Source organism: Psittacula echo (genome assembly GCF_963264785.1).
Source record: "Psittacula echo genome assembly, chromosome: 5".
Classification (NCBI taxonomy): Eukaryota; Metazoa; Chordata; class Aves; order Psittaciformes; family Psittacidae; genus Psittacula; species Psittacula echo.
The window spans coordinates 52,626,511-52,754,541 of NC_137739.1; the positions used below are offsets into that span (position 1 = coordinate 52,626,511).

At 45.8% G+C, this 128,031-nt stretch overlaps 5 protein-coding genes across 14 annotated transcripts in view; 2 read left to right on the forward strand and 3 right to left on the reverse strand.

The window, feature by feature from the left end:
- LTBP2 (latent transforming growth factor beta binding protein 2) overlaps window positions 1-10,446 on the reverse strand; it is a gene marked incomplete at its 5' end in the record, with an annotated part of 71,951 nt that extends 61,505 nt beyond the window's left edge. Inside the window, 2 exons of the mRNA XM_080620000.1 lie at window positions 2,304-2,374; window positions 9,992-10,446. Coding sequence (XP_080476126.1) covers window positions 2,304-2,374; window positions 9,992-10,446 — 526 coding nt within the window. The remainder of the gene's footprint in view (window positions 1-2,303; window positions 2,375-9,991) is intronic.
- Window positions 10,447-29,695: 19,249 nt separating this feature from the next.
- On the reverse strand, window positions 29,696-55,327 carry AREL1 (apoptosis resistant E3 ubiquitin protein ligase 1). Of its 6 annotated transcripts, XR_013956877.1 has the most exons (21): window positions 54,935-55,317; window positions 50,859-51,119; window positions 49,632-49,691; window positions 48,742-48,968; window positions 46,869-47,106; window positions 45,763-45,932; window positions 45,505-45,685; window positions 44,535-44,782; window positions 42,760-42,837; window positions 42,129-42,270; window positions 41,605-41,726; window positions 39,783-39,858; window positions 39,313-39,422; window positions 38,611-38,790; window positions 38,342-38,467; window positions 38,062-38,191; window positions 37,917-37,975; window positions 37,669-37,758; window positions 36,524-36,699; window positions 35,304-36,342; window positions 29,696-31,896 (listed from the first exon to the last, which is right to left on the reverse strand). XR_013956877.1 is itself a non-coding variant. In XM_080618070.1 (20 exons), the coding sequence occupies exons 2-20, from the start codon at window positions 50,947-50,949 to the stop codon at window positions 36,240-36,242; spliced, it is 2,601 nt and encodes an 866-aa protein (XP_080474196.1). In that variant the 5' UTR covers window positions 50,950-51,119; window positions 54,935-55,317; the 3' UTR covers window positions 31,926-36,239. The 6 variants fall into 6 exon arrangements, 5 of the variants coding, with proteins under 5 accessions (XP_080474196.1, XP_080474197.1, XP_080474198.1 ...); XM_080618070.1 differs by lacking the exon at window positions 29,696-31,896 and having other exon boundaries at window positions 31,926-36,342; window positions 49,632-49,685; XM_080618069.1 differs by lacking the exon at window positions 29,696-31,896 and having other exon boundaries at window positions 31,927-36,342; window positions 55,253-55,327.
- Window positions 55,328-55,383: 56 nt separating this feature from the next.
- FCF1 (FCF1 rRNA-processing protein) lies at window positions 55,384-62,691 on the forward strand. 2 transcript variants are annotated; one of them, XM_080617409.1, is made up of 8 exons: window positions 55,386-55,468; window positions 55,553-55,620; window positions 55,771-55,842; window positions 56,098-56,246; window positions 56,665-56,737; window positions 57,686-57,773; window positions 58,230-58,324; window positions 59,555-62,691. In XM_080617409.1, exons 1-8 carry the CDS (start codon window positions 55,466-55,468, stop codon window positions 59,601-59,603), a joined length of 597 nt encoding a protein of 198 aa, XP_080473535.1. In that variant the 5' UTR covers window positions 55,386-55,465; the 3' UTR covers window positions 59,604-62,691. The 2 variants fall into 2 exon arrangements, 1 of the variants encoding a protein (XP_080473535.1); XR_013956789.1 differs by lacking the exon at window positions 59,555-62,691 and having other exon boundaries at window positions 55,384-55,468; window positions 57,568-57,773.
- A 1,110-nt stretch (window positions 62,692-63,801) lies between these two features.
- On the forward strand, window positions 63,802-103,900 carry YLPM1 (YLP motif containing 1). Of its 4 annotated transcripts, none has more exons than XM_080619705.1 (21): window positions 63,804-65,019; window positions 71,298-71,540; window positions 72,448-72,642; window positions 73,879-74,615; window positions 79,313-81,709; window positions 84,528-84,633; window positions 86,455-86,935; window positions 88,468-88,560; window positions 88,950-89,124; window positions 89,273-89,418; window positions 89,777-89,964; window positions 90,425-90,487; window positions 90,758-90,877; window positions 91,143-91,319; window positions 91,518-91,601; window positions 91,855-91,938; window positions 93,425-93,511; window positions 95,855-95,906; window positions 101,019-101,149; window positions 102,954-103,132; window positions 103,499-103,900. In XM_080619705.1, the coding sequence occupies exons 1-20, from the start codon at window positions 63,976-63,978 to the stop codon at window positions 103,098-103,100; spliced, it is 6,750 nt and encodes a 2,249-aa protein (XP_080475831.1). In that variant the 5' UTR covers window positions 63,804-63,975; the 3' UTR covers window positions 103,101-103,132; window positions 103,499-103,900. The 4 variants fall into 4 exon arrangements, with proteins under 4 accessions (XP_080475833.1, XP_080475831.1, XP_080475834.1 ...); XM_080619708.1 differs by having other exon boundaries at window positions 86,692-86,935; XM_080619706.1 differs by having other exon boundaries at window positions 63,805-65,019; window positions 89,810-89,964.
- A 16,430-nt stretch (window positions 103,901-120,330) lies between these two features.
- On the reverse strand, window positions 120,331-124,892 carry PROX2 (prospero homeobox 2; the record flags this gene model as incomplete). The annotated part of the gene is made up of 6 exons (XM_080618213.1): window positions 120,331-120,516; window positions 120,614-120,808; window positions 120,988-121,095; window positions 121,633-123,111; window positions 123,432-123,649; window positions 124,847-124,892. 6 exons carry the CDS (start codon window positions 124,890-124,892, stop codon window positions 120,331-120,333), a joined length of 2,232 nt encoding a protein of 743 aa, XP_080474339.1.
- Window positions 124,893-128,031: the final 3,139 nt, after the last annotated feature.

The following is a 128,031-nucleotide window of genomic DNA, read 5'->3' on the forward strand; positions in this document are numbered from 1 at the left end:
AGTGACATGGATTAGTGGTGGTCTTGGCAGTCCCGGGGTAACAGTTGGATTTGATGATCTTAAAGCTCTTTTCCAACCTAATTGATTCTATGATTCTAAGTTAAACAGGCAGGAGGTTGGATTAACTCCTTGGACCCAAATACAAATGTAGCTCATTATCCCTAATGTCCCCTCCTGCGGGATGCCCTGTATGCAGTTTCATGGGATAAGCTGGCAGCATGTGGGTAGAAAGCAAGCCTATTGCAAGCAGGTGAGGTCTTCCGGCTAAACCCCCTCAGCTCACTTCCACTTTCCCATGAAATGTTGGTGTCCCAAAGAGAGAGATTTCTCTTTTTCATCCTCCCAGCCACTGATTCTCTGATAACTCCCCAAGTCCACACTGCACTTTGGTCCTCAAAGCTAGAGCAAGCCAAAAGGCTAGAGACACCTGCTCATGGCTTGAGTTCAGTCATATGCAAGAGATAACACAAGAGGAAAGTCCCTGGAGAAGCATGGGTGAAGAAGGAAGAAATCACCATGCTTGGTAGATGATAGGAAGGAGATAAGAATTTGGCCTATCATCTCTCTTGTACCCAAGATCAAATCTATGAAAACCAAGGTCCTGCCCAAGACCCAAATGCCAACTTCTTCCCTGCTCCATCACACTAAGAGGTTCCCTCTGGCTGCATTTCTACCTCGGTAACTTCCCTGAAATGCCCATATAAAAAACCATGGGATCAGACACTAGACAGCATTACAGTGCAGAAACTAACTGGGACAGGCTGTCCAGCATGCCTTGGCAGCTTTAAAAACAGATGAACATCTCCAGCAGCTTGAACTCCAGCAGAAAAGCCTGGTGAGGGAGGTAGCTGGGAATGAAAAGATGTTTACACATCACCAGTCTCCCCCTAAATCCTGCCTGAGATTTACCATCCCCTGTCAGAGGGACACTGTTAGGCCCAATCATGTTGACACGGACCTTTTAATGAATCCCTGGGGACGAGGGCCCAGCACCTGAGCAACTGCTAGACAGCCTGCATGGCTGTGAGCCCAGATCTACTGCTCCTATGAAAATCCCTAATGAGAGAAAGATGCTGCCATTGCTGGCCCCGCGCTCTGTTTACAGACGCTGTCTGGCAGCACAGCACGCTCTCTACCGTTTGGCTTCCGATGGCAGGGGGGAGAGCGAGAAGGGAGGTGAGTCAGCCCTTGGCCCCTAGCTCCCGAGCGGCGATCGCTAATGCAATTATCCCAGCACTGCTGAAGCTCCATGAGATCCCGCAGCAAACAAAGCTGAGCTTCTTTCCCCGCTAAACATCTGGGCAGCTGCTGCCACTCGAGTGAACACAGATGCGCCTCGCGATCCCGGGCAGGGCGTTCCCAGCCGGAAAGCCTGCCCCGTGCCTGCGAGCTGCCTGTCCTCTGAGCTGCCCAGGCACTGCACGCAGCCTCGCGCCTCCCTGGGACCAGGCAGGTGCACTGGGGAGGACCGTGGGTGGGCTGGATCGTGTAACCCCATTGTTAGGGACAGGGATCACAGCAGGGGCTGCGCTGTGGTTGCGGAGCTATTGGGGATGGAGATGACAGCGCAGCTGCCCCTGGCATGCACGGCACTTGTGCCTGCCCAAACCCCTTTCCTCTCAGTGCTGTGTCAGGGAGCCCAGAATTATTTCAGCCCCAGGGCTGTGACAGAGCCCTCAGAGGAACACAGCCCTTATTAACCCCTCTGTGAGCAGGCAGGAGGGCCCTGCCCCGGCAGTTCCCACACTGCACCCCCTGCCATTTCACACACCCACATGCTGCACCACCCGCTAGCCCTACCCGGCCCAGCCCTTGTGCCAGCTCCATTAATTGCTTTCCTTAATAGCATCCAGGTAATTTGCAGCCCTGATCTGCCCCTCAGCATCAGCACTGCTCGCCCACATGAGCACAATCCCACACTGCTGGTTCCCACCTGCTGGGACTTTCACAGACCTGCCTTTTGCTTCAAACAGGAAGATGAGAGCCCAGGGCCTGAAACCCATCCATAAACATGCCGTTGCAATGCCCTGCCCCAACAAGACCCTGCTTGGGATGGACAGTAATAATGATAATAAAGTAAAGCCGTAATTACTCAGCATGCTCAGACTTCGCCAGCAGCTGGGGAGAGCTGACCCACAGCCTGGCAGCCCCATGAGGAGGCTGCAGCACTGCCTGCAGGGACCCCACAATCCACCTCCTGCCCTGGCACAGTGCAGGGGACATGTGCGTGGTTGCAGCCATACCCGAGCACTTTGTAGGGGTGCATCAGGAGATGCACACCAAGCTGAGACTGTCATACTCACGTTTGATGCAGCGGTTTGTGCCGAGAGCCGTGGTCCATCCTGGGCAACACTGTCTGCCACAAACATTTGGCCTAAGCGGAGAGACAAAGCAGCGTGGTTAGGAGAAGGGGAAGCTGAGGTCTCTCTGCAGCCAGCACCTCTGAGTCACCCGTAAAATTATTTCCTGCAGCATGTGATATTTCCTTCCAGATGGACCAGCAGCTGAGATCAAAACCAATGGGACAAGGGCCGAGTTGTTTAAGTGCCTGGAAAAGAAACCCCCAAGGGCTTATGTGAATGCTGCAGTGTGAGCGATCCCTCTGGGAGTATAATGCCCAACTGGCATTATGCTGGGCTCCTGGCACAGTGCTCAGAGGAACCATTTTCCTGCCGAGAGCAATTGGAGGCCAGCAGCCCAGGATCACTAAAGATCTAATGGCACTTCATGGCACTGGGGTGTAAGTTGGGCCTGACTCCAACTTTGGTCATAGCATCTCGCCTCCGCAAATGTCCGGAGCTGCTTTGGCCAAAGACAACGCTTCATTCTCCACCTAACTGCTGCTGCCTGGTGCTGTTCATTGCTCATTACCACAAGAGGCACAGCCCTCCAGCAGCCGCACCAGCCACTCCTGGCTTGCTCTCCCTTTGCAAGCACCCCTGTCCTGCATTTGTTATCTGCCTCTGGTGCCATGACCCCAGGGCCTGGGGACTCTATGAAGTTTGTGTCTACCTGACATGCACAGTGCTACACGAATTCCAGGATGCTCTGATCATCCCATGGTTGTTAACTCCAGCACTTTGCTGCAGCAACTTTTTGACTACCTTTACATAAATGATGTCCTCCCCACCTCTTCCCTTATGTGTTTTCAGGTACTGATCGCTGTCAACATACAGCTATCAGAGGCAGTGCTGTGCCTCCAAGAGGTGCTCTGCAGTGCCCAAGCAGGCAGCTAATCTTGCTTCCTCTAGTCACACCTCATATTTATATGTCTATAATGAGAAGGAATAACAAGTTGCAGGGTGGTCTCCAAGCACATTTACTCACCTTGGAGGGAAGGTTTTAGGAATATGTAACTTTTCCATGCCTAGGTAGATGGGAGAGTATAGTCATCAAAAGGTAGAGATTTAGAAATAGGCAGGCTGAAAGCTCTGGAAAGCCTCTGGAAACAAAGTAAGGAGTATCGTTTATTTCTAATGCTGGACAAGGCAGTCAGAGCTGCTGACAGAATTTACAGAAACCACGGAAACATGCACATTACTCTTCTGGATTGGCTTTAACATGAACACAGCAGGGTCAGAAGATGATCCTGCTCTGAAATGGTATCCCTGTGACTGCTGCATCCACATGGCATGAGATGAGGTTCCAGAAGTGCCAGAGCTCAAGCTGTGGGGCTCAGGAGAGCCAAAGACAGCAGGTAGCAGGTGTGCCAAGGATTGTTCTGGTGTTCATGAATGAAGCTGCCTGTAGAGAAGGGGAAGGGGAAGTGGTCTGAGAAGCCACATCACTTGTAAAGTGCTATCCAGCCCTTCAGGATCAATGTTTTACTAACCTGGGTAGATTTTTACAGGCAGAAAGCACTTAGATTCCCTTGGTGTGACTTCCTGCAAACAGAACAAGCCAAAGTAATTCCTGCATACACTCACATCTGCTCTGGCTGTGCTAAAATATACCAATTTTCAGCTTTTTGTCTGTCAACCCAAATACATCCATGGGTCTCATCTTTAAGGCATTCCCAGAAAGTATCCAAGGAAAGCAAACTTTCCTTTACTTACTGCATAAGAGCCCATGAAAGTCCTTCAACTTTTTAAAGACATCCAGATCAGTAAAGAGAGAAAACTACTGGGCTGGAGCTGATCTTTAGGTAATTAAGGTCTGCTGAGAGACTCCACTCCAAGCAGCAGCATACACATCTTTGCTTTCCCCAGAGAAGCTGTTTTGGCTTTGAATCACACTCTTTTAATCCCTTTGTGGGATTAAAGTTCAAGTTTTATCTACATGTCTCACACGCATGCTGGAGGGAGCATACTGCTAGGTGCTCATCAACACCACCAGTGAGCCAGAGACTGTAGGAAGAAAGGTATGAGACTAAAACAGACAGGGGCCCAAGCTTGAGCAGACAAGATCACTCTTGATGGCACGAAACCCCTGCTGGGCTCAGCACAAACCTCTCATTAACACAGTTGCTCTGTGTTACTGCCAACTCCAGACATGAATTGCCAGCCCGAGCTGAAGGGAGATGCTAAGCACCAGGGCGATGCTCCTGTAGGGAGGACAGCCCAGCATGTGGAGAGCGGAGCAGCCAGGCAGGAATGCCCTCAGAGGCAGGGGCAGAGGGAGTACCTGGACAGGAACGTCCCTTTCTTCCACAACCTCTTGGATGAGAGGATAGCAGAGGCAGAGGCAGGGAGGACCTCCAGGCCTGGAAGTGAGCACTTCGGAGGAGCAGCATGTAGTACTGGAGTGCAGAGAAGGACCACAACTATTTCACAATGAAAGTCCAGTGCACAGGACCTCACAGAGCATGGGGTCCCAAGTAAAGCAAGAACATCAGCAGCAGGAAAATAGCTATGGGGCCTCTGCTGCATGGGACCCAGTAATGAGCAGGTCTGGTTCTATTTAAAGCTTTTAGCTGACAATTGCATGACTTGAAAGCCATGTGGTTTTCACTGTCTTACAAAGAACTCAGAATGAATCCCAGGAGGTTTAAGGAGCACAGCATGTCTACAGTGTGGAGGGATGGCGCTCGAGAGTAACAGCCCCCAGATGTGCTTGTCTTGCTGCACGTGCCATCACCAACACTTTGGGTGAAGACATGGATCAGGCATAAGCCACACACAGGGCGCATCCAGCCCCGGGTCTCTCCATCCAGCACTGCTTCTGGATTGCAAAACACGTGGCAGGGTCTCTCCAGGTCCGGTGTCACCGTCCCAAGGGTGGCTGTTGTGGAGCTACCTGTACACCCTCAGCAGTCCCTGATCACTCTGCATTGCACAGGGGATGCGGGCTTCCAAGGCAGCAGGTGGAGCTGCCCAGCAAGGGGACCTGCTGGTGCCATGATGCACCAAGCTCCTGGCAGACCTAACAATGACATGAGCCAAAGCCATGCTCCTAACTCTGAAGCCCTCAGCAGCTGTGCAAGGCTGAGCACTCAGGCTGCCTCCTTTTTACCCACCATGTGAAACTGGGAGCCCGGCAGTAGCGAGGGGAGCAGGACTCTTACCCTGCAGCCTGGGATGCAGAACGACGAGAGGACTGGTGGGCACATGAAGGGGTCAGCAGCTCTCCCAGGTGGAAAGAAGCTCAACACAGCCCCAGATCAGATCAGAAGACATGTCCTCACAGAGGTGTCCTAAGCTGAAATCCCACTGAACACACCTAACTAGGTCACGCTCCGCAGGGATGCCTTATTCCCAGCCCTGCCACTGATGTCAAAACAAGCCTTGGGAAAACCGTCTGTCTTTCCTATCTGTCTCGTACCAGTAGAATAGGTTAATTACTGTATTTACCTTCCTAAAGGCCAAGCCAGCTAGCTCACATCTTTCCTAGGAAAGAAAATGTTGCTGGGGACAATCCCAGGCACTGGGGCTTGATTGCCTGTAACACTGGGCTGCTACAGGGCTCATGGGCCACTTAGCACCTTCAAAAATAGTTCCCAGCCCAGCTCAGACTGGAGCAGACAGAGACCATTTCCAATAGTCTGATTCCCCTTTTTGGAGAGCTCAGGCAGCTGAATAGCCACAGCGCCAGAGAAAGCCCTAAGGTATAGCTCACTAGTGCAGACGTGGGTCTTTGGGATTGCCTTTCTGGCAAAATGCAGGGTGAGGCACTGGATCCACATTTCAGCCCCTGCCTCAAGTGCCAGGTACACTCCGAGGTCTCCAAACAGCACAGGCAGAAGTAAGCAACTGCAGACCAAGCTCGCTCCTCACTCTGCTGCTAGGATGTACCATCCACACCCAGGCATAGTCCCTGGCACCTTGTGAGAGCTTGGTGCACAGGAGGTCGGCATCAGGCATTATTCACTTGCCTGCTCCTGTTCTGGGACAGACATCTCCCTGACACCCCTCAGAGCTAAAGCCATGTAGCTTCTCCCTACATCCAGAAGTACCATTCACAGCCCTGACTGCATGCTCCAGCACAACCTGCAGCTTGGGCAGAGAAGCTGTAACAAGCCAGTCCTTCATCACCGTCTTTGCTGCAGCAGCCAAAGGCCAATATCCTAAGGATCCCCACTGTGCAAAGTGGTACCCAGGATGAGAAAAGCCTGCAGAAGCTTGCAGAGTTATCTGTAACCAGAGTCAAACAACTCTAACAAGTGCTAGGGGGAAGGAAAACAAGAACAGTAGTAAGACTGTGCCTTTGCATAGTTTTAACATGTGCACAGCCTCAGCGATGACCACATACTGTTTCTGAACCATTCAGTAGAACTATTTTTTTTCACTACTTATTTTAACAGCAATCTATGCATCATCTTCCAACTTCATGCAGCACTCTGTGCTGCCAGATATGCTGGCTCCATTCAGGTCATTTTCAGCATCCTAGCAGAAGGCCAGGGGGACCATTAGATCATCAGGTCTGCCTTTCTACTGCAGGACAGTGAACTTTATCCAACTGTGTATGAAACATTTGCAGTCAGACTCTATGAAGAACATTAGCAAAAGGCTGCTGGCATCGATGAGCCACTGAAAATCCTCTGCCAAGTCCACATCAGCGTTAACTGCCTCCGCTCCTGAGCAGCAACATACACATACTGCAGCAAGAACCTACATCCCACAACGCCTGGGTAAAGCAGGACTAAATAGCCACAGATGGTGTCTACAACAGCAATTAAACAAGAACTGTGGGACAGAATACACAAAAAGAAGGTGGGAGGGAGAATGAGAGAGTGTGGGACTCCCATCGTGTTAAGCTGGGCAGCCTCATATGCCCCTGAAAATTATCCAGGCAGGTACCAGAAGTAGAGGCTTCCCCAGACTGCTCCCCTGTTACCCACCTTCCTCTGATTTTGTGTACATCACCTGAGGATCATCACTGAGACCCACCCTCCCAACCACAGGGCAGAGAACGAGGGTGTCACATCCCAGGGAACACAGAGGTGGAGGGAGATGCATACAGTGTTCTTCCAGCAGGACTGGCCAGCCCTAACTAGGGATGCATCTGGCACCCAAGTACAACCGTAGCTGGCACACATTAGAGCATGGGAGCTCCCTACCCCATGACACATGGAAGGAAAATCTTTCTAGTCGTGAGGTGTTGAGAAATAGGTGTGTTAAGCAGAGCACAGCACAGCAGAGATTCTCCTGGGGCTGGATTGTTTTCCTCACTCAGAAGACAGTAATTTTCTGCAGTATTTGCTGTAGTGTCAGAAGTCACCTCACAATGAGCCTCCAGGAGGAAACACTAAAACCCATCTCTCACAAGACTTGCGGTTGGACACACTCATGGAAGGGTGCAAGCAAGTCCCATCTGCAACAAGGTCAGATGTGAGCAGGATGGCAGACACATCCAAACGGTCCCCAGGAAAGAAACTCAATCTTGGCTATGCCACTATCAAACAAAAAGAAAAAATAATTATCCAGAAAAGGATGTAGTGCTGATAAATGGGATTTTCATCCCCAAGACTGTGCAGGCCCCCTGGAAGTACCAGCAGAGAGATCTGATTGGGGAATCAGGAAGGGCAACCCACACAGGAGTTGAGATTTTAAGCCAAAGTAACTGTATAAATAAATAGCACCAGGGTTTAATGCGGCCTACAAAGCTACCTGAGTAAGGGAAAATGAAGGTTGTCATACTAGAGAGTAGTAGGAGTTCAGTGTAAATAGCAGAACAGAAAATATCCCACCTGGCAGAAAAATGAAACATCACGAAATGAAGGTTTTTAGGGGCCTTGAGTTTCCTGGATGGAAATGTGTCCGGTGCAGCAAGGGGCGTAAGAAGATGGATGAGGTGGAAGGACGGAGTCTCACCAAATGGATGGAGGCAGCAGCAGCTAGCTTTCCATGAGGAGTAATGCCATGTGGTTACTCACGGACAACTATTGCAGCTAGGTTTTCTCATACACTCCAAAGACAGTAGGTCATAGAAAAGCTTAAAAGTGCCGATTTGGACTCCAGAAGAGATGGAAAGCCACTGATGACAAGCCATTATACGCACTTTCCAGAGTTCAAGTTCGTGGGGATTGGAGCAAGCTCCATATCCCCCAGCTCTCATCTTCCAGGGCAGAGCAGAAGCAGAGCGCAGCACAGCCTGTGTGGGGAACACAGCACCGAGGCACAGCTCTTCCTGCCTCTAAGCTTGGAGGCAACAGCACTCTCCAATACCCAAGGAAGCTGAATCTCATTGGTAACAGATCAACAGCTGGATCAACCACTGATTACACCCTTGATTAAGGGCTGAAAGAAAGCTACTTGCAAAGAGGTTCAGCATTCTTCTGAACATAGTGTGAGCCTTGGGGCTGCCCGCCCCTTCTGACAATAGTTCAAGGTGGCTGTTGACACTGGAGGCAGCTGCAGCCTGAAAACCTGGTGGAGACCATTCAGAGTAGTCATAGAAAGAAACGGGCTACATCACACACAGCTCAAATCCAACTGAACCGCCTTGTGACCCCAAAGCAATGCTGACAACACTGACTGCAGAAAGGGTAAAATCCTTCTGATCCCCAAAAAGCCCAACCCTGACTGAGCAGGGCTGGATCTTCCCAAGACTCTCAGTCTGGGCAGCTGACAAACTCAGGTTAATGGACTGGGTAAGTTCAAATCTGCTCAAGACCTACCTGCCATTGCCTATCTGTTGGTGATAAATACTTCAGGTATCAAACATAATGGAAGAAGAGCAAGTTTGGTGCTTCTGTGGATTTGTTGAAGGAAAGTACACAGAGTGGCACAGGGAACATCTCTTATCTTGAAATTTTGCAAGGAAGTGATTACGGGAGAGAGAAACCTCAGAGACTGAGCTGCATTCTGTACTGTAGTGAAGCTCCCCACCCAATGCTAGCAGAGGGCATTTCTGCAGCGTCAGAGAGCCGTAAGCCCAGTGCCTACCCTCAGTATTCCACTGGCAGGGCTCACAGGGAGAGTGGACACACATAGACACACGTGTGGGTCAAACTGCCTGCACCATGGCTTTGGTGGCCCTTCCCAGCTGTCAAAGGAGCTCATCACAAGGGGCATCACCCACGGCAAAGCGGAGAGGGCACTACCTCCCAGAGGAGGGGATATGGGGCCGAAGGGTACGTCAGACTGCACCAGACATCCCGCTCGCAGGCTGCCCTCGCAGCAGCTGGCCTTGCCATACGATCTCCCCTCCACCTCCTACAGCCAGAGGCTGGAGCTGGAAGCGGTCCTGCCAGGCAAGTCGTAGGAAGCCTCCCCCGGCCGAGCCAGCTGCAGCCATGGGAAGCGGCCGCACGGAGTGCGTGCGAGGGGCCCGCAATGGGAGGAAAGCGCCAAGAGGCCAGGTACCTGCACAGAGCGGAGCGGAGGCCGCTCCGTCCTCTCTCACCTCCCGCGGCCCCGGACCCCCCCGGGCCCGCCGCGCGACGGGCGGCCGGCCGCACGTGCGGGGCAGACGCGCGGCACGAGCGAGGGTCCCGCTCCGCCCCGCAGCGCCCGCGGGAATGGGACGGGGATGATGCACCGGGAGAGCCCCGGCTCACGCCGCGCACCCGCGGCAGGGTCCACCCGCGGCAGGGTCCGCCCGCAGCACTTACCCCAGCATCCTCCCTCTGCCGCTCGGCTCCTTCGAGCGGGGCACGACCCGAGCTTTCAGCTCGCCGCCCTGCCGCTGGCGGGGCGGATCCTGCCTGTTCCTCTGCTCCGGACCGGGACCGAGCCCGTCATCGCCCGCCTGGCCCAGGGAGACGGGCAGCCAGCGGTCAGGACGCTGCCTCCGGCTGTCACCTCCGCTCGGGCTCCCCGCGGCGGCCGCGGAGCCGCGATCCACGTGGAGGGCGGCGGGGAGGGGCCGCGCCGGCAGGGGGGCTCCGCGCGCCGGGGACAGGCTGTGCGCCGCGCTCGCCACCCCTACGGCAGCCCCCCGACCCCGCGGCCGCGCCGCTCGCCCGTGCTCCGACTCCAGCCTGGCCGCGGAGTCCGGCCGGCACTCGGCGAAGCCCAGGAGGACAGCGAAGGTGAGCGGGAGGAGGCTGGCGGCGGCGCCCCACATGGTGTCAGCCGGTAGTGGGGCAGACAGGCTGCGCGGAGCGCTCAGCGCCCGACCGGCATCGTGCGGCGGGTGCGGGGCAGCGGGCACCGCCGGCTCTCCGCTCACCGCCCCATCCCGCGCCGGGGCTCAGCCGGGACCTGCCGCCCACCGGGGCCCGGGGCGCTGACAGCGGTGCCGAGGCAGGGGCGCTGGCTGCCGGGCGGACCGGAGGAGGAGGAAGAAGGGGAAAGCAGCCGGCCCCGCTTGCCGGGCTCCCTGAGAGCTCCCGCGCTCCGCAAGCAGCTCCGAGCACCTTCGCGCCTGCCTCTGGCACTGGCAGCGCCTGGAGGGGATGGAGGGTTTTATTTTTGGAAACCTCCCCCTTTTGTTTCTTTTTGATGCTGACATCCCCCCTCTCCAGAGGACACGGCTCGGCCCCCCTCCTTAGGAGAGGAGACATTCCAGCAACACCCACTTTGGCAAAGGGAAACAAACTACAACAGAGAAGCCTTAACCCCTGCCTGGCCAGGGAGACCCGTCCGCCGCCTGCCCGTCTGCCGGCGTGCGCTCCCGCAGCCCTCCCTGCCGCCCCGCCTGCCGCCGGCTCCCTCCGCAGCTGGAAGCGCTCGGGGAAGGTGGAACAGCCCCGGGTGTGCGGTTCACGGAGGAGGACATGCGGATACCGGAGGAATACCCCACCGCCCCCCAGCATTGGGGGGCTTGTGGAGCTCCATCAGCACCGCTAAGCCCTCTCGCTGCTCTTGATCGCATCTCACAGGAGAAAGGCAAAGCAATGGGAAGAGCATTATTTGCCATCCCACCCTGGTTACAGAGCTCTCGGATGCTCTCAAACCCAACTGTGGCTTTAGACTCTTCCTTGTATAGGTCCAGGCTAGGAAAGCATCCACCTGAAAGCTTCAGGTCCTTCAGCTAAGAGAGATCTTTTAGGAGACACCCCACCAGCTTAGAGTGGATGTTCATCCTTCCCCCTATCTGTCTCTTCATGGGCACCTGGAGGTTGAGGGATGACTTCAAATGACTGCTCTATACACACTGAGAAATTCTGAGGGAAGAATAGGACAATGGAGAGTGGGGAGCACAAACCCCATTTCAGCCACACACATCAGCTCAGCTCTGCCACATCTCTGCTGTTCTCTGCTGCCCTTGGCCATCTCCGTCAGTGAGCAAAGCCTCCTAGAGGAGTGCAGGCTCCATGTCAGTCCAGAAACAGGGTCTACCTGGGGTAGGTTCTTTCTGGCCTACACCAGCATCTATGAGCTTGGTGGGTGGCTAAAGACCTCTCACTGCACCTCTGTGGGCCAGGAGGCAGAGGAGAGCACTGCCCGTACTCACAGGAAGCAGATGTTCACTGGCATATGTCCCTGCCCCAGGTCCTGCAGCCAGTAACATCTGTCAACCTGTTTTCATCATGCCAAGCTCAGGCGGATGAAAGGTGCACCTCACTCAACATCCCCAGCCTGGGTGCTGTGCCTGGATGCCTGCGGGAGAACACGAGGAACTCTGTGTGCACAAAGAGCGATCCTTTGGGTGTGCCCTCACGTCTTCAGCAGCCCGCGGGGTAGGGGCACCTTCAGCTGCAGCTCAGCCGCTGGGTTGAAAAGGCAAATTGTCATATCAGCCCATGAATTTGTCTAATTTCTTGTGCCCCTTTTGATGCATGGGGTGGCTCCTACATAGAGCACTAGCTCTCCTCCTATGCCTGCTGCTCCCCAGGCCCTTACAGCACCCTGTCCCACTGATGCTCCTCTTCCTTCAGCCTCTCCCACTGCAGGTGCCATGTCCCCAGGCCCTCACCAAACCATCTGCTTCCCAAAACCTTCGTGGCAGAGGAGTCCAGCTCCCCCAGTACCTTGTCTCTGCACTGCTAAAGCCTCTCCTATTTGAAACCAGTGGCTCCTGCCCCTTGACTTTTAGGCCTCTCAGATCACAGCTCTCCCCTCCTTGGGATGGAAGCCCTGCTACTCACCCTCCAGGGTGCAGAAGAGCCGGGAAAGGAGCAGAAGCACAGGGAATTAGTCTCCCTAAAGCACACTGGATCTGGAGTGGAGCAGGACCCCAGCACACCCCCTCCAGCTGGGGTCCTGCAAGCAGGGGAGAGGGAAGGTAACCTGGCAGGTGAGCAAGTGCTACCGGAGCACCGGGGCTGAGTGTGTTCAGGCTTTGACCTTGGTGCTGGCAGCTGGCTTATGGGGCAGCAGCGTCAGAGGAAATACCAGCATGTGCTTTGGCACTTCCTGCAACACCACCAGCTTGCCTGCCTGCCCGCTGAGGGAGAGCCACTGCTTGGGCAGGACCATGGCTCTGGATGCTGTGAGCAGTGCCCGGTAACAGCCATGGCTGATTCCTTTGTTCTGAAAAAGAGGAATGTCCTTTCCATCCTCACCTAATTATTTTCTTATGCAGCAGTGGAAAGAATGCTTGTGCCTAAACCTGACACAAGAAAATTGGCAATGCCATAAACAAAGCTATAAACAAAGCAGCTGAGAGCCTGGGCAGTGCTCAAAGCTAGAGCAGGCAACCCTGGGGCACAGTGCATTCCTCTTCCTTTGAGGTGCTGGGTCACCCCAGGGAAGAAGCATGATCTTGACATCCGCAGGGGACCGCACCTCCACAGCAGCCTGCACTCGAGCCCCAGCGGCGGTGGGACTGCAGGAGCCTGTGCCTCCCTCACAGGGCTGGGAAAAGAGATGTGCAAACCCAACAGCGCCATCGGCAGCCCTTCAGTCCCTCTCCAGCCGCCCCTGGCTGCTCTGGAGCCCGGCCCAGGGAGCTGGCATCTCCTCTCCAATCAGCTTTGCAACTTGTTTACTGGAGCTGGACACCGAACTCCTTCCAGGCTCACACATGCAAACACTCCTCTCTTTCTGCAGGGGTATGCCAGCAACGTTTGATGCATGTAAGAGCAGTGGCTGTATGAGCCCCAGCCTTGCCACCTAAGGGCTGCCTGGCACAAGGGGCTGCAGGCTTAGGCGCCTGGGAGCAGAGTGCCTGCATCCCGCTGCGGGAATGATTGCCTCCCAGTGCAGGTGGGTGATGGTGCAGGTTCTTGGTCCTGGGCTCGCTGCCTCCCATCTCAAAACCAGGCCTGTCAGAAAAGAAGCAGGGGGCGCATGGGGAGTCATAGTGCAGGTTGGGTTTCAGCATGCTGCTCAGTGGGGCTCAGCAGGAAAACATGAAATACCTCAGTCTCAGGAATCACACAGGCACAGCACAGTCAGGCTGCTTGTCACCAAGAGCAAACCTGCACCTGGAAAGAGGGATCAGCAGTGGAAGGAGGAGGCGGCAGCAAGCTGGCGAGTGGGGTTCAACATCCTGGCCCCCATCAGCAGGGAGTATAGGGCTCCTCCTGGGCAGTGAACTGCAGGTGGGCAGCTGAAAGTGCTCCTTGCTGCCTTCACTTCCCCTTAATTCACGACATGAACTTCCAGGCAGCAGCAATGGTATCAGAGGAGAGACAGGGCAGACACAGCTGCAGCACCTGTCCCAGTCCATGCTTTCCAGGGCCAGGGCACCAAGGTGGGTGAGGCAGACCTGGGAGCCAGCACAGAAAGCAAGGGACTTGACAGACCCTGAAGAGAAGAGGAGCAAGGGTAGGCTGTGCTGATGATGTGGTCCTTCTCACCTGCCACCACTACGGAAGAGAAGGAAGGGTGCTTGGGCAGCTGAGGATTGAAGCCCTGGGGCCAGAGACAGAGGGTTGAAGGTGGGCTCTGCTCTGGAGAGGTGATCACAAGTCACCTCTCTTTGAGTCCTCTCAAAGACCAGGGAGAAGGGGCTCTTCAGGACTGTGCTGATGGAGGTCCCTCTGTGCCAGGACCTCTCACGCCATCATTCTCCTCTGTGTTGGGTCCACACGAGCTCTCTAAGACCCCCTTGGGGTGGTAGCACCTGGGAGCCACACTTCCAGGGCCAGTTGGCCCCCAGATGTGGCTGCTGGCACCGTATCCCTTAGATTAATTAGCCCCTTTTCTTCCTCTTCAGAAGGGTTCACAACCCACATGTGCTTCTTCCTCTGCTGTGAGCAGACCCCTAACGCGCTGCAGATGGGACACATTCCATAGATTCAGAAGCTGCCTACAGCTCCCGCAGAGGAAGAAGGAGCACTCCCCCCCTGCTCGGGGCTGAAGGGCAAAAGAAGGTTGGCCAGCCCCACTGACTTATCAGAATCAGGGTGTGGAACCGGCCTTTTAGAGGTACAAGTCACAGCTTCCCAGAAAACACCCATCTTGCACCAGAAGGGAGGACACAGCAGCCCTGGGAGTCCAGATGGAGAAACAACTTGGAGGCAGCAGTGCAGAGAAGCCTCTGGAGAGGACCTCTGTAACCATGGGCACCAGAGAGGCAGGAAAAGCAGTTTCTGAATTTGTGAACACAGCCAACGAATTCCCCATGGACAGCATTCCCACCCCCTGCCTTTGCCATGAGATACATGCAGCTCGGCACACTCATAGCACCCAGGGAAGCAGACGTTCCCACTGGACAGAGGAGCTGTTCCAGACAAACACAGAGCCTGGCCCTCCAGCCACCTCCACCCACTCCTGGTGTGTCCCTCCGAGCCCTGGGGTCCATCCTGGCCCTCCCTATGAGGAGGCCAGCAGCAGGCAGCCAAGAGCCATGGAAGTGACAGATTGTTGTCACAAAACAGAAGAGAAACTGTCCAGCAGCCCCTAGTCCAAAGCCAAGGTTTGCTGGTTTTATTGTTCCTTCTGCTTCCATTTAACCAGGACCATCTCTAAGATGGAGGAGGAAGGCACAGAGTATCCAAGTGGGTGTCCCACAGTTGGACTCCTTGGTCGTGCTGTTCTCTAAGCATATGTCCGTGCATCACTGAGGTCTGAGACCACACGCTGGAAAAGAGGTTTCAACAGGAGACGAAAACATGCCGCTAGGAAGAGGAAACCTGGAGAGCAAGACCAGATGTCAGAACCCAGGGGATGCGAGTGCAGAGTGAGGCGGAGAGGAGGTTGCTGTGGGCTACTGCTGCAGAGAGGCTCTGGTGGGGCTGGCTGCAGAGCACAGCTGGTTCCTTATTTATCCATCACATTATTTCAAGCCCCTTCAGCAACTCTTCGAGAGGAAAACAAAACGAAACAAAAAACCTCAGCTAGAATGTGGCTCATACAGAGCTCCAGCAGCTCAGGGGAACCTGTCCATTTGTAATTAATGAAGTCCTGTTTGCAGTGATCCGACTGCAATCTCCCCTCTCCCCAGGAGGCTGGGCTGGCCTTGCTGCTGCTTTGATACCTGCGGCTGGAACTGCACGTGGTGGGGGGATGGGCCTGGAAACCAGGAAGGCCTGAGCATCCCTGAGGAGCACGAAGGCTGCCCTATTCCTATTCCATCACACATTCGCTGTAGGAGCAAGCCTGCCCAGGGCCTAAACTTGATGGGGACGCTTCAACTGAAGCACTCATTAGTCAGCTGTCCTCACTAAGGGAGGAAAGGAAAGAAGGAAGCACAGCCTCTTGCCATTTTTAAGGGCAATGACCCACAAAGAGGCAACACTCCCCCACATGGTTGGGGTACTGTTGAGAGGAGTGTAGAAAGGGCCCTGATAGTGTGAATTTCCATAACCTTCTATTCCCTTTTCCACTGGCATCTTGATGCCAGGAGGCTTTTTCCCAAAGTGGCCATTGAACATCAGCTTGTCACAGACTGGAAGGGAAGCAGGAGCAATAGCTTGAGGATACAGAGGGAGTGGAGGCACTCTCCTCAGTGGAAGGTCTCCTCTCCTGGTGTCTGGTACCACTTCACAGGCAGCACTTCCCAAGGACCCCACAACCTGCAGAAGAGAAAGATCTAGGCAAGATGACCCAACAGCAAGGACAGAAGAAACCAGGACTGCCAAAGCAGCTTTTCCCGAGGAATCCCTCCCACACTGAACTTCTCAAAAGCACCCCATCTCCTTTGCCTTTTGTTAAACAACAAAAAGACCAGAAAAAACAATCCTGAATCAAACTTTGAATTCTGCTGAGTGTTTGGGATTAAAGCAATTGAATTCCTGCTTCTGATTCCAAAGCAGTCTTCCTAAAAAGCAACAACTGTCATTTCCTTCAAGTTGCTGTTGCTTCCTTAAGACCCTCACATTGGCTGCCTGGGGCATGGGGAATTTGGACTGGAAGTCCTTCAGCCTATCAATCAGCTTTGCATGTCAGAGGAAAACTGGTGATGGCCACATAGATCCTGGTTGGGAACGATCGGTGGGGTTGATGTTATATCTGTATTTTAGTTTGGTTACTCTGCCATCCTGAAATTGCAGGCCCACTCCCCATCACAGGATTTTAGGTGTTTTCCTACCACTTTTGGCCCTGGAATGGCTGTGTGAGCAGTGACCTCAGCTCATTACAATGCAGTGATTTCAAGTGGATGTTTAATAGCTTATTAATAAAAGTGAATCTTAGGGAACTGCAAAAAAGTGGCTATTGCTAGGTGGTGTGTGTTAGAGCTAAAGTAGTCATCAAGCAAGGCTAGTTCATTGACACTTTACAGTCCCATTGGGTAATTATTGGGATTAGGCTGAGTACCCAATTTCCCACCTATGACTTCATAGGCTGGGAATGCAGCTTTCTGGTGACATCACAGCTCCAGCAGCCTTCCTCAGCAGTCGCCACATTGACTCTGCTGTCACCCACTCTACACGTAGGTGTAGCACACAGCCTTAAGAGAGGAAGTAAGAATAACAAGAAAGTTAACTTACAGGAAGTAAGAATAACAAGAAATGAGTGCTTAACGAGGACATAAACACAAGGCAACTGCAGAGGAGATGGGCAAAGCCCCTTTCTATGCCTCACCACATCAGGTCATCATCTTCTGAGAAGAGCAAGGAGCTTGGGATGGGGAAGCATACACTTCCCACCCGGACAAGGGACCATGCCAGGTGCAGAACAGAAATCCAGAACAGGATTATAGAGGTGGCACTCATGATGTTCCTGCCTCTCCCAGAACCGGGTTTGGAGCTCAAAGCAGCAGTAAGGACAACGTAAGCCTGCCCTCTTTGCAGTGATTACCTCTGCCTCCGTGCTGAGCTCTGGCATGAGCTTTCAGGCCATGCCTCTGCCTTCTCTCCTTCTCCCTTTCCCCTGTCTCAGCCAGGCTGAGCAGGCAAGGCAGCCTCACACAGCCCAAGGGCACAGCAGTGCCAACAGCCCAAGTGGCTGCACGTGCTCCCCTGGGGCTGATGAGCCCTCACAGCAGGGGTGGTGGCTGAGAAGGCAGCCGGCACCATGCAGACCCTCTCCTTCCTCCCTCCGTTCCAGAGCCTGGCCCTGTGCATCCCTGAGCCAACGGAAGCACGTCCTGGAGGGTGCCAGGGCTGAAGGAAGTGGGGATCTCCCATTGTCCCTGGGGAATATCCCCACAGGAGCAGCAACATTAGGCCAGAACTACCCGCTCTGGTGCTGTGCTGGCTAGGCTGGTCTACAGGCAGCTCCTGCCACAGATGAGAAGGAGGAAGGCAAACAGATGGGGTATGGACCAGGAAGGGTACTTGCACAGCCAGAAGTGCAATCTGGGAGCAGATGAAAATGAAGCAACAGCACCAGCTTGCCTTACGCCCACAGGAAGGGGCAAGGGGATGCTGAATGCTGGGGAGGGACTATTCATCAGGGACTGTAGTGACAGGACAAGGGGTAATGGGTTCAAACTTAAACAGGGGAAGTCTAGATTGGATATAAGGAAGAAATTCTTTACTGAGAGGGTGGTGAGGCACTGGAATGGGTTGCCCAGGGAGGTTGCGAATGCTCCATCCTTGGCGGTGTTCAAGTCCAGGTTGGATGAGGCCTTGGGTGGCATGGTTTAGTGTGAGGTGTCCCTGCCCATGGCAGGGGGGTTGGAACTAGATGATCTCAAGGTCCTTTCCAACCCTAACTATTCTATGATTCTATGATTCTACGAATGCATGGCCAGGGCCACCCCAGATGCAGGAGAAAGTGGCCCCTGACTGGGGACTCCTGTCAATATCACTTTGGTCTTTTTCCCTGTGAGGGAATGGCAGTGATAGGGCCCTTGGCTATCCTTTGTGCTATCCCTGGCCTGAGTTACCCCTGCCTTGCTGCCCACTTTCAGCAAAGGCAGCTGCCCCTATGGCATGTTTTGTCTATCTTGTTGCTCTCGGTCAGACCCTGCTTCCCTGCAAGCTTGTCCAGCTCTGTAGGGGTTCTGGAGAGTATGAACATCACCAACAAAGCTTTCAGGGTACACAAATCATGCAATGGTACCAGTGGAGCTTAAATTCTATATGAGAGCAAGTTTCAGGGGGGTAGGAGGGTAGACCATCAGCATGGCGCTCACCTCTGAGCCTGCAGGCACTGCTAAGGCAGTGTGGTATCAGCACCTTGTGCCCTGCCTCATCCCCAGGCTTCTTGCCAGCCTGCGTCCAGGGTTGTCTGTCCTCCCTGCACTGGAGGGCTGGTGCCTGCCTCTCTGGCAGCCCATAGCTGCCACCAGTCCTCCCACCAGGCCTGTGCTTCTCCCCAGGACAGCTTTGGGGAGCCAGATGCAGGCTCAGCAGCAGGATACCTTCCCCAGCCTGGGGCAGGGGGTGCAGCTCCTTTTCAGGCCAAAGGCACACATGGAGTTTGGCTCAAGGAAGCAGCTGCCCCGTTTCCGTTCCCCTGGCAATGCCTAGTGGAGAGTTGCTCTGACCTGCAGTGCCTCCCAGACCACAGAGCTGCTGGGAAGGTCAAAGGCAGCTATAGAAAACACTGCAGAGGCTGGTGGCCAGCTCTAGCCCTGTGCTTCCTCACCAGGACAGATCCAACCAAGGCAGATGAGCGCTCCATATAACCAGGACAGCCTCCAGTGCTGCTAAGCAGAGGCTGGGGGCTGAGGGATGTTCTGGCTTGCCCCTTTCCTCCCTTGCAGTCTGTCTCTGTGTTGCTGTGAACTACAGCTGACCTACAGCTCCCTGCCTCACCTGTCCCTGCCCCAGTATCCATATCCTATATGGCACCAGCCCCTTGGCCCCTGCTCAGCTCAAGCCTCCAGCTGGCTTTGGGGCCGCTGCTAGAAGCATTACAGCACACCTGTTCTTCAGATGAGGGTTTACGGCCAAGGCTAGCACATCTGGATTGTAAAATAGACATTTGGAAGTTTATCAACATGTTTCCAAGCAGTCTGGGTATGGCAGAGGCTCTGTCTCAATGCTTTAGTGGAGGAAGCAGCTGGGCTGGAAGGCCAGTTTGGTGCCCTTCTCACGCCCCATGCAGGCTGGGCTGAGCCCCACGCACACGCGCACACCCCAGAACCTGAACTGCCTCTTCCTGACACTAGTGGTCCAGGAAGCTGTGTCAGCAAGGCTCTAGGAGGGAAATGTGGAAATGAAATGCGGTGCCCTTCCCACCCCAGAACCTGCTGACACAGCTGCACCAAGCCTACACTTCAGCCAAACATCTCCAGAAACACCGCCTGCTCACAAAATTGGTTGGGAATCTGCTCCATATGTGCTGAGAGGGAATAACTGACTCCGTCAGCTTGGTCCTGTGCAGAGCTCGGCCACCAGCAGCCTCCAGGGCCTTTGCTCTCAGCAAAGTCCTGATCAGCAGCAGCATCAAGTTGCCTCCAATGGATTTGTCAGCACCAAGCAGATCTAAAGGAGCAACATGGCTTGCTGCCCTGAGTTGTTTCACGTGCACAGCCCTTCTAATCGTATTAGTTTCTCAGATGTGCAGCTCTCACACCCATGCTAACAACAGACCTCCCACATAAGCCTTCAGTAACATACTCTGATTTTGGTCTCTCCCCAGCCATCCCCCGCCAACAGAAACACAGCTGATGCTTATGGGTGTGAGTGACACAGAGGCAAGAGATGCAGAAGACCTATAAAGCTGATGGAGCAGGAGGTAACTTTGCCTCCAGCATGCAGGAGAGCTTTGGTAACATGATGGTGGCGGCAGCTTCCCACAAGATCTTCAGATGGTCTAGGTCTAAGTTCAGAGCAGCTGATTAACAACCCTCCTGATAGTAAAGCAAAGCAGTGCTACATACAGATGTGCTCTCCAAGCTGCTCCTCCTCTCATTCTTACCCCCCAACAGCCTGGCTGGCAGCTGGCAGAGTCTCCTTTCTTCTCCTTCCATTTTGCTGGTCCACCTACAGGTGAAGGCAGTGCTCCTGTCCTGCAGTACTGACTGCCATGCTATGCTCTCATCACCCTAAAGACAAAACACAGCACTGTACCAGATACTAGAAAGAAAAACAACTCTATCCCAGCCAAAACCACTGAAGGAGAAACCACTCTAACCAAGAGGCTGAGCACTGCACAAATATCTACAGCAAAGGTGGCACAAAAGGAGACAATTTGCTCTCAAGACGGATCAATCTCTTCACTTCTCTGCAATGCAGTAGGCTATAAATGTATTTATACTTATTTTACAGCCCTTTGGAGGTTTGGGCACACCTGGATTTTTCATCAGTTCCACCTGGGTCAGTCTCTTCCCTATCTAATCCGTGTGTTCTCAGGAATATTGAGCTACCTCTTTAGAGATGCTAATTCACACGAATTCAAAGTGGTTCCACGCTTGGAGTATTTCAGTGGAGGAGGCTGGGGAGAGAGGAAGATATGGAGGTCTGGGGTAACACCAAACCTTCAAACACTGTACCTGCAGTGGTGGAGATGCAAATGCATTTCTATAGCACTTTGCGCTTGGCCAGATTCTTCATCCTTATATATCTGTTTCAAAACTGGTGCTGGTGCTGCAGAGCTCCCCAAAACATCCTGGAAGTGAGAGCAACCTGACCTAGGTGAACGCAGGGAAGAGCATCATCACAGAGACACCTGACAACTTGTAAACAGAGCCCAGGACAACAGAACTGGGGCAGTGCCTCACAGTGCTGATGCTGGAACCCCAGTTCAGACCTAGCACTGACACAAGCTTCTGTGATCTCAGATGAACCATCTATCTTAAGCTCTCAATTACAAAGTGGAAAAGAGACCTCTTCACACACCCACTCTGTGTTTGCCCGTATCTCTTGCTGGACCCTCTGGCACTAGAGTGAGCCACACTTCATGGAACAGAGAACATGCTGTAGGAGAAAACATCCGAATTGATGTGAGGGCTGTACACATGCTGCTGCTTAGGGAAAACAAACATGTTTAGCTGCACCTAATATCACTGAGCACGTACGTATTGTCTGAAGTCCATGCTAGGGCCAAGTTCGCTACTGGATACATCTTCCATGGGATCTGGAGAACCTGCAAAGATGTTAGCAGCAATTCAGGGTGAGAGGCACTGCAAGACATGACAAAGGAAAACAGGTTGGAAAGTAAGGAAAGGAGATTCACAACTTCATTTGGCTCAAGCAAAATCCCCTCTTGCATTTGGATGTGCCAGTGGGACCATCTGCCCCGGCCGTCCCAGATGGTGTATTTTTACTGACAGAGGAGGCAGCGTAGCTTTGCATTTCTCAGTAAATTGAGCTGGTCACCTCTAAGTTTCTAGGTCACCGGGTTTGCTGTCTCTTCCTCCCCCTGGCACATAAATCTGACCCCCACCCCAGGCCCTCCCTCCCCGAGGCAGGCAGGTCCTGCTCATGACAGCCAGTGCTTTGTTCAGCGGCTGAGCCAACGCTTCCTCCCAAGGGAGCACGTAACTCCACAGAGGCAAAGGTCAAGTGTACTCTTCTCAAAGCTGAGGATTTGCCTTTGCCACTTAATCCAGGCTGAGAACTCCCAGCCGGCACAGAGCTGCTCCCGAGGCTGGGAACACAGCCTTTTGTAGGCAGATGAGGAGCACGCCTGGGGCACAGGTACAAGGGGAAAGACCAAACATGTGCCCTTCGCCACAAGCCTTGGGGCACCAGCAAGGAGGCAGCTAGGAAAACAAGCCCCCACCACATACTTCATCCCTGTTTTGTGAAATAACCTTGCCTTCTCTGCACTAGTTCAGGCCTAATGCCAAAGTCAGCCAAGTGGCTGGTGGTGCCTAACTTCCATTTACAGCTCTGCCTCCTTTAGGGTGCAGTGGAAGCCAACCAGCTTCACCACCACAGTGTCCAGAGGCAGCAGCTCAGATGGCTTCCAACAGCATTCTGCTGTGCCCAGGAGGCACTGTGCAGGGCTCAGTCACAGCCCTGCAAGGAGCAGTGTGGGAAAGTGAACAGTGAAGGACCCCATCACTCTGGTTTCACACTGGATGTGAGGAGGAAACAGGCTCCTATTGTCCTTGTCTCAGCCAGCCATGAGCCTCCCGGCCACAGCCAAGCAAGCAGGTGGCACTGGCAGTGAAGAGCATCCGCTGGTGCTCTCCCACACATCACAGACTGGCTGAGGTGGGATGGGACCTCTGGAGATGGTCCCGTCCAGACCCCTGTTCAGGCCAGGATGCCTGATGGTGCTGCCAGTTGGGTGTTTGAACCCCTCTGAGGATGGAGGCTCCACAGCCTGCCTGAGCAGCCTGCTCCATCATCATTCACCCTGATCGTGCCTCTAGCACAGGCAGCCATCAGCCACCATTGATGCAATGTGTTTGGTCACTACCAGAGGAGGTGGGGGATGCCTCTCTTGGGGACCTGCACAACATTCTGGGCTGTGCTTCCTGGCTCCAGTCCCCAAGGGGAGTCTCTCAACCCCCATGTTACAGGGCAGTGTTCCAGCAGCTAAGCCTGGAACAAAAGTGGGGTGTTCCTCTCACTCACAATGACCATGCAAGCACAGCAGTAGTGGATCCAGCCTTCGCCATTCCCCTCCATTTCTTGCTTTCTGTTCAAGACAACTGAAGAAATATGAGGGGGAGGTGGGGAGCATCATTTGGCAGGAAGGCTTTTTTCTCTCAGAGTCTATTGCTTCCGAGATTGAGGAGGATTAACCCTGCAGCCCCTCCATAAACACCAGGCTCCCCCATGGCCGCCCTCCCCACCAGCTGTGCAGTCAGCATGGATCCACGAGGATCCTGGACCCACAAGCTTGTTTTCACAGATCTGTGCTGTTTTACCTCCCGGTGCTTTTCTGGTTCTCATTATCTCTGCAGAGCTGATGACTCTGAGACATTTCATCTCCTTGGAGGCTTTTTCTGGTGCATTAAATCTGATTTATGCAACACAGCCGTGGCTGTCCTGGTCACCCATGCTCACCTCTGGCTTTGTTAACACCCTGGCTGGCCACGGACACTTTCCCACCTGCCAGCAGATCTGAACCAGACTGCACCTCTGCACCCACCAGAGTTAAAGCCTTGGCAGCTTGCTCCTCCTGTTCCTTTTCCTCTCATTCATCGCTGATCATTAATCACAGCAGCCTCTTTCCACAGGGGACCTGCCTCCACAGACCCAGACCTGCCCCTGCAGCTGCCAGGGGAAGTCCCAGGGGCAGGCACTGAACAAGGGCACACCAAATTAGCAGTTGTAAGGTAACACCCCCAATAACCTTAGCCTGCTCATTAACCCCAGCTGCATGGAGGGCATCAGCAGCTCAGCGTCCTTCCCCAGGCCAGTGGGATGCTTCTGGCAGGGAAAGCGGCCTCTTCCCTAGCCTCCTGTCTTCTGCTCTTGATAGAAACCAGCTCAGAAACAACAGTTTGGGATCTAAACAGCTCTTAACACTTATCGCTGCCTGCCCCACGAGGCAATCCGAATCCAAAGTACAGCTATAACACATGTATATCTGTTCACAACACCTCATTGGAGGAATTAAAGAGTGACAATGATACTGTACTTGGGACACGATGACAACTGCTTCCATCTAGCCAAACATGACCGAGGCCAAGGCTGGTCCAGCCTACTAAATGGTGCTAGAGCTTCAGGCTGGGCATAGCACCAAACATTACAGTGGAGCCCCTCTACATGGCCCCTAGACATCTTTGCATTTGCAGGCCTGGCGACCTTTCCAAGCTTCTCTCCACCATCCTCCTATTTCATTTCAGGCTGCTGCTTGCTCTTTGCCCACACTGCCTGCACAAGCTATTTTGCAGGAGGAAGGGTCATCTCTCATAAGCCATCTGCATCATACCTAATGCAAGACAGGGTGAACCACCTCTGCGAGGTAAACCTTGCACCTCTGTGTTGTACTTGGACACATCTGTTTTGCTTGTGCCTGTCCTTTGCCCAAGTCAACCACTGCTGTCACCTGAAGGGGAAGGGTGACAGTGCTATAACCTGGATACCTCACACATTCCCTCTGAGACCTTCACAGTGCTTGCATCCAAGCAGGCCTGCTGGGTAAGAGGCTTGAATGAGGGCAGCTGGACAGGAGCCCTGCAAGCCAGCCAGGCCTCTGCATAGCGGCCACCAAATCTGCATCCGAAGCTGCTAACAAATGAGGTGAAGGAAGTGTCTGGAACAGGGACCAAGTCTGGTCATGGTTTGAGTCCTGACTCCAGAGCAGCTGGTACAGCCTTGCAGGCGATACACAGCTCAGCTATCCCAACCACCCTTGCTGAGCTGAAACTTACTCCAGTGTGGGCCAAGAGTGCCAAATTCCTGAAGTCTGCTAGAGTTACAGGTGCGTGAAGGACCCTCTGCCCCCCTCCCAAAGCAGACTTCATGCACCCACGATGCAAGTGGAGGTGGAGACAAGAGAGCCCAAAAGTGGTTTGCAGTGATTGACCACAACACTCTCCCAACCCCAAACTCATAGGCCCCAAGACCTCATAGCACAACATCTAGAGCACAAGTGTTCCTCAGCTCTCGCTGTGCTGTGAGCTCCCCTCATAACATGGGTGCCCCTTCCTAATTTTCTTGCAGAGCTGGGCAGGCTGTCTTCCAACTGGATGCCATCCAGAGCCTCCACCAAGGTCCAGAGAAGGGAGCAGAGACCGAGGGGTGGGAGCAGAGACACGGAAGCCAAGGCTTAGGGTTAGGGTGGCAGTGGAAGAACCCAGTACCTTTGGGTGCTGGTGTGAGAGGTACCATGGCGTTTCTATTGATACAGCTTTGGAAATTTTCCCATCTGTCTTCCCACCATCTGCTGAGGCGACTGCAAGGGAGAGGAGGTTTGCAAAGGTCACTCTTGGGCCAGAGCAGATGGAAAGGACCTGCTGCAAGCATTTTACTAGAGATGGCCAGACAGCTGCAACATGCCCCTCAGCCCTGCTGACGGCTCATGGATCATCCAGCGCACAGAGAGTACCAGGGCCGCAGGAGCTGGCTCACAACTCCACACGCCACGCTGGAGGCTTGCATGCAATGACCAAGGGTCTGCAGCTGGGCAAAGGAGAGGATTAACAAGCTGCTGAAGTACTTCATCAGAGGCCTGAACAAACAGATGCTGCCAGGAGCTGGTCTCTCCCCCTCCTAGGACCATCTTTCTGGTCAGAGAGGGTTTTCACAGCTCTTCCCAAGGGGGAGAACCAGCAGCACCTTTGCTACACAGAGCTCCGGGGCCTCTTCCTCCCCCTGCACCTTTGAACCAGCTCCAGACTTCTCAGCCCTGCAGGCCTCCAACCTGGACTGCTGCACACCTAATTAACTCCCTTGCTCATTTATGGTCTCTTGTCACTAAAGCAAGTAATTGGTGCACAGAAGCAGCAGGTCCTTATGTGTATTCACATGGACCTGACTGCTCCTTTGGTGTGCTGGGGAAGCCCTCAGTCCCCCGCTGCAGCCAGCTGCTCCAGGATAACCTACAGAGAATGCTGCCTCCTTGTTTCCAGCAAGCTCCCCCAGTACCTCTGTGGCCATCATAAGACACCAGGGTCTTCTAAGGGCATAACTCCTTTGAATTCAAGCAAGAAAGTTTGTCTGAACCACAGACTGCACCCTAACCACATCTGTCTCCCTTCACGACAGTGAGACACCCCATGGGGTGTCTCCTCAGTCCCTTTTGTTTGTATGTTTGCACACATGGTTTCTCCCCCCATTGGTACTCACTCAGGTTTGCACACAGCCAGAGGGATGTAAGAACATGACCCCACTGCTCTTTTATTCACCTCCCCTCCATGTTCCCTCCGTGTTCCCTTTTAACCCCGGCACCACAAGGATGGAGAAAAGCGGAGAGTGGCAGGGTCTTTTCACAGGGGAAAACCCAGGCAGGAGTATCCCAGAGCTTCAAGACCAAATGAGCTTTTCAGGTTTTGGAAACCTTCCTTGCCTTTGTTCCTTGGCCTTCCAGGGCCGGGGGAAGGGATCCCAATGAACATGTTTGTGCTGTTCTTCTTAATAGGGTGTTGTGTAACACAGAGGGAAGTGACTACACTGAGGACCCCAGCTGAGAACAGAGACTTTAATCCTGCTGCCCAGGGAAAACTTGGAAAAAATACCTACATCTGTTCTGTTGCATTAGGCTCATGGCTCGGAGGCTGACAGCTGACCCTGGCTGCTCATGATGCCAAGGTACGGCCCCTGCCAAACAGTGCCAGGGTAAATTACCGTGACTGATTAGAAAGGCAAAAGGCAGCCAGAGAAAACTGAGGAGGGAGCTCTCCCTGTGAAGGTTTCTAATGAAGGGAGAAGGCCAAGCCAGAGTGCACCAGCGCACTTTGTCTTTTCCACTGTCACATGGGCAAACTGAGTGATAGTGGAAGAGAACAGGGCAGGGGATGAGATGCAGGGAGAGGAATGAAGGTGAGGAGGCAGAAAAGAAACCGCAGCTGCATCCACCTCTCCATGGGGCTCACCAAAGATGGGCTTCGCGATACAACCCTTCTCTTCCTCCTCTGAACTTGTGGTATGCTGAGGCCACGGAGGGGAAAAAGGTGGTCATGTATCTACAAGCAAGGTTCATGCTTGAAAAGGGCATGGGGCAGATGTTGGCAGGGCAGGGCAGAGCAGCACACACTCCCTGCCATGAGCCTGCCAGCTTTAGGACGTGTAAGAACACAGATATGGGGCTCCCTGACCCAGCACTACAACACAGCTGCCTTCCAGGCTCAGGCTTTGTCATCACCTCACATTCATCCAACAGCTCAGAGTACAAAGGAAATAAGCTATCCAGGGAACAAAACAGCACTACCAAAATTTGGCTAATAGCAGACACCTAGAAGTTCTGGAAACACATGAAAGATTTCTCCCATATTTGGCAGGGCTCTATACCCAGTGGTACACCCATTGGGAACATGGTAGGTGCTGCACTGGAACCACAGGGCATAAGGAAGAGCCCCTTCTCTGTGCACCTACTACAGGCCCAGCAGGATGCGGAGGGTGGCCCTCTCCTGAATGGGAGAGGGCTTCTAGAAAAGCTGTTAACACCCAGTTCTGTGAAGGATCTGTCTGTTTCCTATTCTAGTATTAAATTAGCTCAGCCCTAATTAGCATGACATCTATGACAGGATTAAAGCAGATTCAGCATTCCTCTTCCTGCCTAGGGCCACCAGCTGCCAAACACTCCTCCAGGTCAGCATCCTGCACAGGACAGTGGCTAGCTTCAAGAGAAGCAGCAAGCGAGCTCCTTTCTAACTCTGTCTGTCAGAGGTAGGCCTTGGCCCTGAAGCAGGAAGGTTTGTTTGCTTTAAATCTTATTTAACCATGGATGTTTTCATGATTCACATCCCTGTCACACTCTTATGTACCCTTAGGAGAACAAGGAGAAAAGCTCTTGCTTTCCTCAGTCCATCTGCAGAGCAGACAGCTTTGACTAGCCACGTGCCTGTTGCCTTTCAATCCCAGCTGCCTGTCACTTTGACCTTGTTCAACAAGACAAAGGGATCAGGAGGAGCTGTGTGTTTCTTCAGCACCCTTCAGCCTTTTATAAACTTCTACTTCAACACCACAAACTCTTATCAGACTCTGATCCTGAACCAAGCACTTCAGGAGCATGAGTCCTTCTGAGAAATGCCTTCTGATCCATGAGCATTTCTGCACTAGAATCTAAAGATGCCTTTTGGGTACATCGCCACTAGCCTCATGACTCTTTACCACCTTCTTCCCCTCTGCTGTTGGTGTTTGAGCTGATGCCTTCCCCTCTGCTCCCTACACTGCTGGGGAGCAGATCTGTCAAGGTCAGAGTCTTGGGTCTGAGCTGGCTCAGCAGCACCAAGTGCATTACACCTCACTAATGTGTTTGGTATGTGGCTCCTCTGAAACGCTGCCACTTTGCACTTAAATCACAGCTCTGCCCTGCTCAGGAATAGGAACCAGAGGGGCTGAGGGACAGTAAAGCCAACTCCTAGAAAGACATTCCCAGGGCACCTTTCAAAGACACTTCCAATAGTCTACTGACATTGCCAACTGCCACCTCTACTCAAAAACAACCTGATGAAGAAAGCGTCCAAGGCAGGCACCACCTGTGCAGGCATCACTTCAGGACAATTGCCCCCCAAGGGTAGCAACATGGTCCTTTTGCCCTCCTGTCCCTGGAACTGCTGCACTGCTCCAGTCACCTACTGCAACTCATCCAAACTCATGCCAATTTCCATCCCTCCAGGATCTATGGAAAGGCTAGTGGCATCTGCAGTTAATAAAAGGAGTCCATTTTGTTATAATAAGCATTAAAGATAGAACATTAGTTCCCTCTGCACATCAGCTCAATTCTGCTTTCTTGGTCCATGCTTTAAAACTCCCTTTCCCCTCACAGACTGATGACTAATCTGTGGCTCAAAGCCTGAGGGAACACATCTAATCTGGTTAGTGTTAATGCTGTTGTTTGTTCATATTAAGCACATTATTTTTACTAAGCTATTTGTCCTCAGTCTCTCGAGAAAAAGTGCTGCAGGTTAATCATACATTTGTAAATCCAACTTCCTCTCATGCATTTTAAATGTGTTGCCTGTTGGAAAACAAAAGGGCAAGCAGGAGCAGCGCAACAGGGACTTGTGCGGAACCAGTGTATGCTCCCTAGATGCTCACTTCTCCTATGCTCCGGTTTGGGAATTATAAGCACAGGAAAGGAATCTGCCAGCCAACTCGTTTGCTAGACTAAGGGGCCTGCTGAACGAAACAAACAAGAAACCCCAACACGCAGACATCAGTGACCTAAACTGCAGGGTTTCCAGAGAGCCATTCTTAAACCTGAGCAGCTCGACTATAGGCCCCCCTCTCGTGGCCAACCAGCCGCAGTCACCTTTCGTCGGCATAACAGAGCTGCCGCACTGCTGCCTGCCCCTACACCCTGAGCATCCCTGAGCCTGGGCAGCACGGCTATGCTCCGAGGACTGACGGATCGCACGGTTTCAGGCACGGAGCTGTCTATGAGCAAGGCAGACCTGGGCACCAGGGCAGATGCCATGAAAGTCTTCTAAAAAGGAAAAGATTTATTACAAAGAAAGATTTTTACAAGGGCAGGTAGTGATAGGACAAGGGGGAATGGCTTTAAACAGTGGAACACATTGCCTTGAGAAGCTGTGGATACCCCATCCCTGGCAGTGTTCAAAGCCAGGTTGGACAGGGCTTGGAAAAACCTGGTCTGCTGGAAGGTGTCCCTGTTTGTGGCAGGGGGTTGGAACTAGATGAGGTCCCTTTGAGGTCCCTTCTAACCCAAACCACTCTATGATCCGTGATTATCAGAACAGCCAGCATTTGCTGAGTCCCTCCAACTTGACAGCCTTATGGCTATCAACAACTAGGCTCTCAATTTTAATATCAATGCTGTGTAACACTAAGAGCCCCCCCATCTTGAAACAGGGCCCCATTGTGCAAGGAGCTATACAACATCCGGACACAGAGAGACTGTCTGCTCTTTGGGATGGGAATGAGATTGAAAGAAAGGACACAAGATGAACAGGAAGGGAGCAAGTAGAAGGAAACAAGGCAACACTGATCAGCCTAAGAGATTGCAGTTGGCAAGATGCTCTTAATGGGTGAGGACACACAGCGCAAAGACAATAGTTCAGTGTCTCACTAGAAGATACCTAGTTGACATTTTTGTACTATAATTTTTAGTTTCAGCAATGACTACAATCACTACCAGTCTATTGTGTGTTGTTCCCTGTATAAAAGGGCCTAGAAGAGGCAAGGCTGCATACTGCTGCTGACTGCTCTAGTCACAGGCAAGGAAAAGGGCTGCCAGTTTTCCCTCAGTAGGAGCCTGAGTCTGTTCCACACCAGTAATAAAGGCCTCTGCAAATCTGAGCTAGCCTCTATACAGCAAACCGCTTCTTCAGACAAACGCAAAACCCCTGGAGCTGGTTTCATCATCCTCCAAGAGGACTGCAGTGAACTGTATTTCTTTGTGTTTCTTCACCCCCTGCCGTAAGCAGCACTATCTCATCTTGAGGCAACCTCACACTTCAGCTACTGAAGCACAAGCCAGCCCTAAGCAGCTGCTCTTTCTATTAAGAGTTGAGATTTCTAAAGACTACTGAGAAAATTGCATGAGTTTAGAGGCCTTCAGAATTATGTCAACAAATCCTAAAATGAAGGTGTGGGTATGGGCCAACACACTTCTCGCAGCTTATCAGAGAACTGCCTCTAGAGGGAGATGGATTTGGTTTCGGCCACTGCAGTCACTCCCCCCAAAACCATCTGAACTCACTCTGGCTTTTGTGTGCCTCAGGGAACACCCTGGAGCAGCCTTAGGCCAATTCCAGTTCTCCATCCCTCGTATGGTGCAAGAGCCCTGCTTCCTTCGTCTGAATTCACTGCAGCTTTATACTCAGGCTGAGGGGCTTGGATGTCAGCCTCACTCCCCACTTCCAACCCTGTGTGCAATTGCCCACGCCTCAACATACTTTGTAGCACGCCATCCCTGCAGAAGGTTAGCTGGAAAAGACTGATCAGGAATTTTGGGTGAACTTCAGCTACAGCTGTTTTGTTTTACTGCAAAAAAAGTTATAGCAAATTATGTCTAAAAATGAACACATTCATGCAGTAACACCTCCCTCCTACAATCAAGTTTCATGCTCTGGAGAGCAGAGATTAGGGATTCTCATGCATTCAATAAAATAAAATAAAAACCAAAAACAAACAAGGAAAGACACTAAGAGGAAGATTCTAAAGTCTCAGACTCTAAATCATACAGCTGATGCCAAGACAGGCTGATGTTCTGTTGGACTTTGCTGTTTCCCGTAAGTGTTTTCCTTTTATAGTTCCCATAATCACATGTTCAAACTCCTTCTGCTGTCGTGTGCCAGGTCAGTCAGACACATGATGGTAGCAGAACAGCCAAAACTATGCAAAACATAGTCATTCTCTATGGGAACCGGGAGTTACAGCTTGGTTCAACTCAGCCGTAACACTATAAAAGCAAGAACTGTTACCCAAATCAAGCATCATTTCCCCATTTTCTCATTCAGGTGTCTGAAGAAATTCCTTTGCAGCACTTCTACAAGTGAGGCAAACAAAAAGCTGAATGCACAAAAATCCAGTTTCCCAAGCAGCACATCTTGACACATCTCACATCAAGTGGCTGCCTGTGGAATCAAGAATCCCAAGACATCACTGTTGCTGGAGACACAAGCTGGGGCATGTAGAATTTCAGCATGAGGCATACAGGCATGATTTCTCTCCCAGCTCTAAGTCCATGCCAGATGCCATGATAAATAGAGGCTGTGAAGTCAGCAACAGGCCACTGTCCCCATCCCTCTCCAAGACATCACAAGACACTGGTGATCAGGACACACAATGTGGGCAGGCAGATGATATCGTGCATCCTGCAAAGAGAAGCAGAAACTTTAGAACCTACTTCATGCTAAAGCAATCCAGCATGCTGATCTCTCTTCTTCACACCCAAACAGATAGAGTTTCTGAAAACTCCAACCTCAACTTGGCCCCCTTCCCATGAGTAATACTGGTTATGGCATGTGAGGATATGTCCACATGGTTTGCTGTATCATTTTGCTCATGTCATGTTTGTGAAGTTGCCCACCTTTTACTGCCCTGACCTCAACTCCAGCAGCTTTACTCACAACCTCTGCTATTTCCAGTGGGTGTCAAAACCTGTTTCTGGATTTTTCTTTACGCTCACCACTGCCTTATCTAACCTCTGTCTTCTCCAAACCCAGCATAAGGCAGCTCTTTTCCCCACAGGAGCTCCTAAATAACACCATGATCCAGCACAATGCTACAGAGGCCATCCCTGAGACTCGCATGCACTGCTCACTTTTTTATTTAGTTAGTGCTCATGGCTTAAAAGCCGAAATCAAGGCTAGATGCTGGTTTCATAATGTGCAAGAACATCTGCCTAGTTGTGTGGTGGAATACACGCAGCCAGACAATGCTGTGTTGGCTGAAGACGGGCTAAATCTTTTCTCTACAGGCAGCGATGCTAATGGACAGACTCGTGTTGCAGAATTTTAAGTTTTAAAGTTGATTTTAATCCTTAAGCTAAAATCAATCAATCCATCCAAGGAAATCCAGTGATAAACTGAATGCTTTTTGTCAGAGCTGGAAACAGTGGAAGCTCAGAGAATCACAAAAATTGGACACTGCCTCTGAAAGCAACAAGCTGACAACCTATTAATTACTCTGTTGTTTGTTAGTGGACAGTTACAGGTACGCTGTTTCACCCAACATACTGAAAGTGGTTTGTATAACTTAAAAAGGTGCAAAGGATTCAAATGCCCCCCTCTTCTCCTGGCTTCATCTAACCTTCTTGACAGCAAGGTGAAGCACAAGCAGTAAAAAGCAGCTCAGTCAGGTAATATGTAGTAAGATGACCAACATAAGAGTCCTTAAAATACTTTCCAGCATTACCAGCTGCTCCAGCCTACTGCAGAGAGGTCACACCACAGCCTAACAGCCCCAGTGCAGAGTCCTGCATCTCCCCAGAGGCTTCTGAACCCAGAAGTCCTGGATTCAGTCAGACATCCTGAGATGCTGCATGTGGAGAACCATCCTCTCCCTCATGCTTCAGACCTCAGCAAGACACCTGAAGACCTGGAGAGTCCCCTCACCCATGGGCAGCACTCACCAGTTTGATTCCCTCTGTACAGGCACAGAAGGACGCCAAGCTGAGAAGGCAGCATTTTTAAAATATTTTATTTATTATACAAACTATTTACAAAATCAGCTACTGCAACCACAGGCTTCCAAATATTGGCTGAACTCTGCCAGAAATTCACCAGAGGGAACTAGGATTTGACCTGTATCATCCACAGCTCCTAGTTTCTAAAAACATGCAACATGGCCTGCAGGTGCAGGGTGAAAGCCAGGCCCTCTGCACCTCAAAGCAGCTTCAGGAAACACGGAACTTCTCTGAGATGATACCAGGATCCTAAAGATTTCTACAGAAGGGCCTCCAAGTGGGAATAAAGGATAAAAAGAAAAGTAACGAGCCTCTGCCAGAAGTAACATACAGTATAGGTAACCAAAGCACATCCCCATTAACTAGTCTTAAGGGCAGCATAAAAAGTGACCTTACTGGGAAAGGGTATAGAGACAAGTTTAGAAACATTGTGACAGATCTCAGGAATACCAGGCCCCCTAGGGCCCTGTGGAAACAATGGGGACGGGTTTAGTTGATTAAGAGCACCCATCACAGTTCTGGCTGCACTTCTGCTAAGAAAGTTCTTGACATCTGCACAGCTGCTGGGAAGCATAGGGTGCTGGCTGCAATGCAATGAGAAGTATTTACAAGCTCCTTCCAGCAGACGAAGACTGCCCAGTGTCCAGCTACTTCATCCTCAGAATAAAAAAGTCCAGCTCAAGAGAAGAAGGGAGAAGATTCCTGAGGAAGATGTCACTGGCAGAGTTGGCCCATAGCTACAAGGCTGGAAACATCCTTACCAGGTGAGACTGCAACATGGGAACAGCACCAAGCTATGCCTCCTAATAGACAGGAACTAAGCTGAACATCACCGCTTCCTCTCAGTCCCTGGAGAAAGGGGTAAAGTGTTGGCATGAAGAACATAGGAGCTGTAACTATTGACCGTGCAAGCAACCTGCAGTGTAAATAAAATGGTACCAAACTCTCCACCCAAAGGTCAGGACCTTGCAAAATGGAGCCTGCACGAAAAATGGGAGAACAGACACTACTAAAGCAATCTGTCAGAGCACAACAGTGGCAACTCTGAAGCTGGCAGCCTCCCAGCACCTTGGTGCCAGTGAGGGAATGAATTCACAAGGCAAAGAAATCCCCCTGAGTAGTCTCAATATTCAGCTGGCTGCTTTTTGGCACCAAAATGGCTTGTTTTTTTCTGTATGGAAATAATGCAGCCCAAGAATGGCCAAATTGCTGCCTTAAAAACATTTTCTAGATGTACAACATTTAACCCCAAATTCCCAGTCAATTCAACTAAGCTATATTGGAAAAGCACACACAATTATCTTAAAATATCCATACTGGGCAGAAGTCTATCTGGATCAGCTTGAAGACAGCAGAAAGGGACTGAAGAGGATGATGTGATTTTTTTATCTAATATGGTGTTCTAAAATTAGCTCAGGGATGCCAGTCTGAGACTCCATTCTGGAAGAAATCCAGCACTTCCATAATCAAGTGAAAGCTTATGAATTGCAGGTAGTAGCAATGCAGGTTTCTCACACTTTGACTCTTGGATGCCTTTGACTCCTGACCTGAGCTGTCTAAGGGACTGATGAGAACTTAAAGATCTTGAATTTTACTTCAGTGAAGAACTCATTGAGATTCCCAGATTCCCCTTTCCTTTACTTCCCTGTGAAGGGCTGAATGGACTGCCAGCAACAACACACCTCAATGAAAAGCTTGCTTCTTATGCTGGTCTGCCTACTCCCCTCCCCACAAGCCAGTGGTGAGTGCAGTCTGTTGAGTGATCATTTGAGTGAAGTTCTAGTTAATACTGTGCTGGAAAGCCAGCAGCACTGAACAGAAGAGAAGGAAAGGAGAGCTAAAGAAAGGAAGTAGGAAAACCAGGAGGACAGAAAACCAGCTGCTCTCCAGGCACCAGCACCCCTCTGGAAACTCTGCCTGAAATGCAGTAGAGAAGTCTCAGGCTGCTGCATGATAGAGGTAGAAGCCAAGACACTGTGGGATGATGGCATGGAGGTACCATGTTTTTCCCAGTACCACCATCCCAAGAACACAAGCCCAGTGCACACTGTAGCTGCTTACCGACCTGTCACTGTTAGTACATAACATACATACCCTGAAGGTGAATGTGGGATAGGCATTGGTGCTCAGCATTAAGGGATCACACTCATGCCCATACTCTCTCTCCTGAGGAAGGGAAAAGAAGGCAAGGGCATAGGACAGCTTCCTGTGCAACATCAACTGTCAGAAACATTCAATAGAGGAGAAACTCCTCTTCCAGTTCATTTGCAGAGGCTCATTACCAGCCACTGCTGGAGAAGGATGCTTCTGCTGCTAGACCCTGGTGGAGGTAGTACAGGATCACTGTCAGGGCCAGCACTTGTGCTCCAATGAGATTGTTCTCCCCTTTGGGTTACTCCCTCCAGTGGATACTGCCCACTTTTCTCTGTGTTACAGGCAACAGCAGCATCCAGAACAAGAAGAACCAGAAACCCTTCTGTGTCAGGTACTGAAAGGATGGACAACCTTATACTCTTCATGAGTCAGAGTTAGATGAGCTATTGGGTAGCATCACTGGGGGAGTTGAGCCAAGACATGGGAAGTTACTAAGGCTTCCCGTGAGCCAGGTTTCCTGCAGAGCTCCATGCTGGTCTTTCCTCTTCCTCCCAGAGAGCTACAATAAAGGCAGCTCAGCAGATATCCTGCACCTCACTGTAACTTCTGCTTATGAACTTCATCTTTTCAGAGAGGGATGGGCTCACATGGTGCATGGAAATGAAGTGCAGTATCTCCTTGATGAGTGCACCATAGTCAATTGCTGTTTCACATTGAACCAAAGGGAGAATGAGGGAAAAGGAAAAGATGAGCTCTTGATGACATATTTGGGATATGGAAAGGCCACGTGACATCTTCTGGATGATGAATTCCTTTACATGGAGTCTTTGCTCTCCCTCCATTGCCCATGTGGAGGAAAGGAGAACAAGCACAGGACTGAACCTGGGTCTTGCCACGAAGAGCCAGGAGGTTAAGTGGCCTCCTGAAAAAGGGAAATCACAGCATGCCAAAGCCCTCACAACCCTCACTGATAGCTAGCTGCAGCATCTTGTGCACTTCTTCATAGGAGTCATAAGTAGGGAGGCACAGCTGGTTAAAACTGGAAAACAAAAGAAAAATTCCATTCAGACTGAGAAGACCATCCCCATCAGCTGCTTTCAGATGGGTTGACATAAGCATCTTACACATTACATGTTACATACTGCCGGCCCACCAAAACTAGAGCTGGTGTCATTCCCAAAAGCACAATGCGGAAAGTCCTACCACCCCAGGATACTTGCCAAGTGTGGGCTGTTGGCAAAGTACTGTGAGTTGGAGCTGCAATGATCTGGAAAGATGGACAGAGTGCAGAAAACCCTCCTGGAGGCAGCTGGGAGGAACCAGTTGTGAACTGCAAGAGTCTGGCCAGCTCTTCCTGTGTGAAACTGGAGACCACGGTCCAAAACCACCTCATGACCTGTTAGGAAACAGTAAAGGTAAAGCCAGGTCTGCCAAGTGAATCAAATAAGCATCTAAGTAAGATGCAAGATGATCAGTCACTTGCCCTTGTGAGCAAGTTACTCATAGTAAAATTTTTTTTGTTTTACCCAGGTGACACATAAAGGCAAGTATTAGAATTTCTTACCAGTTAAGAGATGTCTACTACCTGCCACCAGTCCTTTCCCTTAAAGCAGAAAGACTTCTGTTCTCCCCACAGAGGTTTTATTTTTAGAAGTTCCTGCATAGACTACAAGGTAAGTTTACAATGCAGAAGCTCATTTGCTTCTTGCACTAGGCTAATCTTTTGCTTTTTCACAACATCTGGTACTTTTGCAGGAAGGTGGAACCATCCCAGTGTTTACAGCTAGAAGCTTGTACTCCAAATCTATCTTCATCTTGGGTGTTTTGGCAGCTTCCATTATTTTTTTTAAAGGAAGCTGCTAACATTCCCATACCCCTCCCCTTGGGAAAGGCAGGGAGGGATAGGAAAAATTACAAGGTATAAATTTAGGCTACAACATTTACCACAGCACTGAATCCCAAACATTCCACATAGGCTGCAATCATGATCTTCAAGAATCCTTTTGAGATAAGTATCTCACCATGAACATCTTCAGCAGCAATAATTCCCACTGATTCCTCCTGATTCCCTGGCTGAACTGTTCTTAATCAGAGCTTTGTTGGATTTTCTTAAAAAGACCACTGCTGCTGATTTTTACCTGCTGGTAACTGACTAAGCATCATCTCTAGTCAGCCAGTCTGAAGGATGTCTACATTAGGGCTACACATTATGAAATAATGTGTGCAGTCCTACTCCTCAATTTTCCAGTTCATCCTCTAGAAGCCTGATTTCCAACCAAAAAGTCTGTTCCAAATTTAAGCTGTCCTCTGCTGTAGTTTGAATAACTGGTTTCAGCAAGCAGGAGGGAGAAATCTTTTCAGTTACCTTCTCACGGAAGTGCCAAGATCCTCCTACCACCACAGCATGTGCCTTGAAGTCACAGACGCTGATATCTCCAGTACCACACATAAGCAACTGAAAGGCAAGAGACTGCTGTCAAAGTCAGGAGCTGGGAAGCAAGGCAACAGCTACTGTGCAAATTACAAATGCTTAAAAGGCTTTATCCTTTTAAGGCTCCTCCACTTGTCAGAGAGCAGGGGAAGGGTATTGATGCTTAGAGAGCCAATAATTACCTCAAGCTCATTCTCATCAAAAATAGCCAGGAGGTTCTCAGGAACTAATTCATTAAGACCTGGAAGAGAAGAAGAGAGGAGAGCAGGAAGTGCTATGCCCTTGGACATAAAGGCAGAACGAGGTGGGGAGCAGACATGATGTTACCTTTCAGGAAGTGATCCACCTCCTCCCTAACCTGGCTGGCCAGCCTGTACTGCGCAAGCAGATTTAAATACAAGATTTTGTTTTCATTGGTCACTGGTATTTGAGCCCCTCCTGCCACCAGTTCCACCACCTGAAAACAGAACACTTGGTGTGAATGTGACCAGCAGCATTCCCCAAACCTGAACTCCCAACCAAGCAAGGAGCTAGTGGCCAGAGTATGCCTTCTCTGCTACAGGCAGAAGGCGCTAAATTGTCCCACCTCCAGAACTGCCTCCCTCACCTTCTCCAGCTGTCCTGTTTTGCTATACTTCTCTTCAGCAAAGACCAGATCCATCTCACTCACATCATTGTTCAGTATGAAACAAACTTTGGATTTATAGAATTCTGGGTCATCTGTTTCAAAATACTGTGTGAAAGAAAAGGGAAAAGACATGGAGGAGACAAAAAAAAAGCCCAACAACAAAATATACACTATTAACCAGGACTCTGGATCTGCTTCTACTACACTAATGTTGAACCTCTCCCCAGACCAAGGCTGAGAGGTTTTACCTTGTAATGCATACGAAGTCCTATGATCTGAGCCAGGAAGGATCGGGTGAAGCGAGCTCGAACCAGTTGTTTGTAGGCACCTCCCAGAGATGATTCATAAAGACACTTTCCTACTAGGCGGCCTGCAAATTCATACACTTTGAGCCGTAAATATGTGGGACGGCCTGGGTTTGGATGTACCTGGGAAGAAGCAGCAAAATGAAATATCCAAGTACCAGACAAGACTAGCGCAAATAGCAAGTATGGGACCAGCTCGAGTCACTGCAGCACTCACAGGCTGTGCCAGAAGCTTTAGCCAAGCTTTGGGGATACTACACTAGAAACAAAATGCCTGAGCCTACTTAGGAAGAATTAAATAAATAAATGTTTCACACGCACAGGCCAGAAGCTGTATGAAAACCTAAATGGATTCTGAAATATTCAGAGCCAACAAAACCTCTAGACACTCTGATGCCACCTCCTCTCACCCAGAAACCCAGCCTTCCCTCTGGCCACCCTCTGCTGTTCATCCAGCCAGTTCTTTGATACTTCAGTGGGTTAACATTATGAAGCAAAGCTTTGAGAAAGGCACTGGAAGTGACTGTGCAGGCAAGCAAATGAATGGGTAAGGTTGCACACCACTTAATAGCTGCATCGTTACTTAACCATCAGCATGTCAATGCACACATTTCTGTGCGTTCTGCATAGGAACTGCAGACTCACCAAGGCCTGGTTGTTATCACTGAAGCGGGTAAAGAGTTGATTGGTGGTATCAAATAACGCCTTGCAGATAAGTTCAAACCACTCTCTGCGTGGACCTCCCCAGTCCAGAGCTATGAGATAAAATAAGCTTGGTCATCCATGGGTCATCAATTCAAGAGTTTCATGCACGCTGCTGAGTATTACCTAACATGAGCGCTTATCACAGCTTCACAGCAAAAAAGCAGTAGATGGGGACTCCAGACCTCTAGGTTTTGCTCCCAAATCTAGTCCTAATATTTTTTGATTTGGGCCTTAGGTGCTTATGTAAAGTCTGGAGAGAATAGCACCAACAGGGAAATTCACTAACATCTGTGAGAAAGTGAAAGGGCTGGAAAGCTTCAAAGGATAGACATACTATAAGAAACCAGAATTTCAGGCTAAAACTACTCCACCATCACTTCCTCCTCAAATATATTCACAGGATAACTCACCTTCTTCATCCTGAAAAATCACCTCGAAGTTTTTGCTCCAGTCAGAAACAGAAAAATTCCGTGTTGCTTTAAAAGACTGGAAAAGATAAAATAGCATCAGCCATTACTGCTTAGAACCCCACAACCAATATGCAATCCTGCACATTTGGATGAGCAGTTTAAGCAACACAAACCCAAGAAATAGTCTAGTAGTCTAAAGCACAAAAATGAGAATTAGGAACTCCTAAGGTCTAATTCTTATTTGTCCAAAGCTACAGAAGCCAATTTCTCATTTTCTATTATAAGACACATTATCCACCTAAATACAGCTCATTTTAAAACCAGTGTGAGGTCTGAGCACAGCACAGATGTATCCCTCTCAATGCTGCAGTACAGTATTAGTCAAAGTATTAAAATCCCTGTGGGAAGGAGCAATTTCTGTAAAGCACTCACAGCCCACCAGTTAGAGTTAAAAAAGAAACGTTTCAGAAAGCATTGGAAAATAGCTTGAGGGGTTCACTGCCTTCATACTTAAAGTCACAATGCAAAAAAGTAACAAAATATTTCAAGTGTGTCCAACTTCCTGTGTCCTGATTCTGGATTCCAGTTAAATAGTTACAAAAGCTACACAGCTGTCCTCAGTCACACAGGTAGCTTTGGCTTAGCTTATCTTCAAATAGGTTAGAGCATCACAGAAGCTACAATTCTGGGCTAAACACACTGGTCACATACATTTGTGCCGGTCAACCTCGGACACTAAATCTTACATTTATTATTATTATTATGGCACTTAATTTACTTTGTCTTTTGAGGCTGTGACATCAGTGCTCACAACAGTGCAGAAATTTCCAGAATAGTGGGAAAAACAGTCATAGAAATACTGTTTATGAGTGAAGTAATTTTGTAGCAAGCTACTAACTGAAGCATAATCTCATAAACACTGCAAGCTCATGTATACAGAAAATACTCCAAAAACACAGATTTACTGGGTGTAAATCAAGGGAAATCACTACTGCTTTCTCCAGAAATGTTCTTTTCCATCTTTATGACATTTCTGTTGTTAGACACATGTGGAAACAATAAATCAGGATAACTGCCTGCCCTGTGCAGACAGTATTTAGAACGTCAGTTAAGAAATGTATTATCCAAATGTCTCTTTCTTAAGTTTGATTTTGAAGACACATCAGCTCAGGTCCGCATTGGTGAAGACTTAGCTCAAAGACTTCACAGAATATTTTTTCATCACACTGGACCACTGCTAGAGGCCTGTCAATGCAAGAGTTTCAAGCATGCAGCTCAGTAGCACCTGGTTTGACAGCTTATCTGACTGGCTCTGTCCCAGAAAAACAGCAGTTAAAGACTCAGAAGCTTTAGGTTCTGCTCCCAAATCTGGTCCAGGTAGACAGTGTTGCACTGGGCATCAGGTTCCAATATAAAGTGGAGACGGAACGGCACTAGCAGATTTCCTGCTTTTACAGGCTGTGCATGCATTTACCCTAGACATCTCTCAGGTCTCGATTTACGCTCTGATGAGGTCCTTAAAAAATTATCAGAGCTGAAGTTTCCAGTTACTTAAGAAATTGATCTGATCTTACTGGCTGCAGAGCAGGAACACGGCATCCCACGCAAGAACGAACCTGAACACAGACGAGCTACCTGGAGATTTTTCTTTTTGTTTTTTCCCCATCTCAAGCTGTCTATTGGCAACCGCCTTGAAACTGAAGGACTAATCATTTCTATGCAGTTGTCCTAGCACATGCCAGCTTGAATTTCTTTAGGCACTGAGCAGAAGAGAAAGGATGGAGGAAGCATTGGGCTTAAGCAAAATGACTGATACACTCACCGACTCCAGCAGACAGTGACGGCTGACCTTCAGCGTGACCTTTGAGTGAGGTCTTTTCATATGCACCTGGCGTAGCTCTCGCTGAAAGAAGTTCACTTTGTCCTGGAAGGTCTCCGAGCCCCCTGAGAATATTGACAATTTGCATCAGGCCTAAGCTGTCAGCACCATCTAAAAAAGGCATTCCTAAGACTAACTGCACAGGTCGGGTTTACAGCCCAAGGTTGAGTTTATTACAGCAAGATTTGGAGACAGAACTCTAAAGGCAGTCCGCAGGTAGTCTTGCTAGACATTCAGATACTCACAGGTGTGCTTTCAAAGAGCCTGACAGAAAAGCCAAACTGAAAAGAAGCAGCTGGCACGATGAAATAAATTCAGTGGAAGCACCAACAGGAACAGAACATGAGACTCCAGGAATAAGGATTCTCATCAGAAGTCATTCAGTGCTGGCATTTCAATCTCCAGGGAAACTAGCAGGCTCAAGTGCTAACTTCCAGGCTACCATACCCACCTCACCACCCCTTTACCTATGTTTTTATGCAGAGAGCGAATGAAAGTGGCTGCCAAGATGTTCCTCTCCTTGCAGCTGAGCTCCACAGGGGGCTGGATCCCATCATCCACCACCAGTGTCAGTAATTTGTGCACAGGGTCAGGGCCAAGGTATGAAAACTAGCAGCAAAAAGATGCAAGAAAGGGTAAACCCATCATGCAGAAGGCATAGTATGTTCAATAGACGGGGCAACACCACCTGCATTCCAAGACTCTCTGCTCACCCATGCAGATGCAGTTAACAGGAACACTATTTCAAGCATTCAGACTCCACTTAGGAGGCTGCTTCAAACTTCACACCCTAACCCAGGGGTTTCAGTGGACACAATCACAGCATTTTAGCAAGGTTATGAGGAAAATAAGATAAATGCAAAAGGAATCAAGGTTTTTGCCTAGCAAAGGCAGGAGGGAGTTATAAAACTGGCTCCTATTTAGAAATATCAGAATTTATGCACTGAGAGGGAATTCCAGAGTTGAATTTTACACAGCAAAATACTGCTCTGTGGGTAGAAGCCCTTCTCTCCAAAAGGAAAAATCAGTCTATCATTCACAAGGACCACAGGCTAACAACATGGAGGTGCAATGACAGCTACATGGGAAGAGGCTCACCTTTGTGCCAGGACATACTCTAAAGGTGAAAAGGCGCCATGGAATGATCTTCAGGTAAAATTCTTTCACTGATAATTGCTGAGTAACCACAAAGAAAAGAAAATGTTAAAAGTGACGCATCTGTTAAGGGTTGCTCCTGGAACACATGAGGCACAAGACAGATCCATAAAGCCAGAATTCCCTGAGCCACAGGGACAGGTTTCTGCAACGTTTGGTGACAACCTTCTTCTGGCTCAATACACAAACACCTTTATAGCTGTACAGAACTGTAAGGAACTTATCTGTAAGACTTGATATTTATTACACATGTGGGATCCCTGCATGACACAGATTTTACAACAGTGTTCAGTAGAACACTACCAGTCTAACTGGAAGGTAATGTTTAAGCACACTTGAGAGGCTCAATTCAGGACAAGATTGTTAACGCACTGACAAAAAGGTTTTGGACAAAGTCACACTAACAGAACTATTGCTACTACTTCCTAATTATCACAACCATTTCAAACAGCTTTTAAAAAGCAATTGCTAAATCCATGAGATCTGCAGAAATTTCTTCTCAGCGTACTTCTGCCAGAACGAATAACTAGTAACTGTGGCCCTGTCGCCTTCTGGAGAGCAAGCCAAGATGAAATTTTAGCATCTTTAGACAGAATACAAAACCATTTCCCGCACAAGTCTGTTCTAGCTGCAATGACTGGAAAAAAAAGACAAACAGCATTTCTCCAGAAACAAAGCAAATATGAACATCAACCCCTTGAAAAAATAACAACATAGTAACAGTTATCTACCGTGCAGAGAGATGCTCTAGGTATATATTAGAGATACCCAGGGATTCACCTACACAAGCACCAGAATCACATTAACAACTTTGCACCTAAAGGGAACCTGCAACCGTACTCACTTCTGGTGATCTCCTTTACTATGTAGTACAATAGAAAAGAGTATAGAAGTCCAGAGCGATACCCGTATGTTCAAAGGATGCTGAGCTCATGAGGACCCAGCACTCATTCCCAAAGTCAGTTTTTAGAGCCACATGCCGCAGAGATTTAGAAATCTTTAGCAACACCCTCCATCCTGCAACTGTTTCACAGCCCTCTTTTTCTCTTTAGAGAGCAGTTCCTGGATTAGTCTTTTTCTTTGATATTGCTGCATTTTCAGAATGTTTTCAGAACAACAGATTAAAAAAGTGAATTTAAATTTATTCATAGATTTAGTGGAATTTACTTTCTGGTTTCCCTGAATGCTCACAGGCAATCATATGGGGCAATGGTTTCTGTTAACATGTTCTCACTATAAGAGAATCCTCAGTTTCTCTTGACTTGCTTGAATCCTGCTTCTCTGCTTATACATTTACCCTTTGCCCTCTGACCATATGTTTTTTCCTTTTATTTCCCTGAAACAGTCAAGAAACAGGACAAAGACATAAAATCTGAGACTCTCCAAGTTCCAATCTACAGATATCAAAAACTGAGAAAGGGAATGACAGGTCTGACCTGACCAGAGCAAAGGAAGTATCTATTGAACAATCAGGGATACAATTCCCAGTAGGCTTTGGATCAGACCTAGAAAGACACATGGAGCCCTAAAACGTCAAGGAGCATTTTAACATCACTCTCAGTCACAAGCTCAATGTTTGCTGTCTACCCTTAGGCAAACCTTTTTTAACCAAATCTGAGGCACCTAAATCTGGAGCTAAGATATAGGGCACAAAGAAGCTCTTCAGTTATAGTATACTTTAAACATATGCTCAAGAGTGGCAACTTTGTGATCTCTACCTTCGGTGACACATAGCAGTACACTTTTTTAGGTTTCTTCACTTTCTCAGGTGTTTGGCTGTCAGCGGGAGAATCTTCATCTTCATCCTCAGTTGCAGTAGAAGGACGGCGCTGAGAGGAACTCGCGTGCATTGGTGGAAGTTGCCACTGAGTGTTGGTGTAACTAGGAGCATCATAAAGGTAGGCTTCAAAGTAAATACTGACACCTGAGGTGGACACATTGCGTTCTACAATGTTCTTTTCATTCTCTGAGGGAAACATATGTAGAAGAGTTGTATAAATCTTAATAGAGACCAAAATCAAAAAGTAAAGAATCCACAGACCACCATTAACTTAAAGAAAAGACAACACACCCATAGGAAAACATGGTTAAGTGAAACTCTAATATAAAACAACCCAGGAGTGGGATGAATACATTTAAGACAGCAGTTTATCTATCCTGCCTTCAGATAGTGACTGGTTGAATTAAAAAGGAAAAAGGCATACATAACCCCTCTCTCAGAGCAGCAGCCTGAAGGCATAGCCACTTGACAGCCTCGCTGCAGATTGGCTCACTCCTGAAGAAACCAGGAATTATAAAATTGCAGAAAAAGAAAGCATGTAAGTTACGTGTTCTTCATCCACATGGCTTAACATACAATACATGACCGACTCACTTTTGGTATGGCTCAGATGTCAAGTACTAGCAAGCAATAAATATTGCCTAATTTCTGAGGTAAACCTCCTGAGATAAGGGAAAACACACACATGCTTTTATCTGCTTATGGGACAGAGAGTATCAGCCTTTAGAGAGCTCCCTTGTCAGCAGAAATTCATTTACCTTAACGTTTTTATACAAATAGGCATTCCTTGATCAATTAAGCAAGGGTAGCCCACAGAGAAGCCACATTTAACTCTGCTACACGAGTGCAGCAAAAGCATCTTGTAAGAGGAGATGTAGAGAATGAATACTGAGTAGCTCTTGACTCACCACTTAGAACAATGATGTCAAAATCGCCATTACTTATGGGCTGGTTCTGGTAGGAGATGCAGGCATGGAAACACCCCCTACAGTGCAAGGTGAGTCGGAAGAACACTTCACAAGTCTGCCGATTGGACACCACAGACTTCTCAAACACAACATCAGAGCTCTCGTCTTCTTGAGGACCCAGCTAAACAGGAAACAAATTAACAAAGGGGTCTCTCTAGCTCACCTGAAGACAAGTAGCAAGGATGAGGTTGCACCCACCTCATGGATGGAAAGGCTGTAATTATGCTCATCTACCAAGGACACAGAATTGCTGGTGGGATTGTCATACTCATCTCTGGGAGCTATATGCAGAGTGTGCTGCTGCCCACAGGTCAGGACCAGAGTGGAGAAATGGCAGACAATTTTGGTTTTGGAGGGAACCACCATCCCTGAAGCAGACAACAACAGTTTAGAGACAAATTCCAAGGTGAAACTACAAAGAGCAAAGGAAAAGCAACTAGGGTTACAATACCCTTGAAAACTGAGCAAATCTAAACACATTCTATGCCACTCATTTGAAATACAGAGTATCTGACCACTAAAATACACGGGTTTGCCCTGAGTCAAAAACGTAATACTGATAAAGCAAACCCAGTTACTAGCCCTCTAACAAGGGTTTTTTCCACCGTTCTAAACTTCAGCTCAAGAATTTGCTTCCCACTGCACATACAAAAGACACAAGCCGACCGACACCCCAGGCAACCTGTATATTCAGCCTACCAGACAAACTAGCCTGTAGAGTACCTGAGTGAAACCTGAGCTTCCTCTTTCTGAAGGGGCATCTTATCAAGCTTTGCATCTATTCACAAGGCAATGGAATAGAGGTGCTTTCAGTGAACATGTATATGAAATATAAAACATGCCAACCGTAAGAAAATGTTTTCAAAAAGCATATAATCAAAAGTACCAACTGCTCCAGGAGCTTAAAGGAATAGAGTTAGGTATTCAAAACAGGAAGAGTCATATCATGATAGCATTTCCAATTCAGATACAAGTAACTCAATACTTTCACAAAAGGCATTCTCTGAATAGTAGATGGACCATGAAAAAGTGACTACAAAACAGAGAACATGACAAGTGGTTAGGGAGTTTAAGCAGCCTAATGACTTATTCAGTAAGGCATTTACTATTTTGCCATGTGCGGGTAGTTGCAAGTACGATTTAGTCATGGGTCTATTGCTGGGATCTATACATGGCATGAGGAAAATGATGATGGGTAACCCTTTCCCTGTCACATACCTATTTTAGCCGGAAACACATTTACCTAACTGCCTCTAATACCTCCAAATCTACTTTCAATCATTAGAGGGCCACTTCAACCTTACCTGGCTGGAACACCTTGTAGTAGGGGCTGTAGGCCACATTCAAGCCACCGAGTTTTACAGTGATCTCATATCTCCCAGCCCTGCGCACAGTGAAGGCCACTTTCACCACATTGGAATTAGGCTCTTGAAGAACTTCCTGGGTTACAGGAATATCAATTGCTAGCTCCACGTGGCAGATGTGAACTCGCAGCCCCACAGGCCGGTGAGCAGGGAAGGGTTGCCCATTTTTATAGAATAACTGTGTGGGAAATGGAGAAGTCCAGGTCAGCAAAAGTATGCAGTGCACAGAGCAAGAGAAAGCAATCTGCTTTTGGGAAACAAGGGCAAGAACCCCAGCCCAGAAAAAGAAGGAAAAAAACAACCCCAAAACAGCCAACTGTGTCATACAGGCTGTGTTCTCTGAAGCGAACAGGGCACAAGCAGGCACTGAACAGTCTCATTCTCTTTTGTGCTCGGGTTCAAATGAGTGCTCTGAAAAGAACATGCCTCTAGGCATTTCTTCTCTGCACTATTAGTGCAACATCAGAGCAGAAACCAACAGACTCTACTACCGAAAGGAAAAAAGCAAAGCCACATCCTTTCAGAGAAACAAGCAAATCTTGCCCATTTCGGCTCTGGAAAAGCTCTCACCAATTTCTTAAAGGAAAACGTCTGGAGAAGATGCTGACCTAAGGAGCTGATCCAGTCTGTACTGATAAGAAACATCAGCATGAAAACAAAGTGTTAGATAAAATCAGAGGCAGCTCAATCACCAAAGTGATCTGCTAGACAACTTCAGAAGGTAACATACGTAGACCAGTATGTCCTTAGAAGGAAAGAATTACATCTCGAAACCTATGTGCACAGCTCTTCAAGAGCCATCAGTCTGTGGGCCAGATCCTCCCTGCCATCAGCAATCAGCCTGCAGTCAGCGAAAGGGTACTGTTATTGCCTGTTTCTAAATACAGAAGGGTGTGGGGCCTGAAGTAGCACATATCTTGACAGTCACTGGAAGAAACCAGCCTATGCAACAGCTACTGTTGATGAATAAAAGGCTAAACAAATGGGAGACAAGCATGAAGTGTAAGGGCGTGTTGCTGGAGCTGCCATGGGTAAGACTCAGTAAGGTGAAGAGAATAAATTTAAACAGCAGGAACAGGACATGTCCCTTTCCCCTCAGCTCTTCTGCAGTGCCTGCCCTGGAGCTAGAACTCCTCACTCACTCTCCTGAGAGAGATGGCTTTGGCAACCTAGTTGAACCTTTCTTCTGTTTTTGAAACCCTTCTAAGTGGGGTAGAAAGGTGCACACATGAGCCCAGCAAAACCTATTCAAACTTTCTCTACATAGCTCCCAACTCTCAGTGTTCAGGCCCCTCACTCATCTTACGCATACTTGTCTCATTCCCCTAGACTTGGCATTTTGGGATTGGAGGGAATCGAAAATTCTTGGCAGGCTTTTCCAGGTCAGACGCTACAACACTCAGTTTTGGAGGAACATGGAGCAGCCATGAAGCTTTACAGCTCTTGGGTTGGTAAAATGCCCATTCCCACACTTCCAACTTCAGCTGCACAACCAAAAGATTGCGCCAAGTCTGTTGAAGACAAGGCTCAGCCCACTCACTTCCCAGTAAAGGAAGCAGTAGATAGGACAGGCCTGGTCTCCTGTGACTCTTTAGAAGATTCTAAAAAGAGGGAGATAAGATTTTAAGGAGTGCAGAACTCAGATACACGCTTACAGAGTTCCAGTTATAGGGGGCAGAAGACAAACAGATAGCTTTCCTACTCCTAAGGTACATCCAGCCTGGGCCAAACAAAAACATCTGAAAAGCCCGTCCCTAACTCAGACCTTTGTTACTGTACCCAAAGCTGCATAGAAACAGAAATATTCCCTTACATGCACTCGGAAGGCCATGCTATGGCCCACCTCGTAGGGGTCCTTCCAATCCCAGGAGATTTTGCAAGACCGGGGATCCAGGTAATTGCCTCGCACGTAGTCATAAATAGTTCGCTCCCCTCGGCGTTCCCGGTCCTCATGCTGAAGGAAGCTGACTATACGTGCGGCAAGCTCAAAGAGGAACTTAATGGTGAAGAAGAAAGCTACCACAAATACTGTGATCCCACCTGCAGCAAGGAAAGAACAGAAGGTGGTTGACAGCAGCATGGTTGAGTCAGGCACCCAAATCCCTTCTGCATCAGCCCAAGATGCCTTTTATTAATGACATTCTACTCAACTGCAAATTAGGTGTTTAAGGCAGAAGCTATTATGTGAACATTTATGGTTTGTGTTATGTTACAAGTAAAGTTAGAGTAACAAATCCCTTAAAACTCTGCAAATTACTGCAAACAGAGGATATAAGTAAAGGTCATACAGAGTCTCAGGTATGGCTAGCAGACATCTCACCAGAAGCATGTAATTCTCTCCTTTGGTTACCTAGTTCGGAAACTAGTTGCAATTTAGAACTAGAGGTTCCTTCAAGGGAAACAGTCATATAACCACACAACCCCTGCACATCACGTTAAGAAGCATCATGGAGGCAACAATCCTGCACTAGTTCTCTAAAGAAAAAGTAAGGGGATGGCTTAGGAATGACATCAGTGGAAGGACTTCAGGAACAAGAATCGTGGAGAGGCAAACTCTGCCAGGTGGAGGGCAGACTGCAGGGTGACAGTAACTTCATTTGTTATGTAGACTCTGAACTAACATGAAAGCACAGGCTTTCAAGAAACCCTTCTAACGCCTATGGAGAAGTCAACAAATACAGTGGCAGCCTTTCCTTCACTTACCAATAATGTAAAACATCAGGTCCCTTCGGTGAGACACACAGCCGAGGATCACAGCTGCATCTAGAACACAAAATAGGCCAAGTCCAGTCCAATGACTCTTCCTCATGCACGCTGGCCTAAATTTAATTTATGATTCCTCAAACAAATACCTGCTGATCATCTATCTTCCTCTCCAAGGACATCCCTAAAGCATTATTCCATAAGACTATGAAATATGCAAACAGCACAGCATGCTACAAGGAACAGTTCTTCGTCCATCACAGATTCCCACTCAGATCAGGAGCTACCAGAAGGACAACATGTTATCCTCAGAAAACAGTGAGAACGGGCTCTAGGTAATGAAAGAATGAGCTACTTTTTGCAGGATTACCAACTTAGGCAGCAGTGGCCAAAAGTCACTCATACAAAAACCTAACACCTACTTGTTTCTGCAAATCACAGTTAACTTCTAGTCTGCCATGAAAGCACAGCACAGAGCCACCACCAAAATGGACAGAAGCTGACCCTCAACCAGCAACCTCAGAATAAGAAGCTATGGAATAAAAGGAGACAGACAAAACCATTTTTGCAGACAAAACCATCCCCATTTGTTCAAAACAAACTCCTTCTAGGGCAGAATCCATTTTTTGCCCTGTAACTCTACTACAGAAAGTATGAATGCTACTGGAAAATAGTCCATCTGTATTCTCCTACACACTTCTGCAATGTGGAGCCTCACCACTGAAACTCGCTGATCAACACCACAAGCTAAAACCTTGGTTTTGTACACTATTAATGTTGCAGCAATTCTTAGAGACATCGATCTAGAATCAAGTTCTCAGTGAGAAGGCTGCTAAACAAACACGTAGTAAACAGACCGCACCCAGAACAACAACATGCTGTCTGGTTGATAAGACACAGATAGCAGCAAGGAACGTGTGTGACAATTAGACAACTTGGCGTACACTAATGCACACAATATAGCTCGCCATGTCACCATTCAGTTAGTAAGAAGCTACATTGTGCATTCAAGCTGCTTTTTCTCTTTCTTTTTTTTTTTTTTTTTAACAAACACAAAAGGGGAGTTATTTGTCAGTCATCTCAACAGCAGCAGCAACGGACATCAGCATGCAGAAAGCTCAAATGAGGTATTTCCCCCCCAGCAACAGCCATGACTTCCCAGACCAGCAAATCCCCTTCGTTGGCCTCCATAGACATTCCATCCTGCAACCAAGAGCAACCACATACCTTTACACAAGTACCCATGTTCTAAAAGCCAAAAGTGGAGGACCCATTCTTCAGCATCCTTCCTCCTTGTGCCCAACACTGGGGCAAACATCAGCAAGAAATGGCCATACGGAAGATTGTCATAGAAAGAGAAACTCCTGGAACTTGCATCACTGAATCACTGCTGAAAGGTGAGGACCTGAGCACAGCAATTTCTTCCTCTTTGTGGAAAACTGTTGCCCTGCAATGCTGCTCCCTGTAGCCTGTTGTTTGCTAGCTTCCCTTAAAAAGGAAGAAAAGGAGAGAGAAAAGTTAGATTGCCCCATTGCTCTGGATGAATCTAGCAAATAGAAACATGTGACAGGTGTAAGATGCAAGAGTGTTGCTAGATGTCGAATCAATAGGAAAGTGCTATAAAGGTATCACTGATGACGAGGCTGCCCCATCTCCTCAGCCTTCATCTGTCAACAATCACATTTCTTTATGACCCCCTGAAACCAGCAGGTTCAAGATAAAACAAAACACATCCTTGCTCCATAGATTTCATTGGGCTCATGGGGTTTTTTTCCTTTGTTTTTTTTTTTTTCCTGATGTGGTTTTAGGTGTTCAGGAAACCACTGTCCTCACGAGGCATTTCAGTTTCAGGAGCACTGTCCACTCAATTACAGTTTACTATCAGGACTGAGGTAAAAATAATAAAAACCTAACAGGAAGGATTGATGCAGCCCACAAAACCCAGGACATATGCCAGAAGAAAAGCCACAGAGCCTGCACAGTCAGCATCATTGAGAAATTACACAAATTACATAAAGGAGTGAGAATGACATGAACAGACCCAGGCTAACCACAGCAGCTGTCTGTAAAGACAATCATCTCTTATGGGGATGTAAGTGATGTGCTCCTTCTGCTTGCCATACCACCGCCTCAGCTGCCACTTCCTCCTTACTCGCCCCTCATCTACCTTCCTCTTCACGTCTCTCCTTTCTTCCATCCCAATAATCATACAGACCTGGCTGCCTTTGCACACTCCCACTGAGCTTTCTAACACATGTGAGAATCAACAGGTAAGTCTGTGCAGAGCTCTTTGACTGTGTTGCAGGAGCAGCCAGACTCTTACTGTCTTTTCTTCATTCACATCTCAAAGAAAATCCCACCCACTTAGCTATTTTCTTCATTCCTCTGCTTGAGCAAACAGCGATGTAGTCCCCAGGCATAAGTTCTCATTCTCCTCTTAGGAGTTTAGAAACCTGAAGCTTCACCTATCTCTGTGTATCAAGAATCACTGACCTAGCAATTTCCTTGATATTTTAGTTCTTCCACAGTACGTATCCAAGATGTTCTACAAATGCCTAGTTGAAACTTTGCTCCAGCTTGGCCTGGCTGTGGAAGGTCTATGGCTTCTCTCCACACAGCTGAGGAATTTCACGGGAACTTATCAACTTTTGGGAATCTATAAGATCTCCCACCAGCATCTTAGAGAACCAGTCTCTTTGTGTCACCAAAAAAACCGTCAATACAAAAACTGGCCCTGTGTGTCCATCTACCCAAGCTATTTCTGCTTCAATCCATAATTCTTTACCTTCTGTAAAGCATACCACAAGTCACCCGGTATCTCTCCTAAAAGCACAAAAAGAGAAAGGCCCACCATTTCAACTACAAGGGTTTTTAAGTCAATTGAAGCCTGAGTCTCTTGATGTGGATTGCAAAATTTCAGAGCTCACTGGACACAGTGAAGTAGTTACCTCCCTCAACTGGCATAGCAACTTGCCATTTTATTCCCTCTACGTGAAGTGATAAATAAGACACCAAGTCAGGTGGTCACCAGACATGAAGTGACTGTCTTACAATCAACTTTCTTCTAGCATACATGCTGCCAGCAACTTTAAGGATGCTTTTGCAGCTGGGTACATTGGGGTAAAGAACCAAGCTGTGAGTAGCTGATGTCCAAGATATGTTGCCGTTCACTTATTAGAATGCAGATCTAAATTAAAATAGCATCTGTGCTACAAACTGCCAGCTAACCATCTGGGAAACTAATTCTGAACATTAGCCATATATATAAGGTGCCATTTTTTGCTAGAAAAGAAAAATAATGCTGAATTATCTGACAGGTCTTAGTGATCTTGATCCAAGGACAGAGCAAGCAATGGTCTCCTGCCACCTGCAGTGAAAACAGGGATTTGGAAAGCTTCACCTTGGTTTAACTCAAGAAGTACTGGCCTAATCGGGATAGACAGCAAGGAATCATAAAATAAACTATATTCGCGTCATCGTTTCTCTCAAGTCAGCAAGGAAAAGAAGGCCAGTAATGGGAATACATTTTGTTTGTATTACTGCTGCTGTGAAGCCAGAGGAACACAGTGCAAATCTCCAGAAGGAAGAACAGGTGTAGCTGCACATACAAAAGGAACTGTAACACAGTAATGGCACATTCATGTGGCTACAACTACAAAGCCACTTGGGGGCATGCTATACAGAACTGATGTACTGAGGTCCTAGCAAATCTGTTGTGTGTCATGGGTTTTTTTGGTGCACTGATAAATTTAACTTCTTCTTTGCCCTGACAAGTTCCAAAAATTAAGAAGAAAGAGGGATTAAAAACCTCTCATCCACCCAAGACGAGAGAACTCTTCATCTCTATACAGAACGTCCTCTCAATCCATGCACGTAAATGTCCACCACCAATGGCGCATGCATCTCATGCCATGCACAGGACAAGTCTCTTTTGAGTGAGAAGGCACAGTATTTTCTCACACACACAAACCAACAAACAGGAATGCCCATGGGAACCTAGCTTTAAAATACACCCACAGAGGACTAAAAAGTCAGTGCAAAAAGCACTGAGCAGGCTCCAGTATCAGCTGTCAGGGAAAAAAGCCACATCAATGGCCAGTGTCCATACAAAACAGTCATTCTCTCACCAGGGCTGGAGTTTTGTCATATGCATTTACACACAAGCCAAGTAAAATCGTGGGAACAGGAAAAAAAACCACAACACAGGAGACTTTTGCCAACTGCCTCGGTCTAAGGACTTATAATCGAAACTGAACCGCCACCAGGGCTGTCAGTTCTCCCTGTCCTTCTCAAACATAGCAAGCCAGCCAGCTGGTAACTTTCAGGCAAGTCTCATCTTGACAGCAGATCAGCTCCCTAAGCCAGAACAACATTCAGCCTTTTGCCACCCATGGGGAAAGCAGATCATCCCCTTCCTCCTCAATTATTGCCTTCACGCAAACCATTTGGGTCACTTAAGCAGCATCAGAGGAGCCACACGAACTGTGTGTCCTCAACAAACAATTAAGCCTGGTACAATCACCTGTTCAGCTGTGGTTTCGCTAACAAACCCCGTTCTCCTTTCAGTCTAGTTTTCCTTCTCGTCAGAGCCTCAGTCACGGTTCTATTGAGGGCAGTGCTTCAGGAAAAACACTCCTGCATAATACCTCGCTGGCTGCATAGCTGCTTTTTCTGACCAGGACACCAGATAAAACCGGCTGCATTTGGAAGATACCCACAGCTACAAGTTCTCACCAATCTCAAAAGCTTACACAAGAAATATAACAACAGGGTGGTTTCTCTTTCACCTTCCCAGCACAGGGCACTAGAAACCAAGGCTCTTGGACTAGTCTGAGAACTTGGAGAATGTTCCCTTACATGTGCAGAAAAGGGGCAAACTACACCATTACAGTTGCAGAAAGCACTGCTGAAAACGTGCCTACTTGTCACAACTGCTGTCAAGATCTACGGATGACAACGCACTGCTTTTAATGTAGGCATCCACAAGCCAGAGCACAGCAAAGCCAGAGCACTACATCAGGTCTTCAAATCACGCCAGCCCAGCAAGCTTCCGAAAGCGGCTGACGGCCTCCGTAATCTCCCAGCCCCGTGAACAGAAACGGAGGAAGGAGAAGGGCGATCGGTGTGCTCTGGGCTCCCCCAGCTTGCACCAGCCGGTGCAAACGCACCCCACAGCCTCCCCAGGCGCCAGCCCCCGCGACCTGCCACCGACACACCGACAGCAAACTGCTCGGCCGAACCAAGAGAACGCGGAGACCACCGCGCTTCACACCGCGGATGGCCAGAGCCAGCTCTCTGCTCACCGGGAGCACCGGCCTCTCCGCGGCCCTCCCAGGGTGTCCACCCGTCGCCGGCAGAATGGGGACCCTCGCCGCAGCTGCACCGAGCCTGCCAGGGGCAATGGCGGGGCGGTCTCCAGCACGGGCGCTCCGGGCCAGCAGCGGGGCTGCCGGCGCCCTTCTTGCTGCCACTCGCGGCCGGGCCAGGCCGCGCCGGCCGCCACCCCGGGGGGGACGCCCGACCCTACGGCTGCAGCTCCGTTAACCCGGGAGGCCCGCTCCCACCGCCGGAGCCCGCCCCATCCCTCCCCGAGGCGCGGACGGGACAGGGAGAGCCGTTACCGAGGGCTCCGGCAGCAGCCGCAACGCTGCCCGCTATTGCGCTACCGGCGCAGACTCCCGCTGCCCGGTGCTGGCGGCCGGAAGTGACGAAGCTCCCGGACCATCCTGGCGGGGCGGAGTGTGGTGATGCGACGGGATGGCACCGGAAGCAGCGGGGTAGCGGCGGCGGTGGTGGCGGCGGCGGTGGCGGCGGCAGCAGCAGGAAGCAGCAGCATGGTGAGCAGTGCTCTGGGCGCTGGGACTCGGGTTGGGTCTTCTTCTGGGCTAACCGTGGCTGCCTCCCTATCTGTCTCGTTGCAGGGGAAGCAGAAGAAGGCGCGGAAGTACGCGGTCATGAAGCGCATGATCAGCCTCCGGGACCAGCGCATGTGAGTGCGGTTGCGGCGGGGCCCGGTCCCGTGCGGGGTTGGCTGTCTCTGTGTTCCGGGAGGGAGAGAGGGGATTCCGGCCCAGGCCCCTCTGGCGCTGGCTGCCCTCCCCTGTTGTCCCTCTCCAGGAGTCTCTGTGTTTCCTTGCAGTAACGAGAAGGAGCGGGCAAAAGCCCGCGTGAAGAAGAAAGAGGACCCGAGTGCCATCAAGGAGCGGGAGGTGTAAGTGCTCCCGACGCTCTGGGGAGGGAGGGCGGGCCGGCCACGCTGCAGGCTGCCACCAAATGCTAGAGTAGGAAATGGTGCCCAAAACCAATGGGTCAAGCTTGGGAGGCAGTGGGACAACTTACAGGTTGCCATCCCATCCTGCCCTCTTTTGTTGCTGCTCGTTACCCTTCTTTCATTCAGTGTAAGTTGTAGGATTGGACATCTTGTCAACTGTAATTAACTGATTTCAATTCTTTTTTTTCCTGGCAGCCCACAGCATCCCTCTTGCTTGTTCTTCCAATATAATACACAGTTGGGCCCACCTTATCACATCCTGGTTGACACAAACTTCATCAACTTCTCCATCAAGGCCAAGCTGGACCTAGTGCAGTCAATGATGGATTGTCTTTATGCCAAGTGTGAGTGTCTGTGTCACTCGCAGCTTCTTCTGGACCATGTAGTGCCACACTGTGCTCATGATGTGCTTTATCAGCCTCATGCCACTAGCTGAGAATAACAGGAATCTTGAAAAAAGATGTCTTGTTTGTGGCTATGGTAACCCTGGAACTGTCTCTGGTTTCAGTCAGATGATGGTCTTAAATGCTAATCTCAACAAAGGTAAAGCAAGTTAGTAAGTTAAAAATCTAAAATTACCATGGCATGGTCAAACTCAATGGCTCTACACTTCACCACTTTGCAACCTTATCAGTTTTCATAAGTTTAAAACTGTAAGTAGTATGTTACAGAGTTCCATGATAGCTCCTGGGCACATGAGCAATAAGTAGAGATCTGTGAAGAAACACTGCTTGGTTTTAATACAGGGTATTTTGCATGCAGGTATTCCATGTATCACAGATTGTGTAATGGGTGAAATTGAGAAGTTAGGACAGAAGTACCGTGTGGCATTAAGGTAGGTGCAAGGTGTTCTCTGTTTCTAGAACTTAATGTTTTAGTATCAATAAATGAAAACCACTTTCCATGACAGTGCTCTTGCATTAGAGGATGGTTAGATTGTTGCAGAGTCCCAGGCTTGGTTTTATTTCTCTGGCTGTATGAGATCAGTGTGATAGCTCGAGTTTTAGTTTAAAAGAAACCCCCAAAACCTAAATAGTAGGTATGGGTGCACCATATTGACCTGTACATCTCCCCTCTCCAAGACTTTCAAAATTAACACTTCCTCCTGTTTCTCAAAATACACAGGGAGTTTTTAAAAAGTATATTATTATTTATTTTTTTTTTTTAGTTTATATTTTTCTTAAAAAGAGATAAAGAAGTGACACAGGTGTTATGGAACCTTTCATTCCCTTCTCATCTTACTCTTGTAGGAGTAGGTAGCATGTACTAATCTAGAGCTAGGTTATTGTGTGATCTGTACAAAACTAATCCAATGTAGTTCTTGCTTTCCAGGTGCAGCAGTCAGATGTATTGTTACTTACTTTTTGTTTTGGCCTGTTGTGTTGTAAAGTATCCGAATGCATCCCCTTAACAGCTCTGTTATTCCCCTTCAGAGAGGAGGTGAAGTGTTCCTATATGTGTGGTACTAACAATTAGACACCGGAAAGAGTTGTAGTAATTCCCACAAATAACTTGTTTCAAATGACTTTGTTAGGCAAGAGCCTAACAGTGTAGGGATCTAGAATCCAGCTGATAAGTACTTAACCTATAATAATCAGCCAGTCAAATTGCTTTTTTTTTTTCGCTCCTCATTTCAATTGTGTACCATTTGCTCCATCCCCTCAGCCCTCGTTTTGAGAATAATGTGCTGTACATCGCAGAAAGTGGCGTTCCTGTTCCTCCATACTGTGTTACTGTACACTCTGGTCTGATTGCTGTGATGCTGCCTTGTATGTCCCCACAGAATTGCCAAGGACCCTCGGTTTGAACGCTTGCCATGTATGCACAAAGGAACCTATGCAGATGACTGCTTGGTACAGAGAGTCACTCAGGTATTTCTGTTTCTGATAGTTTCTATACTGTGCTAACATACTAAAACCCTTCTAGTTACTGATGACTTAAATTTCCCACAAAGTAACTAAAATCTCACTAAGGGGCAGTTTCTGTTCCTAGCACAATTTTATTTGAAGCAAATTATAGCCTTCTCTGAGTATTCTTATTGTATAGGACAGCACCAAGAAGCCCTTGGGATAGGAAAGTTATTAGGTTGGAAGGCTGGACAGGCTTTGGATGTTTCTACAAGTCTATTTTGATAAGCAGAAGGATATTAGTAGTCTGCTGTGGAATTCTGTACAAGTCTTAGTAGTGCCTGTCTAAGGACTGGTAGCCCTCCTGTGTTACATGAGCTCACTGAATAGAATCCTTTGCTCCACTATGTCTTCCTCTCTGCGGGTTCACTGGTGTGGAATCTAACTTCCTCTTTTTTTTTTTTTTTTTTGGTTTTGCAGCACAAGTGCTACATTGTGGCCACAGTGGATAAAGAGCTCAAGCGGAGAATACGAAAAATCCCGGGCGTGCCTATAATGTATATTTCCAGGCACAGGTAAGGGCAGTCCTTGTCTGGCAGGGACTCTACCACCACATATTTGTCTCGTGCACTGTCTTACAGTCAAGGCCTTAGTGTTTGCACAAAAGTAGAAGTACAGCTGCTGCTGGAAATAGACTGGTCACAGACCTACTTTTATTGCAGCCTACATGTTCAGTTGCTTTTACTTGGAAAACTAGTTTCCTTTAGGCCAGTGTTCTCCAGCAGCAGCAGGAGGACTACCAGGCAAATGCATTCTACAGGTTGTTCGGGAAAAATTAACATTCTTCTTCCATATTCTGTTTGGTAGCTTTTTGTACCCTTAGCTAAGATTTAATTTGCTTCTTAGCTAAAAATCAAACCAACTCAGAAGAATACTAGTGCAGAAATTTCAATACCATGGATTTTTCCAGTATCTGCAAGTACTGTCTCCTTTTTTTTTTTTCATATGCAAACAAAATATGCTGTAAAAACATTTGCTTAAATTATTTCCCTGTTCTTCCAAAGCACTCGTAAAACCTAAACTGTCTAAGAAGACTTTACTCACCTTTGTCATATAGCGTTTTAATATTTTTTCTACATAATGTACAGCCCAGATGATTTAGATTGCATTAAACCTATGCCAAATTGTTTCACATATAGTAGATATGTTTGGTAGCATGGTAAGGAGAGAGGTCATGATGTGGGGATAAAAAGGCCAAAGTCTTTAGATGAGATGGGAGAGATACTGGAAAAGAAGCAGTTGTGCTGGCAGTGGAGACAATGAGTCTAGTGATAAGCATAAGCAGAGCCAGCAGTATCTCAGAAATGAGAGGATGATTGCTAGCAATCAATATGTTCAGTCCTAACTGATCCATAATTAGAACATGGCTCAGAAAATTTTTCCCTCAAAACATCTTTGCCCCTTATTCACTGTGGGCATGAATTGTAAGTGGAATGGCCGAAGTTTTATTCTCTGTGGTGGTTGCTCTTAAGTCCTGTCAGATCTTACAAAACCACTATTTTTTTCCTGGAGACAGTTGAGTTTTTGAGATGCCCAATTTCTGAGTGTAAGGTGAAGGGTAACAGCAACCTTATGAAGGCTTTTCACTTTTTGAAGTAATACTTTTCTTCCTGCAGATCTGAGCTACAGATGGAAATGCAACCAAGCTGCTTGCTGTTCAGTCTGACTGGAAGCCTATTGCTTCATGGGGAGGGGAGCAATATGGAGTAGATTGTCTTCATAGGTTTTCTCTCTTTCTTTCTCAGATACAATATTGAGAGGATGCCAGATGATTACGGAGCTCCTCGCTTCTAACCTGTCCAGCCAAGCCATCAAAGTCAGGGCTCTGAGCAAGGATAAGGGTTCTTCTGATTCCAAGCCTCCTGCTTTCTTTTTTGCTGGGATTCTACTCGTAGGACTGTGGGTGACATTGCCCTGACTTCATATCCTTGATCTAAGAAAAAGCTACTTGGAAGAGTCTGGTTTTATTCATCCTTGTTCTGACTTGGACTGATTACCTATGGCTGGGAGAAGCATATGGAAAACAGAGGACGGCAGTGCCCAGAACATGCCTCACATCCTCTTCACTGGCATCAATAGAAAAGGTGATTTCTACATTCCAAATTAAATATTGGTGTTGCAAGTCTGGCTGAGAATGCTGCACCTACAGCAGGACAAGTATTCTTCTGGAGAAGAGACATCAAATCTGCACCCTTTGGCATGCCTGCTCTGGACCAGTGGTCTAGAAGATTTTAATTCAGAATTGGTGGGATTTTATTCAGCTGTACAATGAATGAAGTTTGTTTAAGTGTCCTTGCTCCCTTTTTGGTAGATGTCAGGGAAGAGGAGGAAGATACCAAACTGTGACAGGAAGGTGGCAAACTGGGAAAGGTATTAATGTGGGCTGGGAGAAGAGTCAGTGGGGGAAACTGGAGCAATGGCTGCAGATCAAGAGTCTCAGACCTGCAGCCTTTGCTGCAGGGAAGGAAGTGATCAGAGGAGGGAGGAAAAAGAGATAGTTAAGCCACGTGGAGAAATGCAGGAGAAAATATTTTAAAGCCATAACTCTGCATTCCCATATCTTCTCCAGTACTATTTAATTTTTAGTGACATAATTTGCTCTTCTGATCTCTGCTGTGTGGTGAGAGCTGTCTTAAACTGAGAGATGAGACAATATGAGAGTCACCAGGGGCCAACAAGCTGAAGTGCGCTTCCTGGACAAAATGCTGGGGTAAAGGTATAGTAAAGAGGGAAACTGAAAATTTATATTCTTGATGTAATTAAGAAAATATTCAAACTTTAATACAGACTTTATCCTGTGGTGTCTTGCACTGGTTTGGCTTTTGCAGAGAATAGCTGAACTCAGTTGGCTGTATGCTCGACAGCATACAAGCAAGATATTACCCTTTCTCTGCTAATCGTTTCCTGTCCTTGGGAAATGCCCTGACATGCTAATAACCTTGCTAGCACCTTGCCGCTACAGCTATTGCAGGAAACTTCGGGAACACATCAGACTTAGCCCTTCTACTATCTTCTTGCTTGCTGGAGGCTCACCTACTAAACATCCCTGAAATAACCCGACTCATCCCTGAAATAACAGCATACTAGCACTTCCAAAGCATAGCCCCTTCCAAGCTGTCACAACTGAAGTTTATCTTCTCCACCTCCAGCCAGGAAGAGGGTATAAACTGTGGGTAGGAATCAAAATAAATGTGCCTATTTAGTGAAGTTATTTACTCCTTAAATTAGTGTTCCTTGTTGTCTGCCTAGTTCTAGTAACAGGAGGAAGAACCTGGAATAGGCAATTGCTGAAGAAGTGTTAAGAGGGTTGGAGGATGAGCAGCAGGGAGAAAGTATTGGCAGTGAGCAGACTCATCATGAAATTTTTATTAAGTGAATGTAGTAGCCAAGACAAGAAAAATTTGGCTATTAACTGAAAGAGCTTAGTCAGAACAGGAAAGGACCACCTGAGTAATCAACTGCAGCCCCTACAGTCTCAGGGAACCTGTGTACCAGATGCTTGGTTCAGAGGAAAATATTTATTCCATACACACCATGGCATCCCAACCTCAGATCCAGATTACAGTGTGTTAAAGGAGAAAAGATCATTATGACAGGAAAGACTTGTAAGCGAGAACGTTTTCATGTTCCTATGAATGCAAAACTGCCAGGCCAAACCAGAAGAAAATTCCTTCCTGACCCAACTTTGGCAGTTGTTTTAAACCTGCACACGAGTTAGATACCAAACAGATGCCTGCAGTGTTTCTCAGTAACTCTAGGGAATCCAGCCTCCCCCCTGACATCCTGTCTCTTGCTGTAGCCAGTTTCCATATTTCCAGAAGACAGAGAACAATCAGAAAAGCCACAAGAGGAGGTCTGAAGTTGTGCAAAGAATGGGAGAAAATAGCTTCTGCTCCTTTCTGGGGGCCACCAGAAAGCCCAAGATACTGCAGTGTTACCACCAAATGACGTGAAGAAACTTAAGCTGCTGATCCAAGATGTGACACTAGTAAATGGATAACTGAAATGTGGTAGAATAGCATTTAGAAGCAGAAATAGCATGAGCTATAAAAAATACGAACTAAACCCAGCACGATGACGTACATTAATGTTACAGACTGTAAAAGAATAAGAAGGCGTAATGTGAACTTGACAGGGTTGCTTTAGGACAAAGTAACATTGGGTAAAGACAAAGTATCGTGGCTGGCAGGAGTCAATGCTGCTGCCCAAACCAGATCCAGGTATTGACAACAGCATCTGTGAAGTTACTTGGAAGTTACACTTTGACCTCCTTGATGTAGGCTGGAAAACAATTGCTACTGAAAATGATTGAGTACATGTGTTTCTTCATATGGGAGGTAACGGGTTTCTTCGCAATATTGAGTAACCACAACAAACAGCAGGAATATTGGGAGAGACCTGCCTGCAGGAAGTAACCTTGAGTAAACTGATTACACGAGAGCTCCGAGTGAGTCAATCAGAAGGGTAAATCAAAGGATGTTTGCAACAGGAATTCCCAATTTTGGAACAACAGACTTTCAAAAGCTTAGTGAGTGAGTAAATTGACCCAAAGAGTTCAGAGATATAAATGTTAAGTATGTGTACAATGTGGAGGAGATGGGAGCTAAAGTACTTATGCTGTCTGGAAGTCATATTCACTGCAAGACAAATCTTAGAGGAGCACCACCCCAGACAGAAAAAGATCAATAATCACCTGTAGGTGAAAGGAAAGGATATTGAAGGAAAATTCTATGTGTGTTATTTTTTTTCTTAAAGATTAGCATCTCATAACTTGAGTTTACACTCTACTCGAAGTTCTTCTTACAGGTTTATGGTGTATCACTGCTGTGGATTCCCTGGAATTTATCAACAAATTAACAGAAGCTCCAGCTTTTCCAATGGAGAGGACGAAGCTTTTGTTCTACCTAACTTGTGTGTGTGTGTGTTTTTCTGACTTTTCTCTTGACTGAAAAGGTTATAGACTTTTCCTCAATACCTGCCTTTCTCCACTGGCCATGGTTGCTTGATTCACCAGCCATGAACCTAGAGATTGAACATGATAAAAATTGCTGAGGTTTTCTGTATCTGGTAGTGAGGGCAAGCAGTGGGACACCACCAGTGCCGGTGAACTGCTGACCAGAACAGTAGCCACTAGGCTTTGCTGCCCGGCTACTAGAATTCACATGCACAAGACGTTGTGTCTTTATTCAACTATGGGAATTCAGCACTTTGCATCAGTCTTTGCTGACTGGCTACAGAACATATTTGTATGTTTAACTTATACTTCAGTGTGGGAAGAGAGAAACACAAGGGAAACAAAAAACCTTTTCCTGCTCCTCAGTGCAGTTGCTTCTGTAATGTGTGAGGTAGTTTCATAGAATCATAGACTGGTTTGGGCTGAAAGGGACCTTAAAGCTCATCTAGTTCCAACCCCCTTGCCACCTTCCACTAAACCAGGTTGCCTCTTCGTGCGCCTTTCCCCAGGCCGAGCGGGGCTGGACTTACGGCTGCACTCACATCAGCCTTCGATCACCACAATGAACCACCTCTGTTTCGGGTCACAGCCACCCCGGGCAGCTCCGCTGCGGGCCAGCGCCGCTGCCCGCGGGCAGAGGCACAACCGCAGACGGGAGCGGCGGGCAGACGCGGAAACATGGCCGTCACCGCCGCCCGGGTAACCGAGGACAGCGGCGGCGCTGCCCGGCAGCACCACGGCCTGCCGGATGCCGGCGGGCCCGGATCACCCGTACACCACAACCTTGCTTGCGGATCCGCGGCAGGACTCGGCGGCACCTGTCAGCTAATCGTTCCTCTACACAAAATGGAGCCCCCGCCCGGGGTCCACTCCCTGCGTTGTCTGTCTGCTCGCGTGCGAGCCTACCGGCCCGGGCGGAGAGAGGCCCGCTAGACTCGCCCCTCGGCGTCTCTATGCGCCCCGCCGCACGGTGCGCGTCCTCCCGGCAGTGACAGAAAACCTCCCGCAGTGACAGCAGCTGTCCCCTAGGCGGCGCGCTGCAGGAGCAGGACAACCGGGCAGTGGCGCTGTTCGACACTCTGTCTCCTCTCTCGTGCTCTACTGTCCAGGAGGGTGGTGCGCCTCGCCGCGCAAGCGCCGTGGGCCGCACGCGCCGCCGCCGCCGCGGCCTGTGGAAGCGCCGCGCTCCGGTCCCTCCGCCGCGGCCGCGCCATGTACCCGGCCTGGGGCTTGTACGGGGCGGCGGGGCACTATCCGCCGCCGCCTACCTCCATCCCACCTCCACCGCTGCCCATCCCTCCTCCCAGCGTGCCGCCTCCCACCGTGCCGCCGATGCCGCTGCCCAGCTACCCGCCGCCGGGCCCCGCGCCTGCCGCCGCAGCCCCTCCGCCTCCGCCCGCCGGTACCTCGGGGTTCCTGAGCCTGCAGGAGCAGCACCTGGCGCAGCTGCAGCAGCTTCAGCAGATGCACCAGAAGCAGCTGCAGTCCGTGCTGCTGGGGCCGCCGCCGCCGCCGGGGCCGCCCCCTCCGGGGCTGCCGCCGCCGCCGCTGCCCGGTTCCTTTAGCGACTGGCAGCAGCCGCCGCCGCCCGTGCCACCTCCGGTCCGCAGCTACCAGAAGCAGTTCGCCCACCGCGACCCGCCGCCGTCGACTCGCAAGCCGCCCGCTGCTGGCCGGGAGCGCGATGTCCAGGAAGCGCCGGGCGGGCACGGCGATTGGGGCGAGCCGGTGCCCTCCTCGCCGGTGCCCATGGACATGGAGCTGTCCTCGCCGCCGCAGTCCCCGCAGCCCGCCGCCCAGGCCTACTTGCCCCCCGCCCAGACCTACCTGCCGCACCCTCAGGCGGAGCCGTACCTGCCCCCCGCCCAGCCACCCCCTGCTCAGTCCCCGCCGCTCCAGCCCTACCTGTCCCGTGCGCAGGCCTCCCAGCCGCCCCCCTCCTTCTCTGAGCCCCCTCCTTCTTACCTGGAGCCCCCGCCGTCCTCCGCCTCCCAGCCCTACCTGCCGCCTCCCACCCAGGGATACATGGCGCACCCCCAGCCCTACCTGCTCCCCTCCCAGGCCTCCCCATCTCAGACGGGGCAGCACGGCCAGATCCCCTCCATCCCTCCGCCGGCCAAGCCGCCGCCGGCCCATTTCCCCCCACCCCAGACGTCCCTGCCTCTGCCCGCTCCCGCCCAGCCGGAGGCAGCGCCTGCCGCCGCCAAGGAGACCGGTGGCACCGAGCAGCCGGATCCCTCCACCATGACTCCCCAGGTAAGGCATCACCCCCGCCGCTCTCGCTCTTGCGGCCCCAAGACTCTCCGGCTGGCAGCAGGGAGTCGGCAAGACAGCGGTGCGCTTAACCGCTGGCGGGTACAGAGTGCTGCAAATGTGTCCGAGTAAGGGCAGTTAATAAACGCGCCTTATTTGCGTAATACTTAAAGGGCTTGGACGCTACCCTTGGAAGTCAGGGAATGGCACAGTTCAGGTGCTCTGTAAATGCTTCTTAATCTGGTGGTGGTAGTGTGGATATAAGAAACCATAATTCTTCAAGAGCAAATGAGTCTAGGGAAAGGTCTTTTCCCTAGAAAAGAAGGGAAAAGTCTGACTGCTGACTGAATTGAGTTTTCTTGGGTAGTTTATTGGTCCCTGGAGAATTGTTTTCCAAAGCACAGTCTGTAGATGATCTGCATCAAACCTCTGTTAACTTCATCTAGCCCATTGCGAGATGCAACAGTCTGTTTGCTTATGGCAGCTTGCAGGATCAGTGTCTCTTGTCATCAGTGATTCCTTCATTACTTTTCTCATGGGATTGTCCTTCAGTTGTCTGTCCGATCAGTGCAGAATTGTGACTATTTTAATCTTTCCACATGCAGTTAAAGCTGCAAAAGTTTTTCTGTCATAGTATGTGATTGCCCCTTACTTACATGTTTTGTCCTACACGTGCTTGATCTTCCAGTATAAAATTGTATGGGACATTGGAGGGAGATGCTCTGAAATGCTTTTGAGGTGAAGAATATACTTGTTGCTAATGCTGTGTGCTTTTTACATGTACACTAGAGTCAAAATGCCTGCTTCACTTCCTAAATGCAAGCAGTTCCAGTGAATGTGATGTGACCATTCATATGCATTAAGATAGGGACAATCACGTTGCTTAAGGTTAAGCATGCACAAAGAGAGACCCTTAGCTATGTGTACAGGTCACTCAGATTCATTGAGTCTTGCATGGTTTTAGGATCAGCTTGTAGAGATCCAGCTGCAAGAACAAAGCTGCAATGCATGCTTTAAATTGACTTGATTTAAAGACCTCTGTTTTTGGCAAATTGATCTGGGAATTCTGATTTGAAACTGAGTTTGCAAAAATCCCGTTTTGTTATGTTGAAGTCACTAGCACTTTAAATTTCTTAGTTATTGGGACACCTTTTTAATTGTCTCCATTAAAGCTTTGTGCCAGTACCTGAATAGGTTTGGGAATGTACCATTTTTAAGTTTGCACCATGTAACTGATCACTGCCTAGCAAAGTGATACTTTCAATTCATTAATTTAATCTTACAAAGGTTTTGGACAGTGCTAGTTGATCCCTTACAGTGATGGGGTGGGACTTATTAAATTTTTTAATGCCAAAACCATAAAAAATCAGGCGTAGAAAGTGATGTTCATTTGGTATTAAGGCTGCTGGCTGACTTCTTAAATTACTGAACTCAAGACTGAACAGTGAACTGCAACTACTCTCGTCTTATGCAGCCTGAAGTTTCATTCATGTCATTGAATTGTTCCTCAGCCACTCTTTCTTTCCAGAAGAGTCACAAGTAATGTAGTATTGTGGTGCACACATAAAGAAGCAAAATACTGCTGAAGTTTCCATGGTCTGGTTTATGAGTGTTTATACAAACCGCTTCTGTCTTGAGTAGTTTGTTTACACAATTCAGCATTAATTCAAAAGGAATCTGGTACATTGCTGGTCATAAATTTGTTATAACTGATACCATTTTGGCTATTTTAGGCTGTAAAGTGGGACAGGATTTGGAGCAACAAGGCCTTACACAATAGGAATAGGAAAAGCAAAGCATAGTGATGCTTTCTTGCTAATGATCTTAAAAGCCAAGTAGAGAAATACTGTAATTTGTCATTTATAAGATCCTATTATGCCTTTGTTTAAATTGGTAATTGAAAACAAATCTTTCTTTTCTCAGCCCACAGTAACAATGGTTGCAGCCAAATAGATCGGTGTTTCTCTCTTAACAGAAAATATTATGCAATTTGCCTTGAGTTCGTGTTTTATTGTTTCCCTTTCCTGTCTAAAAATAAGACACTGCTCTTTGACTTGAAAATATTACAAATATAGTGTAGTAGCTTCATACATGGCTGTACAGTTGGATTAAATTGATGAATTCTTGTGTTTTTGTACTATCAGATGCATCTTTTGTCAAGTCCTGTTAAAATACCTGTAGTATTTAAATAATGCTTCATCTGATATTTGGGTACCATATGCTACAATTTATTGACAGTAGTAAACAAGTACGTATGAGTAGATCTGTACCCTTAAATATGCACTTATTTACATCTGTTAAAGCTACCTTAGCTTTATCATTTCACCTTTTAGCAGACTAATTCATTCTTTAAAATCCCCCTTTTTTTATATAGGGTCCTAAAGAATTCTTTTGCTAACTTTACCAAAAACGAACCAAGTTGCCTCCCATAATAGGCATTATGTTACTGTGTAGGGTCACCTAAATTCATTTTGAAGTAGTCTTTTGGCATTGGCTGGGCAGTAACATTTTTGGTGATATGTCCTGTGGTCAAGAGCTTATGGTGCTGGTTTCAGTGTTCCCTGTACTATGTAACAGACTGAGTCTTTTGGTCAGCCAAAGGTGGAAAAAAGGCATATGTTGATGCTGGCGTGTTCCTTGGGCTTAAGGATTGTGACTGAACTTGAAGTATGACGGTCATTGTGAGGAGATGAGCACTCAAATAACTGAACTTTTTGCCATCAGGAATTTTCTACAGTAACACTTCTGTTGTGCTCTGACTATGCTCAGAAATCTACCTTTCTGCTTTCTCATGCTTTTCAGATAGAACCCACAAATACCTGTGTCATTGACTTGGGCTGCAAAAAAAAATGAGTGACAGGGTATTACCATAGCTCTTTGTGTGAACTTCTGGTCATATTATGAGTTTTAGCCCTTTGTCCAATTGGTAGAATGAGGAGGAAACAACATAGATCCATGGAGGCAGCAATTTTGTGACAGCAGAGCAGGGGCTTGCCAGGCATAGCATCCAGCACTGTCATGGTAAATCACCTTATAATGCCTTCTGAGAGTAATAATTGATTAAGCTTTTGCATAGCTGGAGATGTCTGCTTCTCCCTTGTGTTGGAAGTTACACTTACTACAGCATGTTGTTGAAGGTTTCTGAGACTGTCCATGCTGGAGTGTGGGTGTGCATCTTCCACCCAAAGCCATGACATCTCTTCTGAGTCAGATTCTTGTTAAAGGTTCTTGGCAGGAGTTATTGCAGGATCAACATAATGTCCAAGAAGCATGACTTCTCCTTTCATTGACCTCATCTCCAGATTACAGTTTTGCAGAAGTATTGTTTTTAAATACAGCTCCATGTTTAATTGTGTCTGATAGATTGCTACCAATACAAAACATTGCTACACATTTGAGCATGTGTTGTGAAATGAGTGTCTTAGGGTCACTCAATGAATGACCATCAAAGGTACTAGCAAGAGCATTTTTTAATATGATTTATAAAGGCACAACTGAACAGAATTCAATGACAAGGTTCACTGTATTACTTATTATATGGATGAAGCATACAAAGGAAGGACGATGTAAAATCGAGCTAAAGATGACTGATAGAGACTGAAGGCACCTAAGGGTAAGGGAGACCCTTCCATGGTGTCATAAGGTTTAGAATAGACCACCTTGCTTTCAGAACTCCTGATGGAGCTTACATGCGGCTGTATCTAGTCTTAGTCTTGGGCTTGGTCAGTGGTTTGTGTCTAATGGAATATATAAAGGAAACCCAAAGTAGAATCAAGCTAGAAAGATTTGTGTAGAGATCAAAGGTGAAAAGAGTAAGGGAGATCCTCTCATTGAGTACTGAGGTTCAGAATAGACCCCCTTCCTTTATAAACTCCTGATGGAGCTTAGGTGCAGCTGGATCTAGTCTTAGTCTCAAACTTAGTCAACAGTATACATCTAAAGGGTTACAAGTGTTGTTTAGCAACAGTTTGCAGTTATAAGGTGGATGTTATAAAGTGAGTCAATGGAATTTACTACAATCTGTATGACAATCTATAGACACATATGCACATGCATATGTAAAGACATATAAAGATATACCTGTTAAAATCCTCCTTGAGTCAGTGAATGTTCACATCTAATCTATTAGCATTTCTCAGTGGGTGAGGATCAAGTCTCAAGGAGTGGGGGCCTTCAGCCCAGGTTCCATTTTTTGGCCTCTGATTACTGCAAACTTGAGAGTCTGCAACCGCTGAGGGACACTGCACTCAGTGGGATTGCTCACAGGGCCTCGCTTAGGACCACTATTGATAGGGTCACAGGATGATTGTCTTTAATCATTAATAAATTTCCATCCTGGCCACAATCGAGTTGGTAGTTACTAGGAACAGAAATCCAGTAGCAGTGGTACCATTCCATTCAGCCTGCAATCAGGGAAGGAGTGTTGTAAATCTGTCAGAGAATGACTCATTATCCATGATCTTGCTTCCCACCTTAGCCAGGGAACAGGAGTCCCTGGAATGATCAGTGCCTCCCTGCTTAGCCATGCAAGAGTTTCTGATGTAGTTAAGAGACACTTTACCACCAAACTCATTACACAAAGGTCAAGGCCTGATGGGAATTCCTGAGATTGTGGAGCAGCCCAGAGGATGGGACGGGAGGGTTGAGTGGGAGGGTGCACCACCACAGTGAGGTAGGCTTTTGGAGGAAGGTTGCACTTCTTTTAAGCCTGTTTTAAGATAGGCAGAGTGGTTCAGTTTTGAGAAATCTCATTAGACAGCACCTACCACTGTGTTGTTGTCACACTTCTGTTTTAAAATACCTGCATATTTTGGATTCTTTTGTGTTTCTGAGTGGGCTTTTATAGGTGTCTTTTTTTGGATGGAAGGGAAGAACAGAGGATATGAAAGATGTAGAGCAGTTACAGATTCTCAAAGGTGGTGGAGTTGACATGAGAGCACAGAAATGGTTATACTAGGTCAGACTAAAAGTACAGTATTTTGTCATTCTGTCTTTGACAGTGACTAAAAGCAGATGCTAAGAGAAAAACTTTAAGTGTCTATACTTCCTTAAAATGTAGGAGCTCCCTTAGCTGCAACTGGTGTCATTATTTTTAAAATCTGTAGATTTTTTTTCTATGAGTTTATGGAGGTGTGTCTTGGATCCACAGAGTTTTAGCCGCTGCAGTGGTTTCCGGCAGGGACTCTGGTAGCACAAGACTAGTCCAATTTGATGCCTGATATTTCTTGCATTGGAAGAGATACAGAACTGTTGGTTCCTATTCAGTTCTCTAAGATACATGACCAGTTAAGTGTTGAAATACTTACCTTTAGTCTTCTGTTATTTATGTTGAGGTACTTCAGTCTTTTGTTCTTTCTGTTGTTGGCAGCTTACATTGCTTTGAAGCTAATGTCATCTGCTCAGATTCTAGCCTGAAATATTTAAAGCTGAAAGCTCAATCACTTCTTAAATGGATAATTTTTTGAGTGCAGCCATATCTATTTACCTCTTCAGCTACTGAATGAATCAGAATTAATGGGAATCCATATGATAAATAATCCTTACTATATGCCAGTTCTGGTTGTTCTTTCTCCTTTCCATTGCCTTTATTCAAATGTCTCCACCACGATTTCTCAGCTGTAATTGTCACTCTGCTTGAGTCTGTTTTGTCTTCGTCTTCTTCATCTTTTTTTGTACATTTCCTCCTTTTTCTCTTTATTGCTTCCTTACTCATACTTGCCCTACATTTTCCCTTCATTTTATCTATTAGTTTTATAGTAAGTACCTATTGTTGTTCATGAGATAGTAACTCCTATATTAGTTAATAGTGAAGTTATTATATTAATACAGTAATATTATATTAATATAATGTATAGCATTAATTAATATAGGCGTTATCCTACTATTAATTATTAATGTATTATTATAGGAGTTCTATATTAATAATATATCACTCCTATTGTTGTTAGGAGTAAAAAACACTAAAAATAGTAAGTATGGTACTTACCACGTGTCAGTAATTTGACTTATTATTGCCCACCTTTCTGCTTTTCGTTATTGTTCTCTTTAGCTATAAGAACTTTGAGGTAGGAAATAAATTGTGGTGTGGATACTATGCCTTACGTAGTGGTTTCTGAATTCTGAGTCAGTCTTCTGACATCCATTGTAATACTGTTGATGATGAAGTTTCCTTCAAAGCATATTCTAAAACTTTTCTAGAGTATAATTCTATTGAGTATCATGAATTAATTTTCGTGTTTTTTTCCCTGAAAGCCATCTTAGAAATTTTCTGTCTATTGTAGGAACAGCAGCAATACTGGTACCAGCAGCACTTGCTTAGCCTGCAGCAAAGGGCAAAGGCCCATGCTCAGGGACAGCAGCAAATGAAAGGTCCAGTAGGGAAGGATGCATCTGAGCAGAGAGCAAAGTCTGAAGAAGGGAAAATGAGTGCTTCAACTCAGCAGTCTGAACCTCCTCCACTTAATGACTCCCTGCCTTCAGCTTCCAAAGAAGATGAGTCTTCTCTTACATCCACTGAAACTCAGGTAGACTTCGTAAAGTGGTGCCACTCCATTTGTTGTGGTAGATGGGATAAAGAAACAGGAAAATAATACCATAAAATTCTTATGTATACTATGTAACAATAATTAAATATGGCACAGCAATCTTAAAAGAACATTTGCTAAGGCTGCATCAATTTAAAAAAATAAAAATACACGCCTTGTATGTAGACTTGCATAGTCACCCACACATGCAGCAAGCGACTCCAAGCTTGACTCACTCACACCTTCACTAGTGTCCTCATCTTTGTGAGAAACACTTTGTGATACCTAAGTGCAAAATCAAGTACTCGGTGGATGTCTTTAAGACACTGTTTCTTAATTCCCTTCTGGCAGTTTGTCAGTTCTGGCTCTCCTCCTCTCTATGTGTTATAGTTTGTCTGAAAGCTAAGAACTATGCAAGAATATTTTTGTCAGCATGCCTAATAACAGTTACGGAACGGATGTAGGTCATAATTGATGTTTTGAACAGATTACTGTAGGGTAGTGGATGACCCTGCAGCATGTGCTCTTCTTTAACTTACAGTGTGTGGGTTCCTACCAAGTGGCAAAAATAATGCACTCAGAGTTACTTTACTTCATCATGAAAAAGCACTGTTGTCTCATTGTATTTGTTGTGAGCAACAGATAACAGATCTGCGTTAATCACTTTCCTGTAGGTAGTTTCTGTAAGAATTAATACCCTAATTGCCATCAACCTAACCTTTAGATTAATCACATTAAGAATAAATTAAATAAAAATCAGCCTTCCAGAAGCTGTAAAACTCTGAAATACAGAGTGATAAAATAATGAACACTGAGAAAGTTCTTGTAAACTGGGTAGTGACCAAGTGTGCTTTTCTTCTGACAGAAGGATCTTTCCGTTATTTATAGCATTTGTCTTTTTCCATAGCTCAATATTGAACCTCCTGATGACCCTGAGGAAGATCTGAGATTGCAGCAATTGCAAGCAGCAGCAGCTCAATGGCAGCAGCAACCCCATCAGCGGGTTGGATTTCAATATCAAAGAATAATGCAGAAGCATGCCCAGCTGCAGCAGATGGTACAGCAGTATCAACAGATCATGCAACAGCCTCCACACTTACAGGTGAAACACTAAGGAGATGGTGTTTAGTATACTTCCTGGGTGACCTAGTACTTGTGGTCTGCTGGGAAACAAGTACTTGAACAATTTGTCATGGTTGGCTCATTTGTCTAGCTACTTTTGCTGCTTGGATAGAAGTCTATATCCCCTTTTCCTACTGTCAGTTGGCTTCAGAATGAAAAAGCAATTAGCAGATGGTAATGAAGTTTCAGTAGGATGAGAAATACAAGACTACATTTGTCATAAGGTTTTTCTGACATACCTGGGTGATACAGGAGCAAAGCTGAACACAGTATTGAATTTACTCAGCTTTGAATGTTTTACTGCTGGAGAAACAGTCCAGAAGAAAGGAAAGGTAAATAGATGATTGCATGAAGTGCTTCTCTTTTACAACACTGTGCACTACAAAAATAAATATTTATGATGAAGTAAACTTAGATGCCAAAAATATGCTGTTAAAGTAATTGAGGAAATCACTATCTTACATTATGTTTATCATTATATCAGTGTTGCAACTTTAAGCTTTTAACTAGAAGTTGGTTACTGTATTAGAGAATTCAATCAGCTTTTCCTGAGTTAGCAGAGTTTGTACATTAAGCATTTCTTTGTAGCATCTGCTAAAACATCTGCTTAAACAAGCATCTGCTTGTTTAAAAACTCAGAAAACTGTTAAGTGTGAACCTTAAAAATCTCAGACAAGATTAAGCTGTAGATATTAGGACCTGTATCTAAACATAGTGAAAGATGGTACCTCATTGAAAGAAGCTTCATTGTGCGAATAAGAACATCTGGCAAAGGCTTAGGGAAAAATAATTGCTGACAGTGGAAACAACTATGGAGATCGAGTGGATACAACTATGGGATCGATAGCAGAAACTGAAATCTTGAGAAATAGCCACATACTGTGCATACTGAAAGTGTGAAGATTGATTTGGGCTTTAGCTGTTGTTAGCATCCAGTAATAATAGAGCTTAGAACATTTTGATTATAGCTTTCTTCAGCTGTCCTGTTTAAAAAAAAAAAAAAAGCCTTCTATGTATAAATGTCCTGTAGTCATAAAATGTATAAATTGTCACAATGACATTAGACATCACAGCTGGTGTTCGCTTTTGTTTCAGTCTAGTTCTTTATCAAGCTTCTGCCCAGGTCAGAAATTGTGATTACCAATGATACTGAAATATGTGGCTCTGAAAATAACTAAGATGGTATTTTGAAGCTATTCTTTTCTTGCTGTTGCAGACAATGTCAGTGGATATGCAGCTGCGACATTATGAGGCACAGCAAAAACAGTTCCAGCAGCTTCATAAAGATTGGGAGCGATCAATGAACCAACAGTGGCAGCATCAGCTTCAAACCTATCCTCACAAAGACCAGCTTCAAGAGTATGAGAAACAGTGGAAGGCATGGGATGAACAGATGAAGGTCACTCAGTCCCATCTGCAAGAGAAAGTGAGTTCACTTCAAGATCTGAAGAATCAGTATCCTGCAAATGTTTCACTGCCACCTCCATTTGTTCCATATTCACAAACCAGTCAAAGTGGCATTCCTATTATGCCTCCAACTTTACCTTCGACTACGCCTCCACTGGTCCCCCCGCCTCTCTCTTCTGTTTCTCAGTTATCTAATTCCTCTGTCCCTTCTGGATCCAGTTCTCAAAGCAGTCAATCCACTGAGACACCAAGGCCAGCTCTGCTTCCCACCCCGGGTACCTATGCATCAAAAATGGCTAGTTCAACTGTCTATTCACCTTATTCTCAAGTAAGTTCATCCTTTGGCTCTTCAGACCACGGAAAGCCTCAAGCTCATCTTAGTAAACAAACCATTTCTATTTCATCTGAGCAAGGATGTGGGGAACCAAATGCCACTTCAGCTTCTTCAACGCATGCACCTACCATGCAGGATAAACCTGTGAGATCAGGTGGATTGCTTCCAGATCCTCCCAGATCAGCACGTTTTGAAGGCCCCCGAGGCCCTAGGTAAGGGTGGTTTTGTTGACTTATACATGTTCCAGGCTACAAGACCTTCAGTGATATGTTAAAAAATGAAGCATATATCTTACTCTCAACTCTTCCTGAGGTATTATGAAGTGTGGTTGGTTGGTGGAGGTTTTGTTTTTAATGTGTACACACCATGCTCTGTATTTATCTTATTAAAGCAAGGTCCGATGCCTTTCACTTGAGCATTACCTAGAGTAGAATACTTTTTTCTAGTAATAGAAAGTGTGATAACTCACACTTGAAAGAATGATCCTATATGAAAAGTGATCTAAATTTCCAGCATTTTGTCTGTGATATTTGGAACACAGTTTAGGAAAATCTAAAGCAAAAATGTTAAAGGATTTTTTTAATATGATAGCACTTTAATGTAGGCCTTACAAAAGGGATTCAGGAAAGTATTCATACATATATTCAGTTGAATATACTAACATAGCTAATTACTGGTAATTAAGATGCTACTTATATTTTAGAAACAATAAAAAAATATTCTTTGTAAACCAACATTTATTGCAGAAAGAAATGAAAATTCAAAGTTGTTCATTAGTACGTTAACTTCTAGTGTGAGAATTCTGCAGCTATATGATTGTCCTATTTCGTTTACGTTTTCATATGCTGTTTGATAAGAGAGGTAATACTTGTCTTTAGTGCAAATCAGCGGTTTTCTACACATGTAGCATTACTTCTCATTCAAAAAACTATAAGCAAGAGAGAGGGAAAGAGGTAAAGATTTGAGCCTTAAGATCCTAGCATTAGTGTTCTTTGCCAATTTTACTTTTGCATTACATCATGATGGTCTTGGTTTTGAAGGTTGCTGTCTTTATCTTTTGGTAAGATTCAGCTTGTTCTAAATTAAGTCTTCATTTTATCAGATGTATGACCTGTTGCCTTAATGTAAAGCTGCTCTAAAAGCCAGTGTTCGATGGGGGTTTTATTGTTTTATACCTGCTATATGGTCTAATCCAAGTTCTTGGTTTTGGAATGTTTTTCTTTCATACTTGATATCATATCAGGTTGCAAAAACATCTGTTCCATCTTGTCATTAGTTCAAGACAAGTTGATGTGATGCTTACTGAATGAGTGTTGTTCTTTTCAATTGTTTCTATCCTTGCATGCTCTACTGGCCTTTACAATCATACCTTCATGTTTATTTCCCTTCTCTTTGCTTCCAAAGTGGTCGTTCATGAATAATAATTCATTAACTTCTAGTAATGTAATTTTTTTTTATATAACTTGGAATAATTTTCTACCTTCTAATGTTTTGGAGGTTTTTTTAAGAGTTGTTTCTGGTCCGGGGGAATGGATGTATGTAAAGTTCTGATCAGACTGTTTTCAAGATTAAGTGGATGTCTTTTATGTGCGTTAGTTAGTGATGTGCAATGATAGGCTATGGATACTAAAAAAAAAAATTATAGAGTGCATGTACAGGAGCTCTGGTACTTATGCTATTTAATTAAAACTGTAACCTTTGTGCATTCCTATATTGTGATTGTATGACCATTCTAGGGTTTTATCAAGGATTTCCCAAAAATCTGTTTGCAGTCTCTTCTCAGTGTAGTTAGTAGAACAGAGAATCCTAATACATTTTTAACTGAACTTGGGATAAGGTAAAAATGTTGTGTGTTACCTGCTGCCATCCCAGCTAAAAGGTACCAGATAATGACTAGGCCTATAAAAAGACACACACACCCTTTACCTCTTTTCAGCAATTAACTTTTCTCAAGAAATTCTGAAGAACTGGCTTAAACTAATTTTCAGAGTTTTGGGGATGAAGTGTGTCTTACACACAACCTTCTAGCTATACCTTCCCTGTAAAGGTTGATCCATCCAGTGTAAGTATTCTTGCCACTGTACTTTGTAATTTCTTCTTTTTTTTATTTTCTTCCTGTTCATCTTGACGTGCTCCCACCCCACAAAAAGGGAGTTTACTGTGATAACTTATACAACCTCAAATAATTTTAATAATCCTGATAAATGATCCTGTTTCATAAATCGCTCATTGAAACAGTAAATTCTGCAACAAGTCAACCACTGTTGCTAACTAGGTGGTAGTGAATATCCATAGAATGATAGAATAGTTTGAGATGGAAGGGTCTTTCAAAGGTCATCTAGTCCAACCCCTCCTTGCAGTGAGTAGGGACATCTTCATTTGGATGAGGTTGCTCAGAGCCCCATCCCAACCTGACTTGACTGTTTCCAGGGGTGGCACGTCTGCCACCTCTCTGGGCAATGTGGTCCAGTATTTTACCACCCTGATTGTAAAAAATTTCTTCCTTTTATCTAGTATAAATCTCTCCTCTTTTAGTTTAAAACCATTACCCCTTGTCCTATTTCAAAAAGACATACTAAGAAGTCTGTTCTCAGCTTTCTTATAGCTCCCCCTGCTTTAAGTATTGAAAAGCCGCAACAAGGTTTCTCCAGAGCTTTCTCTTCTCCAGACTGACTGATGGAAACTCTCTCAGCCTCTTCTCATAGGAGAAGTGCTCTATCCATCTTGTCATCTTCGTGGCCCTCCTCTGGACCTGCTAAAACAGGTCCGTATCTTTCCTGTACTGAGGACTCCAGATCTGGATGCAGTACTCCAGGTGGGGTCTTGCCAGAGCGGAGTATAGGGGGAGAATTGCCTCCCTTGACTTGCTGGTCATGCTTCTTCTGATGCAGCCCATGATATGGGTTGGCTTATGAGCGCACACTGCCAGCTCATGTCCCTCTTTTCATCCACCAGCACCCCCCAAATCCTTCTCTACAGGGCTGCTTTCAATTCCTTCATCCCCCAGCTTGTATTGACCCTGGAGTTGCCCCAACTCAGGTGCAGGACTTGGCCTTGCCTTGCACTTGGCCTTGTACCTCATGAAGTACACATGGGCCTACTTCTTGAGCCTGTCCAGGTCTTTCTGGGTGGCATCCCATCCTTCAGGTATGTCAGCTGCACTACTCAGCTTGGTGTCATTAGCAAACTTTCTGAGGGTGCACTCAATCCACTGTCTCATGTCATCAATAAACTTATTGAACAGTACTGATCCTAATACAGACCTTGAAGGAATACCACTTGTCACCAGCCTCCATCTGGACACTGAGCCATTCACTGCTACCCTATGGATGCAACCATTCAGCAAATTCCTCATCCACCAAACAGTCCTATCCATCAAATCCATATCTTTCCAATTTAAAGAGAAGGATGTTATGGTGGACCATATCCAGGGCTTTACAGAAGTTCAGATAGATGACATCCATAACTCTTCCCTTGTCCACTGGTGTAGTCATGCCATCATGGAAGGCGACTAGGTTGGCCAGGCAGGACTTCCCCTTCGTGAAGCCATGCTGGTTTTCTCAGGTCACCTCTCTGTCCTTCGTGTCCCTTAGCTTAGCTTCTATGAGGATCTTCCCAGACATAGAGGTGAGACTGACAGGTCAGTAGTTCCTCAGGTCTTCTTTTTTCCATTTTTAAAAATGAGTGCAATATTTCCCCTTTTTCAGTCATTGACTGGGGACTTTACCTGAGTGCCTTGACTTTTTAGATATTATGGTGAGCAGCTTGGCTACTACATCAGCCAATTCCCTCAGGTCTCTGGGATGCATCCCCTCAGATCGTGCATGTTCAGGTTCCTCAGGTGGTCACGAACCTGATCTTCGCTTACAGTGAGAGGGACTTTGCTCCCCCAGTCCCTGTCTTGTGGTCCATTCATTCATGAGGTAGGGGAAGAGAGGCTGCTAGTGAAGACTGAGGCAAAAAAAGTGGTTGAATACCCGAGCCGTCTTGTCCGTTGTTACCAGTTTGCCAGTCGTGTTCATCAAGGGTGAGGCATGCTTTCTTTGACCTTCATTTTCTGGCTGATATACTTATAGAAGCCCTTCTTACCAGTCTGTGACCCTTGCAAAGTCCAGCTCCAGTCATGTTTTGGTCTTCCTAACCCCAACCAGTGAGACAGAACTATGAATCTCAATTATCCAAGCAACTTGACTTCAGACATGGATTCCTATTTTGCGTAATTTGATTAGTTCTGGTCTATTATGTATGTTATATATGTTTAAGCATATGCTTAAAGTTTGGGTTTTTTACTTGATCAACCTTGCTAAATACGATTGCATGAATTGTTCTTCGTTAGTTTGCCTGACCTATTTCCTGATATTCAAGCAATAACAGTTGTAGATGTTCCCAAAAGGAATTTTAAAAGTGATGCAATAAGAATATAATTTGTTTAGGCATATTATCTTTCATGGAACTGGGTGATATCAGAGTTTGTTGCCTTTTCTAAAAGGATCTGTATTTAAAGATTTTTTTCTAGATGTCATTCATTACCATAGGTAGGTAGGCTTTTTGCATACTATCAAAACAAAAGTTCAACAAGAATTGTTGATTGTTCCGTTAAACAAATTTGAAAGCTTTTTTCAAATGAGTTTGCCATCTTTGTCAGTCAAGTTTCAGTCCTGAGAGATTTAAGCCAAATTTCCTTTTAGGGTTACTTAGTCTGCAAGTGGCTTAAAACTGGTCTTCAGTGCACAATATTGAATTGAAGAACATGTCTCTGTCCTTCTGCACTGGTTCAGTAGGGACTGATCCTAAGGCACACTAGAATTCATCAGTTAGAAGTGACTTAGGGATGTGTGTGAAATTCTTTTTTAGAGGATTTTAATTTGACATGTACATTTGAATAAAATTGCCATTATGTTGTCTATAGATTTGATGGACCTCGAGGAAGAGGATATGACAAATTTGAAGGCTCAAGACAGAGAGGGCCTCGTTTTGACTCCCAGCGCTCAGAAGGATACAGGTCACGTTTTGACAGACAGAATACAGATGGACAGTCTTCAAGTAGATGGGGGAGTATCCCACGAGGACCAGCAGCACAATTTTATACTTCAACAAATTCATCACATGGACATGGTTCCCGACCTGGTGGTTCACGGTGGATGGGGCCCAGGCCTCATTTGGGACAGCAGCAGCAGCAGTCACAGACAGACTCACAGTCAGAAAACAAAGAACCTTTTACAGATGTAGCTGGCAATCAGCAGGCTGTAAGCAGAACACAAACTACTTCTGATGCACAGAGTGCAGGTCCCATCGAGCCAGATGAGGACCTGACAAATACTCAACAGGAGCCATCCAAACCTGAAGTCAAAGAAACTGTTTCAGACCCTCCTAAAAAGTGGACGTGGAGTTCACATGATCCTAACGAGCAAGCAGAAGAGTCCAAAGCACCTACTCCACCTATTCAGAACCAGAAATCACCATCTCTTTCTAGTAACCCTTTAGCTTTGCAATCAGGTATTGCACGAACAGGCGGTGCAGTTACCCCTGTAACAGGAAATCAAGATTTGGATTCACCAGATGGCCAGCTGATTGCTTCAGATAGCACCCAGGGTCCACCTGGACCAGAAAACCGGGGGAAAGGGCCATTTATGCATGAAGATAGAGGCAAGGGGCCAGTAAACAGAGGCAGGGGCCAGGGCAGACTGGATGATGGCCGGGGCAGAGGGCAGGGGGATGGCCGTGGCTGGGGAATGGGCCGTGGACGAGGTGGACGAGGAATGGGAAGGATGGATGGTGGCCGAGGGATGGGAAGGATGGACGGTGGTTGGGGAATGGGCAGGATGGATGATGGCCATGGCCGGGGAATGGGCAGGATGGATGATGGCCGTGGCAGAGGATATGTATACAGGGGCAGAGGGCAAGCTAGGCAAGCATCTATCCGTGGCAGGGGAATGTTCAGGAGGGCAGGCAGCAGGGAAAGGATGCCAGATGGGCGGTCAGGCAGCAGGGAGAGGATGCCAGATGGACAGTCTGGCAGCCGAGAGAGGGGCCTGAGTGGACGGTCTGATAGCCACGAGAGGGTGTTCTCTAGCCGAGACAGAGAACTACCTGGCCGGCCAGGCAGCCGGGACAGAGGACGGGCAGGTAGCCGGGAGAGAGGCTTGGTCAGGCGGGCAGGTAGCCGGGAGAGAGAGCCCATGCGGCGTGCAGGTAGCCGGGAGAGGGAGCCCATGCGGCGGGCGGGTAGTCGGGAAAGGGTCCCTATCAGGCCTGGGGGCAGCCGAGAGAGGGCCCCAATGAGGCGGGCAGGTAGCCATGAGAGGGGCCCAGTCAGGCAGGTAGGTAGCCACGAGAGGGGTCCCATCAGGAGGGCATGTAGCCGTGAGAGGGAAGCAGGAAGATCTGAAACAGGCAGTATGGGTAAACCCATTCACCTAGGAGATGACCCTGACAAATTGCCTCCATACCATCGAGATGAGACACTCGGGGGTTCTTGGGGTCATGAAGATGACAGAATGCAGGAGGAATTTCCTTTAGATAGTCAAGATGACCCTTCTTTGGAGCACGAGCAATTGGATGACTGGGAAAGAGAACGATACTGGAGAGATCACAACTCTGACTATCAGGATGATTCTGTAGATGCATATGACAGAGATGACAGGTTGCAGTCCCACCACTCATTGCCTCCACTGTCTCCTCTACCACCACTACCTCCTTTATCATCTGATCGTGACAGACGAGATTCATGGTGGGATGACTGGAAAAGGCCAAGAGAGAGGGAAATAGATCTAGATAGGACTGGAAGATCCTCAGATATTTATGAACAAGGTATAGACAGAGAATGGGATAGAGACTGGGACATGAGACCTATGGATGATAGAGAAATGGGGAATCATGACATGGATATCCCCCCTCTACCACCATTACCACCTCTTCCACCCCTGGACAGATACCGTGAAGATAGGTGGAGGGAGGATAGGAACAGAGATCATTATGACAGAGACCTCCGAGAAAGGGGAGAGCTGAGGATTCGAGAATATCCAGAGAGATATGACACATGGCGGGAGAAGCAAGACTACGTTCCTGAAAGGACTGATTGGGAGAGAGAGCGGCTGTCAGATAGGTGGTATCCAGATGATGGAGACAGACTGCGGTCTTTGGATGATCATTCAGATTCATCGCTTCCTCCACCTTCACATTCTTCTGATATGCTGGGAGCAGATTCAAACCTGGACTCTGACCAGTCCTTGGGAGGAGTGATGGTCCTTAGCCAAAGACAGCATGAGATAATTCTGAAGGCTGCTCAAGAGCTCAAAATGCTTCGGTGAGTTGCCTGGTTCTGCCACTTCACATGGGAATCCCATTCTATGGAGATGGTGCTTCTTTCCTAATTCATTCCTTTATTTACACTGTAATGGCTTCATTTCTTTTTACCACAGCATGATAGGGTAGTAGGAGCTCATGTGAAACAAGTTATTTGGGGTATCTCCATCACAGCTTTTGTGGATGGACTGGTTTTTTTTCTTAAATAGATGGTTGTCCCTTTCCCTGTGAGTATGGCATTCACTGTTACTTTCTGGGAAGAATCTGTCCTTTCACTTGACAAATCGTTTTGTTATCCTCAAATGAGCTTGTTTATAATTGCTTTTCAACCTTTCTATTACTGTCAGATGAGCTCACTGATAATTGCTTATAATACCTACCTGTCAAGATCTACATTAATGTGATTCTTAATTCACACAATGGGACCTATTTAATTTTTGGATACTGCTTACTTTTTAATTAAAGCATACGTGAGTTTTTTCTTTTTACAATGGCCCCTCGTTTGAAATCCAGCATCATCAGTAATTTTGTCAAGTTTGGTTGATCTTAGTTCTGAGGATCATCATAACGGCAGCGATAACAATCAGAAGGATATGAATGCAAGAGTTCACCAAAACATTCTTTTAGAAAGCAGCTACCAGACTCCCTAAGGCTTTAGCTGGTGTTTGTGTCAGAATAAGTAATAGAGTATCCTCTTAAAAATCAGAAACATTCCCAGGCTCAGTAAATTTAGTAATATTAGAATGAATGGAGCATGTACTATCTATCCAAATGTTACCTACATGATTTGTTGCATGGGTTTAGGTGCATTAAATGTATTTGGAGAAAAAAACAAACACCAAACCAACAAACCCACAAACAAGCCACAACAAAAACTGTCAAACAAACACAAAAAATCAATCCAAACATAGGGGGAAAAAAAAAAAAAAAAGAGATGAGTTTCTTTATTTTCAGTGAATGAGATTTTCCAGAGGAAATTCTGCGAAAAAGAGGAAACATTTTAGAGTCAGAGGTTCATGTGGCTCGTTTTATACATGAGTTACTGAGAGAGAGCTAGGGATTGGTGCCTAGTAAAGACAGGGCTTTAATTTAATAAACAAGATCTTATGCTAAAATAATGGGCATTTAAAAGGAATGTTTGGTTATCGTTATTGCATTTGCATTAAATAATGTTGAAACATACAGAGACGTTTTGCACTTTTCCTGAAGCTGATTTTTCACTCATAAGACTGCTGCTAAGCGTCTGTCCCATGTGGAAGGCCTTAGTTGCAAGCCAAAATGCAAGGAAAGCAATTTTTAAAAGGGAGAACTTCTATTCTGAATAATTTGATCTTTCAGTGCAATTGGATTAATTCAACAAGTGTTAGTAACTGTGAAATCTGTGTGATAAAGCAGTATTTGCCAAAAGTTTGGATCAACAGAGCATTTTCAGCTTCCTGACTTTTGCATTGCCTCAGGTTGCCGAGCATGTTTTGCTCTTTCATAGGACTGACTGCAAGCCAGTGGACTTACGGACTTATCTTAAAGACCATAGTTTGGGAATCACTACCTAAGTGAATAATTTGCATTGAAACACTGGAACTAAAACATCTTATCTAAGAAAGTAGATACATATACCCCTTGCTAAGTCAATAAAAAGGGGAAATAGAATCATGATACTGCTGATACTGATTTTGAGTATCTTATTTTATTTGAATAATCTAGAAATTTATGACGTTGGTACTTCTCATCAGGTTCTTATAAGCAAATGAACTCAGTCTGAAGATTAGCAACAACTTTAAGGAGACTATTAGGAGAATCACAAGTCATTTGCTTATGAGGAGTTATACCAGTAGTACGATGCATAACTGCTTTCATCTCCTAAAGTAAAGCCCTCGTCTGACTTTGCTTTTACTGTGTATAAACCAGCATACTCTGACCTGTATGCTGTTCTGTATTTGTCATCTGTTGCATTTTTTTCTAAGCCAGGTGTGAAGGAGACAAGTGCTAGCAATTGCTCAGTTTACTCTTTGCATTAACACAACACTTGGGATCCCTTTCTATGAGCAGAGTTCCCCTTGCACTAGACACTGAACCAGACTCATTGCAAGTCAGGATGTTGTGCTTAGTACAGAGAGATAGCATTCTTAGTTCTTCTTTGGGAACTACTTTAATACACACAATTAATATGAACAAAGAGTCATCAGCAATTAAAAAAAAAAACTAGATAAACATGCAAACAAAAAGGAAATCATATTGAATACAACTTTGTAATCCAGTGGTTGTAGTGTTCACTGCTGGTCCATAGACTACGCATTGGTTGTTTTTTTAAATAGCATTTTGATATATCAAACAAGGAAATGAAAGTTAAAATCACTGGTTTGATTTTTTTTAAAATATTGGAATCTCTGTTACACTTTGCTGGCCTCAATCCTGTTAGTGTGCGAACCAAAGGAAGTCACTGAGCTGCTATGCACATGTTTCCAATGGGCTTCTTGTCTGCAGAAGGTGTTGGCAGAGGCTAAAAATCCAGCTTTGCTCTTTACTGTCGAAGTGGAGTGGTTCTGGCCAAGCACAATAGCATAACAGCATGTCTCAGGAAACTTATGATCAAGAAAGGATGCAGCTAATACACTAAACGCAGCCTCCGTGATTAGGTGGATATGAAACAGTGATTTCTGAATCGTAGTGTTGGCCATGTAAAACCTGCTGTGCCCTTTTCTTCTTTGGACTTGGCCCCTGATTCTAGTATAATATGTGGGTTTCACCGTGAGTGTTAATTTCTTTAGTTTTTCATTTAAGCTACAGACTGATAACACTTCCTTGTAATTCATGTGCAGAGAGCAAAAAGAACAGCTGCAGAAGTTGAAAGAATTTAAGCCTGACATTTCCACACAGGACTCTCCAAGATCACAAAATACAAGCACAAGGCCAGGTACCTTTCAGGTAAATTAATCTTATGTTAACTTATAACATGCTGGTGGTAATTACTATTAATGTATACGTCAGATTAGTTCTACACTCTGATGGTCAAACTTCTCTGTGGAATGCATGTCCAACAGCCCTTACAATCTCATCAATCTTCTGTTGAGGCAAAGCAGTATCTTAGTTTCTTTAGATTTTCCAAAGCCTTTTCTACTCTTTCAGTCCATGATGTCTTCTGAGCATTACCCACTGGGGACAGTAGCGCATGAGGTTCAGCAGCCTAGGTTGCTATGGGATGATGTGCAAGGAGAGGTGAACTCTTCCAAAACACAGGCATAAGGCTCATGAGAAGATCCTCCTGTTCCTTGCCTAAGTTCTGATATCTTGCTCTGCTTTTACTACTGTAAGAGCTCTCTCGTTTTTGAAGTTAGAGAAACTTGAGGATAGGTCTATCAGAAACAGATACTTCAGGGTAGAGTGGGCATTAGCTTTCTGTTTGCTGGCTTTATTGGGAATTCCCATTACCCTTTGTAATACAAGGTGCATGGAAGCTTACATTTGCATACTTCCATGACTCCGTCTCCTGTTGCAATGCAAGTTATTCCTCTGCTGCTTAATTTCCTGGTTGGTTCTGGGAACTCTTCTCAGCTGCTTATATTTGGATTTTTTGGTATTTCATACCCAGTCGGAAACCGAATGAACTTCTATACTCACATTAACTCAGGTTTATAAATCCCTCCTAGAACAAATAAACAATTTTGTTAAATGTATGTTGGAGGAGATACCTGAGTTGATGCTGGCTGTGTTCTTCATCACATCTTAACTCCAAAGCTGCTGGTACCATACCAATAAATTTAGACATTATGACCTCCGAGTCTGACGTTTAGCCAGACCAAGCTTTGTTTTCCCCCTCACTTGAGAGAAGTGTTATGCAGTGAATGAGACACTGCAAGTTTTGTTTTAGCCCATATCCTCTTCCTTGTTTACAGTGTCTATAAGGTAAAATAATGAAACAGATTTGCTACCAGGAAGTACAGGTAGGCTGATGCATTTAGGAAGTGACTTTACTCTATTTTCTATCTCAGACTACTTCACCCATCTGCCTAGAGCTCTTCAAACAGCTCTTATCTGTCTTGGAATTTCTGCCTTGACATTTTGTATGAGTTTGAACTGCTGTTACAAAGTTCAGCTTTGTATCTACAACCATTCCGGCAGTTTTGTTGCATGTTGCTAATAAGGCCGCTTGTAACTTGGCATCTGCTGTGGTGCTAAAAAGACTTTTTGTGACACAGCACGTGGGGTTTCATGTTTCATTCATGAAGGGTTTGGTTTGGTTTGTTCCACTGCACAAGACCTCCCCATTTCTTATGGTGATCTGATCTTGATTTCATTAAGGGGGTTCCAGGTGTTTCTGCTATCTGGGAATTTTGCCAGTGACTTCCAGAAAGAAGCTGACTTTATTAATCCTCTTGTGCCTCACCAAGCTCCCTGCATTCAAACCTTTTCAGCCTCCCCACAGACAGTAGGAATCTTTGCAGAGAGCAGGAGTCTTTGGGAATAAAACCTCAGAAACTTTTAAACTGAGATAGGCCTACTGGAGCTTAAATTCGTAAGGTTATTTTGAAGGAGAAAATAAATGATATTTAAGCCTTCACATAGTGAACAGACACCAAATTACTTCAGGCCACCAGTTCTTGAAATACTGTCCTCCTACCTGCAGCACCTTGATGGAGGTACTAGGAAATGCTTATGATTTGATTACCAATTGCCATTGTGCTTACTGACAGAGCATGAGGGGAGGTTAGTTTACAGATCTACATTAAAAGTGCTTTCTGCATCTAGGTCTCCTCTCAGCTATCTTCAGAGGCACCAATAGAAGCCCAAGCTATTAAACCTTCTCCTGCTGTAATTATAAAGCCTCCCGTGTTGTTCAGACAGCCCACCCCTGTGACAAGACCAAGTGCCCCACTGACAAGGCCTGCTACACCTATGACAAGGCCACATGCTCCAGTTTCTACTCCAACTACAACCCCAAGTCATGGTCAGTCTTTAAAACCATCACCTTCTGCTATGGAACAGGAACGCTGGGATGAGGATTCTTTCCATGGACTGTGGGACACAAATGAGGATAAAGGAGCAAATATGGAGTACGAGTTGTGTAAACAGGAGTCAATGATGCCTCCACCTGTCTCCTCGCCTGTGAAAGTACCTGCTGTTCACACCTCTGTTGCGTCAGCTGTACCAGTGTCCCTTCCTCCAGTTATTCCACCAGTTCCTAAAGCACCTGTAATTCAGCAAACTGTGGATTATGGCCATGGGCGAGGTGAGTGTGTTTGTTTGACCTGTAGCGGAGAGCTAATAGTCCTCCTAGTGTCTTTCTACAAGAATGTGCCACACAAAGCAAGCTGTAGATGTTCTGCAGTTGACCGGTAGGCTGCATACATTGCAATCTAATGCGAAGCAATGCAGTTCTAAAGAGTCTGTAACCTCCAGCCTTGAGTTTAATGTTTTCTTCAGTGCTGTGATAATGAGTTATTTCATGTGGCATGTGGCTATACACCATTCAGTTCATGTCTGCCTCTAATATAAACACCAACTGATGCAATTACATCAATGTGTTATATTTAGATTGATGCTGATACTTTCCCTTAATCCCTTTGTAGCTGAGTATGGAAATAACTGTTCTGGAAGGTACTTTGAATTGTTACAGTTCTTGGTATGATTTAGTAACTTAAAGCAGAATGTGACTCGTGTTTGCATTATTTCTATACTGTTTAATTGGTGTGAGGTACCCTCAGGACAGGGAGTGAGAGAAAATCCTGGTAATTCTGAAGGGTATGCACCCTAAACAGACATTTAACACATGAACAGTGAACGGCTCTCATTTTTAGTACTGAGCTTATCAAAGTTAAAATTCAACCAAAGTTTTTAAATAGAATTAATTTCCCTCATTCTTAGTTAACAGGGGTGGAATCATGTCTTAACAAAGTCCTTAAACTGTAGTTTGCTGGTTGAAGAGCTTTTTTTCCTCTCTAAGGTACCATAACCTTGAGAAGAGAAGGCTGTGTGGAGACCTCATAGCAGCCTTCCAGTATCTGAAGGGGGCCTACAAGGATGCTAGGGATGGACTATTCATCAGGGACTGTAGTGACAAGACAAGGGGTAACGGGTTCAAACTTAAACAGGGGAAGTTTAGATTGGATCTAAGGAAGAAATTCTTTACTGTTAGGGTGGTGAGGCACTGGAATGGGTTGCCCAGGGAGATTGTGAATGCTCCATCCCTGGTGGTGTTCAAGGCCAGGTTGAATGAGGCCTTGGGTGGCATGGTTTAGTGTGAGGTGTCCCTGCCCATGGCAGGGGGGCTGGAACTAGATGATCTTAAGGTCCTTTCCAACCCTAACTATTCTATTCTATGATTCTATAACATGCATTGAAGCCATACTGAATTCATTAAGTAGATGTTTCACTAAAAGCTGTTGGAAAATTATCACTGTTAGGAGTTTACAGTTACTATTCTTGACATTATGGTACTTCTGTGAATTTTTTAAACTTTCAGAGCATTTTAGTGTTTACAATTTTCTGGCTGTGCATGCTACCTGAACTCATCTGAAAAAGCAGAAGTCCCATTCTGAAAATGAAGTGGTACACATAGTTACAGATAAATCCACTTCAGACTTCCAAACCCATGGTGGTGTGTATTCATGTGTAGCTATTTTGACATTATCTATTAAAAGAAATTTTGGTAAGTTATTCCAGCCGCTGTTAATGCCATTGACTGATTGCTTTTCATGACAACAGCAAGGAAATGGGAGAGGGGTATTTTAAGATCCTAATTATTTTATTATTTTTAACCAGATATAACCACCAGTAAAGTGGAACAGATTCCATATGGGGAGAGGGTAACCCTGCGTCCAGAACCTCTACCAGAGAGGCAAACATTTCAAAAAGGTATGGAGTGGTTGGCTAGCTCTCAGACAGTTAGGTCTTAAGAAAAGTTTTAAGGCACTAAAAACATATTTTAAACTAAGTAGTTCTTGTTAAAATTAGAACCACTTTATTTTCTTCAGAGGCCCATAAGAATTTCAGAGGAGTAGTGTAGTCAATGTCCTAGCCACTTTAAAAACTCAATTTTGTGGTTTTAAATAGGATTGCATGGTATAGTTGTCTGTTACAGTTTGGAAAAGAGATTCAATGGCTGAATGAGTCTGTTCTAGCCCTCACGTAAGATATTTCTGTATACTTTTCTCACACTTTTGTTTGTTGCTTTTCCTTTAGAAATTATGAAAAAAATAGAGTATATTTTAGTAGTCTGGATTTCCATGGGTTTCTCCTTTCAGAGCACCCAGGTCGTTACAACAGAGAAAGAGATCGTGAACCTTATTTTGAGCGTCAAGGTAATTCCAACACAGATCATCGGGATTTCAAGAGAGAGCGGGAATTGCACAGAGACCGTGGTTCTGTGGATTATGAACGAGAGAGATTTGAAAAAGACCGGCATCCCCGAGATGATAGGTACATGGTTTCAGAACACTGTTGAAATGAATACAGTTCAGGCTGTACTGAGTATCAGGCTGTCCATTTTGCATTTGAGGTGCATGTTCACCTCTCTTTGGAATCTGTATTAGAAATTCCAGAAACATACAAAATATTCTTTTGGCAGGGTCCTTCCCACTACACCTTCAAGGACTCAGTCTTACCGTGACAAGAAAGACCATCCCTCCTCCAGGCGGGGTGGTTTTGAAAGACCACCATATGAGCGAAAGACAGATCGTCCAGCATATGATCATGGGCCTTCTGTGTTTGGAGGTACAGTTTCTCAGTCTTGAACCCATGCTAGAATATTAGTATAAGTACAGACTTGCAGAGGTGAGGATTAACTGGGAGATGATTAGTTCATTGGCAGTATTTCTTTGGTCAGAATACATAATTTAGGAAAATTTATCTGGATGGTGTCATGCAGTTTTGTTTGTCACTGGTGGTGAGATCAGGAATGCAACAGTTATCTACTCTGCTAAAAAATGGCTTCAATTTCAATAGGCTTAAGATTAGACATTTGAATTATCTGGGGTACAAATCTGTGAATTTATCCTACAATAATGAAGGTCTGCTTAAATCTGCTCAACTGGGTATGAACATCTTAATTTTTTTATTTTACTGAACTAAGAAAACTCTTCTGTCCAAACACTGGAATTTGAAGGTGATCGTAGAAACTATCCCGAGGAAAGGATTCCTATTTCTGCTCCATCAATGCCCCGTCAGCCACCACCTGCTCCACGAGTGGAAAGAAAGCCAGAATCTAAAAATGTAGATGATATTTTGAAGCCACCAGGACGAGATAGCAGGCCAGAGAGGGTGAGTATGCATTCTGAAAGCAGCTCTCAGTTCGTGTTGGGTCTGTATTTAGATAAAACGCGCATGAGTGTAGTATGTTGAGAACAAGCTTACATTTGAGGAAGCTTGAGAAATTCTCTTGGTTCCTTTGCAAATGCTAGGTGTTGTAGCATAGCTGTTAGGAATCCACAGGAGATGTAAACTTCCTGGGAATGCTAAGATTAAGTTCCTACTAGTGAGTAATGTTAACATATTTTAGACTCTTCTGAGATCTTCACTTGGATTTTGATGTATCAGAGAAAAGACTTGGCTTTACACAGTCAGAGATTTTGCAACACACCATATAAAATAAGGAAGGGCAAGATATGTAAGCAAAAGTGTGAGCCCAGAGCACATACTTTTCTAGAAGGAAGTTTTTGCAGAAGACATTATGTTAAGTGTAGCACAGTATCCTATCTTCTTAACATGATCTATTTTTCAGATTGTAATCATAATGAGAGGGTTGCCTGGCAGTGGAAAGACACATGTCGCAAAACTCATCAGGGTATGTAAACAACCACCCACTGTACAGTGCCGCTTGTCTTTTATGTGCGATTCCTCTGCTGTTTTCTTTCTGTTTCTCTGGAATTTCACATGCACATGTCTTAATATGGTGTGAGTCCCCTCCTCTATTAGCAGGCATGGTGAAAACTGTTCTCTTCTTGTTTTGAATGTAGAGCAGGGAACTGCTGTATGCCAAGAGTGTTTCGAAGATCGTCTGTAGCATAATGGAATATTTCAACAATAATATGTTTTCTTTTTGCTTTCTTCCCAGGACAAAGAAGTAGAGTGTGGAGGACCTGCGCCAAGAGTGCTTAGCCTGGATGACTATTTTATCACTGAAGTGGAAAAAGAAGAGAGAGACCCAGATACAGGGAAGAAAGTGAAAAAGAAGGTACTTTTAATTTGCTTGCTTATCTTGATAAAGAAATAAGACATTCTGGAACAACATAGTGGCAGTAAGAATTACAGTGTGTGGCTCTGGAAGAGTGCAGAGGTTGGTGGCCTGTTTTTCAAAACAATTCAGTATAACCTAAGGGCAGTATTCTGAAAAGTTGACCTGGAAGATGTTTTTCTCATACCAGTGTATTTGGTGGTTATGACATTCAGCAGTTGAACATAGGCGTCCTCTTTCTTAAATGCTTTTGTCCTTGATAAAGGTGATGGAGTATGAATATGAAGCTGATATGGAAGAGACCTATCGTACCAGCATGTTTAAAACTTTCAAAAAGACCTTGGATGATGGCTTCTTCCCCTTCATAATCCTTGATGCTATCAATGATAGAGTGCGACACTTTGAACAGTTCTGGAGTGCTGCAAAAACCAAGGGTTTTGAGGTAATGGAGCCTAAAAAGCATTTGAACTTGCTAGCACCCATATGCTGGTATTTCTAAACTTCTGAATGCAGAGTCCCTCCCACATTCAGGAAAAATTCTGTAGTCTGCATTTACAAATTTAACTCTTTTAGAATGTACAATTGCAGAGCGTATCACCAGGTAAATAAAAAAGAGCTAATATTGTTTTTCTCTCTCCAGGTGTACTTAGCTGAAATGAGTGCAGATAACCAGACATGTTCCAAGAGGAATATTCATGGACGCAAGCTAAAGGATATCAGCAGGGTAACTGTGGACATATGGAGTTATAGGATTAATGATAGGTTTCATTGAGCTTTCGGGCCCGCTGTTGTTTGCAAACCTCGTTTAGACTACATAAATGATTAGACTTTTCCTCTAAGAAGAGCTCATAGTTATTTCATGGGATTGATTGAAATTATTGAAGTTCAGATACATCTTGTTCATGATCAGAAACCGAATTGTCCATTGACTGTGTTACATTTTTAGAGATGCTTCAGTTTTGTTTGTTTCTTGTTAGATGTCTGATCACTGGGAGGCAGCACCACGTCATATGATGCGTCTTGACATTCGTTCTCTATTGCAGGATGCTGCTATTGAAGAGGTGAGAATCTCTGTGCTTGTTAAAATTATAGATTATGTAGATGTGACCATACAGAAAATACAGAGCAGTGAAAGGTATGGTTGCAGCAAGACAGTTATACTTGGCTTTGTAGAAAGCCAGAATTTGTGTGTCGGACAAGTGTATTCCATTATTCTTATTAATTACCTAAATATGAAGGTACATTTTATTTTATTATCACCTTTATGAAGCCCACAATTAGGCATCTGAGCAAAAGTTGAAGCCACTTTGATCTTAGCAACTCTTTAGTACCAATTAAAGAGGATCTTTGCTCTCTCAGATGAAACTCAGTACTTTTTTTCAGGTTACTGGATTAATTGGATCATAATTTGAGGAAGTAGTTAGATAAAATAAGTAAATAAATAGATTTTACTTCGTTTTGGTCCCTGCTTTGAGAAATATGGACCTGTAACAGAGAATGAAGAAAGAGGTAACATGTCGCGGAAGATGACACTTGCTGTAGAAGTATGCTGCCTTTTAATTCCATTTGGACTTCGCTGTGATGTGCGTTTTTGGTGTGTCAGTTTTCTGTATTGTTGCATTCTTCTTTGGCAGATGTTTCAGGAGCTCTGGGAATAAATTAGCATGTTAATCATATGTTACCATGAATGGCACCAGCTGTCAGAACAGCTCGTGCCATAGCCATAGAAACTGATGAACTGCTGAAGTAGGAAAAGAGTTTACTCTTGCAATTTGTCACAATGACAGCAGGTTATTTTTGAATCTCCAAATTCTATATGTTGGAATATGGCAATATTTAAGAGAACAGCAAAAGGCTCAGCTCTTAAGCAGAATCAGAGAAGGTCAGATTGAGATTTACTTTGTGCATCAAGGTATTACTAACTGTATGAAGAACTGTATATACTTGAAGAGTTTTAGGTATTCCACAGTATACACATGAATCCCCATTAGAGACGTGGATGCCAGAAGGTGTTATATTAATTGGGCAAGGTTAGATGTATGTCTTAAAGCATCCATTTTCTTTATTATGCTAAACTCTGCTTATTATTCTTCGCTGTAATATTTAAATATATCAAAGGTGAAGTCTTGTTAGGGATGTTGGAGGGCCATTCCAAGAATGTGTAAATGGCAAGCTTAAGATTCTTTCCTGAGATTCCAGGTTTTGAAATGTGACTGTGTGGGAAGCAGGAGAAGTATCTTACTGTTACATATACTGGCAGCATAAAGAATGCATGTGAAGGAAGAAAATAAACAATTGCTAGTTTCCCACACAGTTTGGCACTCTGTAGCTAGAAGGGAGCCTGCTTCTGAGGGAAGCCAAAATGGAGACAATATTCATATATATTTCATCATCATACTTTCCAAGATTGTTTTCTTTTTTCTCTCTCTTCTATTTGAACTTGAAATTTTCTCGTTATTCTAGTAATAATTTTAGATATTAATCTAAAAAGTTAATACTTAGAACTCAAGCAGCACCTTGTAAGTCTGTGCTTATGCTTTGGAACAGGTGGAGATGGAGGATTTTGATGCAAATATTGAAGACCAGAAAGAAGAAGACAAGAAGGATACAGCAGAGGAGGAAGAAAGTGAACTGGTAGGAGACACATCAGCCATCTCTAATGAAATGTTTGTTAATGTGTCTGAGGGAGAATCTCAGTTTTATAAATGCCAACCCATTGCCACTCTTAGCAGTGCAATCTTAATGCACACATTTCCAGTCACTTGTTCCTTAAAAATCTCTAGGAGAATTTTAATGTTAAATCATGTTATTCCTAACTGAATTTTTTTTACTAATCTGTGCATATATGCCACAAACAGGATTATCAGTGGAGTGTGGCAATATGCCTCTTACAGACATTTATAAATTGCAGTACGCTATAGCGCTGTCTTCCAGATTATCCAAGAATTACACTTAAGTGAGGGATGGGAAGAATGGGAAAAGATAAATTTAGCTTATTTCCTTTCACATCTCTGAAGAGCTCTCCTCAACTGTCACAATATATGACAACAGTTATGAAGAATGCTTTCTCTGCCGAGGTTCACTGACTTTGTCAGTAGGTGTTTCCAAGATGAGGGATTAGGTTTCTTGGATAAATGAAGGTTAGAGAATTGCCCTGAAGGATGGTGGTTTTAGGTATGTATCTAAAAGGCTATGGAAGGCTTCCAAAGGATTCTTGGTATGTGCTGGAGCTGCAGCTGGTCAATGCGTGATGAGTTGAATGTGTCAAACCCTGGTTCCCACAACCAAGTATTTCAGCTGCTTTCTAAACTGCGATTCCTGAGGAATAGTAAATTTCCATCAACTAAAAGGACTTTGCACATCTCAGACATTTTTGGTTACTTCCTATTTATTGGAGTCTTGTACCAAAGGATGAAGTCTGAATTTTTTCTTATCCTATCTGAGGATCAGAATTTTACAGATTCAGCACACAATAGGCCATTTCACACCATCAAAGTCACTCTTGTTGCTATTATCAACTCCCATGGTGTTGCTTTTAGCATTCAGACAATTCTTGCTTTTCTGTGCTTGATGGTATGAATTATTGATGCATTTAATTTAGTGTTCTCACCAGTGTATTACACATCACTTTCTTCAATGCAGGCTTCTAGCTGTGGTGTAAATTTTCTGGGCAAATTTTAATGGGCAACTTGGTTTTAAAGTATAGCTATACGTATATGCATGAAGGTTTTTTTATTTGTTACAAGGGAATATTGCAGCACAAACCATCTTTGTATTAATTACAGGCTTGATTAAAAACAATAAAATACAGAGATCTGATAATCTCAAGTCACTGATATATGCTTGATAGAAAAAAGGTCTTTCAAGGATTTTGGAAAAGTAATGCCGAACATAATCTCAAGCAGTGAAGCTGTCTGGAACAGTACACTCTGAATTAAGATTAACAAGTACACGTATGTATTTACCACAGTGGAGGCAGAAAAAATAGAGCAGGAAAGAAGTTAATGTAATAAAACTGGTCTGTGGATTGTTTGTTTTCTTGTTGAAATTTTCTTGAGTAGTTTTTTACCCTCTATTAAAAAACATTCTTAAAATTATGAAATTCTGACAAGGATTTCATTTCATTACACTGAGCTTTTTATGTGATTGTAGAGAAACATACTTTTATACCAAATTTGAACAGCTGAAATGAGGTATACAGGGTTGCTCAGTAAGGATTTACTTGTCCAAGAGTATAAAATTAGAAAGTAACAAGAACCTATCTTAAATAAATATCTTTTTGCCAAATTTAATATCATTATGCAAATCAACAAGGAATAAACTGCCTAAAGACCATGATGACATTATTTGTAGGGGAAAAGTGTTTTAAAGGAATCATTGAACTAAGAGGGTTATTTTAAAATAAAAAATAATAATTAAATCTTAGTGTTTCAGCAGATACTCTAATTTAAACTAATTTAAAAAGAAAAGAATATTGTGTAGTTGTGGGCTAACCACTGATACAGGAATTCAGCATGTCCCTTCAAAAGGATTCAGTGAAGCTTGTGTGTAGTAGATCTGAGAATATATTCTTAAATACTGGTGACCACGGTAACTTTTTCATTTGTGTTTGTAGAGCTTTGAATATTCTTTATGCGTGATAAGTTGTGTTGCAGTAACTTTGCCACCTGGGATAATATCATATAGTAACTGTGCACACAGCGCCATTGGTGTCTGTTAGACTCATTCCGGAGTTCTCTGTTTGCAGAAGGCAGTACTTTTTCAATGATTTGCAAGGGCTGCTAAAATCATTGAATGGGAAGTGGATGCGGAAGTTCTGAAATACTGAGTAATTTGTTTCCTTCACCTGATAACAAGAATTGTGCCTTACAGAAAGAAATACCTTAAGCTCCCATTATAATGCTGTTTCCAGTTCAAAAGTGATATGCATGTGTGTCTCTCTCTAATCCTCCGAGCTTCTCTCTGTGTATGATTTAGGGTTACATTCCGAAAAGCAAATGGGAGATGGACACTTCTGAGGCAAAGCTAGGTGGGTATTTATTTTTTCCTGTTTCTTCTAGTTGGTATCTGATGATGTTTGCAAAACCTGAATTTTTGTTTTTATTGTGCCTCCTTACCAAAGACAAATAAATGTGTTGATCTCATACATGTGTCTGAAGATGCAAAAGTATCTATACAGAAAAGGAAATTTTCTTCTGCCAAAGGGAAAGGAATTAGGACTTTCTAACCATTGCTGGTTTATATACTCAATGTTCTTTCATTTGTTCAAGGAAAGTACTTTGTCTTAAAAAAGCAGTATTTCTATTCTTTATTCATCTCTTCAGTATTATGAAATACAAAGTCTACTTACATTGCACTGCATTCCTGTTCATACTGCACCCCTTTTTGCAAGCCTAAATGTCATCAGCAACTTTTCACTTTCTTGAAGACATGTCTGGTAGCTAACTGTATTGAAGATGTTTCTCGCTCTACAAAATTGACAGGTGTGAGGACAAACTAGTGCTTTGAAGTTGATTCTGAATTATTAGGCCTTGGTATTGAAAAGTTAAACTTTGTTATGCTTTTCAGTTCCAGGAAGGTACTAGAATTCTTCTTAGGAGGATGCAAAATGGACTTTCCAGGAGCACAAGGGCACTATTTTTGCTGCACTTTTTGCTCTGATTAGTGTTGCTGGTTGTGTTAGACACTTATGCTATTATTAGGATTCTGTCAAAGTCAAAAGTGGCTTTCAGGCAGAAGTGCATGAACTGTGGCTGTAGTGGAAGGTGTACACAAGGAAAAGGGTTTCTAGTCAGTATGATCAGGTTCGGTTTGGGGTTTTGCTTGTTTGTTTGTTTCTCTGAACAGTAATGAATCCAAGTGAAGATTTTATCAATTAAAATTAAATCTGATTAAAACTGTTATTTTCTGTCTTGTCTATGAGAAATAACAAATATCTGAATGGGATGCAGCATGTCTTAACTTTTTGAGGTTTGCTTCTGCATGCGTGGTACAGCACTGTCTATCACTATTTTCAATAACCAAAATCATAACTGCACCATAGAAATTTCATCAGAAGTTCTGGCTTGCATAAAGCAGCCTTTCATCTTTTATTGTTAGCTGCTTAGTTTCACCATCTCTTCTGCTGCTGTGCTCTCTTTTAAGTCATTTGAATATTTGTGGGATACACTGACATTGTGGCACCTGCATTACAACTGGAGGAACCTTGTACTCAATGATTCAGTATATCAAACGGCTAGGCAGTTAGAAAGAATTAATTCAGGATTGCTCTGCATTCTTGTTTGAAGTGTTGATTGTTTTAATATCTTAAGATTATTTCTTAAGTTTATAATGATTCCCCCTCACACACCCCTCATCCCTCCAGTTATGTATGAAATCACAGTACTGGAAAACTGCATTGTTGAAGAATGCTCTGATACATTGTGTTGTATTCCAAATAACATAGACTCCTTTAAATACTGAGTAGAAGGAACAGATGTGTTGCACTGCATATGGTGAAACTTAAGTCATCCCATCTGCTGTACAAATATCACAGGGATTCAGATGTGTTCTAAAAAGATTTTAAATTTGATATGTAGTTTCTAGCAATGGGGAGACTGTGACTGCAGCAGAAATTTACAGATAGCTTTCAAAATTTACCTCTCTCATGATGACATACTGCTAACAAATAAAGAACTGTGTTGGGTTTTTTTCCGTATGAAAACTGCATGATATAAAAGACAGGATTTTTATGTGGTCTCCACTTAAATGTAAAATGAGGAGCGAGCAGCAGAGTGAGTTTTTGCTAAACTAAGTTACTTGCAAGGATGTTGCAATAATCCTTTAACAATCAAACTCCATTAACCAACTGGATGTTAGCATGCTGCCAAGACACAAATACAGGCGCTGAGAAGGTCTTTTTATTAAATCTGTCTTCACAATTTTACTTTTATAACTACCCTCTAGGTTAATTTTTATAAATATATAGAATTATAGATTAAAAGTAAATTCTGACAGAAGATGCATTTTAAAAAAGCCAGGTGTGTTCCTCTGTAATGAATGCTGTTTCTTCAAAAAATTGCTCTGCAAAGGCAGGCAACTTTTAGCTCAAGGTATGCATTATAAGCACTTGCAGTCTGTGAGTAAGAATTATGTTTAATTCACAGTAAGGCTTTGTTGTAGATGACCAATTAAAATTATTTCCTGAAAGGCATGTAAACTGTGGTATGCATTTGTTATTCCAAAGTTGAGTTATTTCTTGGGAACTGGCCTGGCCATTAGGTCTATTGCGTTAGTTTCAGAGAGCACACATTTGCAGAGATAATGTAAGTGCAGAATCCAAAAAACAACACTAAGTCTTGTTTTGCCTTTTTGTTTTCTTTCTGTATAGATGTTGTTACAGGAAGGCACAATAAGATCTTACTGATTGTAATAAGCCTCAGAAAAGGTCTGCAAATTTTCAGTTCTTCAGCTGCAATGCTGACTTATGGTAATCACCATACTGTACACCCTGGAGCTCTTGCTTTAGTTCAGATTTTCTTTGGCAGGGGTGATGCATTCCTCTGAGCATGTGCGTGTGGTATATCATTTCCTTATGTGTTGTGGTTGCACAGCCATGTTTTTATTCTAAACCTGGTCTGTAAATCACTGGTCTGTCTTGGGGCATAGTGCACATCAGTTCTTGTATTTAAATTTACAGAAATGGACTCACATTTTAAAAATTTGACTATATTCCAAGTGTTTAGCACAATACTCTGTTTCAAGGTGCAGCTTAGTGGCAAGTTCTACAAACTTTCAGGATGGGAGAAATGAGCTGTGGCATAGATCAAGTTCTGATACCATTGTAAAATTTGCTCTAGAATGCAGATAACGTTTCACATAAAACTTGGTGACTTTTGTATAAGAAGAGCAAAAAATTTAGCTGATTGATTCATTTAGTTTTTGAAGGAGCTCCTTACATCAGTTGCATTCTTTATTATTAAAATTCCAAAGGTGAGTTGTTAAGTTCTGCGGGTTTTCAGAAATGCTGCTGCTTCATTGGTTTTAAAATTGAAATGGTAAAATGATGTTTGATGGTTTAACACTAAATAATTATCTGCCATAAATATTCACGAGCACCATTGTTACAAAATGACACCTTGTCTCATTTTCAGAAAAGAGTATTCTGAAATAATGCTTTGTAGTAGGCTTTTGACGTTTCTGTAGTGTGTCTACTGCAAGGCATACAAACCTTGAACCACAATAGTATGGATGGAAGCAGAGCCCTCTGGAAAGGCAATCTTTAAACATGGAAGGAGATGACATTTTAAAATAAGTTCTGTGTAGCAGTGACAAAAAGGGGCAGAGGGGAACGTCATACTCTGAATGCCTCCTGAACTCCTGAGTTGATGTTTGAGAGTTGCACATTTCTTGATGATGGTAATACATCATAGCATGTTGCCTTGTTGTACAGATACTTGCCAATAGAGAGCTCCTGAAGTTTCAGGTCTTCGTGTTCCTCAATGCATTTGTTGCTCATCTTTTCAATGTTACTTTTTCTGGAAACCCTTATGCTCCGAGTGATCTATGCTGATTGATCTGAGACTAATACTGAGGAATAGTGCACGTACATTACAAGCTGGAGTCACAGAGGAATATTGTATGATCAATTTATCTTCTAGGAGTGCTGTCTTTCTGTGGAGATTGAGCTTCAAACTTGGCAGATTTGCTTAGAGCTAAAAAACCTTTAACTGAATCGTGTAATGAGATATCATAGCACAGATACAAATATTCTGCACAGTTTTCTTAAATGTTGGGTTTTTTTAAAAGGCAGAGGGGGTTTGAAATGTCTTCTTAGAAAAAAATTCTGTATCTGTTCCAGGGAAATGGGGCAAAAGCATGGAGTCTTCTAAAATTTTAGAGTTGTGTGAGGGAGAAATTACTTTGTTAGTTTATGGTATTTAAATTATGCTAGCATGTCTACATCGTCATTGCCTCACATTATCTCTGTTGTTACTCTTTTTTTCTCACATATTAAGTAGAAAAACTCATCTCTGAACTGAGTTTCTTTAGATACATGCCTTTGAGCATCCTTTTCTGTCCAGAAAATACACTGCTTTGCTTTATTCCTGAGGCCTTTTGTGGGGTATTGTATTACATCAGTGACTTCCGGAGCAATGTTATTGTCATCACTGGTAATGGTTTACAGAACGTAACTGCCAAGCTTAGTATTCTTTCTACATATACTTAAATTGTTGACTTATAAAATGGTACATCGACAGAAATCCTAGGATTTTCTTTGAGTTATAAAGCCATTTTTCATTTTGATGCTTTGTTGTTTGTAATCTTACAGTGAATACTTCATCTCCTTTCCAAAAGCAGTTTGCCGCATAATTTCAAGAAGGTGTTGTTTTTTCACTGAAAATAAGTTTCCAAAGAGGAACAAAATTTTAGAACCTAGGAATGGAATTGTTTCTCCTCATGCCGTATCGGTTCAATGAGAAAAGGAAGAAAATGATGACTGTTGGACAAATGTACTGCTCAAATATTCATGACTGACCTCTTACACCATGAAACAAAAGATTCTAAGATTATTTTTTGGAGTCCTGGATGGTTTTTTTTTGAGCGTGTTTTTTGTTGTGTGGAGAGAATAAGAAAGAGGGGAGGGGGGAGAATCGAGGTTTCCAAGGAGCTTTTTGTTTAGCAAAGCCAGTATCTCAAAAACTTGTTATGGCATTAAATTATATGATCGTCACTTGTTCCCTGATACTGCATGTATGCCATGTTTGACACAGTATTAAACCCCAAATTTGGGAAAACCACTACAGCTTTAGTATTGTGTTCAAATACAGAAAGGTGGATCTGTGGTTCCTAGCTATCAGTGGCTATATTGTACCTGTAAGGACAGACTCCATACAGTGTGAACATCCAGAAGCAAGCTTTTCTCCCTCATACAAATAATGAGACTGAGTGTTATTGCCACACATTTAATGTGAAATATCAATAAAACTTGAAAATGGTGTTGAGTCTTCTCTAGTTTATTTCAACTCTCATCATTCCACCTGTCAAGACAAGCTGGATATACAAGTTCTGCTGCTCATTCTTTGTGTTCCACTTTCGTCTTGTTTATGTGAATAATAGAAAAAATTCTCCTTTAACTCTGAGGCTCTGTGTTTGTTCTCAGACAAGCTGGATGGTTTGCGGACTGGCACTAAAAGGAAACGTGATTGGGAAGCAATTGCCAGCAGAATGGAAGATTATCTACAGCTTCCAGATGACTATGATACACGTGCTTCTGAACCTGGAAAGAAAAGGGTAATAAAACTTCAAATTACTTACTGTCTGTATATGATCACTTAACAGTCTTTGTGAAAAAGGGTTTTTACCAAGTCAGTCAGGGTCTATCAATATGGCAGCTTCAGTGAGTCACTTTTCATTTTGCCGTTGCCTTAGATTCTGTAAAAGAATATTCTTGAGAGTAGGGTCTTCCAGAGGTTAACAGATTAATTACAAGGAAGTGAGGAGTTGTAAATAATTTGAGATAGAGGGGGAATGGAATCACATCCCATTTCTTGCTGGGGAAGATGACACACTTTGCTTCAGAGCAACCTGTAGAGTCCTTTTCATATGCTGTATGTTTTGTGATGAAGGTGTAATATACAGTGCAGATTCTAAGACAAAATGATGGGGTTTATTAAGCTTTTTTGTGTTTTAGTTAGGTTTTATAATAAGTAGGCGCAGTACACTGCTCTTCAGCTGAAGAAAGTATCAGCTATGTAGGTTTTAAAGTGATTAAGTCTTGTAGATGTTACCTCCTTCATAAAGCTTAGGAGATGGCGTGTTAGAAATTGTCTTCGACCACTTCATATGTACTTCTGTTCTGAATGCAAAATATTACATCTTCAAATATCATTGTGGAAAAAAAAAGAAAAAAAAAACATAGAGGAAGACAAAGGACACATAATAGGAAGAGGTAGTACTACTTTTTTTTTTTTTTTTCTCCAAAATAGAAAGAGCAGCTTTTGCCACTAGAAGTAATTTGAGTTCGCTGCCTGTGTTTGGGCTTTGTTATTGCCCTGTAATGTCAAATAGAAAACAGAGGTAGTACTGGACAGTGCATGTGGGAAAAATGGAGGTGCTAAGGCAGAGAAAGTAATGGTGGAGGAAAGCAGACATTGCTTATCAGCAGGAACGCCTGGAGAAATCCAGGTAGGCTGTGGAATAGGAGAGTGCTGGCAGAAAGGTGGTAAGGCTGTAACAAATAACAAGTAACAAATTGGCATGGAACTAATCAGGATGTCAAGGAAGACCACCTTCACTTGCTGTTTTTTCTTGTCCTGCAACTGTGTGTTCCAGTTGAGTGTCTGCACCTTAGCCCTTCATCTGACGCACCTTTCTCACTCCTTCTCCTTGTTGCACTCCCTCCCTTTGGTGTATGGCTTTGTGGGTGAAGGAGTGGCCGTATATGTTTGAACAGAATGCATGCAAGTGATCTGCATTATCATGAAGAGCCACAGAGGAGATGGCTGCAGCTGTAAAAAATGAGAAATAACACATGAATGAGGGATTTTAGTGTAAAGAAAGAAGTTTAGTGTAAAGAAAGAAGTTTAGTGTAAAGAAATGTATCACAGGAGATAGAGAAGAAAGCTGTCCCTCATTCATTGCCGAGTTGCTCTTTAACACTGTTCTTCTGTAGTTTTGTAGTTATCTTCTAGATGTTTCCATTGTGCAATTGAAAGACAGGTTGTACAGAAAATGAAGATGCTAAATAAATCTTCAGTCATTCTTCCTGCAGAAAGCATTGCTTTGAACAGAGAAATAATTGTAATAATTACACTTCAGCTCTCAGAACTATAGCATTGAAATGGAAAAGACTAATCAACTGTACCTTTCTTCTACTCCATGGAACACCTGGGATACTCAATTAACAACTGACAATTAACAATAATGTTATTGGTGTAGTTTCCACCTTTACCCATTGGAAAACAAATTAATACTTACCTGTTTGAAGGAAAATGAGTACAAATTAGAATTCTTGTACTCTTATCTGCAGTGGAAAACCTAGTCTTGTCTCAGGATTTCTTAAGAGATTGTCCCACTGATAGTCTGTTCTCCATAGGTGCGGTGGGCAGATCTAGAAGAAAAAAAAGATGCAGACAGGAAAAGGGCCATTGGTTTTGTTGTTGGACAAACAGATTGGGAGAAGATAACAGATGAAAGTGGTCATCTTGCTGAGAGAGCCCTCAACCGCACCAAGTATATATGAAAAAGTGGTTAAATGAATTTTGTGCCTTTAAGGTAAGTATTCAATCTTCCTGCGTGTTCATAGCCTTGATGGGTTTTAGGGGTTCTTTTAAGAGCTGAGGTTGTAGTCCATGTCATTGTTAGAGTTCTCCCAGACAAGATTATTGATTATAGTAGGTGTCAGCTATGGCCATGTCAATCTGCACCCTTTTGTACAGCACCTAAAAATAAAAGGATTGTCAGCTATCAATCTCCAAACCTTAATAGCAGGAAGATTATGTTTTCATTAGAAGAGTAGTTTAGCTGTGTGCGTAAGTCAAGTCCTGTCCTGTCTAGTTCAGATTTGGCTTGCTATATCTTAACACTGACCACATTAATTGCTGTTTCACTTGGTGTAACAAAATTTTGCTTTCTTTACAGGCAATTTGCTCTGAGGAGAGGTGAACCAAGGTGTCATGAGCATCTTGCATGGGTCATGTCACTCCCACCTTCACAGTTTGTCTTCGTTACTTTAGTTTCATCAGTTTTTCTTGAGATATTGGCAGATAACCAGTGCCCTCAAAACAAACAGCACATCCCACTGCTCCTAAGAGAAAGAGACAGTTTACTTTTTAATATTTTTTGAGGGGAGGGAGGGGGAGGGCCAGTAGTTTTAGCTGCTGTTTGTGGAATGAAATGGAAGGGTTAGACAGACATTACCTTCACTGTACCATCACAGAATGTTTATCACCTTTGCTTTGTGGCTGTTCTCGTTTTATACTGTATGTACCTTGTAGCTTATTGTATTAGGAAGCAGAACAATAAATTTCACTATAAACTTGGTGTTCTTGGTGGACCATATAGCATGGTTTTTGTTTGACATTTTACATGTGGTCTGTGTTCACATGTTGACAGTGCTCAGAATCGTCCTCACCTGGAAGAAGTGCTCTGCTCATATTCTGGAATGTATTTGGTCTTCTAGGTTTATCACCTGCTCTTCCTTCTCATAGACAGCTCCATTAAGGCCCAGGTTTTGCCAGCCTTTAGGAGCCATACCCTTCTTGTTCTTCTTGGAGAGCTGGAATGATCATTATTTTTTGGATCCTAGTTTCTTGATTACATCAAATTTCCATTGCTACATGAGTATAAATTATATTGGATGGCTCTGCAATACTCATAGTAGTAATGCATGAGAAACATTTCTTTAATGCTCAACTTAAAAACAAGGTACTACTGAGTTCTCTGGAGGGCAGTCTAGAAAATTCGTTTTGATCTTACTGTGTCTTTTAGTCAACACTGATCCCTCTCAGGGTATTTCATTCCATTCATAAGTCTGCTGTCTCATAGAGAAACATCATTAAAAGAAACAACAAAGATCAGAAGTTATACCCTTCTATTCCTTTAATAAATGTGTTTAGCTAAAGAAGATAAATGAATAGCAGTCCACGCTATTAAAAGTGGTACAGATTCTTCATAGATGCTGGTATATCACTTCTACACAGCATCAGGTTTGCTGATGAAAACTTTGTCCTCTCAGGTTTTGAAGCAAACACTCTGTGTAAACAATGTTGTAACCAGGCAAGGTGTTTAAATCCAAACACACTTGAATTTTTTTCGTGATCTTTATGAGGGAAGAAAATGAAGTCCTGAATTTCTTTCTCTGTTATTCCTTGTTGCTCTGCTGAGTGATTACATTGTGTTTTGCATTTAGGTTAGTAAATCAACTCGCTCTGGCGTGGTGGTAGTTCATGCTGTTAGAGGAGAGCTGTGGTGCTAATAGATGGTTTTGTTTGCCATTCTGATGTTTTGATTTGTTGGATGTTTCTCAGTCTTGTCTGGTGCATGATTGAAAGCTTTTCAGTAAACTAGGGGAGTAGCTGATCTTGTGTTATGCCCTGAGTGCGTTAAATACAAGAAATCAAGCTCCCTGAATCCAGCGTTTTAAAAATGGAAGGTAATAGATATGCATTTTCAGTGTACACATAGTATTATGTAGCATATATGCTTTCTTTTTAAATGTTTAAATGAATTCTGAATGAGAATTGTTGACTGTAAAGGCACTTACAGTTAACAGAGGAATCAGTAGCGTGTATTGCTGTGGAAATCAGGCAAGCTTCACTTTAGAGAAGTTACTCTCTCAGGTATGTGTAAAATGGGTTTCAGTCTATCCTCAAGTGTCTCTAACAAAACTGAAGTTCTTTTGGCATGCCATTGTTATGAGTTGATGCTGTTTCTTGACTTATAAGATAATAATGGTTTTGTGTGTATTTTTGATATACAACAGAACCAGATCTTTTTCTAACATTTTCCTTTCCAGGCTAAATAATATTTCTGGAGCATGCAAATAGAAAATGCGTGACAGAACTGATCCTATTGTTTACTGGTTTTAACAATTTTGAAAATTATTTTAGCAAACAACACCCACAGGGTTCACACTTCTTGTTCTGTGGTGCATGTAGGATTAGAGAGAGATGAACAGAGAATACACATGAAGTTATACTTTACTCTGATGAGAACAGAGTGAAAATGCATGAATCTTCACATTTGGGGCAAAATTTCTGTTATGAAAACATACTGTAGCTGGCTGTTTGAGCAGAACAGGCTGAAGGGCTTGCGTTCTGTTGTTGTTTTCCTGGCTCACTGAAGTTCAGAACTTGTTTCCATATCTGTAGCACAGAAACGTCATGCCATAATCTTTGCTATTTGTTTCAGTTGTTTTGAATGTTGAGCAGGTCAGTCTTCATCTGCTTGATGGGAAGTGCCTCTCAAAGAAAATAACTTATGCCAGAACTACAACCTATAACAGATTCTACATACTCTGGTCCTTCAGTGAATGAAGAAATGGAGCAAAAAGGAAAAATCCATCGTTGCTGCTGACAGGACTGAGAATAGCTAGGTAACCCTGTGCTTGGTTTGTAGTCAGGTTGGTGATAGTAATTTTGGTTGTCTGGAAAATCCTTTGCTACAGAATCCAGGAAGTTTTGATTCTGATTTAGTTCTTAGTCATCATCTGCTCAGTGATATTGACAGTACAGTATTTCACAGCGCTGAACAGGAAGAATGCACACTTTTCATTGAAGGCTAAACAGGAAAATATGCATCCAGCACTCTCAGATAATGATCGATTTGTCACTATGCATGCAGTTGTGCTAACTTTGGAAAAGTAGAGTTGTAATATTACACTGAATCTAATATAGTCCCCCCTTCCCAAGAAGGGCCACATCTAATCCAGTTGAATTTTTAAAAATTATGAAGAATTGTGGTTTGCAGATTACACTATAAAGTATGCTTTCTGCAGAAGAATACTGTCATCAGTGTGGTCTTAAATGAGAGAGAACAACATGACCTCACCAGCCAAAATCAGGTTTGCTCAATTTGAGATTTCAACGTCATTGGAACACTCTGAGAATCCTTTTCAAAGCAATGAAGTAATTCAGCCTGTGCAGCAGCTTGTTGCCACCTATGCAAATTTTTTGTTACCAGAAGAAAAAATATTCTTTGACCATTTATCTAACGCAGCTTTTGTGATGAATCTTTTCATGCCCTTTGAACACAACTCTCCTTAGCAGATTGTGGCCTTTTGTTATTAATATTGCTGCCAGAAAATTTTGGAAGCCACCACACGGTACTGGACAGACCTCAGGACTTGAAGAAAATGTTGACCTGGGTTGAAGGCAAATTGTGCTTTTTGCTATGAAGGTCCTAATATCTCTGCCAGCATGCAGCTAGCTAACTGTGAACTGACTGAACTGAAACCCAGGAACAAACTCTCGTGGAATATTGTTAACTCCATGTACGTGGGCTGGAAAGGGGAAGCAGTACTGAAAGTTTTCTTTGCCTGTGGAACATTCACATGGTCTGAATCCTCAGGAAGCCAAATACTGATGCATACATGGTTCCTTTTTATTATGCCGCTCATATTAGGAATTAGAGGAGAAAGAACAGAAATTTCCTAGAGTTTAAAGTATGAATGGCACAATTCTCCATTTTGAGTCTCTAGGGCAATCATCTTTATTCTCTCATAAAACTTGAATCAAAGGTTTGGGGGTTTTTTCCCTCTTCTGCTCATCTGTTACTACAGATGTGAGTCAGAATCGTCCAACCAACTAAAGGAATGCAGACTGCCTCTTTTGATTTCTGCCTGAGGTTACTCTCTTCACAGTGAAGCTGGTTTTTTTCTTACCTGTGGAGTGTTCCAGTAATTGCAGTGTCTTTTTCTACCACTTCCAGATTTGCATGGTATTGGATCTGCAGCCTGGAGCCCTAACTCTTCCTCATGCATGTAGGTTTGAAAATTAGTAATGACCATACTTCATTCAAGTAGATTTTCACTTTCTGGCTGATTAATACTGTTTGGAAGCAGAATGTGCTCTTTTATTCATGGTTTTGTGTAAACCAGGTAAGCACAAGTACTGTTACCAAAAGAGTACAGCAAGTTACTGGAAATGGAGAGACAAGAGTGTTCTGAAGTTGTTTATGTTTTCCATTCTGTGTTAGGTTTCTAGTTAGGAGACTCTGGCCTCTGTTGAATTGTAGGATTTAAGATTTGAATGTGCAAAACCTTAAAGCTGCCTGGGTGGAAATAACACAGGTTGGGTTTTTCTTTTCCTAATATTTTTCTGACTTGTGGAACTCTTGGAATCTCTTTGGAAGGGAGGCCTTTCCCTAGGGCTTATGCTCTGGCATGTCAGTCATTCAAATATTTCTCCATACTGCTTCCCTTGTATGTGTGTTCAAAGAAAAAGTTCGTTTCCTTAACTAGTCAAGATACAGAGGTATGAATGGGTGTTCAGCTTTATGCAAGAAATCCCTGATGGTTTTTGTTTGGATGGCATCTGAACTGTCTGCTGTAGCCAGTATATTGATATATGAAGTTGCTGTGTTTGAACAGTTAGTACTCTCAGGGGAATACTTGAAGACTGCAAGGTTATTATCACTTCACCGATTCCTGTCATGTTGCTGTCTTTGGAGAGAAATTACAATTGCAGTGCTCCTTGCAAAAACCGTTTTGGTCTACAAGTCAAAAGTACAGTTGAGCAAGGAGATTTAGAAAGCAGTTCATCTTGAAAATGTCTGCTAAGGGTGATTTAAAAGTACATTTTATTTCTCTGGGGATTAGCACAGAAAGGGAACAGAGCTGCAGTTCTTCCCTGCTTCAGAGTGTAAATGGCCTTGAAACGTAAAAAAACTAAATGTTTGTTGTGACAGGTAGGTAATACAGACAGTGACTTCGATTTGGCACAACACTGTATGTGAACTCCGAGGTATCTTAAGCAACATTTAAAGTTATCTTTTTAGTCTGTTTCGGTAAGTCTGATGCAGATAGTAAAACTTTCCTTTGACCACTCTTGCTGCTCCAGGTACTGGCCTTTAAACATGTAGCTTCTGTTTTTGGAGAATATTATATTATTGTTTGAATCATAGAAAAAACAGCTTTACCAGCAGACACCTACACTGTTTCAACTTATTCATCTGTGGATGCTCTGAACTCTTGTGTAAACAATGAGTATTCACTGCTATTCTTTGAGGTGTTGATTTCCCATTTCCTTTGAGCTGAAGTTGCCAAATTCTTTGAAGAAGGTGTGGACAGATTAACTTGTCTGATAGCAGATCTCATTGTGTTCTTCAATTAGAGTGGCACAGAAATCAAGATTTTTCAGGTAATGACAACCATATAGCACTAAAGTTTTGATTTCACTTAGGATTATACTGGAGAAAAACAAAAGCTTGAAATTGTTTCCACTGTAATTAATGTTTTTTTGCAGTTTCATATTGCCTGGTACAGTTTTAAACCATTAACTTCTACTTTGTGAAAGAAAGTGTGACCACTTTTCTGTGGAAAAAATTTCCATGGATTAGCATTGCATTACTGTATAGTGTATCACTTGCGGCCCACAGTCAAGGTTTTGTGCCCCATTGAACCTACGTGCTGCATAAATACCAGTCAAGATCTTCTGCCTTAAGGAGGGGCATCAAAATTAAACGGTCTTTTTATATCCTGCTAAAACGCTTGACAGCTGCTGACATCTAATGGAAAATGGGATTTAAGTTGATAGTAGCTGCTTTTGGATTGTAGAGTCTTTAAATATATTGTAGCAAGAAATAATTCTTCTGAAGCCTTCCAGGGTTTCTTATTGAATCTCTTGCCTTTTCCTCTTGGAATGAAGAAACGTAATACCCAAACCAAAGCACTAAAGATACTTCTGATAGAATAACCCACTAACTTCACTCTGGCTAAGAATTCTCAGAACTTCAGCTTGATCAGAGATGCTACTGAGAGCTGTCACAAAGAAATGTACTTCAAGCTCTAATGGGAATGGTTTGAACAGGTTTGCACAATGTATGATATGATGACTGCACATTTTGCAGTAGATACTTCATGGTTAAGGAGGAATGTGAATACAATTTTCAAGGTGTTTACAATCTACATATTCCTTTGTTAGGAATATAATGATTGGTATCTCCTTTCCCTTCTCCCAGGAGGCAGAAACAATCTGCTGTAATGCTGAAGAGATGGCCCTAACATAAACTTGGGTATAAACTTCCTCATTTGTACTTAGAAGTCTGTCTGTTATAGGCCCATTGCAGTGTATATGTTCCAGGTGTTGCTTGAGAAGAATATTCAAATACCCTTTAGGCAATTTGTCTACAAATCTGTTGGGGAGAGACACTAACATGGTGAGTATGCTGCATTGCTAGTAGTATGCTAACAGTGCATAACTGTACCACCTACTTGATGATGAACTTGGAGCAGCGTAAAAATCTGACTAAAAAGCTATATTTACCTCAGTAAAACCAGAAGTGACTGTTTGGCTTTGGGTCAGTTTGAGGAACTGATGAAACCCATGACCTTCAGTGATAAATATTTCTCCATCTCCTCCTTTTTTGTCACTTGTGTCCAGTACTGGTTTATAGAAGATTGTCTCAATCCTGTGGTTTTACATCCTTCTCTTGTTCCTAAGCTAGACTTACAATGTGCTGCTATGTTGAAGAAAACGACTATCAAGAAGTTGACTGGCACATTTTATGTTTTGCTAAACGCCAAAGTGCTGACTGTATCATGTTGTCACTGCACTGTGCTTTGAGAGTTTCTTGGATTCTGTATTTAAGTCATAGTCTTGAATTTCATTTGAAAAGTCATGGTTGTCCAGAGAATTCTCAAGAGCTGTTCTCCACCACGTACTCTGATGCAGCAGCATCTGGTGCAGTCAGAGTTTTGGAGACAAGTTCCTTGACAGTGTCTGTTACAGCTGAGCAATCTCATAGACATTGTCTTTCTCAAGGAGTATTGCAAAATTTCTCTTCACTCAGACATTTCTTCTCTGTGTCTGACCTTTTTGGTGCTAAGTTCTGTAAACAGGAAATATGGAAGCTGTGTTCTTGTTCATGGACAGTTTTTTACCACGCCTAGTGAAACAGAGCTTTGAAAAGACACGTTACTTACAAATCTGCACAGCTGACGTCCCGGGTTGGTGGTCAGGTCACTACATTTTTTGCAGGAGTGTTATTGATTGTATGTTCTTTATCTGGGTGGTTTTATTCACAGAGGGATTGATTTTAAGTGTCATTGCCTTGGAACATACTCTTTCTGCAGCAGTTTCATATCAGTTGAGACTTTGGTATATTGGTTCTTCCAGCTTAGGAGATTTACCTTTCTAAGATAAAGATGTATAGCTTCTCTCTTGTAGCACACATTGATTTTCTTTTTTTCAGGAATATTGTGGCATTTCCTTTTAGCTTGAGTTATCCTTGGCTACATGCATCAAAATGAGGGAACTGTCATCAAGAGTGGAAGCTACTTGTTAGCCTTGATGTACAGGAGAGACAAATAATGCACTCCTCTCCTTGTGATAATTAACCTAAATGGGCATCTTTTTTTCTGCATTTTCTAGCGCAGGTCACAAATAAATGTGTTATGCACCTCATATATATGTTATATAAAACTTAAATAAATATGCAATGCTGAAATCAGTTTCCTTTACATTGAGTTCTCCAGCTGGATTAGTCCAGCCCAGCGGGGATTTAAGACCTGTATGTGGCCTCCAGAGCGTTCTGCACTACGATTTTTCAGGTTACAGTCTTTGCTGTGATTATTTCTTTTCCTCTGTGTTTGTGTCAAGTTGTATAGACCTGGTGAGTACAGAGTTCAGGACAGCAGAATGCACAGATCAAGTCTGTGTGTTGTAGAGACATTAACCTTCTGCAATATGTAGGTTGCTTTTATTTTTCAGTATTACTGGTCTCGTTGTTCCCTACCTGTGATACAGGAGCTGTGGAGGAGGAAAGCCTCTGGGAAGAATGGCACTAAAATTGCACTGGGTTTAAACTCATTAATGTTAGTAAAAGGTTTTTACAAATACACACCCGGTCAGCATCTTCCCTGGCAAGCAGGATATAAATTGGCAGCAGAATTAAGACTGGACAGTGTTCTAGGAAATTTTGGAAACTCTAAAAGGCTAGAAATGCATGTGGAAAAGTAAGAATTGGAATTCAGCGTTCACTGTCTCGTTATTTTAATTTTTTTTTTCTGACTTTCTAACTGTGATAAGACAAAGGTTTTGAAAACAGGACTATTTAAAATGCTGCTTTTGGTGACCTTGGGAAAAGGGTGTTCAGTAGCAATTAGGCACCATTTTTTGACTTACACTGTTACCAACTGGGGTTTTATTGTTCAGCTGGGGTGTTTTCTTTGCAATGTCATTGTCACAGGGTTTGGTTTATTTTAAGAGCAGTTTTGCTTTTGGAAGCAGCAGCCTACCTCCAGCAGCATCACTGACATATTGCCCTTGAACCTTATGCACACAGGGATTCCGTCCTGCACCCGAGATGCGTCTGAGCCAAGCTCTGAACAGTTAATGTGAAGCAGATAAGCCCTGTTACCAGAGAGGGAATGGCACAAAGATGCATGTCTTCAGTGATGTTTCTCAGAAATCGCCTTATGACTTCTCGTAGACTAATTAACTTGATTTTTATTGAGTGGTTTGCCCTCATGAGTCAGTCCTCTTCCATTTTGCAGGTGGGCTAGGGAGATACACTTTATTTGGGATGGTGGATGAATCACATGTAATTTTTAACTGCCTATGGTATGGATTCGTATGCTGGGGCATGGTCATTGTCCAAAGCAGTGCTATGGTTATATGTATGCTGTGTGCTAACTCTTAAGAGTGTAGAAATGAATTCTTATGGCAGGGGATTTTCCCAGTGCTAGAGTTCTGTTTAAATGGCTTATGAAAAAAATAGACATCGGAGAGGAGTCTGTGTAAAACCTTCATCCCTATTAATCTTAATGCTCCTTTATTTGTACCAGGATTTAGGGTTGTTGTGTGTAGATCTTTCACATGTAGGCCCTGATTATATATATTTTTTTTTTTTGTAACAACATGCCTTATCATTACTCAGTTACTTTTACGTGTTTCTGTTTTACACCTGCATGATATCAGTTATATCTACAGTACTTGCATTTATCTAGCTTCTCTGCCCTCGTCTTCCACCAGCTCTCTTGTATGTTTGAGAATCATTTCTCAACTTTAGCTTCCAGTGTGCATTGTTGTGTTCTGGGCCTGGGGCTCTTAACTCTATGGTTTATATCCAGTGGAAAAGCCACTGAATGCTCGCAAACACATGGCCATTCAATATTATACTGAATAAAGACAATCAAACTAGCACCAGAAGGCTTTCAGGAGAAGCATTGTGAGACGGTGAACTGAGTTTTGCAAACTGCTGAGCTAGCGAGATCCTTGGATCACTGGAGCATCCCGCAGGGACTACACAAGGGCCCATAAACTTTTCTGAAGGGACTTCTGGGACATTACATGCTGCTTTTGGGCGATGCCAGTGCTGTGCTCCTGAGGAACACCTGCACACTTCCCAGCATCGTCTGCAAAGAGAGGAGCTGCTCTGCAAAGGATTGCTGCCGCAATTGCACTAATTGCCAGAGAACAGCTTCTGCAGAAAGAACAGCTGGATGGCTCTGAGGCTGATGGTTGGCTGTGGCTGACATAACAGGCCATACAGTAGTACTGAGAGGTGAGGTCTTCGAGTGGTAACTGCCAGTCTGCTGGCTGACTGAAGCCTTAATATTTATTGTTTGTTAAGAAACAGATCTTGGGAATTGAAGTTAGGGTGTTCCCACATGAATGTTTGCCTGTGGTTTATGATGCAGTCAAAAGCTAAACTTGCTTTTGCATAACCAGTAAATCTGGGGGCAAATGGTCACAGATGGTGTTCTGGTGGTCTGAGTAAATCAATACTGTGAGGAAATGGTGGGCTTCAGTATGAGTGTGTTGATACCGACAGGCTGTAGGCTGTTGGCCTACATAGGATTGCTACTGGTGTTCCTGAGTGAGTAAAGGAAAGAAGTTGCTATCTTTTTGTACACAGTGCAGTTGTATGGAAACAAGCTTGCAACAACTCGAGAGAAAGGACTTGAGTCTTGTGTCAGCTGCTCAAGAGTTTACACAGCAGCAGTTTGTTTGGCACCAAACAGATGCTTTGTGCCATTGCAGTCTTCCCCGCAGTAGCTGCTCAAAAAACACTGGTCCAAAAATAATTGCTTCTAAAAAATTAAATGCAGTCATCTTTATGAGTAAGCCCAAGGATTGCAAAGATTTTGTTTCCTGCCTTGGCTTTGCTTGGCTCCATTACAGCCTTGGGAAGCCATGATCTTGTGTCATGGATACGGAGACCTTCACTGACTAGGCTGTTACAGAGATGGTGTTTCCAAGTTCCAGGTGCTGCCAGTTCCTGCAAAGATTGCTCAGGTCTTTGGGGTAACATTGCTCATTAAAAGTCTGGTCAGAAGCAAAGGTAAGAATGCTTTGAAGCTCAGGGATGAGAAATAGCTGCAGAATAAATGGTCTGTTTGACATCACAGCATGATGAAATAAAACACAGTGAAGAGCCGTACCTGAGCTCCGACAGTAGCGGTGGCTCGGCACTGCACAGGGGCTCGTGCTCTGCACAGAGGTCACTTGAAGAGGGCACTGCCGAGTAAGAAGCCCCCGCTGTTCTGTGCTCCCTTGGAAATGCCCTGCTATGGGCATGGCCCTCCACTAAAGAAACTGAGAAATCTCTGGCTTGGCAGCTGTCAGAGCTGGGGAGATACCAGCTTTCTGCTGCTTGGCACCGTGCTCACAGCTGCAGCCCGGAGCATTTCTAAGCATGGGTAGATGATACTCTGCTTTATAATGATTGCTCCAAAGAGGAGAGCACGGTGGCTTTTACAAATACTGTTTCTACGCATTGTCTTTTTGTGGCTAGCTGCTCTTCCTAAGATGTGTTATTTGGAAACAGCCTTTGTAATTGTTTTTATTTGACCACAGGTTGCACAGCCGATCATGGAGACTCAGTAGATGCAGGGATAGGTAGGACTGGCCTCACTTTTCCCTTGAGCATGGATTCATGGTATTTTCAAAAGTCAACCTTATTTCTACTGTTTCTTACTCTCCGGCTTGGAAATTAGAAATGGAAAATAATTACTTAAGCTGATGGACATTCTGTGCTCACTCTCTGAGAACCAAATAAGGATGGGTTTTATGTAGAGATGTATCGTTATGTACATACATACATGTCAGGTATTTCACTTAGAGTTTTTAAAATAATACAAAGTATTTTTTTAAGATTTCTGTTCCTTGTGTAAAGTTATGGATGACACATACGTGCTTTGGGAAATCCAGTAAAATATTTTCCTTGAACTTTCAGGTTTTTTCCTCTATCTTGTATTTTCCGTACTCCCAGCTTTTCACTTCACCACTTGCTTTTAGCTGCGTATTTTCCGTGATTGCCGTAAGACAAAAAGACTGGTTCTGCTGGGTACAAGCTGGCGTCTTTAAGAGCAACCCTTGTTAATCCAGTAGAACAACTGGGGAGAAAACAATAAAGGCCTGAGCAATAAGCACCAGCAGGGAACCTGCCACGTGCCTCACGCCAATTGGACTTAATGCTGTATCATTAAGAGTTGCCTGGGAAATAGCCACAAAAAATGTCTGTAGTGCCCATTTTATTGAAATGGCAAAACCAAGAAGGGTGCTTGACCCTAATGCACAAAATACAAATTACCCTAAGAGCTTTTAACCAAAAGCTTATTGCTAAAAAAAAATAATCACTAGTTTTGGAAAGCCTTTTTATGACCTCTGTAGTGCAGAGGCTGATGGTAGGGGTGATTGCTTACTGTAACAATGCTGAAAGTCATCTCAAAAGGAGAAAATACAAAGTACCTCAAATTTTAGGTCTTTGGAATGTTTGTATGTTACCAAGAAAAGAGTTGCTCATGACAAGGGACTTAATGACATGGGCCTTCACCTGCTGCTCCGCAGCCTGTGCAGTTAGCTGAGAAGGAATTAGTGTATAAATATGGACCGTATCCTCACGTGTGTTGAGTGTTGACCTAAATCTGCCTGTCCTGGAGATTGGCAGCGCAGCTCTCACTGGCATTACTTGAACAGCCATTCTCAGATGTTCCAGATCAGACCCCTTTCGAAAATGGATTTACTTGTTTGATATTTGCCTGTGCACAGACACATGTGCTTGTTCCCTGGCACCCTGCCTCCCATCTCCCACCAAAGCTGCCTTCCTTCCAAGAGGAGCATTACCCCCACCCAAGCTGCTGGGTTTGGGTGGTAGAGGCGAGTCTGCACTCACATTCCAGCAGAGGCTGACTATCCTCTGCATCCCTTGTGCACCCTTGCTTAGAGTAACTGTCTCCCTCAAAAGCCCCTGAGCTACACGATGGTCTCCCTGTCATGATGCCCACTTGTGCTTACCCTGTCTGGGCACAGCTCCCTAGAGAGACATCTCCCTTCTCTCAGCAACAAAGCTGATGAAGGGCCTGGAGCACAAGTCTTCTGAGGCTGACGGAACTGGGGTTCTTTAGTCTGGAGAAGAGGAGGCTCAGGGGGGACCTTATTGCTCTCTGCAAGTACCTGAAAGGAGGGTGGAGAAAGGAAGTGGCTGATCTCCCAAATAACAAGCGTTAGGACTAGAGGTAACAGCCTCAAGCTGAGCCAGGGGAGGTTTAGATTGGATATTAGGAAAAAATTCTTCACAGAGAGGGTGATCAGGCATTGGAACAGGCTCCCCAGGGAAGTGGTGGAACCACTGTCCCTGGGAGTGTTCAGAAACCATGTAGACAAGGCCCACAGTGACGTGGTTTAGTGGTGGCCTTGGCAGTCCTCAAGTAATTGCTGGACTTGATCTTAAAGGTCTTTCCCAACCTAGTTGATTCCATCATTCTCCACCCTGCTCATCTCTGCACCCAAGCTTTAGTGGTTGCACCTGAGCTGCTGCGAGCAGGCTGGTCAGCTGGGGCACCCCAGAAGGGAGAGTGCAGCTCTGTCTGTGGGACTCTGCCACTGTTTCATCAAAACAGCTTTTATTGCCGAAGTCAAGGGAAGAACAGCTCAACCAGCTTCAGCTTTGAAGCTGGCATAGCCCCGCTCCCCAGTTTCCATGCCCTGCTCCGTGCATCATGCTTATGTGAAATTTCACGGTATGCAAGAAGAAAAAGCTGCTGCTCTGAGCTAGAGCTACCAGTCTGTTCTGGGGACCCGCACAGGGTGCTTTATCCTTGAGGCTAACCTGCAGTCTCCCTGTGCATTGGTTCAGCTTCCCCTGGAGTGGCGCTGCGTCTGCAGCTCTGTGTGGCAGAGGAAGAGCATCTTCCTGGCTGGCTGAAAAGTAGTGTTGGATCTGTGCCACAGGAATTGTGGTACTTGTACGCTGTAACCTGTGTAATCAGTCCTTCCAGTGCATATAAAGGGTCAGCAAATGTTACTGAACATGGGCTCACCAGAGGGTGCTTACCTGAAGAGAGTGGCCCTGATGCCAGATACATGTCCGAGACGGGTGTGTATTTGAGAGAAGATGACTTTTAAAAACACCTTCTTGAGCTGGGATCTTCTAGGGCTGGTTCAGTCACTGCAAACAGATCCGAGTGAAGCAGGAGTAAAGAGAAACCAGAGATGTTTTATTGCTTGTCGGAGTTTCTCCCCGAGCTATTTTGGCAAAGGGGATGAACACTCACTAGTAACTTCTTCAAGGTCTAATTAGCTGTACACGAGTAATAAGGGCTCTTTCGGGAAGCAGTAACACAGGTGAGCTCGTAAGGGCTCTCAGGGCCTCGCCAGCTTGGTGTGGTTGCATCTCCCTGTTCAGGACAGCAGCAGCCTGCAGGCAGCGCTGTTTAGCGCTTTGCTGCGGTTCAGCAGCAAAGCGTGGACTGGTTGCACTTCTGTGAAGAAGGTATGAATGCGGTTGGAAATGTAAAAGGATGGCCCCGAGGAATCATTCCCGGAGGAGACAGTTACGGGTGGGATTTTTGCATGCACCACAGAAACGCGGATAGAGGGAAGGGAAGGATGTATGCTTTTAAAGAGGAAGCTGAGTCAGCAGTAGGTGAGTGCCTACACCCATTGCTTCCTTGGGTCATTAGTGGGAAATAGTGAAGCAAGAGCCCACCCAAGCCAGAGGGTCACTGTGCGGGCAGTGGCTCTCCCTTCTCCCCCAGCCCCCCAAGCAGACACACTTTGTCAGTGGAAATCTCCCTGTGACAGGCACCTATTAGTCTTTGTTTGAAAACTATCGAATCATAGAATAGTTAGGGTTGGAAAGAATCTTAAGATCATCTAGTTCCAACCCCCCTGCCATGGGCAGGGACACCTCACACTAAACCATGCCACCCAAGGCCTCATCCAACCTGGCCTTGAACACCGCCAAGGATGGAGCATTCACAATCTCCCTGGGCAACCCATTCCAGTGCCTCACCACCTGCATCTTGGGCACTGCTAGAATGTAAATGAAATTACAACCATACCCTGCACAGCACAATGAGTGAAACCCTCATTTCTTAAGAACTCACACCCTATTTCCATTACACCTCAGGCTCTAGAGTAACTCCAGCATTTCCCCTGTCCCAGCCTTCTCTGTATCAGTGCTCCTATGATCTAGATGGAGGGAAGGCAATTTGAGTGCCCCCTTCCCTCTCTGCCAGGCTGCTGCTTTCTAAGGCCCTTGCGGGAGTGTCGAGCTGTGATTCAGCTCACCCTGCTATGACAGGGGTCACATGCAGCAAGGATATGTCCCATGGGCAGGGACACCATCCACTGGACCAGGTTGCTCAAGGCCTCATCCAGCCTGGCCTGACAATGCTGGTCATGACAAAAAATGCCAGTGTAAAACAGAGCTCTGCAGTTCCTGCTTCCTTGTAGTTTTGTGGCAAACACTAGAGTGAAAATATTGCTCCAAATACCGGGTCCAGTCCAGTTCAACATCATTATTGATCAGGATGTGGAGTCACCCTCCTTGGAGATACTCAGAAGCCATCTGGACATGGTCCTGGGTGAGCTGCTCTTGATGGCTCTGCTTGAGCAGGGCGTTGGACTAGCTGACCTCTAAAGGTCCCTTCCAACCTCAGCCACCCCGTCACTCTGATTTGGGACGTTGCTTTGCCCTCAGCCCCTCCCCTGCCACTTTACTGACATCCACAAACTTGTATGTTAGCAGAAACATACGAGAAGCAAGAAACTGCTCCCCCAGGGTTTTGTTCCAGCAGGATGTCTTCACTAAACCTGTATCGATGTCCCCTAATTGTTTACCTATGGCCAAAAGAATTTACTAACCCATTCCCTGGGCTAGGCCACCATTTCCTTTTCCAGCAGCATCAGTTTTGTGTACCCAATGCATCACTTAAGCTCTTAGGTACTTGTTGCCTTCAGGAACAGCTCCATCCTGTCCTTCATGATGCCACCAGCAGCACTGCTCAGATGCTGTACATTTGAGTCTTTCACCTGCAGGCTTTGGGATGTGTCTTCGTCAGCTTCCAACCCCTCCTTTCTGATCCCCCCAACAAGGAGCAGATTGACCCTGAGGCACGGGAGTTAGGTTTAAACTAGACCGTTGGTTAGAGGGGGCTGCTCAGCTCCGCAGGGATGCGGCAGGAGTAAGCCCTTTAGCTGCAGTGTGATTCTCTTCACAATGAGAGATAAGAAATTCCCAGGGTAATGCTTCAGAACAGAAGTTTTCAGAGGTCCCTATAGATACAAAGGAGTAACTCTTTATTTAAAAATTGGTCCAGTAAATTTGGTTTTGGGGTTGTAAAATATACAAACCTCAAGAAATGAACGCAGACGTCACTGCCCTCCCAGAGCCCTCTTGCCATGCCTCTCCCAGTACCTCCCTCCTCTTCACAGCCTTTCCTCCTCAGCACTACTTCTGCCATGACAAGAGAACCCTTAACACACAATGTTCTGTCATGCTCCATCAGGTTGAAAAGGGGCCACCAAGTCCTGGTCACAGGGAAATGAAATCTCCTTAGGTTTATACCCCTACCACAGTGGGGCTGCAGATCTCAGGGCTCAGCTCCTCACCAGCTTATGTTAAAACCCGCAGGGACTGAGAGGTCCCAAATGATGTGCTCCTCTTTCACCAAGGGCAGGTTGCGGGGCCAAGATATTTGGGGCAATTTTGCCAGCAGAAGCATGGTGTAAGAGGACGCAGGTGGAGTTTAACATGACGCTCTCCTCTCCGGTGATGGGCTGATGGGGGCTGGTTGTGCACCCTGCTCTTCTCCAGCATCACAGATAGTACAGCTGGTGAGTGGTCCCTCCTGGGCTGCTTCCACCAGCACACACTCACCTGCTTGGCTGCAGAATGCAGCTGCATGGGGGCCTCTTGCCAAACAGCACAAGGGAGGCGGGGGGAGTGTTGTTCATGCTGGCTACAAAAAAAAAAAAATCACTGTTTTTACATCTCCCAGGCAGGGTCAGCTATCCCCACGGGGTGCTTGAAATGCTGGAATTCACCATCTGTTTTCTTTGGACACTGGCGTGCTATATCTGGACAGAAACCGAGGCATGCTGTTGGACTGAGCACATCCACTGGCCTGTTGTGCCAAGAAAACTTTGCCCACTATAAAACTTCTGCCTGCTTTATAAACAGAAAGGCTGTTTGCCCTGACCTGTGGCCCTCTGGAGAAGAGAAGGAAAGGAGCTGGCCTAGGGGCGGGGGCAGAGCTGCGGGAGTGTAATTTCCCAGGCTCTAACCTGATGGCTTCACCTCTGTCCCTCCCCTCCAAGGTTTCTGGCAAGACCCTACCAGTTTTGAGCACAGGAATAAAACACACAGCATGAAATCCCAGCACCTGAGGCAAGTGATACCACTCACCCAAAAAGCTGTCTGTCAGGCCAGAGAGAAAACACTCAGAATAACAGAGCACCCATGAAGTGCTTAGCACACAGTGGCTGCACACAGGAGCCAGGGCTGCTGTGTGTCACAGAGACTCAGCTGCAGAGCAGTTCCTGGGAGCATCTGACAGCCTTGAACCCTTCCGGGATGTCGCTGTCCAGTTTGGAAATGATTTTGTAAATGGGTTTCTTCCAGGAGGGGTCGGCATCCTTGCCCGCCTTGACAGCACTGAAGAACTCCTGCAGCGTCAGGCTGGCCACCTCCAGGAACCGCCCTGGCACCTGCAGCGAGATGGGAATCACCAACAGCACCGCCGGGTCCTCCTTGGCCAGCAAGCCCCACCACCCTTCCACCCCTTACCCCAGCTCCCATCCTCACCTCAAAGTCATTCCCCTTGTTATAGTGCATGTTGAGGGTGCGGAAAAGCTCCGAGTCCCGGGAGACCCGGAGGGTGCTAACATCCACAACGCCCTCCAGCAGTGCCTGCCGGGCAGACTTCTCCACCTGGATGTAGTAAAACTCACGGAAGTTGCTGAACCACTTGATGAGCTGAGAGGTGATGCAGCGGCTGAACTGCCGGGGGAAGAGCCAGAGGACAGGTATTAATCCAGCTTGGAGCCTCCTGACCCATGAGCCCCTGTAAGCCCAGCCACACACCAGTGGCCTGGCCCCAAACCCAGCCCTGCCCCAGGGGATGGTGACATGGGGGTCTCCATAGTGCCTCTCCCCACTGAGACCCACATCCATTTTACCTGCACATCGAGGAAGTAGGTCTTTAGCAGAGTGGAGCTGGGATAGCGGGTGAAGAAAAACATCAGCTTGGCCTTCTTGAGGTGGCCAGGGGTCAGTGCCTCCTGCATCTGCCTCGGGGTCAAGGAAAGCCTGCGTGTAGCAGCCCAACCAGCTCAGTGTGTCCCTGAGCACACACATGCCTTGTGTCCATGATAATCCCTCCCCAAGGCCTGGCAGCAGGATGAAAGGGGTTCATCCCTGGATGGGCAGCCACTGGCTTTTCCCTTTGGTCTCCCCAGGGAAGCTGTCACTCCTGACAGCTCTTCCCAGGCTGGTGGGAGAAGACATTTCCATGAAACTCCTGGCATAAAATTACGAGACCACCAGGATGCCCCAAGAGCAGGCTTGGGAGTGCCTGACTCAGCTATGCTACAGCATCCAACCAGCCCTGAGGAGCAGCAATGCCCCTTCATGGCTCAGGACCCCTTTTCTGCCCACCCCATTTTAGTCCCCCGTGGAGCAGCAGGGACCCTGACCCTGGGTAGTCCAGCCAGGGTTGTGCTGAGCTCTGGGTCTGGAGGACAAGGGAAGCATGCTCAAGCCCAGGGACCTCTCCAGCTGCCCCCAAAGGATATATGTGTGGAGGTGAAGGGTGCCCTGTCCACCGCAGCCTGCAGCTCTCCACAGCCATCCCTGCCAGCCGGCAGCAGTGCCAGGCCCTCCATGCCAGCAGGGCTCAGGGGCTGCTGCTGTCTCATAACCGATGACCTCAGTTTGACGGTTCCCCAGTGCAGGTTGAGGGGCTCCAGAGGACCCCTCTCCAGAGAAGAGGGGCTCCTGTGAGAGCCGCTGCTCCAGAGGCCATGCTGGCCATAGCCCAGCAGCTGGCTCAGCAGCTGGCTGTCCTGGATGGGGGCAGCCAAGCCCAGTGGATAGCTCATGCTGGGAGCCTGAGAGTTTTTTCTCACCCCTTTTGAACTGAAGGAGCCAGCGTGAGAGCCCAGGCTCTTTGCTGGAGCTCCTGATGGGGCCTCAGCCTCGGGTGAAGCCTGCACGACCGGTGTGTTCCTGGGAGATGGCTTAGCAAGTGGCTTTCTGCATCTCGCAGCAGCAAAATGCTCTCTCCTGGCATCTGGCCCTGGCACTGGGAGTCTGCGGTGCTGCTGCAGGAAGTGGCTGGCTGCCTTCGGCCAGGCAGTCTGCAGAACAGAGTCCACCACCTGGGACATCGCCTCAGCCAGTTCGTGCTTCAGTGCCTGTGACAGAGCCCTTGCTGCAGAGGGCAGGCCACCTGTGTCATCTCTGTCCTCATCCTTCTCTGGCCCCTGCGCCTCCAGGATGCTCCTCCAAAGAGGCACTTTGTGTGGGTCACTGCTGGCGGTGGCACTGTCCTTGTTCAGTCTGCCTCCAGGATTTCCAGGCAATGGATGTGCTTTCTTGGGACCTTCCTGAGTTTGGGCAGTATCTGCAGAGTCACAGACCTGGGAGAACTTCTCCTGAAGCCTTCTCAGCTGCTGCTCCAAGAAGCAAAGCTGCTCCTTCAACTGCTGGCAGCCCTCGGCATGGGGGCTGCCCCCCGAGGGGGCCACACGCTTGGCTGCCCCTGCACTTTGCTGGGGCACCCTTGGCTTCCTCTTGCTCTCCCAGGGCACCTTACTACCCCTCTCCCTATCCTGCCGAAAAGCTGCCTCCAGGCTAGTGCCAAATGCCTGAGGGGTTGGTGGGAGGCTCATGCCTTGGATGATGCTCTCCACCCTCGCCCGTTTGGCTTGTAGGTGCTGGTCAGAGATCTGGTCCCATAGGTGCTGGTCAGAGAGCTGGTCTCTGTTGCCAGAACAGGGCATGGGAGCTGGGGCACAGGTCCTGGAGAAAGCCAGAGCTTGTGCTCCTTGTCCAGGAGATGCACCACACTCGTATTCCTGAGGCAGGGTCACTGCCTGAGAGGATGGGAAAAGGATGGTGGGATCCAGGCTCCTGCCAACCATCGGGTGGCTGAGAAGCTGAGATATCAGGGGTGTGCTGGGGGAAGGCAAGAGAGAGTCATTCTGGAAGCAGGGCTCCAACTTCAGCTGCTGACTGTGCCCTGAAGTGGCACAGTCTCTCTCCTGCTCAGGGCCAGTCCTGTCATCCATCGTCTCTTCTTCCTGTCAGGACACCAGAGAGCTGATACTTGGCTAGTTGAGGATCATTTCCAGTGACAGACAGGCAGTCTCCCAGGCTTCTGATGTTTCAGCCCGCTAGCACCATGGAGCTGGAGAAAGAGCAAGAAACATCAGTGGGCAGGACCTTATACCACAGCTGTTTATGCACATGGCCAGAGATTTTTCCTTCCAGATTTCCAGGGCATCTCTGCTCCCCTGCAAAAACCTATTTCACCAGGGAATGACCAGGCACTGCAAAAACAGGCTGTTGAGTGACACATGACAGCAGCAACAGCTTGGACACTGTCACAGCTCCCACCTACCAGCCAGGCAATCCTGGTGCCTGGAGTACACTTCACATGGTTTGTGCCCTGGATGTACCCAGCAGCACAGACTGCCCACACTGCCAGCTGCATCCACGCTGCAGGCACCTGCGGGAGCTCCCCTGTGGGCTGTGGACTCAGGTACAAGGATGGTGAGCGCTCAACGGAGCCCTCTGCCACGCACACCTGGACAAAGGTGGCTTTGGGTGCTCCTTGTGCTAGGCAGCAGCAACACCCCTGGTGAGCATTCATGGCACACAGCAGCTGGGCCAGGGCATGGCTGCTGCCTGCTTCTGCTGGCACCCGGCACCCGCCACCACGGCCCCAAGGGCACGGTGATGGGCTATGGATCCAGGGCAGCACAAACAGTCTAGTGGAAAGGGGCACAGTGAGGATAAAAATGGGATGTGACCTGCTGCAAGCGGGACACACCGGGATGTTCAGGCTAATAGAGCACAGGGCTCCTAGGCACTGGGCAAAACAAATAGAAATAAAATAACAATAAACCTGAATAAAAGGGATGGGGATTACTGAAGAAGAGAAAAAACTACTGAGCCAGCGTCCCTGGGCTTAAAATTGTCACGCTGACCCCAGGCAGAGATCCACCCCCTCCGCTTGTTAGATCACTCAAACAGCTTTGCACAAGAAGGTACAAAAGCTCATATCCTGAGCAATTATAGAATAACCGTCCCTGTAGAATGCTTCTTACTCATCCACATTAATTAGCAGGAGCTTTGCATCCCTGAAGTAGGACAGTTTGTGTCTTTTCCAGACACCTTTAAAGTGTTTGAGATTCTTTTCTATACCCAAAAAAATCTGAACATTTTCAACACCATCAGTCTCCTGTCCCCGTGATTTTCTGCTCCATGGCAGGTGCCCCAGGGAAATGAGCAGTGTAGGAAATGAGTTTCTTCTCACCCTTTTTTAGCAGGTCGCCGTTCTTTGAACAGCCCAGTATTCCAGGCAGGCATCTGGGAGAGCTTCACCATTTCCAGAGCTCTAGTCTTGACAAACCAAGTGTTTTCTGGGTTGTCCTACACCACTTGTTGCTCTCCCATGCTGTCTCCCCACTCCCAACCATTAGGGTTTTATTTTCCTAACAGTCCACCATAGTTTACCCCTGGCCAGGGTTAGGTCCGTGTGCCAGGAGCTCTCAGCATCATCCCTGCTCTTGTATAACAAGCTTCACCATCGCCTGTGGCTGCCTCTTTGCCTGCCAGCTGCTTCCACCAAAGACACATGGCAAACACAATGCAGTCATAGATTTCATTCACCCTTAAGCCTTTCCACATGGCATGGGCATGAGACAGCCGGTCCTGCCACCTCACTCAGTCTGTTACAGAAAAACCTTCTTTTGGCGCTTGCTCACAATTTCTCACCTCCTCTGTGTTCAGCAGCAAAGTCAGGGATCTTACCTGTCCCCTGCACTGAGACTTCCCAGCCCCAGAAACTCAGGGCCATACATCCCTCCTAAGATCTGCCCAGGGCTGGTGAGAAGCCCTCCACTTGCATAAGGCTTCCAGCACCAACATCTTTCTGCCAGACATTTGGAGGGAGGGAGCAGAGCCTACGGTGTCCGACCATGGCCTTGGCTCTCTTCCCACCCACAGCTTCCCCAGCACTGGAGGACCAGGAGGTGCTGCTCCAAGCAAACTGTTCCTGCTGATGCAGCCCCTTGCCTGCTGGGTTGGCAGATGCATGCTTTGGTTCCTACTCTAACTGCCAGCCTGCATCAGTATCACCTTCCAAAACACAAAAAAACAGCTGAGACTCCTCTTACCTGATGAAAAAGACTGAGGGATGAAATGAAGATGCTCAGAAGAGAAGGCAAGTGTGTCCTCTTCAAAATGAGAGTCATCCCCCACAGGTTCCCCAGGTGCTCCTTGGGAGGAGAGGTGTGCATGAAGCAGCCTGCCACTCCCCCGGCACTGCAATCCCCCCTGAGCCCTCCCCAGCCACTGCATCCCTCCATCTTCAGCATGTGGTCCCCATCCTGAGCCACTTGCACCTCTCTGCCCCACTCACCTCAGCTCCAGGGCTGCAAGGAGCACAGTGCCCCAAGGACAGGCATCTGGGGCTGTGGGATGCGTGAAGGCAGTGCCTGTGTGTCCTCCCACTGTGCTCAGCTCCTTTAAAGAGGGAGTGAGGAGGCCAGAGGCAGCCAACCGGCTGGGAACGACTTCTGAATATGCAGATGGACCTCTAGGAGGTCGGGTCCAGCACCTGCACCCAGCCTTCTTCCCTGCTGCTTGGCCATCTCCCAGGCTCATAGACCCCGGGGCCAGACAGGCAGGGGCCGGTGCCCAGCCGCTGGCTGCACAGGTGGGCAGAGGCCCAGGTGAGCAATTCCCTCCTACAATTTGGCCTGGAAATCCCATCCAGGACCCAGAATACTGAATCAGTGGTGAGATGATGCAAATATACCTGTGCTAGGGGCAAGGAAGGAGCCAGCCTAAAGCTCCAGGTGCTGCCCAGCTCCCACAGAAAGCACCCAAGCACTTCCAGCATTCCCCGCCATGGGGACATGGAGGCTTTTTGGCTGGCCTGGAGATCTGCGGTGCAGAACATGGCCAGGAAATGGAACCACACAGGAAAAGCAGCAACACTGAGTCCCTCGCTTATTGCAGGGTGCTTTAGAGACACAGCAGCAGCCAGCAGAGCCAGCACTGCTCTCAGCTAAGCATGCCCTGACCCCAGCCCAGGACAAACCTACCTGCCCCAGGGGCGCATGTGCTTGTGAGATGCTTCATGCAGGAGCTGTTGGGTGGCTGTGTTGTCCCAAAAACAGGGTCTGTAACCTGGTGTGCAATAGCCAATTCCCACGGACAGAGCCAACGCATTTGTTCATTCCAAGCTTGTGCAAAAAGGGGTGCTGGGTTGCATCCCACAGAGCTAGCACACCACCCCACACAGAATTCAGGTATTTATACAGTTCAGTTCAGGTTGGTGACTCCCCGTAACCCTCCCACCACGTACCGATTGGTCACTTAATTTACATGAGGTTACATCATTGACTTCTCACCACGCATGCTCAGGGAAGGGTCTTTAAGCTGGGCAGGGGTCTTTTGACCTTTGGTAGTGATTTTTAATATTATAATGAGGGTAGTTCATGTAAAGGACTGACCCGTTGTGTCTTGCTGACACATCAGAGTCATATCTTGCGGATGTCAATGGGTTTTCAGGGTGCATCAGTCTTCAAGGATAGCCTTTTCCAGTAAGAGATTCCTTAGCCCCTGAAGGACACCCTAATCATATCTTGCTGACACACTGAAGTCATGTCTTATCAATGTCGATGGATTTTCAGGATGTGCCAGTCCTCAAGGATAGTCTTTTCTCATAAGGGATTCCTTAGAACGCAAGGCCTCCTCCCCAGCTATTAATTCTCTTCATTAGTCAGTGCTGTTCCCAGGTCATCCTGACCTTTTAGGAGGCGCTTGTATCTGTCCAGGCTTTTCCATAGCAACAGAAGTTTCCATTTTTAATTATGTGCCTACATAAGTTCCCGTTTTTCTTAACTGTATGCCTACAACACCACTCGGCCATCTCCCAGGCTCACAGCCCCTCGGCTCAGACAGGCAGGGGCCGGTGCCCAGCCGCTGGCTGCACAGGTGGGCAGAGGCCCAGGTGAGCAATTCCCTCCTACAATTTGGCCTGGAAATCCCATCCAGGACCCAGAATACTGAATCAGTGGTGAGATGATGCAAATATACCTGTGCTAGGGGCAAGGAAGGAGCCAGCCTAAAGCTCTAGGTGCTGCCCAGCTCCCACAGAAATCACCCAAGCACTTCCAGCATTCCCCGCCATGGGAACATGGAGGCTTTTTGGCTGGCTGGAGGTCTGTAGTGCAGAACATGGCCAGGAAATGGAACCACACAGGAAAAGCAGCAACACTGAGTCCCTTGTTTAGCACAGGGTGCTTTAGAGACACTGCTGTAGGAGCTATGGAGCAGGTGGGCAAGGCCTAGCCATGTGTGCTACACCTAGGGCTTCATCTGCTTGGCCTCCATGTGCTTACTGAACATGACAACGTTTGCCATATTCAGTTGGTAGGCAAAAGGATGTGGTTAAAAGCAGTTGACACCAGTGGTCTCATTCAAGGATATTAGCTTTCAAAAGGCAGATCACGGAGAAGTCCCTGGCAAAGGGCCTTTCCGGCACTGTTGCCTTTCATTAAAGCAGTCAGCACATTCTCAAAGCCTGAGTCTATCCCCTGTTGGGTTTTATTCAACTTCTTTTCTTTTCTTTTCTTTGAAATCGATCCCGAGGATGTTTGTTGTGAATTTGTATGAGGAGGCTATTTATTTTGAAGGCTGCAGTTTACCAGTCATGTATTATTAAGCAATGGCTAAATTAAGGACACGTGCATAACCTGGACTTGGCTCCTTCAGACCCGTTTGCTGCCAGACAGCCTTTTATGAATACCCCAAGCTAATTCTAAGATTCTGCAAATGGGTTCCTTGGGTTTTCTTCCACCCGTGGTTCCCCACGCATCAACAGGCAGAAAATGGAAACTGACTGGAGGATTCACTAGCATTTTCAACATAAAAATCACATCTGAGCAACAGGGCTTGCCTGGGGACTTATTTGCCTGTTTGTCATG

What these genes read in the sequence shown, in the direction of transcription:
- YLPM1 (XM_080619705.1), top strand. Translation starts at nt 63,976, where the DNA reads ATGTACCCGGCCTGGGGCTTGTACGGGGCGGCGGGGCACTATCCGCCG. An exon ending in ATGTCGCAAAACTCATCAGG is followed by an intron (nt 90,488 to 90,757) that starts GTATGTAAACAA and finishes CTTTCTTCCCAG; the next exon opens with GACAAAGAAGTAGAGTGTGG. An exon ending in CTGAACCTGGAAAGAAAAGG is followed by an intron (nt 101,150 to 102,953) that starts GTAATAAAACTT and finishes TGTTCTCCATAG; the next exon opens with GTGCGGTGGGCAGATCTAGA.
- FCF1 (XM_080617409.1), top strand. An exon ending in GCCATCAAGGAGCGGGAGGT is followed by an intron (nt 55,843 to 56,097) that starts GTAAGTGCTCCC and finishes TTTTCCTGGCAG; the next exon opens with CCCACAGCATCCCTCTTGCT. An exon ending in GGATTGTCTTTATGCCAAGT is followed by an intron (nt 56,247 to 56,664) that starts GTGAGTGTCTGT and finishes TTTTGCATGCAG; the next exon opens with GTATTCCATGTATCACAGAT.
- AREL1 (XM_080618069.1), bottom strand. Translation starts at nt 50,949, where the DNA reads ATGTTTGCCCCAGTGTTGGGCACAAGGAGGAAGGATGCTGAAGAATGG. An exon ending in CCTGATGTTTTACATTATTG is followed by an intron (nt 48,969 to 49,631) that starts GTAAGTGAAGGA and finishes TCCTTGCTGCAG; the next exon opens with GTGGGATCACAGTATTTGTG. An exon ending in GTCACTGTCTGCTGGAGTCG is followed by an intron (nt 39,859 to 41,604) that starts GTGAGTGTATCA and finishes TATCTTTTCCAG; the next exon opens with TCTTTTAAAGCAACACGGAA.